The sequence below is a fragment of the Lampris incognitus genome, chromosome 1 (assembly GCF_029633865.1).
Source record: "Lampris incognitus isolate fLamInc1 chromosome 1, fLamInc1.hap2, whole genome shotgun sequence".
In the NCBI taxonomy this organism is placed as follows: domain Eukaryota; kingdom Metazoa; phylum Chordata; class Actinopteri; order Lampriformes; family Lampridae; genus Lampris; species Lampris incognitus.
This window is the reverse complement of record NC_079211.1, coordinates 63409732-63553910: the sequence shown is the minus strand read 5'-3', so window position 1 is coordinate 63553910 and position 144179 is coordinate 63409732.

Here is a 144179-nt window from a genome sequence, read left to right as displayed (position 1 = left end):
ATGTTACAACTATATGAGTTAGCATGAACAAGTACCATTACGGTAAAGAGTTCACTGTACTTCCTCTCACACATGTTACAACTATATGAGTTAGGAGGAACAACTGCCATTACGTTAAACAGTTCACTCTACTTACTCTCATACATTTTACAACTATATGAATTAGCATGAACAACTGCCCTTATGGTAAACAGCTCGCTGTACTTACTCTCACACACGTTACAACTATATGAGTTAGCATGAGCAACTGCCATTACGGTAAACAGTTCACTGTACTTCCTCTCACACATGTTACAACTATATGAGTTAGGAGGAACAACTGCCATTACGTTAAACAGTTCACTCTACTTACTCTCATACATGTTACAACTATATGAGTTAGCATGAACAACTGCCATTACGGTAAACAGTTCACTGTACTTACTCTCACAACACATTACAACTATATGAGTTAGCATGAACAACTGCCATTACGGTAAACAGTTCACTCTACTTACTCTCACACACATTACAACTATATTATTTAGCATGAAAAACTGCCATTACGGTAAACAGTTCACTGTACTTACTCTCACAAGACGTTACAACTATATTAGTTAGCATGAACAACTGCCATTACGGTAAACAGTTCACTGTACTTACTTTCATACATGTTACAACTATATGAGTTAGCATGAACACATGCAATTACGGTAAACAGTTCACTGTACTTACGCTCACAACGCGTTACAACTATATGAGTTAGCATGAACAACTGCCATTACGATAAACCGTTCACTGTACTTACTCTCATACATGTTACAACTATATGAGTTAGCATGAACAACTGCCATTACGGTAAGCAGTTCACTCTACTTACTCTCACACACATTACAACTATATTATTTAGCATGAACAACTGCCATTACGGTAAACAGTTCACTGTACTTTCTCTCACACACGTTACAACTATATGAGTTAGCATGAACAACTGCAATTACGGTAAACAGTTCACTGTACTTACGCTCACAACGCGTTACAACTATATGAGTTAGCCTGAACAACTGCCATTACGATAAACCGTTCACTGTACTTACTTTCATACACGTTACACCTATATGAGTTAGCATGAACAACTGCCATTACGGTAAACAGTTCACTGTACTTTCTCTCACACACGTTACAACTATATCAGTTAGCATGAACAACTGCCATTACGGTAAACCGTTCACTGTAATTAGGTTCACACACGTTACAACTATATGAGTTAGCATGAACAACTGCAATTACGGTAAACAGTTCACTGTACTTCCTCTCACACATGTTACAACTATATGAGTTATGCGGAACAACTGCCATTACGTTAAACAGTTCACTCTACTTACTCTCATACATGTTACAACTATATGAGTTAGCCTGAACAACTGCCATTACGGTAAACAGTTCACTGTACTTTCTCTCACACACGTTACAACTATATGAGTTAGCATGAACAACTGCCATTACGGTAAACAGTTCACTGTACTTACTCACACAACGCGTTACAACTACATGAGTTAGCATGAACAACTGCCATTACAGTAAACAGTTCGCTGTACTTACTCTCACAACATGTTACAACTATATTAGTTAGCATGAACAACTGCCATTACGGTAAACAGTTCACTGTACTTACTTTCATACATGTTACAACTATATGAGTTAGCCTGAACAACTGCCATTACGGTAAACAGTTCACTGTACTTTCTCTCACACACGTTACAACTATATGAGTTAGCATGAACAACTACCATTACGGTAAACAGTTCACTGTACTTACACTCATACACGTTACACCTATATGAGTAAGCATGAACAACTGCCATTACGGTAGACAGTTCACTGTACTTACTCTCATACATGTTACAACTATATGAGTTAGCATGAACAACTGCCATTACGGTAAAGAGTTCACTGTACTTCCTCTCAAACATGTTACAACTATATGAGTTAGGAGGAAAAACTGCCATTATGGTAAACAGTTCGCTGTACTTACTCTCACAACAAGTTACAACTATATTAGTTAGCATGAACAACTGCCATTCAGTAAACAGTTCACTGTACTTACTTTCATACATGTTACAACTATATGAGTTAGCCTGAACAACTGCCATTACGTTAAACAGTTCACTCTACTTACTCTCATACATGTTACAACTATATGAGTTAGCATGAACAACTGCCATTACGGTAAACAGTTCACTGCACTTTCTCTCACACACGTTACAACTATATGAGTTAGCATGAACAACTACCATTACGGTAAACAGTTCACTGTACTTACGCTCATACACGTTACACCTATATGAGTTAGCATGAACAACTGCCATTACGGTAAACAGTTCACTGTACTTACTCTCATACATGTTACAACTATATGAGTTAGCATGAACAACTGCAATTACGTTAAACAGTTCACTCTACTTACTCTCATACATGTTACAACTATATGAGTTAGCATGAACAACTGCCATTACGGTAAACAGTTCACTGTACTTACTCTCACAACACATTACAACTATATGAGTTAGCATGAACAACTGCCATTACGGTAAACAGTTCACTCTACTTACTCTCACACACATTACAACTATATTATTTAGCATGAAAAACTGCCATTACGGTAAACAGTTCACTGTACTTACTCTCACAAGACGTTACAACTATATTAGTTAGCATGAACAACTGCCATTACGGTAAACAGTTCACTCTACTTACTTTCATACATGTTACAACTATATGAGTTAGCATGAACACATGCAATTACGGTAAACAGTTCACTGTACTTACGCTCACAACGCGTTACAACTATATGAGTTAGCATGAACAACTGCCATTACGATAAACCGTTCACTGTACTTACTCTCATACATGTTACAACTATATGAGTTAGCATGAACAACTGCCATTACGGTAAACAGTTCACTCTACTTACTCTCACACACACTACAACTATATTATTTAGCATGAACAACTGCCATTACGGTAAACAGTTCACTGTACTTTCTCTCACACACGTTACAACTATACGAGTTAGCATGAACAACTGCAATTACGGTAAACAGTTCACTGTACTTACGCTCACAACGCGTTACAACTATATGAGTTAGCCTGAACAACTGCCATTACGATAAACCGTTCACTGTACTTACTCTCACACACGTTACAACTATTTGAGTTAGCATGAACAACTGCCATTACGGTAAAGAGTTCACTGTACTTCCTCTCACACATGTTACAACTATATGAGTTAGGAGGAACAACTGCCATTACGTTAAACAGTTCACTCTACTTACTCTCTACATGTTACAACTATATGAGTTAGCATGAACAACTGCCATTACGGTAAACAGTTCACTGTACTTACTCTCACAACACATTACAACTATATGAGTTAGCATGAACAACTGCCATTACGGTAAACAGTTCTTTGTACTTACTCACACAACACGTTACAACTACATGAGTTAGCATGAACAACTGCCATTATGGTAAACAGTTCGCTGTACTTACTCTCACAACAAGTTACAACTATATTAGTTAGCATGAACAACTGCCATTCAGTAAACAGTTCACTGTACTTACTTTCATACATGTTACAACTATATGAGTTAGCCTGAACAACTGCCATTACGTTAAACAGTTCACTCTACTTACTCTCATACATGTTACAACTATATGAGTTAGCATGAACAACTGCCATTACGGTAAACAGTTCACTGCACTTTCTCTCACACACGTTACAACTATATGAGTTAGCATGAACAACTACCATTACGGTAAACAGTTCACTGTACTTACGCTCATACACGTTACACCTATATGAGTTAGCATGAACAACTGCCATTACGGTAAACAGTTCACTGTACTTACTCTCATACATGTTACAACTATATGAGTTAGCATGAACAACTGCAATTACGGTAAACAGTTCACTGTACTTACGCTCACAACGCGTTACAACTATATGAGTTAGCCTGAACAACTGCCATTACGATAAACCGTTCACTGTACTTACTCTCACACACGTTACAACTATATGAGTTAGCATGAACAACTGCCATTACGGTAAAGAGTTCACTGTACTTCCTCTCACACATGTTACAACTATATGAGTTATGAGGAACAACTGCCATTACGTTAAACAGTTCACTCTACTTACTCTCATACATGTTACAACTATATGAGTTAGCATGAACAACTGCCATTACGGTAAACAGTTCACTGTACTTACTCACACAACACGTTACAACTACATGAGTTAGCATGAACAACTGCCATTACGGTAAACAGTTCGCTGTACTTACTCTCAGAACACGTTACAACTATATTAGTTAGTGTAGAGCCGAAGGAACGGAGAAGACCGTAGGTTCACACTTTAGCCGTGTAGGCAACTTTCTTTAATCCACGGTAAATCAGAGAGCAACCAAACCACAGCTCGACTGAGCGGAGGTGGCAAGAATAATCAGAAAACTGGCTGGACAACCCTAACTTAACCCTGCGTTAACCTGCCAGGGCAACCATGACTTAACCCTTAGTTTCTGGGTTGAATTCTGTCCCCAATACGTGTCCACCACATGAGCCCCCCCAGAATTCGCCCTAGTAATCGAAGTCAGGCAGGCGCGGGGGGACAACAGGCCGTCCGCGGCGGCTCCGGATAACAGGGGCCGGAGTGTCTCTGGGAGGCATTGACGCGGGCCTGTGGAGGTCGGCCTGAGGAGCAGAAGAGGCAGCTCGGGCCTCCACGGGGGGAGGAGGCGGAGCCGGGGGACGACCGCGACGAGGAGGTTGGGCTAACTCCAACGGCTGCGTCAAGTCCAGGTGTGCGGGTTTAACTCGGTCCACTGAAACATGCTCGGCCGTGCCCCCAAAATCCACCACCAGGTGCTTAGTTCCCCGTTCCAGGACGCGGAAGGGGCCGTCATAAGGGGGTTGCAGAGGGGGGCGGTGTGCGTCGTGACGGATGAACACGTAGTCCGCTGACTGCAGACCTGGGGGCACCTGGGACACCGGCGCGCCGTGTTGGGCGGTAGGGACGGGTGTGAAAGCTCTGACCCCGTCCAGCAAGGAGGCTCGTTGGTCCACAGCTGACCAGGGACGCGTTGCATTGGGCATGAAATCGCCTGGGACTCGCAGCGGCGTGCCGTACACCAGCTCCGCAGAGGAGGCTTGTAGGTCTTCCTTCGGGGCGGTCCGCAGGCCCAGCATGACCCATGGGAGCTTGTCGACCCAGTTGCAGTCCTTGAGAGTAGCCCGAAGCGCAGCCTTCATGGACCGGTGGAAGCGCTCACATAGGCCGTTCGCCTGAGGGTGGTAGGCGGTAGTGCGATGAAGCTTGACGCCCAGAGCCTCACCCACAGCACTCCATAGCTCTGAGGTAAACTGTGGCCCGCGGTCAGATGAAAGGTCGGAAGGCGTACCGAAACGTGAGACCCACGACCCAATAAAAGCCCGGGCCACATCAGCAGACGTCGTGGATGCCAGGGGAACAGCTTCAGGCCAGCGCGTAGTCCTGTCCACCACAGTGAAGAGGTAGGTGAACCCATGGGAGGGGGGTAGGGGACCAACCAGGTCGACGTGGACATGGTCAAATCGTCTCTCCGGCACTGCGAAGCGTTCCAGGGGCGCCTTAATGTGGCGGTGTATCTTAGCCCGCTGACAGGCAACACACGAGTCGGCCCACGCTTTCACGTCTCTCTTAAGTCCCTCCCACACAAACTTAGCAGAGGTCAGGCGCACGGATGGCTTACCGCCTGGATGAGAGAGGCCGTGCACAGCTTCAAATACGGGGCGTCTCCAGCTGTGCGGGACGATGGGCCTGGGCTGTCCTGTGGAGACGTCACACAGGAGGGTGGCACCTGTGTCGCTGAAAGGAACGTCCTGCAGGCGGAGCCCCGTGTCGGAGGCCCGGAGACGGAGGATGCTCGGGTCCGTGGCCTGGTCAACGGCCATCTGTGCATAGTCAAGGCCTAGGTGGACCGCTCCAATCACTGCCCTAGAGAGGCAGTCAGCTACCTGGTTAGACTTACCAGCGACGTGCTGGATGTCGGTAGTGAATTCCGAAATGTAGGAGAGTTGTCGCTGCTGGCGAGCGGACCATGGCTCGGCCGTCTTGGACATGGCAAACGTGAGGGGCTTGTGGTCCACGTACGCAGTAAACTCGCGGCCCTCTAGCAGGAAACGGAAATGCCGGACAGCGAGCCAGAGACCGAGGAGTTCCCTGTCAAAAGTACTATACTTGCGCTCTCGGGGTGTAAGCTGGCGACTGAAAAAGGCCAAAGGCTGCCAAGCCCCCCCCACCCACTGTTCGTGAACCGCACCAACAGCATAGTCCGATGCATCCGTGGTTATGGAAATAGGCGCTGTAGGTGAAGGATGCGCTAGCAGGGTAGCCTGGGAGAGCGCAGCTTTAGTCTCGGTGAACGCACGGTCCCGCTCTGCTGTCCAGTCGACCGCCTGGTTGGGGGACATGCCTTTCAGCGCCTCGTACAGTGGCCGGATGATAAAGGCGGCTCGGGGAATGAAGCGGTGGTAGAATGTCACCATCCCAATGAACTCCCTGAGCGCACGAGCTGTTTGGGGGCGCGGAAAGGCCGCCACCGCTTCCACCTTTGAGGGCAGGGGGACTGCCCCGTCCCCAGTGATGCGATGCCCGAGGAAATCAATGGCTGTCAGCCCGAACCGGCACTTCGCCGGGTTGACGATCAGCCCATGCTGGCTGAGGCGTGTGAAGAGGGCATGAAGATGGGACAGGTGTTCTTCCTTGGAGGCGCTGGCGATGAGTATGTCGTCCAAATAGACGAAGAGGAAAGGAAGGCCACGGAGCACTGAATCCATCAGCCGCTGAAAGGACTGGGCCGCGTTTTTGAGTCCAAATGGCATTCGTAGGAATTCAAATAGGCCGAATGGGGTAGTCACCGCTGTCTTGGGGATGTCTGAGGGGTGCACGGGAACTTGATGATAACCACGGACCAGGTCGACTTTTGAGAAGACGCATTTGCCAGACAGGTTTGCAGAAAAGTCCTGGATATGCGGGACAGGATAGCGGTCGGGCGTGGTGGCGTCATTTAGTCGGCGGTAGTCCCCGCATGGGCGCCAACCTCCATCAGGCTTAGCGACGATGTGGAGTGGGGACGCCCACGGGCTGTCAGAGCGGCGGATGATCCCCATGCGTTCCAGGTGCTCGAACTCAGACTTGGCAATGGCGAGTTTGGCGGGGTCGAGACGCCTGGCTCTGGCGTAGACCGGGGGCCCCTTCGTAGCAATGTGATGCTCCACCCCATGCTTAGCGGTGGGTGCAGAGAAGGTAGGCTGGGTGAGGTCAGGGAACTCAGCGAGGAGGCGGGTGAACTTGTCTGCCTCTGAGAGAGAGTTGGCTAGACCTGCATAGGCCGCTTCCCTCCGCGTACATGCGAAGGAGGAGAAGGTTAAGGCATCGACCAGACGGCTGTTCTGAATGTCCACTAGCAAACCGTAAGCGCACAAAAAATCAGCTCCGAGGAGGGGAAGCGTTACATTGGCCATGACGAACTCCCACGTGAAACGTTGTCCACCAAAACACAGTTCTACAGACCGCACGCCGTAGGTGTGGATAGGGCTGCCGTCAGCCGTCGCCAACTGGGGGCCCCGCTCCCCGCCCATGATGTCGACGTCAGTAGCAGGGAGCACGCTTCTCTGTGCGCCCGTGTCACAAAGAAATCGCCGACCGGAGATGGTGTCGAGGATGAAGAGTAGCCTGCTCGTATCGCCAACACTCATGGCCACTACTGAGTGTTGGCCCTCTCGTTTCCCGTCGGCCTGTAGTTGCAGGGGGAACGGCACCGTTTAGCTTTCGCACCAAATCGAGCGTGGTACATACAGAGTCCAGAGGGCTTGTAGCGGTCTGATGCTGTGGCGCCACCGTCGGGCCACGCCCGCGATGTCGGCGGGGGGCCAGTGAAGGTAGGAGCCAGCACCCCGGCATGGGAGGAACGTTGTGTAGCGACGAAGAATCGGTCAGCCTCCTTTGCCAGCTCACGGGGATCAGTGATGGTGGAGTTAGCGAGCGCAGTCTGGACGTGGGGCGGCATGTTGCGCAGAAACAGCTCCATAAACAGGAAACATGGCTTTTCTTGACCCAGTAGGTTTAACATCCTGCTCATTAGCTCCGATGGTTTGCCATCTCCCAAGCCCTGAATTGCGAAGAGGCGACGTGCTCTCTCCGTTGTTGACAGTTCAAAAGTTTCAAGGAGGAGATGTTTAAGTGCGGCGTATTTACCATCGGCCGGTGGGTTGGTTATGAAACCGCTTATCCTGGAAGCCGTAGCGCACCCCAGCGCTGCCAATACGTAGTAGTACCTGGTCTCGTCTGCTGTTATGTCTCTGAGCGCGAACTGTGCCTCAGCCTGCGCGAACCATGTAGCCGCGGAAGACTCCCAAAACTCCGGCAGTTTAATTGCAACGGCGTTCGTAGCCATAATGTGTGTGGTTTCAGAAAACTTATCCGAAAACCGACGTCGGGGTCACCAGTGTAGAGCCGAAGGAACGGAGAAGACCGTAGGTTCACACTTTAGCCGTGTAGGCAACTTTCTTTAATCCACGGTAAATCAGAGAGCAACCAAACCACAGCTCGACTGAGCGGAGGTGGCAAGAATAATCAGAAAACTGGCTGGACAACCCTAACTTAACCCTGCGTTAACCTGCCAGGGCAACCATGACTTAACCCTTAGTTTCTGGGTTGAATTCTGTCCCCAATACGTGTCCACCACATTAGCATGAACAACTGCCATTACGGTAAACAGTTCACTGTACTTACTTTCATACATGTTACAACTATATGAGTTAGCCTGAACAACTGCCATTACGGTAAACAGTTCACTGTACTTTCTCTCACACACGTTACAACTATATGAGTTAGCATGAACAACTACCATTACGGTAAACAGTTCACTGTACTTACACTCATACACGTTACACCTATATGAGTAAGCATGAACAACTGCCATTACGGTAAACAGTTCACTGTACTTACTCTCATACATGTTACAACTATATGAGTTAGCATGAACAACTGCAATTACGGTAAACAGTTCACTGTACTTACGCTCACAATGCGTTACAACTATATGAGTTAGCCTGAACAACTGCCATTACGATAAACCGTTCACTGTACTTACTCTCACACACGTTACAACTATATGAGTTAGCATGAACAAGTACCATTACGGTAAAGAGTTCACTGTACTTCCTCTCACACATGTTACAACTATATGAGTTAGGAGGAAAAACTGCCATTACGTTAAACAGTTCACTCTACTTACTCTCATACATTTTACAACTATATGAATTAGCATGAACAACTGCCCTTATGGTAAACAGCTCGCTGTACTTACTCTCACACACGTTACAACTATATGAGTTAGCATGAGCAACTGCCATTACGGTAAACAGTTCACTGTACTTCCTCTCACACATGTTACAACTATATGAGTTAGGAGGAACAACTGCCATTACGTTAAACAGTTCACTCTACTTACTCTCATACATGTTACAACTATATGAGTTAGCATGAACAACTGCCATTACGGTAAACAGTTCACTGTACTTACTCTCACAACACATTACAACTATATGAGTTAGCATGAACAACTGCCATTACGGTAAACAGTTCACTCTACTTACTCTCACACACATTACAACTATATTATTTAGCATGAAAAACTGCCATTACGGTAAACAGTTCACTGTACTTACTCTCACAAGACGTTACAACTATATTAGTTAGCATGAACAACTGCCATTACGGTAAACAGTTCACTGTACTTACTTTCATACATGTTACAACTATATGAGTTAGCATGAACACATGCAATTACGGTAAACAGTTCACTGTACTTACGCTCACAACGCGTTACAACTATATGAGTTAGCATGAACAACTGCCATTACGATAAACCGTTCACTGTACTTACTCTCATACATGTTACAACTATATGAGTTAGCATGAACAACTGCCATTACGGTAAGCAGTTCACTCTACTTACTCTCACACACATTACAACTATATTATTTAGCATGAACAACTGCCATTACGGTAAACAGTTCACTGTACTTTCTCTCACACACGTTACAACTATATGAGTTAGCATGAACAACTGCAATTACGGTAAACAGTTCACTGTACTTTCTCTCACACACGTTACAACTATATGAGTTAGCCTGAACAACTGCCATTACGATAAACCGTTCACTGTACTTACTTTCATACACGTTACACCTATATGAGTTAGCATGAACAACTGCCATTACGGTAAACAGTTCACTGTACTTTCTCTCACACACGTTACAACTATATCAGTTAGCATGAACAACTGCCATTACGGTAAACCGTTCACTGTAATTAGGTTCACACACGTTACAACTATATGAGTTAGCATGAACAACTGCAATTACGGTAAACAGTTCACTGTACTTCCTCTCACACATGTTACAACTATATGAGTTATGAGGAACAACTGCCATTACGTTAAACAGTTCACTCTACTTACTCTCATACATGTTACAACTATATGAGTTAGCATGAACAACTGCCATTACGGTAAACAGTTCACTGTACTTACTCTCACAACACATTACAACTATATGAGTTAGCATGAACAACTGCCATTACGGTAAACAGTTCACTGTACTTACTCACACAACGCGTTACAACTACATGAGTTAGCATGAACAACTGCCATTACGGTAAACAGTTCGCTGTACTTACTCTCACAACATGTTACAACTATATTAGTTAGCATGAACAACTGCCATTACGGTAAACAGTTCACTGTACTTACTTTCATACATGTTACAACTATCTGAGTTAGCCTGAACAACTGCCATTACGGTAAACAGTTCACTGTACTTACTTTCATACATGTTACAACTATATGAGTTAGCCTGAACAACTGCCATTACGTTAAACAGTTCACTCTACTTACTCTCATACATGTTACAACTATATGAGTTAGCATGAACAACTGCCATTACGGTAAACAGTTCACTGCACTTTCTCTCACACACGTTACAACTATATGAGTTAGCATGAACAACTACCATTACGGTAAACAGTTCACTGTACTTACGCTCATACACGTTACACCTATATGAGTTAGCATGAACAACTGCCATTACGGTAAACAGTTCACTGTACTTACTCTCATACATGTTACAACTATATGAGTTAGCATGAACAACTGCAATTACGGTAAACAGTTCACTGTACTTACGCTCACAACGCGTTACAACTATATGAGTTAGCCTGAACAACTGCCATTACGATAAACCGTTCACTGTACTTACTCTCACACACGTTACAACTATATGAGTTAGCATGAACAACTGCCATTACGGTAAAGAGTTCACTGTACTTCCTCTCACACATGTTACAACTATATGAGTTATGAGGAACAACTGCCATTACGTTAAACAGTTCACTCTACTTACTCTCACATACATGTTACAACTATATGAGTTAGCATGAACAACTGCCATTACGGTAAACAGTTCACTGTACTTACTCACACAACACGTTACAACTACATGAGTTAGCATGAACAACTGCCATTACGGTAAACAGTTCGCTGTACTTACTCTCAGAACACGTTACAACTATATTAGTTAGCATGAACAACTGCCATTACGGTAAACAGTTCACTGTACTTACTTTCATACATGTTACAACTATATGAGTTAGCCTGAACAACTGCCATTACGGTAAACAGTTCACTGTACTTTCTCTCACACACGTTACAACTATATGAGTTAGCATGAACAACTACCATTACGGTAAACAGTTCACTGTACTTACACTCATACACGTTACACCTATATGAGTAAGCATGAACAACTGCCATTACGGTAAACAGTTCACTGTACTTACTCTCATACATGTTACAACTATATGAGTTAACATGAACAACTGCCATTACGATAAACCGTTCACTGTACTTACTCTCATACATGTTACAACTATATGAGTTAGCATGAACAACTGCCATTACGGTAAGCAGTTCACTCTACTTACTCTCACACACATTACAACTATATTATTTAGCATGAACAACTGCCATTACGGTAAACAGTTCACTGTACTTTCTCTCACACACGTTACAACTATATGAGTTAGCATGAACAACTGCAATTACGGTAAACAGTTCACTGTACTTACGCTCACAACGCGTTACAACTATATGAGTTAGCCTGAACAACTGCCATTACGATAAACCGTTCACTGTACTTACTTTCATACACGTTACACCTATATGAGTTAGCATGAACAACTGCCATTACGGTAAACAGTTCACTGTACTTTCTCTCACACACGTTACAACTATATCAGTTAGCATGAACAACTGCCATTACGGTAAACCGTTCACTGTAATTAGGTTCACACACGTTACAACTATATGAGTTAGCATGAACAACTGCAATTACGGTAAACAGTTCACTGTACTTCCTCTCACACATGTTACAACTATATGAGTTATGAGGAACAACTGCCATTACGTTAAACAGTTCACTCTACTTACTCTCATACATGTTACAACTATATGAGTTAGCATGAACAACTGCCATTACGGTAAACAGTTCACTGTACTTACTCTCACAACACATTACAACTATATGCGTTAGCATGAACAACTGCCATTACGGTAAACAGTTCACTGTACTTACTCACACAACGCGTTACAACTACATGAGTTAGCATGAACAACTGCCATTACGGTAAACAGTTCGCTGTACTTACTCTCACAACATGTTACAACTATATTAGTTAGCATGAACAACTGCCATTACGGTAAACAGTTCACTGTACTTACTTTCATACATGTTACAACTATATGAGTTAGCCTGAACAACTGCCATTACGGTAAACAGTTCACTGTACTTTCTCTCACACACGTTACAACTATATGAGTTAGCATGAACAACTACCATTACGGTAAACAGTTCACTGTACTTACACTCATACACGTTACACCTATATGAGTAAGCATGAACAACTGCCATTACGGTAGACAGTTCACTGTACTTACTCTCATACATGTTACAACTATATGAGTTAGCATGAACAACTGCCATTACGGTAAAGAGTTCACTGTACTTCCTCTCAAACATGTTACAACTATATGAGTTAGGAGGAACAACTGCCATTACGTTAAACAGTTCACTCTACTTACTCTCATACATGTTACAACTATATGAGTTAGCATGAACAACTGCCATTACGGTAAAGAGTTCACTGTACTTACTCTCACAACACATTACAACTATATGAGTTAGCATGAACAACTGCCATTACGGTAAACAGTTCACTCTACTTACTCTCACACACATTACAACTATATTATTTAGCATGAAAAACTGCCATTACGGTAAACAGTTCACTGTACTTACTCTCACAAGACGTTACAACTATATTAGTTAGCATGAACAACTGCCATTACGGTAAACAGTTCACTCTACTTACTTTCATACATGTTACAACTATATGAGTTAGCATGAACACATGCAATTACGGTAAACAGTTCACTGTACTTACGCTCACAACGCGTTACAACTATATGAGTTAGCATGAACAACTGCCATTACGATAAACCGTTCACTGTACTTACTCTCATACATGTTACAACTATATGAGTTAGCATGAACAACTGCCATTACGGTAAACAGTTCACTCTACTTACTCTCACACACACTACAACTATATTATTTAGCATGAACAACTGCCATTACGGTAAACAGTTCACTGTACTTACTTTCATACATGTTACAACTATATGAGTTAGCATGAACAACTGCCATTACGGTAAACAGTTCACTGTACTTACGCTCACAACGCGTTACAACTATATGAGTTAGCCTGAACAACTGCCATTACGATAAACCGTTCACTGTACTTACTTTCATACACGTTACACCTATATGAGTTAGCATGAACAACTGCCATTACGGTAAACAGTTCACTGTACTTTCTCTCACACACGTTACAACTATATGAGTTAGCATGAACAACTACCATTACGGTAAACAGTTCACTGTACTTACGCTCATACACGTTACACCTATATGAGTTAGCATGAACAACTGCCATTACGGTAAACCGTTCACTGTAATTAGGTTCACACACGTTACAACTATATGAGTTAGCATGAACAACTGCAATTACGGTAAACAGTTCACTGTACTTACGCTCACAACGCGTTACAACTATATGAGTTAGCCTGAACAAATGCCATTACGATAAACCGTTCACTGTACTTACTCTCACACACGTTACAACTATATGAGTTAGCATGAACAACTGCCATTACGGTAAAGAGTTCACTGTACTTCCTCTCACACATGTTACAACTATATGAGTTACGAGGAACAACTGCCATTACGTTAAACAGTTCACTCTACTTACTCTCATACATGTTACAACTATATGAGTTAGCATGAACAACTGCCATTACGGTAAACAGTTCACTGTACTTACGCTCACAACGCGTTACAACTATATGAGTTAGCATGAACAACTGCCATTACGATAAACCGTTCACTGTACTTACTCTCATACATGTTACAACTATATGAGTTAGCATGAACAACTGCCATTACGGTAAACAGTTCACTGTACTTACGCTCACAACGCGTTCCAACTATATGAGTTGGCCTGAACAACTGCCATTACGATAAACCGTTCACTGTACTTACTTTCATACACGTTACACCTATATGAGTTAGCATGAACAACTGCCATTACGGTAAACAGTTCACTGTACTTTCTCTCACACACGTTACAACTATATGAGTTAGCATGAACAACTACCATTACGGTAAACAGTTCACTGTACTTACGCTCATACACGTTACACCTATATGAGTTAGCATGAACAACTGCCATTACGGTAAACCGTTCACTGTAATTAGGTTCACACACGTTACAACTATATGAGTTAGCATGAACAACTGCAATTACGGTAAACAGTTCACTGTACTTACGCTCACAACGCGTTACAACTATATGAGTTAGCCTGAACAAATGCCATTACGATAAACCGTTCACTGTACTTACTCTCACACACGTTACAACTATATGAGTTAGCATGAACAACTGCCATTACGGTAAAGAGTTCACTGTACTTCCTCTCACACATGTTACAACTATATGAGTTATGAGGAACAACTGCCATTACGTTAAACAGTTCACTCTACTTACTCTCATACATGTTACAACTATATGAGTTAGCATGAACAACTGCCATTACGGTAAACAGTTCACTGTACTTACTCTCACAACACATTACAACTATATGAGTTAGCATGAACAACTGCCATTACGGTAAACAGTTCACTGTACTTACTCACACAACACGTTACAACTACATGAGTTAGCATGAACAACTGCCATTACGGTAAACAGTTCGCTGTACTTACTCTCACAACACGTTACAACTATATTAGTTAGCATGAACAACTGCCATTACGGTAAACAGTTCACTGTACTTACTTTCATACATGTTACAACTATATGAGTTAGCCTGAACAACTGCCATTAAGGTAAACCGTTCACTGTAATTAGGTTCACACACGTTACAACTATATGAGTTAGCATGAACAACTGCAATTACGGTAAACAGTTCACTGTACTTACGCTCACAACGCGTTACAACTATATGAGTTAGCCTGAACAAATGCCATTACGATAAACCGTTCACTGTACTTACTCTCACACACGTTACAACTATATGAGTTAGCATGAACAACTGCCATTACGGTAAAGAGTTCACTGTACTTCCTCTCACACATGTTACAACTATATGAGTTATGAGGAACAACTGCCATTACGTTAAACAGTTCACTCTACTTACTCTCATACATGTTACAACTATATGAGTTAGCATGAACAACTGCCATTACGGTAAACAGTTCACTGTACTTACTCTCACAACACATTACAACTATATGAGTTAGCATGAAAAACTGCCATTACGGTAAACAGTTCACTGTACTTACTCACACAACGCGTTACAACTACATGAGTTAGCATGAACAACTGCCATTACGGTAAACAGTTCGCTGTACTTACTCTCACAACATGTTACAACTATATTAGTTAGCATGAACAACTGCCATTACGGTAAACAGTTCACTGTACTTACTTTCATACATGTTACAACTATATGAGTTAGCCTGAACAACTGCCATTACGGTAAACAGTTCACTGTACTTTCTCTCACACACGTTACAACTATATGAGTTAGCATGAACAACTACCATTACGGTAAACAGTTCACTGTACTTACACTCATACACGTTACACCTATATGAGTAAGCATGAACAACTGCCATTACGGTAGACAGTTCACTGTACTTACTCTCATACATGTTACAACTATATGAGTTAGCATGAACAACTGCAATTACGGTAAACAGTTCACTGTACTTACGCTCACAATGCGTTACAACTATATGAGTTAGCCTGAACAACTGCCATTACGATAAACCGTTCACTGTACTTACTCTCACACACGTTACAACTATATGAGTTAGCATGAACAACTACCATTACGGTAAAGAGTTCACTGTACTTCCTCTCACACATGTTACAACTATATGAGTTAGGAGGAACAACTGCCATTACGTTAAACAGTTCACTCTACTTACTCTCATACATTTTACAACTATATGAATTAGCATGAACAACTGCCCTTATGGTAAACAGCTCGAGGTACTTACTCTCACACACGTTACAACTATATGAGTTAGCATGAGCAACTGCCATTACGGTAAACAGTTCGCTGTACTTACTCTCACACACGTTACAACTATATGAGTTAGCATGAACAACTGCCATTACGGTAAACATTTCGCTGTACTTACTCTCACAACACGTTACAACTATATTAGTTAGTAGGAACAACTGCCATTACGGTAAACAGTTCACTGTACTTACTTTCATACATGTTACAACTATATGAGTTAGCCTGAACAACTGCCATAACGGTAAACAGTTCACTGTACTTTCTCTCACACACGTTACAACTATATGAGTTAGCATGAATAACTACCATTACGGTAAACAGTTCACTGTACTTACGCTCATACACGTTACACCTATATGAGTTAGCATGAACAACTGCCATTACGGTAAACAGTTCACTGTACTTACTCTCATACATGTTACAACTATATGAGTTAGCATGAACAACTGCAATTACGGTAAACAGTTCACTGTACTTACGCTCACAATGCGTTACAACTATATGAGTTAGCCTGAACAACTGCCATTACGATAAACCGTTCACTGTACTTACTCTCACACACGTTACAACTATATGAGTTAGCATGAACAACTGCCATTACGGTAAAGAGTTCACTGTACTTCCTCTCACACATGTTACAACTATATGAGTTAGGAGGAACAACTGCCATTACGTTAAACAGTTCACTCTACTTACTCTCACACACGTTACAACTATATGAGTTAGCATGAACAACTGCCATTACGGTAAACAGTTCACTGTACTTACTCTCACAACACATTACAACTATATGAGTTAGAATGAACAACTGCCATTACGGTAAACAGTTCACTCTACTTACTCTCACACACATTACAACTATATTATTTAGCATGAAAAACTGCCATTACGGTAAACAGTTCACTGTACTTACTCTCACAACACGTTACAACTATATGAGTTAGCATGGACAACTGCCATTACGGTAAACAGTTCACTCTACTTACTCTCACACACATTACAACTATATTATTTAGCATGAACAACTGCCATTACGGTAAACAGTTCACTGTACTTTCTCTCACACACGTTACAACTATATGAGTTAGCATGAACAACTACCATTACGGTAAACAGTTCACTGTACTTACGCTCATACACGTTACACCTATATGAGTTAGCATGAACAACTGCCATTACGGTAAACCGTTCAGTGTAATTAGGTTCACACACGTTACATATATATGAGTTAGCATGAACAACTGCAATTACGGTAAACAGTTCACTGTACTTACGCTCACAACGCGTTACAACTATATGAGTTAGCCTGAACAACTGCCATTACGATAAACCGTTCACTGTACTTACTCTCACACACGTTACAACTATATGAGTTAGCATGAACAACTGCCATTACGGTAAAGAGTTCACTGTACTTCCTCTCACACATGTTACAACTATATGAGTTAGGAGGAACAACTGCCATTACGGTAAACAGTTCACTGTACTTCCTCTCAAACATGTTACAACTATATGAGTTAGGAGGAACAACTGCCATTACGTTAAACAGTTCACTCTACTTACTCTCATACATGTTACAACTATATGAGTTAGCATCAACAACTGCCATTACGGTAAACAGTTCACTGTACTTACTCTCACAACACATTACAACTATATGAGTTAGCATGAACAACAGCCATTACGGTAAACAGTTCACTGTACTTACTCACACAACACGTTACAACTACATGAGTTAGCATGAACAACTGCCATTACGGTAAACAGTTCGCTGTACTTACTCTCACACACGTTACAACTATATGAGTTAGCATGAACAACTGCCATTACGGTAAAGAGTTCACTGTACTTCCTCTCACACATGTTACAACTATATGAGTTAGGAGGAACAACTGCCATTACGTTAAACAGTTCACTCTACTTACTCTCATACATGTTACAACTATATGAGTTAGCATGAACAACTGCCATTACGGTAAACAGTTCACTGTACTTACTCTCACAACACATTACAACTATATGAGTTAGCATGAACAACTGCCATTACGGTAAACAGTTCACTGTACTTACTCACACAACACGTCACAACTACATGAGTTAGCATGAACAACTGCCATTACGTTAAACAGTTCACTCTACTTAATCTCATACACGTTACACCTATATGAGTTAGCATGAACAACTGCCATTACGGTAAACAGTTCACTGTACTTACTCTCACAACACATTACAACTATATGAGTTAGCATGAACAACTGCCATTACGGTAAACAGTTCACTGTACTTACTCACACAACACGTTACAACTATATGAGTTAGCATGAACAACTGCCATTACGGTAAACAGTTCGCTGTACTTACTCTCACAACACGTTACAACTATATTAGTTAGCATGAACAACTGCCATTACGGTAAACAGTTCACTGTACTTACTTTCATACATGTTACAACTATATGAGTTAGCCTGAACAACTGCCATTACGGTAAACAGTTCACTGTACTTTCTCTCACACACGTTACAACTATATGAGTTAGCATGAACAACTACCATTACGGTAAACAGTTCACTGTACTTACGCTCATACACGTTACACCTATATGAGTTAGCATGAACAACTGCCATTACGGTAAACAGTTCACTGTACTTTCTCTCATACATGTTACAACTATATGAGTTAGCATGAACAACTGCAATTACGGTAAACAGTTCACTGTACTTACGCTCACAATGCGTTACAACTATATGAGTTAGCCTGAACAACTGCCATTACGATAAACCGTTCACTGTACTTACTCTCACACACGTTACAACTATATGAGTTAGCATGAACAACTGCCATTACGGTAAAGAGTTCACTGTACTTCCTCTCACACATGTTACAACTATATGAGTTAGGAGGAACAACTGCCATTACGTTAAACAGTTCACTCTACTTACTCTCATACATTTTACAACTATATGAATTAGCATGAATAACTGCCCTTATGGTAAACAGCTCGCTGTACTTACTCTCACACACGTTACAACCTTATGAGTTAGCATGAGCAACTGCCATTACGGTAAACAGTTCGCTGTACTTACTCTCACACACGTTACAACTATATGAGTTAGCATGAACAAGTGCCATTATGGTAAACAGTTCGCTGTACTTAATCTCAGACATGTTACAACTATATGAGTTAGCATGAACAACTGCCATTACGGTAAACAGTTCACTGTACTTACTCTCACAACACATTACAACTATATGAGTTAGAATGAACAACTGCCATTACGGTAAACAGTTCACTCTACTTACTCTCACACACATTACAACTATATTATTTAGCATGAAAAACTGCCATTACGGTAAACAGTTCACTGTACTTACTCTCACAACACGTTACAACTATATGAGTTAGCATGGACAACTGCCATTACGGTAAACAGTTCACTCTACTTACTCTCACACACATTACAACTATATTATTTAGCATGAACAACTGCCATTACGGTAAACAGTTCACTGTACTTTCTCTCACACATGATACAACTATATGAGTTAGCATGAACAACTACCATTACGGTAAACAGTTCACTGTACTTACGCTCATACACGTTACACCTATATGAGTTAGCATGAACAACTGCCATTACGGTAAACCGTTCACTGTAATTAGGTTCACACACGTTACATATATATGAGTTAGCATGAACAACTGCAATTACGGTAAACAGTTCACTGTACTTACGCTCACAACGCGTTACAACTATATGAGTTAGCCTGAACAACTGCCATTACGATAAACCGTTCACTGTACTTACTCTCACACACGTTACAACTATATGAGTTAGCATGAACAACTGCCATTACGGTAAAGAGTTCACTGTACTTCCTCTCACACATGTTACAACTATATGAGTTAGGAGGAACCACTGCCATTACGGTAAACAGTTCACTCTACTTACTCTCACACATGTTACAACTATATGAGTTGGGAGGAACAACTGCCATTACGTTAAACAGTTCACTCTACTTACTCTCATACATGTTACAACTATATGAGTTAGCATGAACAACTGCCATTACGGTAAACAGTTCACTGTACTTACTCTCACAACACATTACAACTATATGAGTTAGCATGAACAACTGCCATTACGGTAAACAGTTCACTGTAATTAGGTTCACACAACACGTTACAGCTACATGAGTTAGCATGAACAACTGCCATTACGGTAAACAGTTCGCTGTACTTACTCTCACACACGTTACAACTATATGAGTTAGCATGAACAACTGCCATTACGGTAAAGAGTTCACTGTACTTCCTCTCACACATGTTACAACTATATGAGTTAGGAGGAACAACTGCCATTACGTTAAACAGTTCACTCTACTTACTCTCATACATGTTACAACTATATGAGTTAGCATGAACAACTGCCATTACGGTAAACAGTTCACTGTACTTACTCTCACAACACATTACAACTATATGAGTTAGCATGAACAACTGCCATTACGGTAAACAGTTCACTGTACTTACTCACACAACACATTACAACTATATGAGTTAGCATGAACAACTACCATTACGGTAAACAGTTCACTGTACTTACGCTCATACACGTTACACCTATATGAGTTAGCATGAACAACTGCCATTACGGTAAACCGTTCACTGTAATTAGGTTCACACACGTTACAACTATATGAGTTAGCATGAACAACTGCAATTACGGTAAACAGTTCACTGTACTTACGCTCACAACGCGTTACAACTATATGAGTTAGCCTGAACAAATGCCATTACGATAAACCGTTCACTGTACTTACTCTCACACACGTTACAACTATATGAGTTAGCATGAACAACTGCCATTACGGTAAAGAGTTCACTGTACTTCCTCTCACACATGTTACAACTATATGAGTTATGAGGAACAACTGCCATTACGTTAAACAGTTCACTCTACTTACTCTCATACATGTTACAACTATATGAGTTAGCATGAACAACTGCCATTACGGTAAACAGTTCACTGTACTTACTCTCACAACACATTACAACTATATGAGTTAGCATGAACAACTGCCATTACGGTAAACAGTTCACTGTACTTACTCACACAACACGTTACAACTACATGAGTTAGCATGAACAACTGCCATTACGGTAAACAGTTCGCTGTACTTACTCTCACAACACGTTACAACTATATTAGTTAGCATGAACAACTGCCATTACGGTAAACAGTTCACTGTACTTACTTTCATACATGTTACAACTATATGAGTTAGCCTGAACAACTGCCATTAAGGTAAACCGTTCACTGTAATTAGGTTCACACACGTTACAACTATATGAGTTAGCATGAACAACTGCAATTACGGTAAACAGTTCACTGTACTTACGCTCACAACGCGTTACAACTATATGAGTTAGCCTGAACAAATGCCATTACGATAAACCGTTCACTGTACTTACTCTCACACACGTTACAACTATATGAGTTAGCATGAACAACTGCCATTACGGCAAAGAGTTCACTGTACTTCCTCTCACACATGTTACAACTATATGAGTTATGAGGAACAACTGCCATTACGTTAAACAGTTCACTCTACTTACTCTCATACATGTTACAACTATATGAGTTAGCATGAACAACTGCCATTACGGTAAACAGTTCACTGTACTTACTCTCACAACACATTACAACTATATGAGTTAGCATGAAAAACTGCCATTACGGTAAACAGTTCACTGTACTTACTCACACAACGCGTTACAACTACATGAGTTAGCATGAACAACTGCCATTACGGTAAACAGTTCGCTGTACTTACTCTCACAACATGTTACAACTATATTAGTTAGCATGAACAACTGCCATTACGGTAAACAGTTCACTGTACTTACTTTCATACATGTTACAACTATATGAGTTAGCCTGAACAACTGCCATTACGGTAAACAGTTCACTGTACTTTCTCTCACACACGTTACAACTATATGAGTTAGCATGAACAACTACCATTACGGTAAACAGTTCACTGTACTTACACTCATACACGTTACACCTATATGAGTAAGCATGAACAACTGCCATTACGGTAGACAGTTCACTGTACTTACTCTCATACATGTTACAACTATATGAGTTAGCATGAACAACTGCAATTACGGTAAACAGTTCACTGTACTTACGCTCACAATGCGTTACAACTATATGAGTTAGCCTGAACAACTGCCATTACGATAAACCGTTCACTGTACTTACTCTCACACACGTTACAACTATATGAGTTAGCATGAACAACTACCATTACGGTAAAGAGTTCACTGTACTTCCTCTCACACATGTTACAACTATATGAGTTAGGAGGAACAACTGCCATTACGTTAAACAGTTCACTCTACTTACTCTCATACATTTTACAACTATATGAATTAGCATGAACAACTGCCCTTATGGTAAACAGCTCGAGGTACTTACTCTCACACACGTTACAACTATATGAGTTAGCATGAGCAACTGCCATTACGGTAAACATTTCGCTGTACTTACTCTCACAACACGTTACAACTATATTAGTTAGTAGGAACAACTGCCATTACGGTAAACAGTTCACTGTACTTACTTTCATACATGTTACAACTATATGAGTTAGCCTGAACAACTGCCATAACGGTAAACAGTTCACTGTACTTTCTCTCAAACATGTTACAACTATATGAGTTAGCATGAACAACTGCCATTACGGTAAAGAGTTCACTGTACTTCCTCTCAAACATGTTACAACTATATGAGTTAGGAGGAACAACTGCCATTACGTTAAACAGTTCACTCTACTTACTCTCATACATGTTACAACTATATGAGTTAGCATGAACAACTGCCATTACGGTAAACAGTTCACTCTACTTACTCTCACACACATTACAACTATATTATTTAGCATGAAAAACTGCCATTACGGTAAACAGTTCACTGTACTTACTCTCACAACACGTTACAACTATATGAGTTAGCATGGACAACTGCCATTACGGTAAACAGTTCACTCTACTTACTCTCACACACATTACAACTATATTATTTAGCATGAACAACTGCCATTACGGTAAACAGTTCACTGTACTTTCTCTCACACACGTTACAACTATATGAGTTAGCATGAACAACTACCATTACGGTAAACAGTTCACTGTACTTACGCTCATACACGTTACACCTATATGAGTTAGCATGAACAACTGCCATTACGGTAAACCGTTCACTGTAATTAGGTTCACACACGTTACATATATATGAGTTAGCATGAACAACTGCAATTACGGTAAACAGTTCACTGTACTTACGCTCACAACGCGTTACAACTATATGAGTTAGCCTGAACAACTGCCATTACGATAAACCGTTCACTGTACTTACTCTCACACACGTTACAACTATATGAGTTAGCATGAACAACTGCCATTACGGTAAAGAGTTCACTGTACTTCCTCTCACACATGTTGCAACTATATGAGTTAGGAGGAACAACTGCCATTACGGTAAACAGTTCACTGTACTTCCTCTCAAACATGTTACAACTATATGAGTTAGGAGGAACAACTGCCATTACGTTAAACAGTTCACTCTACTTACTCTCATACATGTTACAACTATATGAGTTAGCATGAACAACTGCCATTACGGTAAACAGTTCACTGTACTTACTCTCACAACACATTACAACTATATGAGTTAGCATGAACAACAGCCATTACGGTAAACAGTTCACTGTACTTACTCATACAACACGTTACAACTACATGAGTTAGCATGAACAACTGCCATTACGGTAAACAGTTCGCTGTACTTACTCTCACACACGTTACAACTATATGAGTTAGCATGAACAACTGCCATTACGGTAAAGAGTTCACTGTACTTCCTCTCACACATGTTACAACTATATGAGTTAGGAGGAACAACTGCCATTACGTTAAACAGTTCACTCTACTTACTCTCATACATGTTACAACTATATGAGTTAGCATGAACAACTGCCATTACGGTAAACAGTTCACTGTACTTACTCTCACAACACATTACAACTATATGAGTTAGCATGAACAACTGCCATTACGGTAAACAGTTCACTGTACTTACTCACACAACACGTCACAACTACATGAGTTAGCATGAACAACTGCCATTACGTTAAACAGTTCACTCTACTTAATCTCATACACGTTACACCTATATGAGTTAGCATGAACAACTGCCATTACGGTAAACAGTTCACTGTACTTACTCTCACAACACATTACAACTATATGAGTTAGCATGAACAACTGCCATTACGGTAAACAGTTCACTGTACTTACTCACACAACACGTTACAACTATATGAGTTAGCATGAACAACTGCCATTACGGTAAACAGTTCGCTGTACTTACTCTCACAACACGTTACAACTATATTAGTTAGCATGAACAGCTGCCATTACGGTAAACAGTTCACTGTACTTACTTTCATACATATTACAACTATATGAGTTAGCCTGAACAACTGCCATTACGGTAAACAGTTCACTGTACTTTCTCTCACACACGTTACAACTATATGAGTTAGCATGAACAACTACCATTACGGTAAACAGTTCACTGTACTTACGCTCATACACGTTACACCTATATGAGTTAGCATGAACAACTGCCATTACGGTAAACAGTTCACTGTACTTTCTCTCATACATGTTACAACTATATGAGTTAGCATGAACAACTGCAATTACGGTAAACAGTTCACTGTACTTACGCTCACAATGCGTTACAACTATATGAGTTAGCCTGAACAACTGCCATTACGATAAACCGTTCACTGTACTTACTCTCACACACGTTACAACTATATGAGTTAGCATGAACAACTGCCATTACGGTAAAGAGTTCACTGTACTTCCTCTCACACATGTTACAACTATATGAGTTAGGAGGAACAACTGCCATTACGTTAAACAGTTCACTCTACTTACTCTCATACATTTTACAACTATATGAATTAGCATGAATAACTGCCCTTATGGTAAACAGCTCGCTGTACTTACTCTCACACACGTTACAACTATATGAGTTAGCATGAGCAACTGCCATTACGGTAAACAGTTCGCTGTACTTACTCTCACACACGTTACAACTATATGAGTTAGCATGAACAAGTGCCATTATGGTAAACAGTTCGCTGTACTTAATCTCAGACATGTTACAACTATATGAGTTAGCATGAACAACTGCCATTACGGTAAACAGTTCACTGTACTTACTCTCACAACACATTACAACTATATGAGTTAGAATGAACAACTGCCATTACGGTAAACAGTTCACTCTACTTACTCTCACACACATTACAACTATATTATTTAGCATGAAAAACTGCCATTACGGTAAACAGTTCACTGTACTTACTCTCACAACACGTTACAACTATATGAGTTAGCATGGACAACTGCCATTACGGTAAACAGTTCACTCTACTTACTCTCACACACATTACAACTATATTATTTAGCATGAACAACTGCCATTACGGTAAACAGTTCACTGTACTTTCTCTCACACATGATACAACTATATGAGTTAGCATGAACAACTACCATTACGGTAAACAGTTCACTGTACTTACGCTCATACACGTTACACCTATATGAGTTAGCATGAACAACTGCCATTACGGTAAACCGTTCACTGTAATTAGGTTCACACACGTTACATATATATGAGTTAGCATGAACAACTGCAATTACGGTAAACAGTTCACTGTACTTACGATCACAACGCGTTACAACTATATGAGTTAGCCTGAACAACTGCCATTACGATAAACCGTTCACTGTACTTACTCTCACACACGTTACAACTATATGAGTTAGCATGAACAACTGCCATTACGGTAAATAGTTCACTGTACTTCCTCTCACACATGTTACAACTATATGAGTTAGGAGGAACAACTGCCATTACGGTAAACAGTTCACTCTACTTACTCTCACACATGTTACAACTATATGAGTTGGGAGGAACAACTGCCATTACGTTAAACAGTTCACTCTACTTACTCTCATACATGTTACAACTATATGAGTTAGCATGAACAACTGCCATTACGGTAAACAGTTCACTGTACTTACTCTCACAACACATTACAACTATATGAGTTAGCATGAACAACTGCCATTACGGTAAACAGTTCACTGTACTTACTCACACAACACGTTACAGCTACATGAGTTAGCATGAACAACTGCCATTACGGTAAACAGTTCGCTGTACTTACTCTCACAACACGTTACAGCTACATGAGTTAGCATGAACAACTGCCATTACGGTAAACAGTTCACTGTACTTACTCTCATACATGTTACAACTATATGAGTTAGCATGAACAACTGCAATTACGGTAAACAGTTCACTGTACTTACGCTCACAATGCGTAACAACTATATGAGTTAGCCTGAACAACTGCCATTACGATAAACCGTTCACTGTACTTACTCTCACACACGTTACAACTATATGAGTTAGCATGAACAACTGCCATTACGGTAAAGAGTTCACTGTACTTCCTCTCACACATGTTACAACTATATGAGTTAGGAGGAACAACTGCCATTACGTTAAACAGTTCACTCTACTTACTCTCATACATTTTACAACTATATGAATTAGCATGAACAACTGCCCTTATGGTAAACAGCTCGCTGTACTTACTCTCACACACGTTACAACTATATGAGTTAGCATGAGCAACTGCCATTACGGTAAACAGTTCGCTGTACTTACTCTCACACACGTTACAACTATATGAGTTAGCATGAACAACTGCCATTACGGTAAAGAGTTCACTGTACTTCCTCTCAAACATGTTACAACTATATGAGTTAGGAGGAACAACTGCCATTACGTTAAACAGTTCACTCTACTTACTCTCATACATGTTACAACTATATGAGTTAGCATGAACAACTGCCATTACGGTAAACAGTTCACTGTACTTACTCTCACAACACATTACAACTATATGAGTTAGAATGAACAACTGCCATTACGGTACACAGTTCACTCTACTTACTCTCACACACATTACAACTATATTATTTAGCATGAAAAACTGCCATTACGGTAAACAGTTCACTGTACTTACTCTCACAACACGTTACAACTATAGGAGTTAGCATGGACAACTGCCATTACGGTAAACAGTTCACTCTACTTACTCTCACACACATTACAACTATATTATTTAGCATGAACAACTGCCATTACGGTAAACAGTTCACTGTACTTTCTCTCACACACGTTACAACTATATGAGTTAGCATGAACAACTACCATTACGGTAAACAGTTCACTGTACTTACGCTCATACACGTTACACCTATATGAGTTAGCATGAACAACTGCCATTACGGTAAACCGTTCACTGTAATTAGGTTCACACACGTTACATATATATGAGTTAGCATGAACACCTGCAATTACGGTAAACAGTTCACTGTACTTACGCTCACAACGCGTTACAACTATATGAGTTAGCCTGAACAACTGCCATTACGATAAACCGTTCACTGTACTTACTCTCACACACGTTACAACTATATGAGTTAGCATGAACAACTGCCATTACGGTAAAGAGTTCACTGTACTTCCTCTCACACATGTTACAACTATATGAGTTAGGAGGAACAACTGCCATTACGGTAAACAGTTCACTGTACTTCCTCTCAAACATGTTACAACTATATGAGTTAGGAGGAACAACTGCCATTACGTTAAACAGTTCACTCTACTTACTCTCATACATGTTACAACTATATGAGTTAGCATGAACAACTGCCATTACGGTAAACAGTTCACTGTACTTACTCTCACAACACATTACAACTATATGAGTTAGCATGAACAACAGCCATTACGGTAAACAGTTCACTGTACTTACTCACACAACACGTTACAACTACATGAGTTAGCATGAACAACTGCCATTACGGTAAACAGTTCGCTGTACTTACTCTCACACACGTTACAACTATATGAGTTAGCATGAACAACTGCCATTACGGTAAAGAGTTCACTGTACTTCCTCTCACACATGTTACAACTATATGAGTTAGGAGGAACAACTGCCATTACGTTAAACAGTTCACTCTACTTACTCTCATACATGTTACAACTATATGAGTTAGCATGAACAACTGCCATTACGGTAAACAGTTCACTGTACTTACTCTCACAACACATTACAACTATATGAGTTAGCATGAACAACTGCCATTACGGTAAACAGTTCACTGTACTTACTCACACAACACGTCACAACTACATGAGTTAGCATGAACAACTGCCATTACGTTAAACAGTTCACTCTACTTAATCTCATACACGTTACACCTATATGAGTTAGCATGAACAACTGCCATTACGGTAAACAGTTCACTGTACTTACTCTCACAACACATTACAACTATATGAGTTAGCATGAACAACTGCCATTACGGTAAACAGTTCACTGTACTTACTCACACAACACGTTACAACTATATGAGTTAGCATGAACAACTGCCATTACGGTAAACAGTTCGCTGTACTTACTCTCACAACACGTTACAACTATATTAGTTAGCATGAACAACTGCCATTACGGTAAACAGTTCACTGTACTTACTTTCATACATGTTACAACTATATGAGTTAGCCTGAACAACTGCCATTACGGTAAACAGTTCACTGTACTTTCTCTCACACACGTTACAACTATATGAGTTAGCATGAACAACTACCATTACGGTAAACAGTTCACTGTACTTACGCTCATACACGTTACACCTATATGAGTTAGCATGAACAACTGCCATTAGGGTAAACAGTTCACTGTACTTTCTCTCATACATGTTACAACTATATGAGTTAGCATGAACAACTGCAATTACGGTAAACAGTTCACTGTACTTACGCTCACAATGCGTTACAACTATATGAGTTAGCCTGAACAACTGCCATTACGATAAACCGTTCACTGTACTTACTCTCACACACGTTACAACTATATGAGTTAGCATGAACAACTGCCATTACGGTAAAGAGTTCACTGTACTTCCTCTCACACATGTTACAACTATATGAGTTAGGAGGAACAACTGCCATTACGTTAAACAGTTCACTCTACTTACTCTCATACATTTTACAACTATATGAATTAGCATGAATAACTGCCCTTATGGTAAACAGCTCGCTGTACTTACTCTCACACACGTTACAACTATATGAGTTAGCATGAGCAACTGCCATTACGGTAAACAGTTCGCTGTACTTACTCTCACACACGTTACAACTATATGAATTAGCATGAACAAGTGCCATTATGGTAAACAGTTCGCTGTACTTAATCTCAGACATGTTACAACTATATGAGTTAGCATGAACAACTGCCATTACGGTAAACAGTTCACTGTACTTACTCTCACAACACATTACAACTATATGAGTTAGAATGAACAACTGCCATTACGGTAAACAGTTCACTCTACTTACTCTCACACACATTACAACTATATTATTTAGCATGAAAAACTGCCATTACGGTAAACAGTTCACTGTACTTACTCTCACAACACGTTACAACTATATGAGTTAGCATGGACAACTGCCATTACGGTAAACAGTTCACTCTACTTACTCTCACACACATTACAACTATATTATTTAGCATGAACAACTGCCATTACGGTAAACAGTTCACTGTACTTTCTCTCACACATGATACAACTATATGAGTTAGCATGAACAACTACCATTACGGTAAACAGTTCACTGTACTTACGCTCACAACGCGTTACAACTATATGAGTTAGCCTGAACAAATGCCATTACGATAAACCGTTCACTGTACTTACTCTCACAACACATTACAACTATATGAGTTAGCATGAACAACTGCCATTACGGTAAACAGTTCACTGTACTTACTCACACAACACATTACAACTATATGAGTTAGCATGAACAACTACCATTACGGTAAACAGTTCACTGTACTTACGCTCATACACGTTACACCTATATGAGTTAGCATGAACAACTGCCATTACGGTAAACCGTTCACTGTAATTAGGTTCACACACGTTACAACTATATGAGTTAGCATGAACAACTGCAATTACGGTAAACAGTTCACTGTACTTACGCTCACAACGCGTTACAACTATATGAGTTAGCCTGAACAAATGCCATTACGATAAACCGTTCACTGTACTTACTCTCACACACGTTACAACTATATGAGTTAGCATGAACAACTGCCATTACGGTAAAGAGTTCACTGTACTTCCTCTCACACATGTTACAACTATATGAGTTATGAGGAACAACTGCCATTACGTTAAACAGTTCACTCTACTTACTCTCATACATGTTACAACTATATGAGTTAGCATGAACAACTGCCATTACGGTAAACAGTTCACTGTACTTACTCTCACAACACATTACAACTATATGAGTTAGCATGAACAACTGCCATTACGGTAAACAGTTCACTGTACTTACTCACACAACACGTTACAACTACATGAGTTAACATGAACAACTGCCATTACGGTAAACAGTTCGCTGTACTTACTCTCACAACACGTTACAACTATATTAGTTAGCATGAACAACTGCCATTACGGTAAACAGTTCACTGTACTTACTTTCATACATGTTACAACTATATTAGTTAGCCTGAACAACTGCCATTAAGGTAAACCGTTCACTGTAATTAGGTTCACACACGTTACAACTATATGAGTTAGCATGAACAACTGCAATTACGGTAAAGAGTTCACTCTACTTACTCTCACACATGTTACAACTATATGAGTTGGGAGGAACAACTGCCATTACGTTAAACAGTTCACTCTACTTACTCTCATACATGTTACAACTATATGAGTTAGCATGAACAACTGCCATTACGGTAAACAGTTCACTGTACTTACTCTCACAACACATTACAACTATATGAGTTAGCATGAAAAACTGCCATTACGGTAAACAGTTCACTGTACTTACTCACACAACGCGTTACAACTACATGAGTTAGCATGAACAACTGCCATTACGGTAAACAGTTCGCTGTACTTACTCTCACAACATGTTACAACTATATTAGTTAGCATGAACAACTGCCATTACGGTAAACAGTTCACTGTACTTACTTTCATACATGTTACAACTATATGAGTTAGCCTGAACAACTGCCATTACGGTAAACAGTTCACTGTACTTTCTCTCACACACGTTACAACTATATGAGTTAGCATGAACAACTACCATTACGGTAAACAGTTCACTGTACTTACACTCATACACGTTACACCTATATGAGTAAGCATGAACAACTGCCATTACGGTAGACAGTTCACTGTACTTACTCTCATACATGTTACAACTATATGAGTTAGCATGAACAACTGCAATTACGGTAAACAGTTCACTGTACTTACGCTCACAATGCGTTACAACTATATGAGTTAGCCTGAACAACTGCCATTACGATAAACCGTTCACTGTACTTACTCTCACACACGTTACAACTATATGAGTTAGCATGAACAACTACCATTACGGTAAAGAGTTCACTGTACTTCCTCTCACACATGTTACAACTATATGAGTTAGGAGGAACAACTGCCATTACGTTAAACAGTTCACTCTACTTACTCTCATACATTTTACAACTATATGAATTAGCATGAACAACTGCCCTTATGGTAAACAGCTCGAGGTACTTACTCTCACACACGTTACAACTATATGAGTTAGCATGAGCAACTGCCATTACGGTAAACATTTCGCTGTACTTACTCTCACAACACGTTACAACTATATTAGTTAGTAGGAACAACTGCCATTACGGTAAACAGTTCACTGTACTTACTTTCATACATGTTACAACTATATGAGTTAGCCTGAACAACTGCCATAACGGTAAACAGTTCACTGTACTTTCTCTCACACACGTTACAACTATATGAGTTAGCATGAATAACTACCATTACGGTAAACAGTTCACTGTACTTACGCTCATACACGTTACACCTATATGAGTTAGCATGAACAACTGCCATTACGGTAAACAGTTCACTGTACTTACTCTCATACATGTTACAACTATATGAGTTAGCATGAACAACTGCAATTACGGTAAACAGTTCACTGTACTTACGCTCACAATGCGTTACAACTATATGAGTTAGCCTGAACAACTGCCATTACGATAAACCGTTCACTGTACTTACTCTCACACACGTTACAACTATATGAGTTAGCATGAACAACTGCCATTACGGTAAAGAGTTCACTGTACTTCCTCTCACACATGTTACAACTATATGAGTTAGGAGGAACAACTGCCATTACGTTAAACAGTTCACTCTACTTACTCTCATACATTTTACAACTATATGAATTAGCATGAACAACTGCCCTTATGGTAAACAGCTCGCTGTACTTACTCTCACACACGTTACAACTATATGAGTTAGCATGAGCAACTGCCATTACGGTAAACAGTTCGCTGTACTTACTCTCACACACGTTACAACTATATGAGTTAGCATGAACAACTGCCATTACGGTAAAGAGTTCACTGTACTTCCTCTCAAACATGTTACAACTATATGAGTTAGGAGGAACAACTGCCATTACGTTAAACAGTTCACTCTACTTACTCTCATACATGTTACAACTATATGAGTTAGCATGAACAACTGCCATTACGGTAAACAGTTCACTGTACTTACTCTCACAACACATTACAACTATATGAGTTAGAATGAACAACTGCCATTACGGTAAACAGTTCACTCTACTTACTCTCACACACATTACAACTATATTATTTAGCATGAAAAACTGCCATTACGGTAAACAGTTCACTGTACTTACTCTCACAACACGTTACAACTATATGAGTTAGCATGGACAACTGCCATTACGGTAAACAGTTCACTCTACTTACTCTCACACACATTACAACTATATTATTTAGCATGAACAACTGCCATTACGGTAAACAGTTCACTGTACTTTCTCTCACACACGTTACAACTATATGAGTTAGCATGAACAACTACCATTACGGTAAACAGTTCACTGTACTTACGCTCATACACGTTACACCTATATGAGTTAGCATGAACAACTGCCATTACGGTAAACCGTTCACTGTACTTACTCACACAACACATTACAACTATATGAGTTAGCATGAACAACTACCATTACGGTAAACAGTTCACTGTACTTACGCTCATACACGTTACACCTATATGAGTTAGCATGAACAACTGCCATTACGGTAAACCATTCACTGTAATTAGGTTCACACACGTTACAACTATATGAGTTAGCATGAACAACTGCAATTACGGTAAACAGTTCACTGTACTTACGCTCACAACGCGTTACAACTATATGAGTTAGCCTGAACAAATGCCATTACGATAAACCGTTCACTGTACTTACTCTCACACACGTTACAACTATATTAGTTAGCATGAACAACTGCCATTACGGTAAAGAGTTCACTGTACTTCCTCTCACACATGTTACAACTATATGAGTTATGAGGAACAACTGCCATTACGTTAAACAGTTCACTGTACTTACTCTCATACATGTTACAACTATATGAGTTAGCATGAACAACTGCCATTACGGTAAACAGTTCACTGTACTTACTCTCACAACACATTACAACTATATGAGTTAGCATGAACAACTGCCATTACGGTAAACAGTTCACTGTACTTACTCACACAACACGTTACAACTACATGAGTTAGCATGAACAACTGCCATTACGGTAAACAGTTCGCTGTACTTACTCTCACAACACGTTACAACTATATTAGTTAGCATGAACAACTGCCATTACGGTAAACAGTTCACTGTACTTACTTTCATACATGTTACAACTATATGAGTTAGCCTGAACAACTGCCATTAAGGTAAACCGTTCACTGTAATTAGGTTCACACACGTTACAACTATATGAGTTAGCATGAACAACTGCAATTACGGTAAACAGTTCACTGTACTTACGCTCACAACGCGTTACAACTATATGAGTTAGCCTGAACAAATGCCATTACGATAAACCGTTCACTGTACTTACTCTCACACACGTTACAACTATATGAGTTAGCATGAACAACTGCCATTACGGTAAAGAGTTCACTGTACTTCCTCTCACACATGTTACAACTATATGAGTTATGAGGAACAACTGCCATTACGTTAAACAGTTCACTCTACTTACTCTCATACATGTTACAACTATATGAGTTAGCATGAACAACTGCCATTACGGTAAACAGTTCACTGTACTTACTCTCACAACACATTACAACTATATGAGTTAGCATGAAAAACTGCCATTACGGTAAACAGTTCACTGTACTTACTCACACAACGCGTTACAACTACATGAGTTAGCATGAACAACTGCCATTACGGTAAACAGTTCGCTGTACTTACTCTCACAACATGTTACAACTATATTAGTTAGCATGAACAACTGCCATTACGGTAAACAGTTCACTGTACTTACTTTCATACATGTTACAACTATATGAGTTAGCCTGAACAACTGCCATTACGGTAAACAGTTCACTGTACTTTCTCTCACACACGTTACAACTATATGAGTTAGCATGAACAACTACCATTACGGTAAACAGTTCACTGTACTTACACTCATACACGTTACACCTATATGAGTAAGCATGAACAACTGCCATTACGGTAGACAGTTCACTGTACTTACTCTCATACATGTTACAACTATATGAGTTAGCATGAACAACTGCAATTACGGTAAACAGTTCACTGTACTTACGCTCACAATGCGTTACAACTATATGAGTTAGCCTGAACAACTGCCATTACGATAAACCGTTCACTGTACTTACTCTCACACACGTTACAACTATATGAGTTAGCATGAACAACTACCATTACGGTAAAGAGTTCACTGTACTTCCTCTCACACATGTTACAACTATATGAGTTAGGAGGAACAACTGCCATTACGTTAAACAGTTCACTCTACTTACTCTCATACATTTTACAACTATATGAATTAGCATGAACAACTGCCCTTATGGTAAACAGCTCGAGGTACTTACTCTCACACACGTTACAACTATATGAGTTAGCACTAGCAACTGCCATTACGGTAAACATTTCGCTGTACTTACTCTCACAACACGTTACAACTATATTAGTTAGTAGGAACAACTGCCATTACGGTAAACAGTTCACTGTACTTACTTTCATACATGTTACAACTATATGAGTTAGCCTGAACAACTGCCATAACGGTAAACAGTTCACTGTACTTTCTCTCACACACGTTACAACTATATGAGTTAGCATGAATAACTACCATTACGGTAAACAGTTCACTGTACTTACGCTCATACACGTTACACCTATATGAGTTAGCATGAACAACTGCCATTACGGTAAACAGTTCACTGTACTTACTCTCATACATGTTACAACTATATGAGTTAGCATGAACAACTGCAATTACGGTAAACAGTTCACTGTACTTACGCTCACAATGCGTTACAACTATATGAGTTAGCCTGAACAACTGCCATTACGATAAACCGTTCACTGTACTTACTCTCACACACGTTACAACTATATGAGTTAGCATGAACAACTGCCATTACGGTAAAGAGTTCACTGTACTTCCTCTCACACATGTTACAACTATATGAGTTAGGAGGAACAACTGCCATTACGTTAAACAGTTCACTCTACTTACTCTCATACATTTTACAACTATATGAATTAGCATGAACAACTGCCCTTATGGTAAACAGCTCGCTGTACTTACTCTCACACACGTTACAACTATATGAGTTAGCATGAGCAACTGCTATTACGGTAAACAGTTCGCTGTACTTACTCTCACACACGTTACAACTATATGAGTTAGCATGAACAACTGCCATTACGGTAAAGAGTTCACTGTACTTCCTCTCAAACATGTTACAACTATATGAGTTAGGAGGAACAACTGCCATTACGTTAAACAGTTCACTCTACTTACTCTCATACATGTTACAACTATATGAGTTAGCATGAACAACTGCCATTACGGTAAACAGTTCACTGTACTTACTCTCACAACACATTACAACTATATGAGTTAGAATGAACAACTGCCATTACGGTAAACAGTTCACTCTACTTACTCTCACACACATTACAACTATATTATTTAGCATGAAAAACTGCCATTACGGTAAACAGTTCACTGTACTTACTCTCACAACACGTTACAACTATATGAGTTAGCATGGACAACTGCCATTACGGTAAACAGTTCACTCTACTTACTCTCACACACATTACAACTATATTATTTAGCATGAACAACTGCCATTACGGTAAACAGTTCACTGTACTTTCTCTCACACACGTTACAACTATATGAGTTAGCATGAACAACTACCATTACGGTAAACAGTTCACTGTACTTACGCTCATACACGTTACACCTATATGAGTTAGCATGAACAACTGCCATTACGGTAAACCGTTCACTGTAATTAGGTTCACACACGTTACATATATATGAGTTAGCATGAACAACTGCAATTACGGTAAACAGTTCACTGTACTTACGCTCACAACGCGTTACAACTATATGAGTTAGCCTGAACAACTGCCATTACGATAAACCGTTCACTGTACTTACTCTCACACACGTTACAACTATATGAGTTAGCATGAACAACTGCCATTACGGTAAAGAGTTCACTGTACTTCCTCTCACACATGTTACAACTATATGAGTTAGGAGGAACAACTGCCATTACGGTAAACAGTTCACTGTACTTCCTCTCAAACATGTTACAACTATATGAGTTAGGAGGAACAACTGCCATTACGTTAAACAGTTCACTCTACTTACTCTCATACATGTTACAACTATATGAGTTAGCATGAACAACTGCCATTACGGTAAACAGTTCACTGTACTTACTCTCACAACACATTACAACTATATGAGTTAGCATGAACAACAGCCATTACGGTAAACAGTTCACTGTACTTACTCACACAACACGTTACAACTACATGAGTTAGCATGAACAACTGCCATTACGGTAAACAGTTCGCTGTACTTACTCTCACACACGTTACAACTATATGAGTTAGCATGAACAACTGCCATTACGGTAAAGAGTTCACTGTACTTCCTCTCACACATGTTACAACTATATGAGTTAGGAGGAACAACTGCCATTACGTTAAACAGTTCACTCTACTTACTCTCATACATGTTACAACTATATGAGTTAGCATGAACAACTGCCATTACGGTAAACAGTTCACTGTACTTACTCTCACAACACATTACAACTATATGAGTTAGCATGAACAACTGCCATTACGGTAAACAGTTCACTGTACTTACTCACACAACACGTCACAACTACATGAGTTAGCATGAACAACTGCCATTACGTTAAACAGTTCACTCTACTTAATCTCATACACGTTACACCTATATGAGTTAGCATGAACAACTGCCATTACGGTAAACAGTTCACTGTACTTACTCTCACAACACATTACAACTATATGAGTTAGCATGAACAACTGCCATTACGGTAAACAGTTCACTGTACTTACTCACACAACACGTTACAACTATATGAGTTAGCATGAACAACTGCCATTACGGTAAACAGTTCGCTGTACTTACTCTCACAACACGTTACAACTATATTAGTTAGCATGAACAACTGCCATTACGGTAAACAGTTCACTGTACTTACTTTCATACATGTTACAACTATATGAGTTAGCCTGAACAACTGCCATTACGGTAAACAGTTCACTGTACTTTCTCTCACACACGTTACAACTATATGAGTTAGCATGAACAACTACCATTACGGTAAACAGTTCACTGTACTTACGCTCATACACGTTACACCTATATGAGTTAGCATGAACAACTGCCATTACGGTAAACAGTTCACTGTACTTTCTCTCATACATGTTACAACTATATGAGTTAGCATGAACAACTGCAATTACGGTAAACAGTTCACTGTACTTACGCTCACAATGCGTTACAACTATATGAGTTAGCCTGAACAACTGCCATTACGATAAACCGTTCACTGTACTTACTCTCACACACGTTACAACTATATGAGTTAGCATGAACAACTGCCATTACGGTAAAGAGTTCACTGTACTTCCTCTCACACATGTTACAACTATATGAGTTAGGAGGAACAACTGCCATTACGTTAAACAGTTCACTCTACTTACTCTCATACATTTTACAACTATATGAATTAGCATGAATAACTGCCCTTATGGTAAACAGCTCGCTGTACTTACTCTCACACACGTTACAACTATATGAGTTAGCATGAGCAACTGCCATTACGGTAAACAGTTCGCTGTACTTACTCTCACACACGTTACAACTATATGAGTTAGCATGAACAAGTGCCATTATGGTAAACAGTTCGCTGTACTTAATCTCAGACATGTTACAACTATATGAGTTAGCATGAACAACTGCCATTACGGTAAACAGTTAACTGTACTTACTCTCACAACACATTACAACTATATGAGTTAGAATGAACAACTGCCATTACGGTAAACAGTTCACTCTACTTACTCTCACACACATTACAACTATATTATTTAGCATGAAAAACTGCCATTACGGTAAACAGTTCACTGTACTTACTCTCACAACACGTTACAACTATATGAGTTAGCATGGACAACTGCCATTACGGTAAACAGTTCACTCTACTTACTCTCACACACATTACAACTATATTATTTAGCATGAACAACTGCCATTACGGTAAACAGTTCACTGTACTTTCTCTCACACATGATACAACTATATGAGTTAGCATGAACAACTACCATTACGGTAAACAGTTCACTGTACTTACGCTCATACACGTTACACCTATATGAGTTAGCATGAACAACTGCCATTACGGTAAACCGTTCACTGTAATTAGGTTCACACACGTTACATATATATGAGTTAGCATGAACAACTGCAATTACGGTAAACAGTTCACTGTACTTACGCTCACAACGCGTTACAACTATATGAGTTAGCCTGAACAACTGCCATTACGATAAACCGTTCACTGTACTTACTCTCACACACGTTACAACTATATGAGTTAGCATGAACAACTGCCATTACGGTAAATAGTTCACTGTACTTCCTCTCACACATGTTACAACTATATGAGTTAGGAGGAACAACTGCCATTACGGTAAACAGTTCACTCTACTTACTCTCACACATGTTACAACTATATGAGTTGGGAGGAACAACTGCCATTACGTTAAACAGTTCACTCTACTTACTCTCATACATGTTACAACTATATGAGTTAGCATGAACAACTGCCATTACGGTAAACAGTTCACTGTACTTACTCTCACAACACATTACAACTATATGAGTTAGCATGAACAACTGCCATTACGGTAAACAGTTCACTGTACTTACTCACACAACACGTTACAGCTACATGAGTTAGCATGAACAACTGCCATTACGGTAAACAGTTCGCTGTACTTACTCTCACAACACGTTACAGCTACATGAGTTAGCATGAACAACTGCCATTACGGTAAACAGTTCACTGTACTTACTCTCATACATGTTACAACTATATGAGTTATCATGAACAACTGCAATTACGGTAAACAGTTCACTGTACTTACGCTCACAATGCGTTACAACTATATGAGTTAGCCTGAACAACTGCCATTACGATAAACCGTTCACTGTACTTACTCTCACACACGTTACAACTATATGAGTTAGCATGAACAACTGCCATTACGGTAAAGAGTTCACTGTACTTCCTCTCACACATGTTACAACTATATGAGTTAGGAGGAACAACTGCCATTACGTTAAACAGTTCACTCTACTTACTCTCATACATTTAACAACTATATGAATTAGCATGAACAACTGCCCTTATGGTAAACAGCTCGCTGTACTTACTCTCACACACGTTACAACTATATGAGTTAGCATGAGCAACTGCCATTACGGTAAACAGTTCGCTGTACTTACTCTCACACACGTTACAACTATATGAGTTAGCATGAACAACTGCCATTACGGTAAAGAGTTCACTGTACTTCCTCTCAAACATGTTACAACTATATGAGTTAGGAGGAACAACTGCCATTACGTTAAACAGTTCACTCTACTTACTCTCATACATGTTACAACTATATGAGTTAGCATGAACAACTGCCATTACGGTAAACAGTTCACTGTACTTACTCTCACACACATTACAACTATATTATTTAGCATGAACAACTGCCATTACGGTAAACAGTTCACTGTACTTTCTCTCACACACGTTACAACTATATGAGTTAGCATGAACAACTACCATTACGGTAAACAGTTCACTGTACTTACGCTCATACACGTTACACCTATATGAGTTAGCATGAACAACTGCCATTACGGTAAACCGTTCACTGTAATTAGGTTCACACACGTTATATATATATGAGTTAGCATGAACAACTGCAATTACGGTAAACAGTTCACTGTACTTACGCTCACAACGCGTTACAACTATATGAGTTAGCCTGAACAACTGCCATTACGATAAACCGTTCACTGTACTTACTCTCACACACGTTACAACTATATGAGTTAGCATGAACAACTGCCATTACGGTAAAGAGTTCACTGTACTTCCTCTCACACATGTTACAACTATATGAGTTAGGAGGAACAACTGCCATTACGGTAAACAGTTCACTGTACTTCCTCTCAAACATGTTACAACTATATGAGTTAGGAGGAACAACTGCCATTACGTTAAACAGTTCACTCTACTTACTCTCATACATGTTACAACTATATGAGTTAGCATGAACAACTGCCATTACGGTAAACAGTTCACTGTACTTACTCTCACAACACATTACAACTATATGAGTTAGCATGAACAACAGCCATTACGGTAAACAGTTCACTGTACTTACTCACACAACACGTTACAACTACATGAGTTAGCATGAACAACTGCCATTACGGTAAACAGTTCGCTGTACTTACTCTCACACACGTTACAACTATATGAGTTAGCATGAACAACTGCCATTACGGTAAAGAGTTCACTGTACTTCCTCTCACACATGTTACAACTATATGAGTTAGGAGGAACAACTGCCATTACGTTAAACAGTTCACTCTACTTACTCTCATACATGTTACAACTATATGAGTTAGCATGAACAACTGCCATTACGGTAAACAGTTCACTGTACTTACTCTCACAACACATTACAACTATATGAGTTAGCATGAACAACTGCCATTACGGTAAACAGTTCACTGTACTTACTCACACAACACGTCACAACTACATGAGTTAGCATGAACAACTGCCATTACGTTAAACAGTTCACTCTACTTAATCTCATACACGTTACACCTATATGAGTTAGCATGAACAACTGCCATTACGGTAAACAGTTCACTGTACTTACTCTCACAACACATTACAACTATATGAGTTAGCATGAACAACTGCCATTACGGTAAACAGTTCACTGTACTTACTCGCACAACACGTTACAACTATATGAGTTAGCATGAACAACTGCCATTACGGTAAACAGTTCGCTGTACTTACTCTCACAACACGTTACAACTATATTAGTTAGCATGAACAACTGCCATTACGGTAAACAGTTCACTGTACTTACTTTCATACATGTTACAACTATATGAGTTAGCCTGAACAACTGCCATTACGGTAAACAGTTCACTGTACTTTCTCTCACACACGTTACAACTATATGAGTTAGCATGAACAACTACCATTACGGTAAACAGTTCACTGTACTTACGCTCATACACGTTACACCTATATGAGTTAGCATGAACAACTGCCATTACGGTAAACAGTTCACTGTACTTTCTCTCATACATGTTACAACTATATGAGTTAGCATGAACAACTGCAATTACGGTAAACAGTTCACTGTACTTACGCTCACAATGCGTTACAACTATATGAGTTAGCCTGAACAACTGCCATTACGATAAACCGTTCACTGTACTTACTCTCACACACGTTACAACTATATGAGTTAGCATGAACAACTGCCATTACGGTAAAGAGTTCACTGTACTTCCTCTCACACATGTTACAACTATATGAGTTAGGAGGAACAACTGCCATTACGTTAAACAGTTCACTCTACTTACTCTCATACATTTTACAACTATATGAATTAGCATGAATAACTGCCCTTATGGTAAACAGCTCGCTGTACTTACTCTCACACACGTTACAACTATATGAGTTAGCATGAGCAACTGCCATTACGGTAAACAGTTCGCTGTACTTACTCTCACACACGTTACAACTATATGAGTTAGCATGAACAAGTGCCATTATGGTAAACAGTTCGCTGTACTTAATCTCAGACATGTTACAACTATATGAGTTAGCATGAACAACTGCCATTACGGTAAACAGTTCACTGTACTTACTCTCACAACACATTACAACTATATGAGTTAGAATGAACAACTGCCATTACGGTAAACAGTTCACTCTACTTACTCTCACACACATTACAACTATATTATTTAGCATGAAAAACTGCCATTACGGTAAACAGTTCACTGTACTTACTCTCACAACACGTTACAACTATATGAGTTAGCATGGACAACTGCCATTACGGTAAACAGTTCACTCTACTTACTCTCACACACATTACAACTATATTATTTAGCATGAACAACTGCCATTACGGTAAACAGTTCACTGTACTTTCTCTCACACATGATACAACTATATGAGTTAGCATGAACAACTACCATTACGGTAAACAGTTCACTGTACTTACGCTCATACACGTTACACCTATATGAGTTAGCATGAACAACTGCCATTACGGTAAACCGTTCACTGTAATTAGGTTCACACACGTTACATATATATGAGTTAGCATGAACAACTGCAATTACGGTAAACAGTTCACTGTACTCACGCTCACAACGCGTTACAACTATATGAGTTAGCCTGAACAACTGCCATTACGATAAACCGTTCACTGTACTTACTCTCACACACGTTACAACTATATGACTTAGCATGAACAACTGCCATTACGGTAAATAGTTCACTGTACTTCCTCTCACACATGTTACAACTATATGAGTTAGGAGGAACAACTGCCATTACGTTAAACAGTTCACTCTACTTACTCTCATACATGTTACAACTATATGAGTTAGCATGAACAACTGCCATTACGGTAAACAGTTCACTGTACTTACTCTCACAACACATTACAACTATATGAGTTAGCATGAACAACTGCCATTACGGTAAACAGTTCACTGTACTTACTCACACAACACGTCACAACTACATGAGTTAGCATGAACAACTGCCATTACGTTAAACAGTTCACTCTACTTAATCTCATACACGTTACACCTATATGAGTTAGCATGAACAACTGCCATTACGGTAAACAGTTCACTGTACTTACTCTCACAACACATTACAACTATATGAGTTAGCATGAACAACTGCCATTACGGTAAACAGTTCACTGTACTTACTCACACAACACGTTACAACTATATGAGTTAGCATGAACAACTGCCATTACGGTAAACAGTTCGCTGTACTTACTCTCACAACACGTTACAACTATATTAGTTAGCATGAACAACTGCCATTACGGTAAACAGTTCACTGTACTTACTTTCATACATGTTACAACTATATGAGTTAGCCTGAACAACTGCCATTACGGTAAACAGTTCACTGTACTTTCTCTCACACACGTTACAACTATATGAGTTAGCATGAACAACTACCATTACGGTAAACAGTTCACTGTACTTACGCTCATACACGTTACACCTATATGAGTTAGCATGAACAACTGCCATTACGGTAAACAGTTCACTGTACTTTCTCTCATACATGTTACAACTATATGAGTTAGCATGAACAACTGCAATTACGGTAAACAGTTCACTGTACTTACGCTCACAATGCGTTACAACTATATGAGTTAGCCTGAACAACTGCCATTACGATAAACCGTTCACTGTACTTACTCTCACACACGTTACAACTATATGAGTTAGCATGAACAACTGCCATTACGGTAAAGAGTTCACTGTACTTCCTCTCACACATGTTACAACTATATGAGTTAGGAGGAACAACTGCCATTACGTTAAACAGTTCACTCTACTTACTCTCATACATTTTACAACTATATGAATTAGCATGAATAACTGCCCTTATGGTAAACAGCTCGCTGTACTTACTCTCACACACGTTACAACTATATGAGTTAGCATGAGCAACTGCCATTACGGTAAACAGTTCGCTGTACTTACTCTCACACACGTTACAACTATATGAGTTAGCATGAACAAGTGCCATTATGGTAAACAGTTCGCTGTACTTAATCTCAGACATGTTACAACTATATGAGTTAGCATGAACAACTGCCATTACGGTAAACAGTTCACTGTACTTACTCTCACAACACATTACAACTATATGAGTTAGAATGAACAACTGCCATTACGGTAAACAGTTCACTCTACTTACTCTCACACACATTACAACTATATTATTTAGCATGAAAAACTGCCATTACGGTAAACAGTTCACTGTACTTACTCTCACAACACGTTACAACTATATGAGTTAGCATGGACAACTGCCATTACGGTAAACAGTTCACTCTACTTACTCTCACACACATTACAACTATATTATTTAGCATGAACAACTGCCATTACGGTAAACAGTTCACTGTACTTTCTCTCACACATGATACAACTATATGAGTTAGCATGAACAACTACCATTACGGTAAACAGTTCACTGTACTTACGCTCATACACGTTACACCTATATGAGTTAGCATGAACAACTGCCATTACGGTAAACCGTTCACTGTAATTAGGTTCACACACGTTACATATATATGAGTTAGCATGAACAACTGCAATTACGGTAAACAGTTCACTGTACTCACGCTCACAACGCGTTACAACTATATGAGTTAGCCTGAACAACTGCCATTACGATAAACCGTTCACTGTACTTACTCTCACACACGTTACAACTATATGACTTAGCATGAACAACTGCCATTACGGTAAATAGTTCACTGTACTTCCTCTCACACATGTTACAACTATATGAGTTAGGAGGAACAACTGCCATTACGGTAAACAGTTCACTCCACTTACTCTCACACATGTTACAACTATATGAGTTGGGAGGAACAACTGCCATTACGTTAAACAGTTCACTCTACTTACTCTCATACATGTTACAACTATATGAGTTAGCATGAACAACTGCCATTACGGTAAACAGTTCACTGTACTTACTCTCACAACACATTACAACTATATGAGTTAGCATGAACAACTGCCATGACGGTAAACAGTTCACTGTACTTACTCACACAACACGTTACAGCTACATGAGTTAGCATGAACAACTGCCATTACGGTAAACAGTTCGCTGTACTTACTCTCACACACGTTACAACTATATGAGTTAGCATGAACAACTGCCATTACGGTAAACCGTTCACTGTACTTCCTCTCACACATGTTACAACTATATGAGTTAGGAGGAACAACTGCCATTACGTTAAACAGTTCACTCTACTTACTCTCATACATGTTACAACTATATGAGTTAGCATGAACAACTGCCATTACGGTAAACAGTTCACTGTACTTACTCTCACAACACATTACAACTATATGAGTTAGCATGAACAACTGCCATTACGGTAAACAGTTCACTGTACTTACTCACACAACACGTTACAACTACATGAGTTAGCATGAACAACTGCCATTACGTTAAACAGTTCACTCTACTTAATCTCATACATTTTACAACTATATGAGTTAGCATGAACAACTGCCATTACGGTAAACAGTTCACTGTACTTACTCTCACAACACATTACAACTATATGAGTTAGCATGAACAACTGCCATTACGGTAAACAGTTCACTGTACTTACTCACACAACACGTTACAACTACATGAGTTAGTATGAACAACTGCCATTACGGTAAACAGTTCGCTGTACTTACTCTCACACACGTTACAACTATATGAGTTAGCATGAACAACTGCCATTACGGTAAAGAGTTCACTGTACTTCCTCTCACATATGTTACAACTATATGAGTTAGGAGGAACAACTGCCATTACGTTAAACAGTTCACTCTACTTACTCTCATACATGTTACAATTATATGAGTTAGCATGAACAACTGCCATTACGGTAAACAGTTCACTGTACTTACTCTCACAACACATTACAACTATATGAGTTAGCATGAACAACTGCCATTACGGTAAACAGTTCACTGTACTTACTCACACAACACGTTACAACTACATGAGTTAGCATGAACAACTGCCATTACGGTAAACAGTTCGCTGTACTTACTCTCACAACACGTTACAAATATATTAGTTAGCATGAAGAACTGCCATTATGGTAAACAGTTCACTGTACTTACTTTCACACATGTTACAACTATATGAGTTAGCCTGAACAACTGCCATTACGGTAAACTGTTCACTGTACTTTCTCTCATACACGTTACAACTATATGAGTTAGCATGAACAACTACCATTACGGTAAACAGTTCACTGTACTTACGCTCATACACGTTACACCTATATGAGTTAGCATGAACAACTGCCATTACGGTAAACAGTTCACTGTACTTACTCTCATACATGTTACAACTATATGAGTTAGCATGAACAACTGCAATTACGGTAAACAGTTCACTGTACTTACGCTCACAATGCGTTACAACTATATGAGTTAGCCTGAACAACTGCCATTACGATAAACCGTTCACTGTACTTACTCTCACACACGTTACAACTATATGAGTTAGCATGAACAACTGCCATTACGGTAAAGAGTTCACTGTACTTCCTCTCACACATGTTACAACTATATGAAATAGGAGGAACAACTGCCATTACGTTAAACAGTTCACTCTACTTAATCTCATACATTTTACAACTATATGAATTAGCATGAACAACTGCCCTTATGGTAAACAGCTCGCTGTACTTACTCTCACATACGTTACAACTATATGAGTTAGCATGAGCAACTGCCATTACGGTAAACAGTTCGCTGTACTTACTCTCACACACGTTACAACTATATGAGTTAGCATGAACAAGTGCCATTATGGTAAACAGTTCGCTGTACTTACTCTCAGACATGTTACAACTATATGAGTTAGCATGAACAACTGCCATTACGGTAAACAGTTCGCTGTAATTACTCTCACACACGTTACAACTATATGAGTTAGCATGAACAACTGCCATTACGGTAAAGAGTTCACTGTACTTCCTCTCACACATGTTACAACTATATGAGTTAGCATGAACAACTGCCATTACGGTAAACAGTTCACTGTACTTACTCTCACAACACATTACAACTATATGAGTTAGCATGAACAACTGCCATTACGGTAAACAGTTCACTCTACTTACTCTCACACACATTACAACTATATTATTTAGCATGAAAAACTGCCATTACGGTAAACAGTTCTCTGTACTTACACTCACAACACGTTACAACTATATTAGTTAGCATGAACAACTGCCATTACGGTAAACAGTTCAATGTACTTACTTTCATACATGTTACAACTATATGAGTTAGCATGAACAACTGCAATTACGGTAAACAGTTCACTGTACTTACGCTCACAACGCGTTACAACTATATGAGTTAGCATGAACAACTGCCATTACGATAAACCGTTCACTGTACTTACTCTCATACATGTTACAACTATATGAGTTAGCATGAACAACTGCCATTACGGTAAACAGTTCACTCTACTTACTCTCACACACATTACAACTATATTATTTAGCATGAACAACTGCCATTACGGTAAACAGTTCACTGTGCTTTCTCTCACACACGTTACAACTATATGAGTTAGCATGAACATCTACCATTACGGTAAACAGTTCACTGTACTTACGCTCATACACGTTACACCTATATGAGTTAGCATGAACAACTGCCATTACGGTAAACCGTTCACTGTAATTAGGTTCACACACGTTACAACTATATGAGTTAGCATGAACAACTGCAATTACGGTAAACAGTTCACTGTACTTACGCTCACAACACGTTACAACTATATGAGTTAGGCTGAACAACTGCCATTACGATAAACCGTTCACTGTACTTACTCTCACACACGTTACAGCTATATGAGTTAGCATGAACAACTGCCATTACGGTAAAGAGTTCACTGTACTTCCTCTCACACATGTTACAACTATATGAGTTAGGAGGAACAACTGCCATTACGTTAAACAGTTCACTCTACTTAATCTCATACATTTTACAACTATATGAATTAGCATGAACAACTGCCCTTATGGTAAACAGCTCGCTGTACTTACTCTCACACACGTTACAACTATATGAGTTAGGATGAGCAACTGCCATTACGGTAAACAGTTCGCTGTACTTACTCTCACACACGTTACAACTATATGAGTTAGCATGAACATGTGCCATTATGGTAAACAGTTCGCTGTACTTACTCTCAGACATGTTACAACTATATGAGTTAGCATGAACAACTGCCATTACGGTAAACAGTTCGCTGTACTTACTCTCACACACGTTACAACTATATGAGTTAGCAATAACAACTGCCATTACGGTAAATAATTCACTGTACTTCCTCTCACGCATGTTACAACTATATGAGTTAGGAGGAACAACTGCCATTACGTTAAACAGTTCACTCTACTTACTCTCATACATGTTACAACTATATGAGTTAGCATGAACAACTGCCATTACGGTAAACAGTTCACTGTACTTACTCTCACAACACATTACAACTATATGAGTTAGCATGAACAACTGCCATAACGGTAAACAGTTCACTGTACTTACTCACACAACACGTTACAACTATATGAGTTAGCATGAACAACTGCCATTACGGTAAACAGTTCGCTGTACTTACTCTCACAACAAGTTACAACTATATTAGTTAGCATGAACAACTGCCATTACGGTAAACAGTTCACTGTACTTACTTTCACACATGTTACAACTATATGAGTTAGCCTGAACAACTGCCATTACGGTAAACAGTTCACTGTACTTTCTCTCACACACGTTACAACTATATGAGTTAGCATGAACAACTACCATTAAGGTAAACAGTTCACTGTACTTACGCTCATACACGTTACACCTATATGAGTTAGCATGAACAACTGCCGTTACGGTAAACAGTTCACTGTACTTACTCTCATATATGTTACAACTATATGAGTTAGCATGAACAACGGCAATTACGGTAAACAATTCACTGTACTTACGCTCACAATGCGTTACAACTATATGAGTTAGCCTGAACAACTGCCATTACGATAAACCGTTCACTGTACTTACTCTCACACACGTTACAACTATATGAATTAGCATGAACAACTGCCATTACGGTAAAGAGTTCACTGTACTTCCTCTCAAACATGTTACAACTATATGAGTTAGGAGGAACAACTGCCATTACGTTAAACAGTTCACTCTACTTACTCTCATACATTTTACAACTATATGAATTAGCATGAACAACTGCCCTTATGGTAAACAGCTCGCTGTACTTACTCTCACACACGTTACAACTATATGAGTTAGCATGAACAACTGCCATTACGGTAAACTGTTCACTGTACTTAAGCTCACAACGCGTTACAACTATATGAGTTAGCCTGAACAACTGCCATTACGATAAACCGTTCACTGTACTTACTCTCAAACACGTTACAACTATATGAGTTAGCATGAACAACTGCCATTACGGTAAAGAGTTCACTGTACTTCCTCTCACACATGTTACAACTATAGGAGTTAGGAGGAACAACTGCCATTACGTTAAACAGTTCACTCTACTTACTCTCATACATTTTACAACTATATGAATTAGCATGAACAACTGCCCTTATGGTAAACAGCTCGCTGTACTTACTCCCACACACGTTACAACTATATGAGTTAGCATGAGCAACTGCCATTACGGTAAACAGTTCGCTGTACTTACTCTCACACACGTTACAACTATATGAGTTAGCATGAACAAGTGCCATTATGGTAAACAGTTCGCTGTACTTAATCTCAGACATGTTACAACTATATGAGTTAGCATGAACAACTGCCATTACGGTAAACAGTTCGCTGTACTTACTCTCACACACGTTACAACTATATGAGTTAGCAATAACAACTGCCATTACGGTAAAGAGTTCACTGTACTTCCTCTCACACATGTTACAACTTTATGAGTTAGGAGGAACAACTGCCATTACGTTAAACAGTTCACTCTACTTACTCTCATACATGTTACAACTATATGAGTTAGCATGAACAACTGCCATTACGGTAAACAGTTCACTGTACTTACTCTCACAATACATTACAACTATATGAGTTAGCATGAACAACTGCCATTACGGTAAATAGTTCACTGTACTTACTCACACAACACGTTACAACTACATGAGTTAGCATGAACAACTGCCATTACGGTAAACAGTTCGCTGTACTTACTCTCACAACACGTTACAACTATATTAGTTAGCATGAACAACTGCCATTACGGTAAACAGTTCACTGTACTTACTTTCATACATGTTACAACTATATGAGTTAGCCTGAACAACTGCCATTACGGTAAACAGTTCACTGTACTTACTCTCACAACACGTTACAACTATATGAGTTAGCATGGACAACTGCCATTACGGTAAACAGTTCACTCTACTTACTCTCACACACATTACAACTATATTATTTAGCATGAACAACTGCCATTACGGTAAACAGTTCACTGTACTTTCTCTCACACATGATACAACTATATGAGTTAGCATGAACAACTACCATTACGGTAAACAGTTCACTGTACTTACGCTCATACACGTTACACCTATATGAGTTAGCATGAACAACTGCCATTACGGTAAACCGTTCACTGTAATTAGGTTCACACACGTTACATATATATGAGTTAGCATGAACAACTGCAATTACGGTAAACAGTTCACTCTACTTACTCTCACACACATTACAACTATATTATTTAGCATGAAAAACTGCCATTACGGTAAACAGTTCACTGTACTTACTCTCACAACACGTTACAACTATATGAGTTAGCATGGACAACTGCCATTACGGTAAACAGTTCACTCTACTTACTCTCACACACATTACAACTATATTATTTAGCATGAACAACTGCCATTACGGTAAACAGTTCACTGTACTTTCTCTCACACATGATACAACTATATGAGTTAGCATGAACAACTACCATTACGGTAAACAGTTCACTGTACTTACGCTCATACACGTTACACCTATATGAGTTAGCATGAACAACTGCCATTACGGTAAACCGTTCACTGTAATTAGGTTCACACACGTTACATATATATGAGTTAGCATGAACAACTGCAATTACGGTAAACAGTTCACTGTACTCACGCTCACAACGCGTTACAACTATATGAGTTAGCCTGAACAACTGCCATTACGATAAACCGTTCACTGTACTTACTCTCACACACGTTACAACTATATGACTTAGCATGAACAACTGCCATTACGGTAAATAGTTCACTGTACTTCCTCTCACACATGTTACAACTATATGAGTTAGGAGGAACAACTGCCATTACGGTAAACAGTTCACTCCACTTACTCTCACACATGTTACAACTATATGAGTTGGGAGGAACAACTGCCATTACGTTAAACAGTTCACTCTACTTACTCTCATACATGTTACAACTATATGAGTTAGCATGAACAACTGCCATTACGGTAAACAGTTCACTGTACTTACTCTCACAACACATTACAACTATATGAGTTAGCATGAACAACTGCCATTACGGTAAACAGTTCACTGTACTTACTCACACAACACGTTACAGCTACATGAGTTAGCATGAACAACTGCCATTACGGTAAACAGTTCGCTGTACTTACTCTCACACACGTTACAACTATATGAGTTAGCATGAACAACTGCCATTACGGTAAACCGTTCACTGTACTTCCTCTCACACATGTTACAACTATATGAGTTAGGAGGAACAACTGCCATTACGTTAAACAGTTCACTCTACTTACTCTCATACATGTTACAACTATATGAGTTAGCATGAACAACTGCCATTACGGTAAACAGTTCACTGTACTTACTCTCACAACACATTACAACTATATGAGTTAGCATGAACAACTGCCATTACGGTAAACAGTTCACTGTACTTACTCACACAACACGTTACAACTACATGAGTTAGCATGAACAACTGCCATTACGTTAAACAGTTCACTCTACTTAATCTCATACATTTTACAACTATATGAGTTAGCATGAACAACTGCCATTACGGTAAAGAGTTCACTGTACTTCCTCTCACACATGTTACAACTATATGAGTTAGCATGAACAACTGCCATTACGGTAAACAGTTCACTGTACTTACTCTCACAACACATTACAACTATATGAGTTAGCATGAACAACTGCCATTACGGTAAACAGTTCACTCTACTTACTCTCACACACATTACAACTATATTATTTAGCATGAAAAACTGCCATTACGGTAAACAGTTCTCTGTACTTACACTCACAACACGTTACAACTATATTAGTTAGCATGAACAACTGCCATTACGGTAAACAGTTCAATGTACTTACTTTCATACATGTTACAACTATATGAGTTAGCATGAACAACTGCAATTACGGTAAACAGTTCACTGTACTTACGCTCACAACGCGTTACAACTATATGAGTTAGCATGAACAACTGCCATTACGATAAACCGTTCACTGTACTTACTCTCATACATGTTACAACTATATGAGTTAGCATGAACAACTGCCATTACGGTAAACAGTTCACTCTACTTACTCTCACACACATTACAACTATATTATTTAGCATGAACAACTGCCATTACGGTAAACAGTTCACTGTGCTTTCTCTCACACACGTTACAACTATATGAGTTAGCATGAACATCTACCATTACGGTAAACAGTTCACTGTACTTACGCTCATACACGTTACACCTATATGAGTTAGCATGAACAACTGCCATTACGGTAAACCGTTCACTGTAATTAGGTTCACACACGTTACAACTATATGAGTTAGCATGAACAACTGCAATTACGGTAAACAGTTCACTGTACTTACGCTCACAACACGTTACAACTATATGAGTTAGGCTGAACAACTGCCATTACGATAAACCGTTCACTGTACTTACTCTCACACACGTTACAGCTATATGAGTTAGCATGAACAACTGCCATTACGGTAAAGAGTTCACTGTACTTCCTCTCACACATGTTACAACTATATGAGTTAGGAGGAACAACTGCCATTACGTTAAACAGTTCACTCTACTTAATCTCATACATTTTACAACTATATGAATTAGCATGAACAACTGCCCTTATGGTAAACAGCTCGCTGTACTTACTCTCACACACGTTACAACTATATGAGTTAGGATGAGCAACTGCCATTACGGTAAACAGTTCGCTGTACTTACTCTCACACACGTTACAACTATATGAGTTAGCATGAACATGTGCCATTATGGTAAACAGTTCGCTGTACTTACTCTCAGACATGTTACAACTATATGAGTTAGCATGAACAACTGCCATTACGGTAAACAGTTCGCTGTACTTACTCTCACACACGTTACAACTATATGAGTTAGCAATAACAACTGCCATTACGGTAAATAATTCACTGTACTTCCTCTCACGCATGTTACAACTATATGAGTTAGGAGGAACAACTGCCATTACGTTAAACAGTTCACTCTACTTACTCTCATACATGTTACAACTATATGAGTTAGCATGAACAACTGCCATTACGGTAAACAGTTCACTGTACTTACTCTCACAACACATTACAACTATATGAGTTAGCATGAACAACTGCCATAACGGTAAACAGTTCACTGTACTTACTCACACAACACGTTACAACTATATGAGTTAGCATGAACAACTGCCATTACGGTAAACAGTTCGCTGTACTTACTCTCACAACAAGTTACAACTATATTAGTTAGCATGAACAACTGCCATTACGGTAAACAGTTCACTGTACTTACTTTCACACATGTTACAACTATATGAGTTAGCCTGAACAACTGCCATTACGGTAAACAGTTCACTGTACTTTCTCTCACACACGTTACAACTATATGAGTTAGCATGAACAACTACCATTAAGGTAAACAGTTCACTGTACTTACGCTCATACACGTTACACCTATATGAGTTAGCATGAACAACTGCCGTTACGGTAAACAGTTCACTGTACTTACTCTCATATATGTTACAACTATATGAGTTAGCATGAACAACGGCAATTACGGTAAACAATTCACTGTACTTACGCTCACAATGCGTTACAACTATATGAGTTAGCCTGAACAACTGCCATTACGATAAACCGTTCACTGTACTTACTCTCACACACGTTACAACTATATGAATTAGCATGAACAACTGCCATTACGGTAAAGAGTTCACTGTACTTCCTCTCAAACATGTTACAACTATATGAGTTAGGAGGAACAACTGCCATTACGTTAAACAGTTCACTCTACTTACTCTCATACATTTTACAACTATATGAATTAGCATGAACAACTGCCCTTATGGTAAACAGCTCGCTGTACTTACTCTCACACACGTTACAACTATATGAGTTAGCATGAACAACTGCCATTACGGTAAACTGTTCACTGTACTTAAGCTCACAACGCGTTACAACTATATGAGTTAGCCTGAACAACTGCCATTACGATAAACCGTTCACTGTACTTACTCTCAAACACGTTACAACTATATGAGTTAGCATGAACAACTGCCATTACGGTAAAGAGTTCACTGTACTTCCTCTCACACATGTTACAACTATAGGAGTTAGGAGGAACAACTGCCATTACGTTAAACAGTTCACTCTACTTACTCTCATACATTTTACAACTATATGAATTAGCATGAACAACTGCCCTTATGGTAAACAGCTCGCTGTACTTACTCCCACACACGTTACAACTATATGAGTTAGCATGAGCAACTGCCATTACGGTAAACAGTTCGCTGTACTTACTCTCACACACGTTACAACTATATGAGTTAGCATGAACAAGTGCCATTATGGTAAACAGTTCGCTGTACTTAATCTCAGACATGTTACAACTATATGAGTTAGCATGAACAACTGCCATTACGGTAAACAGTTCGCTGTACTTACTCTCACACACGTTACAACTATATGAGTTAGCAATAACAACTGCCATTACGGTAAAGAGTTCACTGTACTTCCTCTCACACATGTTACAACTTTATGAGTTAGGAGGAACAACTGCCATTACGTTAAACAGTTCACTCTACTTACTCTCATACATGTTACAACTATATGAGTTAGCATGAACAACTGCCATTACGGTAAACAGTTCACTGTACTTACTCTCACAATACATTACAACTATATGAGTTAGCATGAACAACTGCCATTACGGTAAATAGTTCACTGTACTTACTCACACAACACGTTACAACTACATGAGTTAGCATGAACAACTGCCATTACGGTAAACAGTTCGCTGTACTTACTCTCACAACACGTTACAACTATATTAGTTAGCATGAACAACTGCCATTACGGTAAACAGTTCACTGTACTTACTTTCATACATGTTACAACTATATGAGTTAGCCTGAACAACTGCCATTACGGTAAACAGTTCACTGTACTTACTCTCACAACACGTTACAACTATATGAGTTAGCATGGACAACTGCCATTACGGTAAACAGTTCACTCTACTTACTCTCACACACATTACAACTATATTATTTAGCATGAACAACTGCCATTACGGTAAACAGTTCACTGTACTTTCTCTCACACATGATACAACTATATGAGTTAGCATGAACAACTACCATTACGGTAAACAGTTCACTGTACTTACGCTCATACACGTTACACCTATATGAGTTAGCATGAACAACTGCCATTACGGTAAACCGTTCACTGTAATTAGGTTCACACACGTTACATATATATGAGTTAGCATGAACAACTGCAATTACGGTAAACAGTTCACTCTACTTACTCTCACACACATTACAACTATATTATTTAGCATGAAAAACTGCCATTACGGTAAACAGTTCACTGTACTTACTCTCACAACACGTTACAACTATATGAGTTAGCATGGACAACTGCCATTACGGTAAACAGTTCACTCTACTTACTCTCACACACATTACAACTATATTATTTAGCATGAACAACTGCCATTACGGTAAACAGTTCACTGTACTTTCTCTCACACATGATACAACTATATGAGTTAGCATGAACAACTACCATTACGGTAAACAGTTCACTGTACTTACGCTCATACACGTTACACCTATATGAGTTAGCATGAACAACTGCCATTACGGTAAACCGTTCACTGTAATTAGGTTCACACACGTTACATATATATGAGTTAGCATGAACAACTGCAATTACGGTAAACAGTTCACTGTACTCACGCTCACAACGCGTTACAACTATATGAGTTAGCCTGAACAACTGCCATTACGATAAACCGTTCACTGTACTTACTCTCACACACGTTACAACTATATGACTTAGCATGAACAACTGCCATTACGGTAAATAGTTCACTGTACTTCCTCTCACACATGTTACAACTATATGAGTTAGGAGGAACAACTGCCATTACGGTAAACAGTTCACTCCACTTACTCTCACACATGTTACAACTATATGAGTTGGGAGGAACAACTGCCATTACGTTAAACAGTTCACTCTACTTACTCTCATACATGTTACAACTATATGAGTTAGCATGAACAACTGCCATTACGGTAAACAGTTCACTGTACTTACTCTCACAACACATTACAACTATATGAGTTAGCATGAACAACTGCCATTACGGTAAACAGTTCACTGTACTTACTCACACAACACGTTACAGCTACATGAGTTAGCATGAACAACTGCCATTACGGTAAACAGTTCGCTGTACTTACTCTCACACACGTTACAACTATATGAGTTAGCATGAACAACTGCCATTACGGTAAACCGTTCACTGTACTTCCTCTCACACATGTTACAACTATATGAGTTAGGAGGAACAACTGCCATTACGTTAAACAGTTCACTCTACTTACTCTCATACATGTTACAACTATATGAGTTAGCATGAACAACTGCCATTACGGTAAACAGTTCACTGTACTTACTCTCACAACACATTACAACTATATGAGTTAGCATGAACAACTGCCATTACGGTAAACAGTTCACTGTACTTACTCACACAACACGTTACAACTACATGAGTTAGCATGAACAACTGCCATTACGTTAAACAGTTCACTCTACTTAATCTCATACATTTTACAACTATATGAGTTAGCATGAACAACTGCCATTACGGTAAACAGTTCACTGTACTTACTCTCACAACACATTACAACTATATGAGTTAGCATGAACAACTGCCATTACGGTAAACAGTTCACTGTACTTACTCACACAACACGTTACAACTACATGAGTTAGTATGAACAACTGCCATTACGGTAAACAGTTCGCTGTACTTACTCTCACACACGTTACAACTATATGAGTTAGCATGAACAACTGCCATTACGGTAAAGAGTTCACTGTACTTCCTCTCACATATGTTACAACTATATGAGTTAGGAGGAACAACTGCCATTACGTTAAACAGTTCACTCTACTTACTCTCATACATGTTACAATTATATGAGTTAGCATGAACAACTGCCATTACGGTAAACAGTTCACTGTACTTACTCTCACAACACATTACAACTATATGAGTTAGCATGAACAACTGCCATTACGGTAAACAGTTCACTGTACTTACTCACACAACACGTTACAACTACATGAGTTAGCATGAACAACTGCCATTACGGTAAACAGTTCGCTGTACTTACTCTCACAACACGTTACAAATATATTAGTTAGCATGAAGAACTGCCATTATGGTAAACAGTTCACTGTACTTACTTTCATACATGTTACAACTATATGAGTTAGCCTGAACAACTGCCATTACGGTAAACTGTTCACTGTACTTTCTCTCATACACGTTACAACTATATGAGTTAGCATGAACAACTACCATTACGGTAAACAGTTCACTGTACTTACGCTCATACACGTTACACCTATATGAGTTAGCATGAACAACTGCCATTACGGTAAACAGTTCACTGTACTTACTCTCATACATGTTACAACTATATGAGTTAGCATGAACAACTGCAATTACGGTAAACAGTTCACTGTACTTACGCTCACAATGCGTTACAACTATATGAGTTAGCCTGAACAACTGCCATTACGATAAACCGTTCACTGTACTTACTCTCACACACGTTACAACTATATGAGTTAGCATGAACAACTGCCATTACGGTAAAGAGTTCACTGTACTTCCTCTCACACATGTTACAACTATATGAAATAGGAGGAACAACTGCCATTACGTTAAACAGTTCACTCTACTTAATCTCATACATTTTACAACTATATGAATTAGCATGAACAACTGCCCTTATGGTAAACAGCTCGCTGTACTTACTCTCACATACGTTACAACTATATGAGTTAGCATGAGCAACTGCCATTACGGTAAACAGTTCGCTGTACTTACTCTCACACACGTTACAACTATATGAGTTAGCATGAACAAGTGCCATTATGGTAAACAGTTCGCTGTACTTACTCTCAGACATGTTACAACTATATGAGTTAGCATGAACAACTGCCATTACGGTAAACAGTTCGCTGTAATTACTCTCACACACGTTACAACTATATGAGTTAGCATGAACAACTGCCATTACGGTAAAGAGTTCACTGTACTTCCTCTCACACATGTTACAACTATATGAGTTAGCATGAACAACTGCCATTACGGTAAACAGTTCACTGTACTTACTCTCACAACACATTACAACTATATGAGTTAGCATGAACAACTGCCATTACGGTAAACAGTTCACTCTACTTACTCTCACACACATTACAACTATATTATTTAGCATGAAAAACTGCCATTACGGTAAACAGTTCTCTGTACTTACACTCACAACACGTTACAACTATATTAGTTAGCATGAACAACTGCCATTACGGTAAACAGTTCAATGTACTTACTTTCATACATGTTACAACTATATGAGTTAGCATGAACAACTGCAATTACGGTAAACAGTTCACTGTACTTACGCTCACAACGCGTTACAACTATATGAGTTAGCATGAACAACTGCCATTACGATAAACCGTTCACTGTACTTACTCTCATACATGTTACAACTATATGAGTTAGCATGAACAACTGCCATTACGGTAAACAGTTCACTCTTCTTACTCTCACACACATTACAACTATATTATTTAGCATGAACAACTGCCATTACGGTAAACAGTTCACTGTGCTTTCTCTCACACACGTTACAACTATATGAGTTAGCATGAACATCTACCATTACGGTAAACAGTTCACTGTACTTACGCTCATACACGTTACACCTATATGAGTTAGCATGAACAACTGCCATTACGGTAAACCGTTCACTGTAATTAGGTTCACACACGTTACAACTATATGAGTTAGCATGAACAACTGCAATTACGGTAAACAGTTCACTGTACTTACGCTCACAACACGTTACAACTATATGAGTTAGGCTGAACAACTGCCATTACGATAAACCGTTCACTGTACTTACTCTCACACACGTTACAGCTATATGAGTTAGCATGAACAACTGCCATTACGGTAAAGAGTTCACTGTACTTCCTCTCACACATGTTACAACTATATGAGTTAGGAGGAACAACTGCCATTACGTTAAACAGTTCACTCTACTTAATCTCATACATTTTACAACTATATGAATTAGCATGAACAACTGCCCTTATGGTAAACAGCTCGCTGTACTTACTCTCACACACGTTACAACTATATGAGTTAGGATGAGCAACTGCCATTACGGTAAACAGTTCGCTGTACTTACTCTCACACACGTTACAACTATATGAGTTAGCATGAACATGTGCCATTATGGTAAACAGTTCGCTGTACTTACTCTCAGACATGTTACAACTATATGAGTTAGCATGAACAACTGCCATTACGGTAAACAGTTCGCTGTACTTACTCTCACACACGTTACAACTATATGAGTTAGCAATAACAACTGCCATTACGGTAAATAATTCACTGTACTTCCTCTCACGCATGTTACAACTATATGAGTTAGGAGGAACAACTGCCATTACGTTAAACAGTTCACTCTACTTACTCTCATACATGTTACAACTATATGAGTTAGCATGAACAACTGCCATTACGGTAAACAGTTCACTGTACTTACTCTCACAACACATTACAACTATATGAGTTAGCATGAACAACTGCCATAACGGTAAACAGTTCACTGTACTTACTCACACAACACGTTACAACTATATGAGTTAGCATGAACAACTGCCATTACGGTAAACAGTTCGCTGTACTTACTCTCACAACAAGTTACAACTATATTAGTTAGCATGAACAACTGCCATTACGGTAAACAGTTCACTGTACTTACTTTCACACATGTTACAACTATATGAGTTAGCCTGAACAACTGCCATTACGGTAAACAGTTCACTGTACTTTCTCTCACACACGTTACAACTATATGAGTTAGCATGAACAACTACCATTAAGGTAAACAGTTCACTGTACTTACGCTCATACACGTTACACCTATATGAGTTAGCATGAACAACTGCCGTTACGGTAAACAGTTCACTGTACTTACTCTCATATATGTTACAACTATATGAGTTAGCATGAACAACGGCAATTACGGTAAACAATTCACTGTACTTACGCTCACAATGCGTTACAACTATATGAGTTAGCCTGAACAACTGCCATTACGATAAACCGTTCACTGTACTTACTCTCACACACGTTACAACTATATGAATTAGCATGAACAACTGCCATTACGGTAAAGAGTTCACTGTACTTCCTCTCAAACATGTTACAACTATATGAGTTAGGAGGAACAACTGCCATTACGTTAAACAGTTCACTCTACTTACTCTCATACATTTTACAACTATATGAATTAGCATGAACAACTGCCCTTATGGTAAACAGCTCGCTGTACTTACTCTCACACACGTTACAACTATATGAGTTAGCATGAACAACTGCCATTACGGTAAACTGTTCACTGTACTTAAGCTCACAACGCGTTACAACTATATGAGTTAGCCTGAACAACTGCCATTACGATAAACCGTTCACTGTACTTACTCTCAAACACGTTACAACTATATGAGTTAGCATGAACAACTGCCATTACGGTAAAGAGTTCACTGTACTTCCTCTCACACATGTTACAACTATAGGAGTTAGGAGGAACAACTGCCATTACGTTAAACAGTTCACTCTACTTACTCTCATACATTTTACAACTATATAAATTAGCATGAACAACTGCCCTTATGGTAAACAGCTCGCTGTACTTACTCCCACACACGTTACAACTATATGAGTTAGCATGAGCAACTGCCATTACGGTAAACAGTTCGCTGTACTTACTCTCACACACGTTACAACTATATGAGTTAGCATGAACAAGTGCCATTATGGTAAACAGTTCGCTGTACTTAATCTCAGACATGTTACAACTATATGAGTTAGCATGAACAACTGCCATTACGGTAAACAGTTCGCTGTACTTACTCTCACACACGTTACAACTATATGAGTTAGCAATAACAACTGCCATTACGGTAAAGAGTTCACTGTACTTCCTCTCACACATGTTACAACTTTATGAGTTAGGAGGAACAACTGCCATTACGTTAAACAGTTCACTCTACTTACTCTCATACATGTTACAACTATATGAGTTAGCATGAACAACTGCCATTACGGTAAACAGTTCACTGTACTTACTCTCACAATACATTACAACTATATGAGTTAGCATGAACAACTGCCATTACGGTAAATAGTTCACTGTACTTACTCACACAACACGTTACAACTACATGAGTTAGCATGAACAACTGCCATTACGGTAAACAGTTCGCTGTACTTACTCTCACAACAAGTTACAACTATATTAGTTAGCATGAACAACTGCCATTACGGTAAACAGTTCACTGTACTTACTTTCACACATGTTACAACTATATGAGTTAGCCTGAACAACTGCCATTACGGTAAACAGTTCACTGTACTTTCTCTCACACACGTTACAACTTTATGAGTTAGCATGAACAACTACCATTAAGGTAAACAGTTCACTGTACTTACGCTCATACACGTTACACCTATATGAGTTAGCATGAACAACTGCCATTACGGTAAACAGTTCACTGTACTTACTCTCATACATGTTACAACTATATGAGTTAGCATGAACAACTGCAATTACGGTAAACAATTCACTGTACTTACGCTCACAATGCGTTACAACTATATGAGTTAGCCTGAACAACTGCCATTACGATAAACCGTTCACTGTACTTACTCTCACACACGTTACAACTATATGAATTAGCATGAACAACTGCCATTACGGTAAAGAGTTCACTGTACTTCCTCTCACACATGTTACAACTATATGAGTTAGGAGGAACAACTGCCATTACGTTAAACAGTTCACTCTACTTACTCTCATACATTTTACAACTATATAAATTAGCATGAACAACTGCCCTTATGGTAAACAGCTCGCTGTACTTACTCTCACACACGTTACAACTATATGAGTTAGCATGAACAACTGCCATTACGGTAAACAGTTCACTGTACTTAAGCTCACAACGCGTTACAACTATATGTGTTAGCCTGAACAACTGCCATTACGATAAACCGTTCACTGTACTTACTCTCAAACACGTTAAACTATATGAGTTAGCATGAACAACTGCCATTACGGTAAAGAGTTCACTGTACTTCCTCTCACACATGTTACAACTATATGAGTTAGGAGGAACAGCTGCCATTACGTTAAACAGTTCACTCTACTTACTCTCATACATTTTACAACTATATGAATTAGCATGAACAACTGCCCTTATGGTAAACAGCTCGCTGTACTTACTCTCACACACGTTACAACTATATGAGTTAGCATGAGCAACTGCCATTACGGTAAACAGTTCGCTGTACTTAATCTCAGACATGTTACAACTATATGAGTTAGCATGAACAACTGCCATTACGGTAAACAGTTCGCTGTACTTACTCTCACACACGTTACAACTATATGAGTTAGCATGAACAACTGCCATTACGGTAAAGAGTTCACTGTACTTCCTCTCACACATGTTACAACTATATGAGTTAGGAGGAACAACTGCCATTACGTTAAACAGTTCACTCTACTTACTCTCATACATGTTACAACTATATGAGTTAGCATGAACAACTGCAATTACGGTAAACAGTTCACTGTACTTACTCTCACAACACATTACAACTATATGAGTTAGCATGAACAACTGCCATTACGGTAAACAGTTCACTGTACTTACTCTCACAACACGTTACAACTATATTAGTTAGCATGAACAACTGTCATTACGGTAAACAATTCACTCTACTTACTTTCATACATGTTACAACTATATGAGTTAGCATGAACAACTGCAATTACGGTAAACAGTTCACTGTACTTACGCTCACAACGCGTTACAACTATATGAGTTAGCCTGAACAACTGCCATTACGATAAACCGTTCACTGTACTTACTCTCATACATGTTACAACTATATGAGTTAGCATGAACAACTGCCATTACGGTAAACAGTTCACTCTACTTACTCTCACACACATTACAACTATATTATTTAGCATGAACAACTGCCATTACGGTAAACAGTTCACTGTACTTTCACTCACACACGTTATAACTATATGAGTTAGCATGAACAACTACCATTACGGTAAACAGTTCACTGTACTTACGCTCATACACGTTACACCTATATGAGTTAGCATGAACAACTGCCATTACGGTAAACCGTTCACTGTAATTAGGTTCACACACATTACATATATATGAGTTAGCATGAACAACTGCAATTACGGTAAACAGTTCACTGTACTTACGCTCACAACGCGTTACAACTATATGAGTTAGCCTGAACAACTGCCATTACGATAAACCGTTCACTGTAGTTACTCTCACACACGTTACAACTATATGAGTTAGCATGAACAACTGCCATTACGGTAAAGAGTTCACTGTACTTACTCTTACACACGTTACAACTATATGAGTTAGCATGAACAACTGCCGTTACGGTAAAGAGTTCACTGTACTTCCTCTCACACATGTTACAACTATATGAGTTAGGAGGAACAACTGCCATTACGTTAAACAGTTCACTCTACTTACTCTCATACATGTTACAACTATATGAGTTAGCCTGAACAACTGCCATTACGGTAAACAGTTCACTGTACTTTCTCTCACACACGTTACAACTATATGAGTTAGCATGAACAACTACCATTACGGTAAACAGTTCACTGTACTTACGCTCATACACGTTACACCTATATGAGTTAGCATGAACAACTGCCATTACGGCAAACAGTTCACTGTACTTACTCTCATACATGTTACAACTATATGAGCTAGCATGAACAACTGCAATTACGGTAAAGAGTTCACTGTACTTACGCTCACAATGCGTTACAACTATATGAGTTAGCCTGAACAACTGCCATTACGATAAACCGTTCACTGTACTTACTCTCAAACACGTTACAACTATATGAGTTAGCATGAACAACTGCCATTACGGTAAAGAGTTCACTGTACTTCCTCTCACACATGTTACAACTATATGAGTTAGGAGGAACAACTGCCCTTATGGTAAACAGCTCGCTGTACTTACTCTCACACACGTTACAACTATATGAGTTAGCATGAGCAACTGCCATTACGGTAAACAGTTCGCTGTACTTACTCTCACACACGTTACAACTATATGAGTTAGCATGAACAAGTGCCATTATGGTAAACAGTTCGCTGTACTTAATCTCAGACATGTTACAACTATATGAGTTAGCATGAACAACTGCCATTACGGTAAACAGTTCGCTGTACTTACTCTCACACACGTTACAACTATATGAGTTAGCAATAACAACTGCCATTACGGTAAAGAGTTCACTGTACTTCCTCTCACACATGTTACAACTTTATGAGTTAGGAGTAACAACTGCCATTACGTTAAACAGTTCACTCTACTTACTCTCATACATGTTACAACTATATGAGTTAGCATGAACAACTGCCATTACGGTAAACAGTTCACTGTACTTACTCTCACAATACATTACAACTATATGAGTTAGCATGAACAACTGCCATTACGGTAAATAGTTCACTGTACTTACTCACACAACACGTTACAACTACATGAGTTAGCATGAACAACTGCCATTACGGTAAACAGTTCGCTGTACTTACTCTCACAACAAGTTACAACTATATTAGTTAGCATGAACAACTGCCATTACGGTAAACAGTTCACTGTACTTACTTTCACACATGTTACAACTATATGAGTTAGCCTGAACAACTGCCATTACGGTAAACAGTTCACTGTACTTTCTCTCACACACGTTACAACTTTATGAGTTAGCATGAACAACTACCATTAAGGTAAACAGTTCACTGTACTTACGCTCATACACGTTACACCTATATGAGTTAGCAAGAACAACTGCCATTACGGTAAACAGTTCACTGTACTTACTCTCATACATGTTACAACTATATGAGTTAGCATGAACAACTGCAATTACGGTAAACAATTCACTGTACTTACGCTCACAATGCGTTACAACTATATGAGTTAGCCTGAACAACTGCCATTACGATAAACCGTTCACTGTACTTACTCTCACACACGTTACAACTATATGAATTAGCATGAACAACTGCCATTACGGTAAAGAGTTCACTGTACTTCCTCTCACACATGTTACAACTATATGAGTTAGGAGGAACAACTGCCATTACGTTAAACAGTTCACTCTACTTACTCTCATACATTTTACAACTATATAAATTAGCATGAACAACTGCCATTACGGTAAACAGTTCACTCTACTTACTCTCACACACATTACAACTATATTGTTTAGCATGAACAACTGCCATTACGGTAAACAGTTCACTGTACTTTCTCTCACACACGTTACAACTATATGAGTTAGCATGAACAACTGCAATTACGGTAAACAGTTCACTGTACTTACGCTCACAACGCGTTACAACTATATGAGTTAGCCTGAACAACTGCCATTACGATAAACCGTTCACTGTACTTACTTTCATACACGTTACACCTATATGAGTTAGCATGAACAACTGCCATTACGGTAAACAGTTCACTGTACTTTCTCTCACACACGTTACACCTATATGAGTTAGCATGAACAACTACCATTACGGTAAACAGTTCACTGTACTTACGCTCATACACGTTACACCTATATGAGTTAGCATGAACAACTGCCATTACGGTAAACCGTTCACTGTAATTAGGTTCACACACGTTACAACTATATGAGTTAGCATGAACAACTGCCATTACGGTAAACAGTTCGCTGTACTTACTCTCCCAACAAGTTACCACTATATGAGTTAACATGAACAATTGCCATTACGGTAAACAGTTCACTGTACTTACTCTCACACACGTTACAACTATATGAGTTAGGAGGAAAAACTGCCATTACGGTAAAGAGTTCACTGTAATTAGGTTCACACACGTTACAACTATCTGAGTTAGCCTGAACAACTGCCATTACGATAAACCGTTCACTGTACTTACTCTCACACACGTTACAACTATATGAGTTAGCATGAACAACTGCCATTACGGTAAACAGTTCACTGTACTTACTCACACAACACGTTACAACTACATGAGTTAGCATGAACAACTGCCATTACGGTAAACAGTTCGCTGTACTTACTCTCACAACACGTTACAACTATATTAGTTAGCATGAACAACTGCCATTACGGTAAACAGTTCACTGTACTTACTTTCATACATGTTACAACTATATGAGTTAGCCTGAACAACTGCCATTACGGTAAACAGTTCACTGTACTTTCTCTCACACACGTTACAACTATATGAGTTAGCATGAACAACTACCATTACGGTAAACAGTTCACTGTACTTACACTCATACACGTTACACCTATATGAGTAAGCATGAACAACTGCCATTACGGTAAACAGTTCACTGTACTTACTCTCATACATGTTACAACTATATGAGTTAGCGTGAACAACTGCAATTACGGTAAACAGTTCACTGTACTTACGCTCATACACGTTACACCTATATGAGTTAGCATGAACAACTGCCATTACGGTAAACCGTTCACTGTAATTAGGTTCACACACGTTACAACTATATGAGTTAGCATGAACAACTGCAATTACGGTAAACAGTTCACTGTACTTACGCTCACAACGCGTTACAACTATATGAGTTAGCCTGAACAACTGCCATTACGATAAACCGTTCACTGTACTTACTCTCACACACGTTACAACTATATGAGTTAGCATGAACAACTGCCATTACGGTAAAGAGTTCACTGTACTTCCTCTCACACATGTTACAACTGTATGAGTTATGAGGAACAACTGCCATTACGTTAAACAGTTCACTCTACTTACTCTCATACATGTTACAACTATATGAGTTAGCATGAACAACTGCCATTACGATAAACCGTTCACTGTACTTACTCTCACAACATATTACAACTATATGAGTTAGCATGAACAACTGCCATAACGGTAAACAGTTCACTGTACTTACTCACACAACACGTTACAACTACATGAGTTAGCCTGAACAACTGCCATTACGATAAACCGTTCACTGTACTTACTTTCATACACGTTACACCTATATGAGTTAGCATGAACAACTGCCATTACGGTAAACAGTTCACTGTACTTTCTCTCACACACGTTACAACTATATGAGTTAGCATGAACAACTACCATTACGGTAAACAGTTCACTGTACTTACGCTCATACACGTTACACCTATATGAGTTAGCATGAACAACTGCCATTACGGTAAACCGTTCACTGTAATTAGGTTCACACACGTTACAACTATATGAGTTAGCATGAACAACTGCAATTACGGTAAACAGTTCACTGTACTTACGCTCACAACGCATTACAACTATATGAGTTAGCCTGAACAAATGCCATTACGATAAACCGTTCACTGTACTTACTCTCACACACGTTACAACTATATGAGTTAGCATGAACAACTGCCATTACGGTAAACAGTTCACTGTACTTACGCTCACAACGCGTTACAAATATATGAGTTAGCATGAACAACTGCCATTACGATAAACCGTTCACTGTACTTACTCTCATACATGTTACAACTATATGAGTTAGCATGAACAACTGCCATTACGGTAAACAGTTCACTGTACTTACGCTCACAACGCGTTAAAACTATATGAGTTAGCCTGAACAACTGCCATTACGATAAACCATTCACTGTACTTACTTTCATACACGTTACACCTATATGAGTTAGCATGAACAACTGCCATTACGGTAAACAGTTCACTGTACTTTCTCTCACACACGTTACAACTATATGAGTTAGCATGAACACCTACCATTACGGTAAACAGTTCACTGTACTTACGCTCATACACGTTACACCTATATGAGTTAGCATGAACAACTGCCATTACGGTAAACCGTTCACTGTAATTAGGTTCACACACGTTACAACTATATGAGTTAGCATGAACAACTGCAATTACGGTAAACAGTTCACTGTACTTACGCTCACAACGCGTTACAACTATATGAGTTAGCCTGAACAAATGCCATTACGATAAACCGTTCACTGTACTTACTCTCACACACGTTACAACTATATGAGTTAGCATGAACAACTGCCATTACGGTAAAGAGTTCACTGTACTTCCTCTCACACATGTTACAACTATATGAGTTATGAGGAACAACTGCCATTACGTTAAACAGTTCACTCTACTTACTCTCATACATGTTACAACTATATGAGTTAGCATGAACAACTGCCATTACGGTAAACAGTTCACTGTACTTACTCTCACAACACATTACAACTATATGAGTTAGCATGAACAACTGCCATTACGGTAAACAGTTCACTGTACTTACTCACACAACACGTTACAACTACATGAGTTAGCATGAACAACTGCCATTATGGTAAACAGTTCGCTGTACTTACTCTCACAACACGTTACAACTATATTAGTTAGCATGAACAACTGCCATTACGGTAAACAGTTCACTGTACTTACTTTCATACATGTTACAACTATATGAGTTAGCCTGAACAACTGCCATTACGGTAAACAGTTCACTGTACTTTCTCTCACACACGTTACAACTATATGAGTTAGCATGAACAACTACCATTACGGTAAACAGTTCACTGTACTTACACTCATACACGTTACACCTATATGAGCAAGCATGAACAACTGCCATTACGGTAAGCAGTTCACTGTACTTACTCTCATACATGTTACAACTATATGAGTTAGCATGAACAACTGCAATTACGGTAAACAGTTCACTGCACTTACGCTCACAATGCGTTACAACTATATGAGTTAGCCTGAACAACTGCCATTACGATAAACCCTTCACTGTACTTACTCTCACACACGTTACAACTATATGAGTTAGCATGAACAACTACCATTACGGTAAAGAGTTCACTGTACTTCCTCTCACACATGTTACAACTATATGAGTTAGGAGGAACAACTGCCATTACGTTAAACAGTTCACTCTACTTACTCTCATACATTTTACAACTATATGAATTAGCATGAACAACTGCCCTTATGGTAAACAGCTCGCTGTACTTACTCTCACACACGTTACAACTATATGAGTTAGCATGAGCAACTGCCATTACGGTAAACAGTTCGCTGTACTTACTCTCACACACGTTACAACTATATGAGTTAGCATGAACAAGTGCCATTATGGTAAACAGTTCGCTGTACTTACTCTCAGACATGTTACAACTATATGAGTTAGCATGAACAACTGCCATTACGGTAAACAGTTCGCTGTACTTACTCTCACACACGTTACAACTATATGAGTTAGCATGAACAACTGCCATTACGGTAAAGAGTTCACTGTACTTCCTCTCAAACATGTCACAACTATATGAGTTAGGAGGAACAACTGCCATTACGTTAAACAGTTCACTCTACTTACTCTCATACATGTTACAACTATATGAGTTAGCATGAACAACTGCCATTACGGTAAAGAGTTCACTGTACTTACTCTCACAACACATTACAACTATATGAGTTAGCATGAACAACTGCCATTACGGTAAACAGTTCACTGTACTTTCTCTCACACACGTTACAACTTTATGAGTTAGCATGAACAACTACCATTAAGGTAAACAGTTCACTGTACTTACGCTCATACACGTTACACCTATATGAGTTAGCAAGAACAACTGCCATTACGGTAAACAGTTCACTGTACTTACTCTCATACATGTTACAACTATATGAGTTAGCATGAACAACTGCAATTACGGTAAACAATTCACTGTACTTACGCTCACAATGCGTTACAACTATATGAGTTAGCCTGAACAACTGCCATTACGATAAACCGTTCACTGTACTTACTCTCACACACGTTACAACTATATGAATTAGCATGAACAACTGCCATTACGGTAAAGAGTTCACTGTACTTCCTCTCACACATGTTACAACTATATGAGTTAGGAGGAACAACTGCCATTACGTTAAACAGTTCACTCTACTTACTCTCATACATTTTACAACTATATAAATTAGCATGAACAACTGCCATTACGGTAAACAGTTCACTCTACTTACTCTCACACACATTACAACTATATTGTTTAGCATGAACAACTGCCATTACGGTAAACAGTTCACTGTACTTTCTCTCACACACGTTACAACTATATGAGTTAGCATGAACAACTGCAATTACGGTAAACAGTTCACTGTACTTACGCTCACAACGCGTTACAACTATATGAGTTAGCCTGAACAACTGCCATTACGATAAACCGTTCACTGTACTTACTTTCATACACGTTACACCTATATGAGTTAGCATGAACAACTGCCATTACGGTAAACAGTTCACTGTACTTTCTCTCACACACGTTACACCTATATGAGTTAGCATGAACAACTACCATTACGGTAAACAGTTCACTGTACTTACGCTCATACACGTTACACCTATATGAGTTAGCATGAACAACTGCCATTACGGTAAACCGTTCACTGTAATTAGGTTCACACACGTTACAACTATATGAGTTAGCATGAACAACTGCCATTACGGTAAACAGTTCGCTGTACTTACTCTCCCAACAAGTTACCACTATATGAGTTAACATGAACAATTGCCATTACGGTAAACAGTTCACTGTACTTACTCTCACACACGTTACAACTATATGAGTTAGGAGGAAAAACTGCCATTACGGTAAAGAGTTCACTGTAATTAGGTTCACACACGTTACAACTATCTGAGTTAGCCTGAACAACTGCCATTACGATAAACCGTTCACTGTACTTACTCTCACACACGTTACAACTATATTAGTTAGCATGAACAACTGCCATTACGGTAAACCGTTCACTGTAATTAGGTTCACACACGTTACAACTATATGAGTTAGCATGAACAACTGCAATTACGGTAAACAGTTCACTGTACTTACGCTCACAACGCGTTACAACTATATGAGTTAGCCTGAACAACTGCCATTACGATAAACCGTTCACTGTACTTACTCTCACACACGTTACAACTATATGAGTTAGCATGAACAACTGCCATTACGGTAAAGAGTTCACTGTACTTCCTCTCACACATGTTACAACTGTATGAGTTATGAGGAACAACTGCCATTACGTTAAACAGTTCACTCTACTTACTCTCATACATGTTACAACTATATGAGTTAGCATGAACAACTGCCATTACGGTAAACAGTTCACTGTACTTACTCTCACAACATATTACAACTATATGAGTTAGCATGAACAACTGCCATAACGGTAAACAGTTCACTGTACTTACTCACACAACACGTTACAACTACATGAGTTAGCCTGAACAACTGCCATTACGATAAACCGTTCACTGTACTTACTTTCATACACGTTACACCTATATGAGTTAGCATGAACAACTGCCATTACGGTAAACAGTTCACTGTACTTTCTCTCACACACGTTACAACTATATGAGTTAGCATGAACAACTACCATTACGGTAAACAGTTCACTGTACTTACGCTCATACACGTTACACCTATATGAGTTAGCATGAACAACTGCCATTACGGTAAACCGTTCACTGTAATTAGGTTCACACACGTTACAACTATATGAGTTAGCATGAACAACTGCAATTACGGTAAACAGTTCACTGTACTTACGCTCACAACGCATTACAACTATATGAGTTAGCCTGAACAAATGCCATTACGATAAACCGTTCACTGTACTTACTCTCACACACGTTACAACTATATGAGTTAGCATGAACAACTGCCATTACGGTAAACAGTTCACTGTACTTACGCTCACAACGCGTTACAAATATATGAGTTAGCATGAACAACTGCCATTACGATAAACCGTTCACTGTACTTACTCTCATACATGTTACAACTATATGAGTTAGCATGAACAACTGCCATTACGGTAAACAGTTCACTGTACTTACGCTCACAACGCGTTAAAACTATATGAGTTAGCCTGAACAACTGCCATTACGATAAACCGTTCACTGTACTTACTTTCATACACGTTACACCTATATGAGTTAGCATGAACAACTGCCATTACGGTAAACAGTTCACTGTACTTTCTCTCACACACGTTACAACTATATGAGTTAGCATGAACACCTACCATTACGGTAAACAGTTCACTGTACTTACGCTCATACACGTTACACCTATATGAGTTAGCATGAACAACTGCCATTACGGTAAACCGTTCACTGTAATTAGGTTCACACACGTTACAACTATATGAGTTAGCATGAACAACTGCAATTACGGTAAACAGTTCACTGTACTTACGCTCACAACGCGTTACAACTATATGAGTTAGCCTGAACAAATGCCATTACGATAAACCGTTCACTGTACTTACTCTCACACACGTTACAACTATATGAGTTAGCATGAACAACTGCCATTACGGTAAAGAGTTCACTGTACTTCCTCTCACACATGTTACAACTATATGAGTTATGAGGAACAACTGCCATTACGTTAAACAGTTCACTCTACTTACTCTCATACATGTTACAACTATATGAGTTAGCATGAACAACTGCCATTACGGTAAACAGTTCACTGTACTTACTCTCACAACACATTACAACTATATGAGTTAGCATGAACAACTGCCATTACGGTAAACAGTTCACTGTACTTACTCACACAACACGTTACAACTACATGAGTTAGCATGAACAACTGCCATTATGGTAAACAGTTCGCTGTACTTACTCTCACAACACGTTACAACTATATTAGTTAGCATGAACAACTGCCATTACGGTAAACAGTTCACTGTACTTACTTTCATACATGTTACAACTATATGAGTTAGCCTGAACAACTGCCATTACGGTAAACAGTTCACTGTACTTTCTCTCACACACGTTACAACTATATGAGTTAGCATGAACAACTACCATTACGGTAAACAGTTCACTGTACTTACACTCATACACGTTACACCTATATGAGCAAGCATGAACAACTGCCATTACGGTAAGCAGTTCACTGTACTTACTCTCATACATGTTACAACTATATGAGTTAGCATGAACAACTGCAATTACGGTAAACAGTTCACTGCACTTACGCTCACAATGCGTTACAACTATATGAGTTAGCCTGAACAACTGCCATTACGATAAACCCTTCACTGTACTTACTCTCACACACGTTACAACTATATGAGTTAGCATGAACAACTACCATTACGGTAAAGAGTTCACTGTACTTCCTCTCACACATGTTACAACTATATGAGTTAGGAGGAACAACTGCCATTACGTTAAACAGTTCACTCTACTTACTCTCATACATTTTACAACTATATGAATTAGCATGAACAACTGCCCTTATGGTAAACAGCTCGCTGTACTTACTCTCACACACGTTACAACTATATGAGTTAGCATGAGCAACTGCCATTACGGTAAACAGTTCGCTGTACTTACTCTCACACACGTTACAACTATATGAGTTAGCATGAACAAGTGCCATTATGGTAAACAGTTCGCTGTACTTACTCTCAGACATGTTACAACTATATGAGTTAGCATGAACAACTGCCATTACGGTAAACAGTTCGCTGTACTTACTCTCACACACGTTACAACTATATGAGTTAGCATGAACAACTGCCATTACGGTAAAGAGTTCACTGTACTTCCTCTCAAACATGTCACAACTATATGAGTTAGGAGGAACAACTGCCATTACGTTAAACAGTTCACTCTACTTACTCTCATACATGTTACAACTATATGAGTTAGCATGAACAACTGCCATTACGGTAAAGAGTTCACTGTACTTACTCTCACAACACATTACAACTATATGAGTTAGCATGAACAACTGCCATTACGGTAAACAGTTCACTGTACTTTCTCTCACACACGTTACAACTTTATGAGTTAGCATGAACAACTACCATTAAGGTAAACAGTTCACTGTACTTACGCTCATACACGTTACACCTATATGAGTTAGCAAGAACAACTGCCATTACGGTAAACAGTTCACTGTACTTACTCTCATACATGTTACAACTATATGAGTTAGCATGAACAACTGCAATTACGGTAAACAATTCACTGTACTTACGCTCACAATGCGTTACAACTATATGAGTTAGCCTGAACAACTGCCATTACGATAAACCGTTCACTGTACTTACTCTCACACACGTTACAACTATATGAATTAGCATGAACAACTGCCATTACGGTAAAGAGTTCACTGTACTTCCTCTCACACATGTTACAACTATATGAGTTAGGAGGAACAACTGCCATTACGTTAAACAGTTCACTCTACTTACTCTCATACATTTTACAACTATATAAATTAGCATGAACAACTGCCATTACGGTAAACAGTTCACTCTACTTACTCTCACACACATTACAACTATATTGTTTAGCATGAACAACTGCCATTACGGTAAACAGTTCACTGTACTTTCTCTCACACACGTTACAACTATATGAGTTAGCATGAACAACTGCAATTACGGTAAACAGTTCACTGTACTTACGCTCACAACGCGTTACAACTATATGAGTTAGCCTGAACAACTGCCATTACGATAAACCGTTCACTGTACTTACTTTCATACACGTTACACCTATATGAGTTAGCATGAACAACTGCCATTACGGTAAACAGTTCACTGTACTTTCTCTCACACACGTTACACCTATATGAGTTAGCATGAACAACTACCATTACGGTAAACAGTTCACTGTACTTACGCTCATACACGTTACACCTATATGAGTTAGCATGAACAACTGCCATTACGGTAAACCGTTCACTGTAATTAGGTTCACACACGTTACAACTATATGAGTTAGCATGAACAACTGCCATTACGGTAAACAGTTCGCTGTACTTACTCTCCCAACAAGTTACCACTATATGAGTTAACATGAACAATTGCCATTACGGTAAACAGTTCACTGTACTTACTCTCACACACGTTACAACTATATGAGTTAGGAGGAAAAACTGCTATTACGGTAAAGAGTTCACTGTAATTAGGTTCACACACGTTACAACTATCTGAGTTAGCCTGAACAACTGCCATTACGATAAACCGTTCACTGTACTTACTCTCACACACGTTACAACTATATGAGTTAGCATGAACAACTGCCATTACGGTAAACAGTTCACTGTACTTACTCACACAACACGTTACAACTACATGAGTTAGCATGAACAACTGCCATTACGGTAAACAGTTCGCTGTACTTACTCTCACAACACGTTACAACTATATTAGTTAGCATGAACAACTGCCATTACGGTAAACAGTTCACTGTACTTACTTTCATACATGTTACAACTATATGAGTTAGCCTGAACAACTGCCATTACGGTAAACAGTTCACTGTACTTTCTCTCACACACGTTACAACTATATGAGTTAGCATGAACAACTACCATTACGGTAAACAGTTCACTGTACTTACACTCATACACGTTACACCTATATGAGTAAGCATGAACAACTGCCATTACGGTAAACAGTTCACTGTACTTACTCTCATACATGTTACAACTATATGAGTTAGCGTGAACAACTGCAATTACGGTAAACAGTTCACTGTACTTACGCTCATACACGATACACCTATATGAGTTAGCATGAACAACTGCCATTACGGTAAACCGTTCACTGTAATTAGGTTCACACACGTTACAACTATATGAGTTAGCATGAACAACTGCAATTACGGTAAACAGTTCACTGTACTTACGCTCACAACGCGTTACAACTATATGAGTTAGCCTGAACAACTGCCATTACGATAAACCGTTCACTGTACTTACTCTCACACACGTTACAACTATATGAGTTAGCATGAACAACTGCCATTACGGTAAAGAGTTCACTGTACTTCCTCTCACACATGTTACAACTGTATGAGTTATGAGGAACAACTGCCATTACGTTAAACAGTTCACTCTACTTACTCTCATACATGTTACAACTATATGAGTTAGCATGAACAACTGCCATTACGGTAAACAGTTCACTGTACTTACTCTCACAACATATTACAACTATATGAGTTAGCATGAACAACTGCCAAAACGGTAAACAGTTCACTGTACTTACTCACACAACACGTTACAACTACATGAGTTAGCCTGAACAACTGCCATTACGATAAACCGTTCACTGTACTTACTTTCATACACGTTACACCTATATGAGTTAGCATGAACAACTGCCATTACGGTAAACAGTTCACTGTACTTTCTCTCACACACGTTACAACTATATGAGTTAGCATGAACAACTACCATTACGGTAAACAGTTCACTGTACTTACGCTCATACACGTTACACCTATATGAGTTAGCATGAACAACTGCCATTACGGTAAACCGTTCACTGTAATTAGGTTCACACACGTTACAACTATATGAGTTAGCATGAACAACTGCAATTACGGTAAACAGTTCACTGTACTTACGCTCACAACGCATTACAACTATATGAGTTAGCCTGAACAAATGCCATTACGATAAACCGTTCACTGTACTTACTCTCACACACGTTACAACTATATGAGTTAGCATGAACAACTGCCATTACGGTAAACAGTTCACTGTACTTACGCTCACAACGCGTTACAAATATATGAGTTAGCATGAACAACTGCCATTACGATAAACCGTTCACTGTACTTACTCTCATACATGTTACAACTATATGAGTTAGCATGAACAACTGCCATTACGGTAAACAGTTCACTGTACTTACGCTCACAACGCGTTAAAACTATATGAGTTAGCCTGAACAACTGCCATTACGATAAACCGTTCACTGTACTTACTTTCATACACGTTACACCTATATGAGTTAGCATGAACAACTGCCATTACGGTAAACAGTTCACTGTACTTTCTCTCACACACGTTACAACTATATGAGTTAGCATGAACACCTACCATTACGGTAAACAGTTCACTGTACTTACGCTCATACACGTTACACCTATATGAGTTAACATGAACAACTGCCATTACGGTAAACCGTTCACTGTAATTAGGTTCACACACGTTACAACTATATGAGTTAGCATGAACAACTGCAATTACGGTAAACAGTTCACTGTACTTACGCTCACAACGCGTTACAACTATATGAGTTAGCCTGAACAAATGCCATTACGATAAACCGTTCACTGTACTTACTCTCACACACGTTACAACTATATGAGTTAGCATGAACAACTGCCATTACGGTAAAGAGTTCACTGTACTTCCTCTCACACATGTTACAACTATATGAGTTATGAGGAACAACTGCCATTACGTTAAACAGTTCACTCTACTTACTCTCATACATGTTACAACTATATGAGTTAGCATGAACAACTGCCATTACGGTAAACAGTTCACTGTACTTACTCTCACAACACATTACAACTATATGAGTTAGCATGAACAACTGCCATTACGGTAAACAGTTCACTGTACTTACTCACACAACACGTTACAACTACATGAGTTAGCATGAACAACTGCCATTATGGTAAACAGTTCGCTGTACTTACTCTCACAACACGTTACAACTATATTAGTTAGCATGAACAACTGCCATTACGGTAAACAGTTCACTGTACTTACTTTCATACATGTTACAACTATATGAGTTAGCCTGAACAACTGCCATTACGGTAAACAGTTCACTGTACTTTCTCTCACACACGTTACAACTATATGAGTTAGCATGAACAACTACCATTACGGTAAACAGTTCACTGTACTTACACTCATACACGTTACACCTATATGAGCAAGCATGAACAACTGCCATTACGGTAAGCAGTTCACTGTACTTACTCTCATACATGTTACAACTATATGAGTTAGCATGAACAACTGCAATTACGGTAAACAGTTCACTGCACTTACGCTCACAATGCGTTACAACTATATGAGTTAGCCTGAACAACTGCCATTACGATAAACCCTTCACTGTACTTACTCTCACACACGTTACAACTATATGAGTTAGCATGAACAACTACCATTACGGTAAAGAGTTCACTGTACTTCCTCTCACACATGTTACAACTATATGAGTTAGGAGGAACAACTGCCATTACGTTAAACAGTTCACTCTACTTACTCTCATACATTTTACAACTATATGAATTAGCATGAACAACTGCCCTTATGGTAAACAGCTCGCTGTACTTACTCTCACACACGTTACAACTATATGAGTTAGCATGAGCAACTGCCATTACGGTAAACAGTTCGCTGTACTTACTCTCACACACGTTACAACTATATGAGTTAGCATGAACAAGTGCCATTATGGTAAACAGTTCGCTGTACTTACTCTCAGACATGTTACAACTATATGAGTTAGCATGAACAACTGCCATTACGGTAAACAGTTCGCTGTACTTACTCTCACACACGTTACAACTATATGAGTTAGCATGAACAACTGCCATTACGGTAAAGAGTTCACTGTACTTCCTCTCAAACATGTCACAACTATATGAGTTAGGAGGAACAACTGCCATTACGTTAAACAGTTCACTCTACTTACTCTCATACATGTTACAACTATATGAGTTAGCATGAACAACTGCCATTACGGTAAAGAGTTCACTGTACTTACTCTCACAACACATTACAACTATATGAGTTAGCATGAACAACTGCCATTACGGTAAACAGTTCACTCTACTTACTCTCACACACATTACAACTATATTATTTAGCATGAAAAACTGCCATTACGGTAAACAGTTCACTGTACTTACTCTCACAAGACGTTACAACTATATTAGTTAGCATGAACAACTGCCATTACGGTAAACAGTTCACTCTACTTACTTTCATACATGTTACAACTATATGAGTTAGCATGAACACATGCAATTACGGTAAACAGTTCACTGTACTTACGCTCACAACGCGTTACAACTATATGAGTTAGCATGAACAACTGCCATTACGATAAACCGTTCACTGTACTTACTCTCATACATGTTACAACTATATGAGTTAGCATGAACAACTGCCATTACGGTAAACAGTTCACTCTACTTACTCTCACACACACTACAACTATATTATTTAGCATGAACAACTGCCATTACGGTAAACAGTTCACTGTACTTTCTCTCACACACGTTACAACTATATGAGTTAGCATGAACAACTGCAATTACGGTAAACAGTTCACTGTACTTACGCTCACAACGCATTACAACTATATGAGTTAGCCTGAACAACTGCCATTACGATAAACCGTTCACTGTACTTACTCTCACACACGTTACAACTATATGAGTTAGCATGAACAACTGCCATTACGGTAAAGAGTTCACTGTACTTTCTCTCACACACGTTACAACTATATGAGTTAGCATGAACAACTACCATTACGGTAAACAGTTCACTGTACTTACGCTCATACACGTTACACCTATATGAGTTAGCATGAACAACTGCCATTACGGTAAACAGTTCACTGTACTTACTCTCATACATGTTACAACTATATGAATTAGCATGAACAACTGCCCTTTTGGTAAACAGCTCGCTGTACTTACTCTCACACACGTTACAACTATATGAGTTAGCATGAGCAACTGCCATTACGGTAAACAATTCGCTGTACTTACTCTCACACACGTTACAACTATATGAGTTAGCATGAACAAGTGCCATTATGGTAAACAGTTCGCTGTACTTAATCTCAGACATGTTACAACTATATGAGTTAGCATGAACAACTGCCATTACGGTAAACAGTTCGCTGTACTTACTCTCACACACGTTACAACTATATGAGTTAGCATGAACAACTGCCATTACGGTAAAGAGTTCACTGTACTTCCTCTCAAACATGTTACAACTATATGAGTTAGGAGGAACAACTGCCATTACGTTAAACAGTTCACTCTACTTACTCTCATACATGTTACAACTATATGAGTTAGCATGAACAACTGCCATTACGGTAAACAGTTCACTGTACTTACTCTCACAATACATTACAACTATATGAGTTAGCATGAACAACTGCCATTACGGTAAATAGTTCACTGTACTTACTCACACAACACGTTACAACTACATGAGTTAGCATGAACAACTGCCATTACGGTAAACAGTTCGCTGTACTTACTCTCACAACAAGTTACAACTATATTAGTTAGCATGAACAACTGCCATTACGGTAAACAGTTCACTGTACTTACTTTCACACATGTTACAACTATATGAGTTAGCCTGAACAACTGCCATTACGGTAAACAGTTCACTGTACTTTCTCTCACACACGTTACAACTTTATGAGTTAGCATGAACAACTACCATTAAGGTAAACAGTTCACTGTACTTACGCTCATACACGTTACACCTATATGAGTTAGCAAGAACAACTGCCATTACGGTAAACAGTTCACTGTACTTACTCTCATACATGTTACAACTATATGAGTTAGCATGAACAACTGCAATTACGGTAAACAATTCACTGTACTTACGCTCACAATGCGTTACAACTATATGAGTTAGCCTGAACAACTGCCATTACGATAAACCGTTCACTGTACTTACTCTCACACACGTTACAACTATATGAATTAGCATGAACAACTGCCATTACGGTAAAGAGTTCACTGTACTTCCTCTCACACATGTTACAACTATATGAGTTAGGAGGAACAACTGCCATTACGTTAAACAGTTCACTCTACTTACTCTCATACATTTTACAACTATATAAATTAGCATGAACAACTGCCATTACGGTAAACAGTTCACTCTACTTACTCTCACACACATTACAACTATATTGTTTAGCATGAACAACTGCCATTACGGTAAACAGTTCACTGTACTTTCTCTCACACACGTTACAACTATATGAGTTAGCATGAACAACTGCAATTACGGTAAACAGTTCACTGTACTTACGCTCACAACGCGTTACAACTATATGAGTTAGCCTGAACAACTGCCATTACGATAAACCGTTCACTGTACTTACTTTCATACACGTTACACCTATATGAGTTAGCATGAACAACTGCCATTACGGTAAACAGTTCACTGTACTTTCTCTCACACACGTTACACCTATATGAGTTAGCATGAACAACTACCATTACGGTAAACAGTTCACTGTACTTACGCTCATACACGTTACACCTATATGAGTTAGCATGAACAACTGCCATTACGGTAAACCGTTCACTGTAATTAGGTTCACACACTTTACAACTATATGAGTTAGCATGAACAACTGCCATTACGGTAAACAGTTCGCTGTACTTACTCTCCCAACAAGTTACCACTATATGAGTTAACATGAACAATTGCCATTACGGTAAACAGTTCACTGTACTTACTCTCACACACGTTACAACTATATGAGTTAGGAGGAAAAACTGCCATTACGGTAAAGAGTTCACTGTAATTAGGTTCACACACGTTACAACTATCTGAGTTAGCCTGAACAACTGCCATTACGATAAACCGTTCACTGTACTTACTCTCACACACGTTACAACTATATGAGTTAGCATGAACAACTGCCATTACGGTAAACAGTTCACTGTACTTACTCACACAACACGTTACAACTACATGAGTTAGCATGAACAACTGCCATTACGGTAAACAGTTCGCTGTACTTACTCTCACAACACGTTACAACTATATTAGTTAGCATGAACAACTGCCATTACGGTAAACAGTTCACTGTACTTACTTTCATACATGTTACAACTATATGAGTTAGCCTGAACAACTGCCATTACGGTAAACAGTTCACTGTACTTTCTCTCACACACGTTACAACTATATGAGTTAGCATGAACAACTACCATTACGGTAAACAGTTCACTGTACTTACACTCATACACGTTACACCTATATGAGTAAGCATGAACAACTGCCATTACGGTAAACAGTTCACTGTACTTACTCTCATACATGTTACAACTATATGAGTTAGCGTGAACAACTGCAATTACGGTAAACAGTTCACTGTACTTACGCTCATACACGTTACACCTATATGAGTTAGCATGAACAACTGCCATTACGGTAAACCGTTCACTGTAATTAGGTTCACACACGTTACAACTATATGAGTTAGCATGAACAACTGCAATTACGGTAAACAGTTCACTGTACTTACGCTCACAACGCGTTACAACTATATGAGTTAGCCTGAACAACTGCCATTACGATAAACCGTTCACTGTACTTACTCTCACACACGTTACAACTATATGAGTTAGCATGAACAACTGCCATTACGGTAAAGAGTTCACTGTACTTCCTCTCACACATGTTACAACTATATGAGTTATGAGGAACAACTGCCATTACGTTAAACAGTTCACTCTACTTACTCTCATACATGTTACAACTATATGAGTTAGCATGAACAACTGCCATTACGGTAAACAGTTCACTGTACTTACTCTCACAACATATTACAACTATATGAGTTAGCATGAACAACTGCCATAACGGTAAACAGTTCACTGTACTTACGCTCACAACGCGTTAAAACTATATGAGTTAGCCTGAACAACTGCCATTACGATAAACCGTTCACTGTACTTACTTTCATACACGTTACACCTATATGAGTTAGCATGAACAACTGCCATTACGGTAAACAGTTCACTGTACTTACGCTCATACACGTTACACCTATATGAGTTAGCATGAACAACTGCCATTACGGTAAACAGTTCACTGTACTTACGCTCATACACGTTACACCTATATGAGTTAGCATGAACAACTGCCATTACGGTAAACCGTTCACTGTAATTAGGTTCACACACGTTACAACTATATGAGTTAGCATGAACAACTGCAATTACGGTAAACAGTTCACTGTACTTACGCTCACAACGCGTTACAACTATATGAGTTAGACTGAACAAATGCCATTACGATAAACCGTTCACTGTACTTACTCTCACACACGTTACAACTATATGAGTTAGCATGAACAACTGCCATTACGGTAAAGAGTTCACTGTACTTCCTCTCACACATGTTACAACTATATGAGTTATGAGGAACAACTGCCATTACGTTAAACAGTTCACTCTACTTACTCTCATACATGTTACAACTATATGAGTTAGCATGAACAACTGCCATTACGGTAAACAGTTCACTGTACTTACTCTCACAACACATTACAACTATATGAGTTAGCATGAACAACTGCCATTACGGTAAACAGTTCACTGTACTTACTCACACAACACGTTACAACTACATGAGTTAGCATGAACAACTGCCATTATGGTAAACAGTTCACTGTACTTACACTCATACACGTTACACCTATATGAGCAAGCATGAACAACTGCCATTACGGTAAGCAGTTCACTGTACTTACTCTCATACATGTTACAACTATATGAGTTAGCATGAACAACTGCAATTACGGTAAACAGTTCACTGCACTTACGCTCACAATGCGTTACAACTATATGAGTTAGCCTGAACAACTGCCATTACGATAAACCCTTCACTGTACTTACTCTCACACACGTTACAACTATATGAGTTAGCATGAACAACTACCATTACGGTAAAGAGTTCACTGTACTTCCTCTCACACATGTTACAACTATATGAGTTAGGAGGAACAACTGCCATTACGTTAAACAGTTCACTCTACTTACTCTCATACATTTTACAACTATATGAATTAGCATGAACAACTGCCCTTATGGTAAACAGCTCGCTGTACTTACTCTCACACACGTTACAACTATATGAGTTAGCATGAGCAACTGCCATTACGGTAAACAGTTCGCTGTACTTACTCTCACACACGTTACAACTATATGAGTTAGCATGAACAAGTGCCATTATGGTAAACAGTTCGCTGTACTTACTCTCAGACATGTTACAACTATATGAGTTAGCATGAACAACTGCCATTACGGTAAACAGTTCGCTGTACTTACTCTCACACACGTTACAACTATATGAGTTAGCATGAACAACTGCCATTACGGTAAAGAGTTCACTGTACTTCCTCTCAAACATGTCACAACTATATGAGTTAGGAGGAACAACTGCCATTACGTTAAACAGTTCACTCTACTTACTCTCATACATGTTACAACTATATGAGTTAGCATGAACAACTGCCATTACGGTAAAGAGTTCACTGTACTTACTCTCACAACACATTACAACTATATGAGTTAGCATGAACAACTGCCATTACGGTAAACAGTTCACTCTACTTACTCTCACACACATTACAACTATATTATTTAGCATGAAAAACTGCCATTACGGTAAACAGTTCACTGTACTTACTCTCACAAGACGTTACAACTATATTAGTTAGCATGAACAACTGCCATTACGGTAAACAGTTCACTCTACTTACTTTCATACATGTTACAACTATATGAGTTAGCATGAACACATGCAATTACGGTAAACAGTTCACTGTACTTACGCTCACAACGCGTTACAACTATATGAGTTAGCATGAACAACTGCCATTACGATAAACCGTTCACTGTACTTACTCTCATACATGTTACAACTATATGAGTTAGCATGAACAACTGCCATTACGGTAAACAGTTCACTCTACTTACTCTCACACACACTACAACTATATTATTTAGCATGAACAACTGCCATTACGGTAAACAGTTCACTGTACTTTCTCTCACACACGTTACAACTATATGAGTTAGCATGAACAACTGCAATTACGGTAAACAGTTCACTGTACTTACGCTCACAACGCATTACAACTATATGAGTTAGCCTGAACAACTGCCATTACGATAAACCGTTCACTGTACTTACTCTCACACACGTTACAACTATATGAGTTAGCATGAACAACTGCCATTACGGTAAAGAGTTCACTGTACTTTCTCTCACACACGTTACAACTATATGAGTTAGCATGAACAACTACCATTACGGTAAACAGTTCACTGTACTTACGCTCATACACGTTACACCTATATGAGTTAGCATGAACAACTGCCATTACGGTAAACAGTTCACTGTACTTACTCTCATACATGTTACAACTATATGAATTAGCATGAACAACTGCCCTTATGGTAAACAGCTCGCTGTACTTACTCTCACACACGTTACAACTATATGAGTTAGCATGAGCAACTGCCATTACGGTAAACAATTCGCTGTACTTACTCTCACACACGTTACAACTATATGAGTTAGCATGAACAACTGCCATTACGGTAAACAGTTCGCTGTACTTAATCTCAGACATGTTACAACTATATGAGTTAGCATGAACAACTGCCATTACGGTAAACAGTTCGCTGTACTTACTCTCACACACGTTACAACTATATGAGTTAGCATGAACAACTGCCATTACGGTAAAGAATTCACTGTACTTCCTCTCAAACATGTTACAACTATATGAGTTAGGAGGAACAACTGCCATTACGTTAAACAGTTCACTCTACTTACTCTCATACATGTTACAACTATATGAGTTAGCATGAACAACTGCCATTACGGTAAACAGTTCACTGTACTTACTCTCACAACACATTACAACTATATGAGTTAGAATGAACAACTGCCATTACGGTAAACAGTTCACTCTACTTACTCTCACACACATTACAACTATATTATTTAGCATGAAAAACTGCCATTACGGTAAACAGTTCACTGTACTTACTCTCACAACACGTTACAACTATATGAGTTAGCATGGACAACTGCCATTACGGTAAACAGTTCACTCTACTTACTCTCACACACATTACAACTTTATTATTTAGCATGAACAACTGCCATTACGGTAAACAGTTCACTGTACTTTCTCTCACACACGTTACAACTATATGAGTTAGCATGAACAACTACCATTACGGTTAACAGTTCACTGTACTTACGCTCATACACGTTACACCTATATGAGTTAGCATGAACAACTGCCATTACGGTAAACCGTTCACTGTAATTAGGTTCACACACGTTACATATATATGAGTTAGCATGAACAACTGCAATTACGGTAAACAGTTCACTGTACTTACGCTCACAACGCGTTACAACTATATGAGTTAGCCTGAACAACTGCCATTACGATAAACCGTTCACTGTACTTACTCTCACACACGTTACAACTATATGAGTTAGCATGAACAACTGCCATTACGGTAAAGAGTTCACTGTACTTCCTCTCACACATGTTACAACTATATGAGTTAGGAGGAACAACTGCCATTACGGTAAACAGTTCACTGTACTTCCTCTCAAACATGTTACAACTATATGAGTTAGGAGGAACAACTGCCATTACGTTAAACAGTTCACTCTACTTACTCTCATACATGTTACAACTATATGAGTTAGCATGAACAACTGCCATTACGGTAAACAGTTCACTGTACTTACTCTCACTACACATTACAACTATATGAGTTAGCATGAACAACTGCCATTACGGTAAACAGTTCACTGTACTTACTCACACAACACGTTACAACTACATGAGTTAGCATGAACAACTGCCATTACGGTAAACAGTTCACTGTACTTACTCTCACACACGTTACAACTATATGAGTTAGCATGAACAACTGCCATTACGGTAAAGAGTTAACTGTACTTCCTCTCACACATGTTACAACTATATGAGTTAGGAGGAACAACTGCCATTACGTTAAACAGTTCACTCTACTTACTCTCATACATGTTAAAACTATATGAATTAGCATGAACAACTGCCATTACGGTAAACAGTTCACTGTACTTACTCTCATACATGTTACAACAATATGAGGTAGCATGAACAACTGTAATTACGGTAAACAATTCACTGTACTTACGCTCACAATGCGTTAGAACTATATGAGTTAGCCTGAACAACTGCCATTACGATATACCGTTCACTGTACTTACTCTCACACACGTTACAACTGTATGAATTAGCATGAACAACTGCCATTACGGTAAAGAGTTCACTGTACTTCCTCTCACACATGTTACAACTATATGAGTTAGGAGGAACAACTGCCATTACGTTAAACAGTTCACTCTACTTACTCATACATTTTACAACTATATGAGTTAGCATGAACAACTGCCATTACGGTAAACAGTTCACTGTACTTACTCTCACAACACATTACAACTATATGAGTTAGCATGAACAACTGCCATTACGGTAAACAGTTCACTGTACTTACTCACACAACACGTTACAACTACATGAGTTAGCATGAACAACTGCCATTACGGTAAACAGTTCGCTGTACTTACTCTCACAACACGTTACAACTATATTAGTTAGTAGGAACAACTGCCATTACGGTAAACAGTTCACTGTACTTACTTTCATACATGTTACAACTATATGAGTTAGCCTGAACAACTGCCATTACGGTAAACAGTTCACTGTACTTTCTCTCACACACGTTACAACTATATGAGTTAGCATGAACAACTACCATTACGGTAAACAGTTCACTGTACTTACGCTCATACACGTTACACCTATATGAGTTAGCATGAACAACTGCCATTACGGTAAACAGTTCACTGTACTTACTCTCATACATGTTACAACTATATGAGTTAGCATGAACAACTGCAATTACGGTAAACAGTTCACTGTACTTACGCTCACAATGCGTTACAACTATATGAGTTAGCCTGAACAACTGCCATTACGATAAACCGTTCACTCTACTTACTCTCACACACGTTACAACTATATGAGTTAGCATGAACAACTGCCATTACGGTAAAGAGTTCACTGTACTTCCTCTCACACATGTTACAACTATATGAGTTAGGAGGAACAACTGCCATTACGTTAAACAGTTCACTCTACTTACTCTCATACATTTTACAACTATATGAATTAGCATGAACAACTGCCCTTATGGTAAACAGCTCGCTGTACTTACTCTCACACACGTTACAACTATATGAGTTAGCATGAGCAACTGCCATTACGGTAAACAGTTCGCTGTACTTACTCTCACACACGTTACAACTATATGAGTTAGCATGAACAAGTGCCATTATGGTAAACAGCTCGCTGTACTTACTCTCACACACGTTACAACTATATGAGTTAGCATGAGCAACTGCCATTACGGTAAACAGTTCGCTGTACTTACTCTCACACACGTTACAACTATATGAGTTAGCATGAACAAGTGCCATTATGGTAAACAGTTCGCTGTACTTAATCTCAGACATGTTACAACTATATGAGTTAGCATGAACAACTGCCATTACGGTAAACAGTTCGCTGTACTTACTCTCACACACGTTACAACTATATGAGTTAGCATGAACAACTGCCATTACGGTAAAGAGTTCACTGTACTTCCTCTCAAACATGTTACAACTATATGAGTTAGGAGGAACAACTGCCATTACGTTAAACAGTTCACTCTACTTACTCTCATACATGTTACAACTATATGAGTTAGCATGAACAACTGCCATTACGGTAAACAGTTCACTGTACTTACTCTCACAACACCTTACAACTATATGAGTTAGAATGAACAACTGCCATTACGGTAAACAGTTCACTCTACTTACTCTCACACACATTACAACTATATTATTTAGCATGAAAAACTGCCATTACAGTAAACAGTTCACTGTACTTACTCTCACAACACGTTACAACTATATGAGTTAGCATGGACAACTGCCATTACGGTAAACAGTTCACTCTACTTACTCTCACACACATTACAACTATATTATTTAGCATGAACAACTGCCATTACGGTAAACAGTTCACTGTAATTAGGTTCACACACGTTACATATATATGAGTTAGCATGAACAACTGCAATTACGGTAAACAGTTCACTGTACTTACGCTCACAACGCGTTACAACTATATGAGTTAGCCTGAACAACTGCCATTACGATAAACCGTTCACTGTACTTACTCTCACACACGTTACAACTATATGAGTTAGCATGAACAACTGCCATTACGGTAAAGAGTTCACTGTACTTCCTCTCACACATGTTACAACTATATGAGTTAGGAGGAACAACTGCCATTACGGTAAACAGTTCACTGTACTTCCTCTCAAACATGTTACAACTATATGAGTTAGGAGGAACAACTGCCATTACGTTAAACAGTTCACTCTACTTACTCTCATACATGTTACAACTATATGAGTTAGCATGAACAACTGCCATTACGGTAAACAGTTCACTGTACTTACTCTCACAACACATTACAACTATATGAGTTAGCATGAACAACTGCCATTACGGTAAACAGTTCACTGTACTTACTCACACAACACGTTACAACTACATGAGTTAGCATGAACAACTGCCATTACGGTAAACAGTTCGCTGTACTTACTCTCACACACGTTACAACTATATGAGTTAGCATGAACAACTGCCATTACGGTAAAGAGTTCACTGTACTTCCTCTCACACATGTTACAACTATATGAGTTAGGAGGAACAACTGCCATTACGTTAAACAGTTCACTCTACTTACTCTCATACATGTTACAACTATATGAGTTAGCATGAACAACTGCCATTACGGTAAACAGTTCACTGTACTTACTCTCACAACACATTACAACTATATGAGTTAGCATGAACAACTGCCATTACGGTAAACAGTTCACTGTACTTACTCACACAACACGTTACAACTACATGAGTTAGCATGAACAACTGCCATTACGTTAAACAGTTCACTCTACTTAATCTCATACACGTTACACCTATATGAGTTAGCATGAACAACTGCCATTACGGTAAACAGTTCACTGTACTTACTCTCACAACACATTACAACTATATGAGTTAGCATGAACAACTGCCATTACGGTAAACAGTTCACTGTACTTACTCACACAACACGTTACAACTATATGAGTTAGCATGAACAACTGCCATTACGGTAAACAGTTCGCTGTACTTACTCTCACAACACGTTACAACTATATTAGTTAGCATGAACAACTGCCATTACGGTAAACAGTTCACTGTACTTACTTTCATACATGTTACAACTATATGAGTTAGCCTGAACAACTGCCATTACGGTAAACAGTTCACTGTACTTTCTCTCACACACGTTACAACTATATGAGTTAGCATGAACAACTACCATTACGGTAAACAGTTCACTGTACTTACGCTCATACACGTTACACCTATATGAGTTAGCATGAACAACTGCCATTACGGTACACAGTTCACTGTACTTACTCTCATACATGTTACAACTATATGAGTTAGCATGAACAACTGCAATTACGGTAAACAGTTCACTGTACTTACGCTCACAATGCGTTACAACTATATGAGTTAGCCTGAACAACTGCCATTACGATAAACCGTTCACTGTACTTACTCTCACACACGTTACAACTATATGAGTTAGCATGAACAACTGCCATTACGGTAAAGAGTTCACTGTACTTCCTCTCACACATGTTACAACTATATGAGTTAGGAGGAACAACTGCCATTACGTTAAACAGTTCACTCTACTTACTCTCATACATTTTACAACTATATGAATTAGCATGAATAACTGCCCTTATGGTAAACAGCTCGCTGTACTTACTCTCACACACGTTACAACTATATGAGTTAGCATGAGCAACTGCCATTACGGTAAACAGTTCGCTGTACTTACTCTCACACACGTTACAACTATATGAGTTAGCATGAACAAGTGCCATTATGGTAAACAGTTCGCTGTACTTAATCTCAGACATGTTACAACTATATGAGTTAGCATGAACAACTGCCATTACGGTAAACAGTTCGCTCTACTTACTCTCACACACGTTACAACTATATGAGTTAGCATGAACAACTGCCATTACGGTAAACAGTTCGCTGTACTTACTCTCACACACGTTACAACTATATGAGTTAGCATGAACAACTGCCATTACGGTAAAGAGTTCACTGTACTTCCTCTCAAACATGTTACAACTATATGAGTTAGGAGGAACAACTGCCATTACGTTAAACAGTTCACTCTACTTACTCTCATACATGTTACAACTATATGAGTTAGCATGAACAACTGCCATTACGGTAAACAGTTCACTGTACTTACTCTCACAACACCTTACAACTATATGAGTTAGAATGAACAACTGCCATTACGGTAAACAGTTCACTCTACTTACTCTCACACACATTACAACTATATTATTTAGCATGAAAAACTGCCATTACAGTAAACAGTTCACTGTACTTACTCTCACAACACGTTACAACTATATGAGTTAGCATGGACAACTGCCATTACGGTAAACAGTTCACTCTACTTACTCTCACACACATTACAACTATATTATTTAGCATGAACAACTGCCATTACGGTAAACAGTTCACTGTAATTAGGTTCACACACGTTACATATATATGAGTTAGCATGAACAACTGCAATTACGGTAAACAGTTCACTGTACTTACGCTCACAACGCGTTACAACTATATGAGTTAGCCTGAACAACTGCCATTACGATAAACCGTTCACTGTACTTACTCTCACACACGTTACAACTATATGAGTTAGCATGAACAACTGCCATTACGGTAAAGAGTTCACTGTACTTCCTCTCACACATGTTACAACTATATGAGTTAGGAGGAACAACTGCCATTACGGTAAACAGTTCACTGTACTTCCTCTCAAACATGTTACAACTATATGAGTTAGGAGGAACAACTGCCATTACGTTAAACAGTTCACTCTACTTACTCTCATACATGTTACAACTATATGAGTTAGCATGAACAACTGCCATTACGGTAAACAGTTCACTGTACTTACTCTCACAACACATTACAACTATATGAGTTAGCATGAACAACTGCCATTACGGTAAACAGTTCACTGTACTTACTCACACAACACGTTACAACTACATGAGTTAGCATGAACAACTGCCATTACTGTAAACAGTTCGCTGTACTTACTCTCACACACGTTACAACTATATGAGTTAGCATGAACAACTGCCATTACGGTAAAGAGTTCACTGTACTTCCTCTCACACATGTTACAACTATATGAGTTAGGAGGAACAACTGCCATTACGTTAAACAGTTCACTCTACTTACTCTCATACATGTTACAACTATATGAGTTAGCATGAACAACTGCCATTACGGTAAACAGTTCACTGTACTTACTCTCACAACACATTACAACTATATGAGTTAGCATGAACAACTGCCATTACGGTAAACAGTTCACTGTACTTACTCACACAACACGTTACAACTACATGAGTTAGCATGAACAACTGCCATTACGTTAAACAGTTCACTCTACTTAATCTCATACACGTTACACCTATATGAGTTAGCATGAACAACTGCCATTACGGTAAACAGTTCACTGTACTTACTCTCACAACACATTACAACTATATGAGTTAGCATGAACAACTGCCATTACGGTAAACAGTTCACTGTACTTACTCACACAACACGTTACAACTATATGAGTTAGCATGAACAACTGCCATTACGGTAAACAGTTCGCTGTACTTACTCTCACAACACGTTACAACTATATTAGTTAGCATGAACAACTGCCATTACGGTAAACAGTTCACTGTACTTACTTTCATACATGTTACAACTATATGAGTTAGCCTGAACAACTGCCATTACGGTAAACAGTTCACTGTACTTTCTCTCACACACGTTACAACTATATGAGTTAGCATGAACAACTACCATTACGGTAAACAGTTCACTGTACTTACGCTCATACACGTTACACCTATATGAGTTAGCATGAACAACTGCCATTACGGTACACAGTTCACTGTACTTACTCTCATACATGTTACAACTATATGAGTTAGCATGAACAACTGCAATTACGGTAAACAGTTCACTGTACTTACGCTCACAATGCGTTACAACTATATGAGTTAGCCTGAACAACTGCCATTACGATAAACCGTTCACTGTACTTACTCTCACACACGTTACAACTATATGAGTTAGCATGAACAACTGCCATTACGGTAAAGAGTTCACTGTACTTCCTCTCACACATGTTACAACTATATGAGTTAGGAGGAACAACTGCCATTACGTTAAACAGTTCACTCTACTTACTCTCATACATTTTACAACTATATGAATTAGCATGAATAACTGCCCTTATGGTAAACAGCTCGCTGTACTTACTCTCACACACGTTACAACTATATGAGTTAGCATGAGCAACTGCCATTACGGTAAACAGTTCGCTGTACTTACTCTCACACACGTTACAACTATATGAGTTAGCATGAACAAGTGCCATTATGGTAAACAGTTCGCTGTACTTAATCTCAGACATGTTACAACTATATGAGTTAGCATGAACAACTGCCATTACGGTAAACAGTTCGCTCTACTTACTCTCACACACGTTACAACTATATGAGTTAGCATGAACAACTGCCATTACGGTAAACAGTTCACTGTACTTACTCTCACAACACATTACAACTATATGAGTTAGAATGAACAACTGCCATTACGGTAAACAGTTCACTCTACTTACTCTCACACACATTACAACTATATTATTTAGCATGAAAAACTGCCATTACGGTAAACAGTTCACTGTACTTACTCTCACAACACGTTAAAACTATATGAGTTAGCATGGACAACTGCCATTACGGTAAACAGTTCACTCTACTTACTCTCACACACATTACAACTATATTATTTAGCATGAACAACTGCCATTACGGTAAACAGTTCACTGTACTTTCTCTCACACATGTTACAACTATATGAGTTAGCATGAACAACTACCATTACGGTAAACAGTTCACTGTACTTACGCTCATACACGTTACAACTATATGAGTTAGCATGAACAACTGCCATTACGGTAAACAGTTCACTGTACTTACTCACACAACACGTTACAGCTACATGAGTTAGCATGAACAACTGCCATTACGGTAAACAGTTCGCTGTACTTACTCTCACACACGTTACAACTATATGAGTTAGCATGAACAACTGCCATTACGGTAAAGAGTTCACTGTACTTCCTCTCACACATGTTACAACTATATGAGTTAGGAGGAACAACTGCCATTACGTTAAACAGTTCACTCTACTTACTCTCATACATGTTACAACTATATGAGTTAGCATGAACAACTGCCATTACGGTAAACAGTTCACTGTACTTACTCTCACAACACATTACAACTATATGAGTTAGCATGAACAACTGCCATTACGGTAAACAGTTCACTGTACTTACTCACACAACACGTTACAGCTACATGAGTTAGCATGAACAACTGCCATTACGGTAAACAGTTCGCTGTACTTACTCTCACACACGTTACAACTATATGAGTTAGCATGAACAACTGCCATTACGGTAAAGAGTTCACTGTACTTCCTCTCACACATGTTACAACTATATGAGTTAGGAGGAACAACTGCAATTACGTTAAACAGTTCACTCTACTTACTCTCATACATGTTACAACTATATGAGTTAGCATGAACAACTGCCATTACGGTAACCAGTTCACTGTACTTACTCTCACAACACATTACAACTATATGAGTTAGCATGAACAACTGCCATTACGGTAAACAGTTCACTGTACTTACTCACACAACACGTTACAACTACATGAGTTAGCATGAACAACTGCCATTACGTTAAACAGTTCACTCTACTTAATCTCATACATTTTACAAATATATGAGTTAGCATGAACAACTGCCATTACGGTAAACAGTTCACTGTACTTACTCTCACAACACATTACAACTATATGAGTTAGCATGAACAACTGCCATTACGGTAAAGAGTTCACTGTACTTCCTCTCACACATGTTACAACTATATGAGTTAGGAGGAACAACTGCCATTACGTTAAACAGTTCACTCTACTTACTCTCATACATTTTACAACTATATGAATTAGCATGAATAACTGCCCTTATGGTAAACAGCTCGCTGTACTTACTCTCACACACGTTACAACTATATGAGTTAGCATGAGCAACTGCCATTACGGTAAACAGTTCGCTGTACTTACTCTCACACACGTTACAACTATATGAGTTAGCATGAACAAGTGCCATTATGGTAAACAGTTCGCTGTACTTAATCTCAGACATGTTACAACTATATGAGTTAGCATGAACAACTGCCTTTACGGTAAACAGTTCGCTGTACTTACTCTCACACACGTTACAACTATATGAGTTAGCATGAACAACTGCCATTACGGTAAACAGTTCACTGTACTTACTCTCACAACACATTACAACTATATGAGTTAGAATGAACAACTGCCATTACGGTAAACAGTTCACTCTACTTACTCTCACACACATTACAACTATATTATTTAGCATGAAAAACTGCCATTACGGTAAACAGTTCACTGTACTTACTCTCACAACACGTTAAAACTATATGAGTTAGCATGGACAACTGCCATTACGGTAAACAGTTCACTCTACTTACTCTCACACACATTACAAATATATTATTTAGCATGAACAACTGCCATTACGGTAAACAGTTCACTGTACTTTCTCTCACACATGTTACAACTATATGAGTTAGCATGAACAACTACCATTACGGTAAACAGTTCACTGTACTTACGCTCATACACGTTACAACTATATGAGTTAGCATGAACAACTGCCATTACGGTAAACAGTTCACTGTACTTACTCACACAACACGTTACAGCTACATGAGTTAGCATGAACAACTGCCATTACGGTAAACAGTTCGCTGTACTTACTCTCACACACGTTACAACTATATGAGTTAGCATGAACAACTGCCATTACGGTAAAGAGTTCACTGTACTTCCTCTCACACATGTTACAACTATATGAGTTAGGAGGAACAACTGCCATTACGTTAAACAGTTCACTCTACTTACTCTCATACATGTTACAACTATATGAGTTAGCATGAACAACTGCCATTACGGTAAACAGTTCACTGTACTTACTCTCACAACACATTACAACTATATGAGTTAGCATGAACAACTGCCATTACGGTAAACAGTTCACTGTAATTACTCACACAACACGTTACAACTACATGAGTTAGCATGAACAACTGCCATTACGTTAAACAGTTCACTCTACTTAATCTCATACATTTTACAACTATATGAGTTAGCATGAACAACTGCCATTACGGTAAACAGTTCACTGTACTTACTCTCACAACACATTACAACTATATGAGTTAGCATGAACAACTGCCATTACGGTAAACAGTTCACTGTACTTACTCACACAACACGTTACAGCTACATGAGTTAGCATGAACAACTGCCATTACGGTAAACAGTTCGCTGTACTTACTCTCACACACGTTACAACTATATGAGTTAGCATGAACAACTGCCATTACGGTAAAGAGTTCACTGTACTTCCTCTCACACATGTTACAACTATATGAGTTAGGAGGAACAACTGCAATTACGTTAAACAGTTCACTCTACTTACTCTCATACATGTTACAACTATATGAGTTAGCATGAACAACTGCCATTACGGTAACCAGTTCACTGTACTTACTCTCACAACACATTACAACTATATGAGTTAGCATGAACAACTGCCATTACGGTAAACAGTTCACTGTACTTACTCACACAACACGTTACAACTACATGAGTTAGCATGAACAACTGCCATTACGTTAAACAGTTCACTCTACTTAATCTCATACATTTTACAACTATATGAGTTAGCATGAACAACTGCCATTACGGTAAACAGTTCACTGTACTTACTCTCACAACACATTACAACTATATGAGTTAGCATGAACAACTGCCATTACGGTAAACAGTTCACTGTACTTACTCACACAACACGTTACAACTACATGAGTTAGTATGAACAACTGCCATTACGGTAAACAGTTCGCTGTACTTACTCTCACACACGTTACAACTATATGAGTTAGCATGAACAACTGCCATTACGGTAAAGAGTTCACTGTACTTCCTCTCACATATGTTACAACTATATGAGTTAGGAGGAACAACTGCCATTACGTTAAACAGTTCACTCTACTTACTCTCATACATGTTACAACTATATGAGTTAGCATGAACAACTGCCATTACGGTAAACACTTCACTGTACTTACTCTCACAACACATTACAACTATATGAGTTAGCATGAACAACTGCCATTACGGTAAACAGTTCACTGTACTTACTCACACAACACGTTACAACTACATGAGTTAGCATGAACAACTGCCATTACGGTAAACAGTTCGCTGTACTTACTCTCACAACACGTTACAACTATATTAGTTAGCATGAAGAACTGCCATTATGGTAAACAGTTCACTGTACTTACTTTCATACATGTTACAACTATATGAGTTAGCATGAACAACTGCCATTACGGTACACAGTTCACTGTACTTACTCTCATACATGTTACAACTATATGAGTTAGCATGAACAACTGCAATTACGGTAAACAGTTCACTGTACTTACGCTCACAATGCGTTACAACTATATGAGTTAGCCTGAACAACTGCCATTACGATAAACCGTTCACTGTACTTACTCTCACACACGTTACAACTATATGAGTTAGCATGAACAACTGCCATTACGGTAAAGAGTTCACTGTACTTCCTCTCACACATGTTACAACTATATGAGTTAGGAGGAACAACTGCCATTACGTTAAACAGTTCACTCTACTTACTCTCATACATTTTACAACTATATGAATTAGCATGAATAACTGCCCTTATGGTAAACAGCTCGCTGTACTTACTCTCACACACGTTACAACTATATGAGTTAGCATGAGCAACTGCCATTACGGTAAACAGTTCGCTGTACTTACTCTCACACACGTTACAACTATATGAGTTAGCATGAACAAGTGCCATTATGGTAAACAGTTCGCTGTACTTAATCTCAGACATGTTACAACTATATGAGTTAGCATGAACAACTGCCATTACGGTAAACAGTTCGCTGTACTTACTCTCACACACGTTACAACTATATGAGTTAGCATGAACAACTGCCATTACGGTAAACAGTTCACTGTACTTACTCTCACAACACATTACAACTATATGAGTTAGAATGAACAACTGCCATTACGGTAAACAGTTCACTCTACTTACTCTCACACACATTACAACTATATTATTTAGCATGAAAAACTGCCATTACGGTAAACAGTTCACTGTACTTACTCTCACAACACGTTAAAACTATATGAGTTAGCATGGACAACTGCCATTACGGTAAACAGTTCACTCTACTTACTCTCACACACATTACAAATATATTATTTAGCATGAACAACTGCCATTACGGTAAACAGTTCACTGTACTTTCTCTCACACATGTTACAACTATATGAGTTAGCATGAACAACTACCATTACGGTAAACAGTTCACTGTACTTACGCTCATACACGTTACAACTATATGAGTTAGCATGAACAACTGCCATTACGGTAAACAGTTCACTGTACTTACTCACACAACACGTTACAGCTACATGAGTTAGCATGAACAACTGCCATTACGGTAAACAGTTCGCTGTACTTACTCTCACACACGTTACAACTATATGAGTTAGCATGAACAACTGCCATTACGGTAAAGAGTTCACTGTACTTCCTCTCACACATGTTACAACTATATGAGTTAGGAGGAACAACTGCCATTACGTTAAACAGTTCACTCTACTTACTCTCATACATGTTACAACTATATGAGTTAGCATGAACAACTGCCATTACGGTAAACAGTTCACTGTACTTACTCTCACAACACATTACAACTATATGAGTTAGCATGAACAACTGCCATTACGGTAAACAGTTAACTGTAATTACTCACACAACACGTTACAACTACATGAGTTAGCATGAACAACTGCCATTACGTTAAACAGTTCACTCTACTTAATCTCATACATTTTACAACTATATGAGTTAGCATGAACAACTGCCATTACGGTAAACAGTTCACTGTACTTACTCTCACAACACATTACAACTATATGAGTTAGCATGAACAACTGCCATTACGGTAAACAGTTCACTGTACTTACTCACACAACACGTTACAGCTACATGAGTTAGCATGAACAACTGCCATTACGGTAAACAGTTCGCTGTACTTACTCTCACACACGTTACAACTATATGAGTTAGCATGAACAACTGCCATTACGGTAAAGAGTTCACTGTACTTCCTCTCACACATGTTACAACTATATGAGTTAGGAGGAACAACTGCAATTACGTTAAACAGTTCACTCTACTTACTCTCATACATGTTACAACTATATGAGTTAGCATGAACAACTGCCATTACGGTAACCAGTTCACTGTACTTACTCTCACAACACATTACAACTATATGAGTTAGCATGAACAACTGCCATTACGGTAAACAGTTCACTGTACTTACTCACACAACACGTTACAACTACATGAGTTAGCATGAACAACTGCCATTACGTTAAACAGTTCACTCTACTTAATCTCATACATTTTACAACTATATGAGTTAGCATGAACAACTGCCATTACGGTAAACAGTTCACTGTACTTACTCTCACAACACATTACAACTATATGAGTTAGCATGAACAACTGCCATTACGGTAAACAGTTCACTGTACTTACTCACACAACACGTTACAACTACATGAGTTAGTATGAACAACTGCCATTACGGTAAACAGTTCGCTGTACTTACTCTCACACACGTTACAACTATATGAGTTAGCATGAACAACTGCCATTACGGTAAAGAGTTCACTGTACTTCCTCTCACATATGTTACAACTATATGAGTTAGGAGGAACAACTGCCATTACGTTAAACAGTTCACTCTACTTACTCTCATACATGTTACAACTATATGAGTTAGCATGAACAACTGCCATTACGGTAAACACTTCACTGTACTTACTCTCACAACACATTACAACTATATGAGTTAGCATGAACAACTGCCATTACGGTAAACAGTTCACTGTACTTACTCACACAACACGTTACAACTACATGAGTTAGCATGAACAACTGCCATTACGGTAAACAGTTCGCTGTACTTACTCTCACAACACGTTACAACTATATTAGTTAGCATGAAGAACTGCCATTATGGTAAACAGTTCACTGTACTTACTTTCATACATGTTACAACTATATGAGTTAGCATGAACAACTGCCATTACGGTACACAGTTCACTGTACTTACTCTCATACATGTTACAACTATATGAGTTAGCATGAACAACTGCAATTACGGTAAACAGTTCACTGTACTTACGCTCACAATGCGTTACAACTATATGAGTTAGCCTGAACAACTGCCATTACGATAAACCGTTCACTGTACTTACTCTCACACACGTTACAACTATATGAGTTAGCATGAACAACTGCCATTACGGTAAAGAGTTCACTGTACTTCCTCTCACACATGTTACAACTATATGAGTTAGGAGGAACAACTGCCATTACGTTAAACAGTTCACTCTACTTACTCTCATACATTTTACAACTATATGAATTAGCATGAATAACTGCCCTTATGGTAAACAGCTCGCTGTACTTACTCTCACACACGTTACAACTATATGAGTTAGCATGAGCAACTGCCATTACGGTAAACAGTTCGCTGTACTTACTCTCACACACGTTACAACTATATGAGTTAGCATGAACAAGTGCCATTATGGTAAACAGTTCGCTGTACTTAATCTCAGACATGTTACAACTATATGAGTTAGCATGAACAACTGCCATTACGGTAAACAGTTCGCTGTACTTACTCTCACACACGTTACAACTATATGAGTTAGCATGAACAACTGCCATTACGGTAAACAGTTCACTGTACTTACTCTCACAACACATTACAACTATATGAGTTAGAATGAACAACTGCCATTACGGTAAACAGTTCACTCTACTTACTCTCACACACATTACAACTATATTAATTAGCATGAAAAACTGCCATTACGGTAAACAGTTCACTGTACTTACTCTCACAACACGTTAAAACTATATGAGTTAGCATGGACAACTGCCATTACGGTAAACAGTTCACTCTACTTACTCTCACACACATTACAACTATATTATTTAGCATGAACAACTGCCATTACGGTAAACAGTTCACTGTACTTTCTCTCACACATGTTACAACTATATGAGTTAGCATGAACAACTACCATTACGGTAAACAGTTCACTGTACTTACGCTCATACACGTTACAACTATATGAGTTAGCATGAACAACTGCCATTACGGTAAACAGTTCACTGTACTTACTCACACAACACGTTACAGCTACATGAGTTAGCATGAACAACTGCCATTACGGTAAACAGTTCGCTGTACTTACTCTCACACACGTTACAACTATATGAGTTAGAATGAACAACTGCCATTACGGTAAAGAGTTCACTGTACTTCCTCTCACACATGTTACAACTATATGAGTTAGGAGGAACAACTGCCATTACGTTAAACAGTTCACTCTACTTACTCTCATACATGTTACAACTATATGAGTTAGCATGAACAACTGCAATTACGGTAAACAGTTCACTGTACTTACGCTCACAATGCGTTACAACTATATGAGTTAGCCTGAACAACTGCCATTACGATAAACCGTTCACTGTACTTACTCTCACACACGTTACAACTATATGAGTTAGCATGAACAACTGCCATTACGGTAAAGAGTTCACTGTACTTCCTCTCACACATGTTACAACTATATGAGTTAGGAGGAACAACTGCCATTACGTTAAACAGTTCACTCTACTTACTCTCATACATTTTACAACTATATGAATTAGCATGAATAACTGCCCTTATGGTAAACAGCTCGCTGTACTTACTCTCACACACGTTACAACTATATGAGTTAGCATGAGCAACTGCCATTACGGTAAACAGTTCGCTGTACTTACTCTCACACACGTTACAACTATATGAGTTAGCATGAACAAGTGCCATTATGGTAAACAGTTCGCTGTACTTAATCTCAGACATGTTACAACTATATGAGTTAGCATGAACAACTGCCATTACGGTAAACAGTTCGCTGTACTTACTCTCACACACGTTACAACTATATGAGTTAGCATGAACAACTGCCATTACGGTAAACAGTTCACTGTACTTACTCTCACAACACATTACAACTATATGAGTTAGAATGAACAACTGCCATTACGGTAAACAGTTCACTCTACTTACTCTCACACACATTACAACTATATTAATTAGCATGAAAAACTGCCATTACGGTAAACAGTTCACTGTACTTACTCTCACAACACGTTAAAACTATATGAGTTAGCATGGACAACTGCCATTACGGTAAACAGTTCGCTGTACTTACTCTCACACACGTTACAACTATATGAGTTAGCATGAACAAGTGCCATTACGTTAAACAGTTCACTCTACTTAATCTTATACATTTTACAACTATATGAGTTAGCATGAACAACTGCCATTACGGTAAACAGTTCACTGTACTTACTCTCACAACACATTACAACTATATGAGTTAGCATGAACAACTGCCATTACGGTAAACAGTTCACTGTACTTACTCACACAACACGTTACAGCTACATGAGTTAGCATGAACAACTGCCATTACGGTAAACAGTTCGCTGTACTTACTCTCACACACGTTACAACTATATGAGTTAGCATGAACAACTGCCATTACGGTAAAGAGTTCACTGTACTTCCTCTCACACATGTTACAACTATATGAGTTAGGAGGAACAACTGCAATTACGTTAAACAGTTCACTCTACTTACTCTCATACATGTTACAACTATATGAGTTAGCATGAACAACTGCCATTACGGTAACCAGTTCACTGTACTTACTCTCACAACACATTACAACTATATGAGTTAGCATGAACAACTGCCATTACGGTAAACAGTTCACTGTACTTACTCACACAACACGTTACAACTACATGAGTTAGCATGAACAACTGCCATTACGTTAAACAGTTCACTCTACTTAATCTCATACATTTTACAACTATATGAGTTAGCATGAACAACTGCCATTACGGTAAACAGTTCACTGTACTTACTCTCACAACACATTACAACTATATGAGTTAGCATGAACAACTGCCATTACGGTAAACAGTTCACTGTACTTACTCACACAACACGTTACAACTACATGAGTTAGTATGAACAACTGCCATTACGGTAAACAGTTCGCTGTACTTACTCTCACACACGTTACAACTATATGAGTTAGCATGAACAACTGCCATTACGGTAAAGAGTTCACTGTACTTCCTCTCACATATGTTACAACTATATGAGTTAGGAGGAACAACTGCCATTACGTTAAACAGTTCACTCTACTTACTCTCATACATGTTACAACTATATGAGTTAGCATGAACAACTGCCATTACGGTAAACAGTTCACTGTACTTACTCTCACAACACATTACAACTATATGAGTTAGCATGAACAACTGCCATTACGGTAAACAGTTCACTGTACTTACTCACACAACACGTTACAACTACATGAGTTAGCATGAACAACTGCCATTACGGTAAACAGTTCGCTGTACTTACTCTCACACACGTTACAACTATATGAGTTAGCATGAACAACTGCCATTACGGTAAAGAGTTCACTGTACTTCCTCTCACACATGTTACAACTATATGAGTTAGGAGGAACAACTGCCATTACGTTAAACAGTTCACTCTACTTACTCTCATACATGTTACAACTATATGAGTTAGCATGAACAACTGCCATTACGGTAAACAGTTCACTGTACTTACTCTCACAACACATTACAACTATATGAGTTAGCATGAACAACTGCCATTACGGTAAACAGTTCACTGTACTTACTCACACAACACGTTACAACTACATGAGTTAGCATGAACAACTGCCATTACGTTAAACAGTTCACTCTACTTAATCTCATACACGTTACACCTATATGAGTTAGCATGAACAACTGCCATTACGGTAAACAGTTCACTGTACTTACTCTCACAACACATTACAACTATATGAGTTAGCATGAACAACTGCCATTACGGTAAACAGTTCACTGTACTTACTCACACAACACGTTACAACTATATGAGTTAGCATGAACAACTGCCATTACGGTAAACAGTTCGCTGTACTTACTCTCACAACACGTTACAACTATATTAGTTAGCATGAACAACTGCCATTACGGTAAACAGTTCACTGTACTTACTTTCATACATGTTACAACTATATGAGTTAGCCTGAACAACTGCCATTACGGTAAACAGTTCACTGTACTTTCTCTCACACACGTTACAACTATATGAGTTAGCATGAACAACTACCATTACGGTAAACAGTTCACTGTACTTACGCTCATACACGTTACACCTATATGAGTTAGCATGAACAACTGCCATTACGGTACACAGTTCACTGTACTTACTCTCATACATGTTACAACTATATGAGTTAGCATGAACAACTGCAATTACGGTAAACAGTTCACTGTACTTACGCTCACAATGCGTTACAACTATATGAGTTAGCCTGAACAACTGCCATTACGATAAACCGTTCACTGTACTTACTCTCACACACGTTACAACTATATGAGTTAGCATGAACAACTGCCATTACGGTAAAGAGTTCACTGTACTTCCTCTCACACATGTTACAACTATATGAGTTAGGAGGAACAACTGCCATTACGTTAAACAGTTCACTCTACTTACTCTCATACATTTTACAACTATATGAATTAGCATGAATAACTGCCCTTATGGTAAACAGCTCGCTGTACTTACTCTCACACACGTTACAACTATATGAGTTAGCATGAGCAACTGCCATTACGGTAAACAGTTCGCTGTACTTACTCTCACACACGTTACAACTATATGAGTTAGCATGAACAAGTGCCATTATGGTAAACAGTTCGCTGTACTTAATCTCAGACAGGTACAACTATATGAGTTAGCATGAACAACTGCCATTACGGTAAACAGTTCGCTGTACTTACTCTCACACACGTTACAACTATATGAGTTAGCATGAACAACTGCCATTACGGTAAACAGTTCACTGTACTTACTCTCACAACACATTACAACTATATGAGTTAGAATGAACAACTGCCATTACGGTAAACAGTTCACTCTACTTACTCTCACACACATTACAACTATATTATTTAGCATGAAAAACTGCCATTACGGTAAACAGTTCACTGTACTTACTCTCACAACACGTTAAAACTATATGAGTTAGCATGGACAACTGCCATTACGGTAAACAGTTCACTCTACTTACTCTCACACACATTACAACTATATTATTTAGCATGAACAACTGCCATTACGGTAAACAGTTCACTGTACTTTCTCTCACACATGTTACAACTATATGAGTTAGCATGAACAACTACCATTACGGTAAACAGTTCACTGTACTTACGCTCATACACGTTACAACTATATGAGTTAGCATGAACAACTGCCATTACGGTAAACAGTTCACTGTACTTACTCACACAACACGTTACAGCTACATGAGTTAGCATGAACAACTGCCAATTACGGTAAACAGCTCGCTGTACTTACTCTCACACACGTTACAACTATATGAGTTAGCATGAACAACTGCCATTACGGTAAAGAGTTCACTGTACTTCCTCTCACACATGTTACAACTATATGAGTTAGGAGGAACAACTGCAATTACGGTAAACAGTTCACTGTACTTACGCTCACAATGCGTTACAACTATATGAGTTAGCCTGAACAACTGCCATTACGATAAACCGTTCACTGTACTTACTCTCACACACGTTACAACTATATGAGTTAGCATGAACAACTGCCATTACGGTAAAGAGTTCACTGTACTTCCTCTCACACATGTTACAACTATATGAGTTAGGAGGAACAACTGCCATTACGTTAAACAGTTCACTCTACTTACTCTCATACATTTTACAACTATATGAATTAGCATGAATAACTGCCCTTATGGTAAACAGCTCGCTGTACTTACTCTCACACACGTTACAACTATATGAGTTAGCATGAGCAACTGCCCTTATGGTAAACAGCTCGCTGTACTTACTCTCACACACGTTACAACTATATGAGTTAGCATGAGCAACTGCCATTACGGTAAACAGTTCGCTGTACTTACTCTCACACACGTTACAACTATATGAATTAGCATGAACAACTGCCATTACGGTACACAGTTCACTGTACTTACTCTCATACATGTTACAACTATATGAGTTAGCATGAACAACTGCAATTACGGTAAACAGTTCACTGTACTTACGCTCACAATGCGTTACAACTATATGAGTTAGCCTGAACAACTGCCATTACGATAAACCGTTCACTGTACTTACTCTCACACACGTTACAACTATATGAGTTAGCATGAACAACTGCCATTACGGTAAAGAGTTCACTGTACTTCCTCTCACACATGTTACAACTATATGAGTTAGGAGGAACAACTGCCATTACGTTAAACAGTTCACTCTACTTACTCTCATACATTTTACAACTATATGAATTAGCATGAATAACTGCCCTTATGGTAAACAGCTCGCTGTACTTACTCTCACACACGTTACAACTATATGAGTTAGCATGAGCAACTGCCATTACGGTAAACAGTTCGCTGTACTTACTCTCACACACGTTACAACTATATGAGTTAGCATGAACAAGTGCCATTATGGTAAACAGTTCGCTGTACTTAATCTCAGACATGTTACAACTATATGAGTTAGCATGAACAACTGCCATTACGGTAAACAGTTCGCTGTACTTACTCTCACACACGTTACAACTATATGAGTTAGCATGAACAAGTGCCATTACGTTAAACAGTTCACTCTACTTAATCTTATACATTTTACAACTATATGAGTTAGCATGAACAACTGCCATTACGGTAAACAGTTCACTGTACTTACTCTCACAACACATTACAACTATATGAGTTAGCATGAACAACTGCCATTACGGTAAACAGTTCACTGTACTTACTCACACAACACGTTACAGCTACATGAGTTAGCATGAACAACTGCCATTACGGTAAACAGTTCGCTGTACTTACTCTCACACACGTTACAACTATATGAGTTAGCATGAACAACTGCCATTACGGTAAAGAGTTCACTGTACTTCCTCTCACACATGTTACAACTATATGAGTTAGGAGGAACAACTGCAATTACGTTAAACAGTTCACTCTACTTACTCTCATACATGTTACAACTATATGAGTTAGCATGAACAACTGCCATTACGGTAACCAGTTCACTGTACTTACTCTCACAACACATTACAACTATATGAGTTAGCATGAACAACTGCCATTACGGTAAACAGTTCACTGTACTTACTCACACAACACGTTACAACTACATGAGTTAGCATGAACAACTGCCATTACGTTAAACAGTTCACTCTACTTAATCTCATACATTTTACAACTATATGAGTTAGCATGAACAACTGCCATTACGGTAAACAGTTCACTGTACTTACTCTCACAACACATTACAACTATATGAGTTAGCATGAACAACTGCCATTACGGTAAACAGTTCACTGTACTTACTCACACAACACGTTACAACTACATGAGTTAGTATGAACAACTGCCATTACGGTAAACAGTTCGCTGTACTTACTCTCACACACGTTACAACTATATGAGTTAGCATGAACAACTGCCATTACGGTAAAGAGTTCACTGTACTTCCTCTCACATATGTTACAACTATATGAGTTAGGAGGAACAACTGCCATTACGTTAAACAGTTCACTCTACTTACTCTCATACATGTTACAACTATATGAGTTAGCATGAACAACTGCCATTACGGTAAACAGTTCACTGTACTTACTCTCACAACACATTACAACTATATGAGTTAGCATGAACAACTGCCATTACGGTAAACAGTTCACTGTACTTACTCACACAACACGTTACAACTACATGAGTTAGCATGAACAACTGCCATTACGGTAAACAGTTCGCTGTACTTACTCTCACACACGTTACAACTATATGAGTTAGCATGAACAACTGCCATTACGGTAAAGAGTTCACTGTACTTCCTCTCACACATGTTACAACTATATGAGTTAGGAGGAACAACTGCCATTACGTTAAACAGTTCACTCTACTTACTCTCATACATGTTACAACTATATGAGTTAGCATGAACAACTGCCATTACGGTAAACAGTTCACTGTACTTACTCTCACAACACATTACAACTATATGAGTTAGCATGAACAACTGCCATTACGGTAAACAGTTCACTGTACTTACTCACACAACACGTTACAACTACATGAGTTAGCATGAACAACTGCCATTACGTTAAACAGTTCACTCTACTTAATCTCATACACGTTACACCTATATGAGTTAGCATGAACAACTGCCATTACGGTAAACAGTTCACTGTACTTACTCTCACAACACATTACAACTATATGAGTTAGCATGAACAACTGCCATTACGGTAAACAGTTCACTGTACTTACTCACACAACACGTTACAACTATATGAGTTAGCATGAACAACTGCCATTACGGTAAACAGTTCGCTGTACTTACTCTCACAACACGTTACAACTATATTAGTTAGCATGAACAACTGCCATTACGGTAAACAGTTCACTGTACTTACTTTCATACATGTTACAACTATATGAGTTAGCCTGAACAACTGCCATTACGGTAAACAGTTCACTGTACTTACGCTCATACACGTTACACCTATATGAGTTAGCATGAACAACTGCCATTACGGTACACAGTTCACTGTACTTACTCTCATACATGTTACAACTATATGAGTTAGCATGAACAACTGCAATTACGGTAAACAGTTCACTGTACTTACGCTCACAATGCGTTACAACTATATGAGTTAGCCTGAACAACTGCCATTACGATAAACCGTTCACTGTACTTACTCTCACACACGTTACAACTATATGAGTTAGCATGAACAACTGCCATTACGGTAAAGAGTTCACTGTACTTCCTCTCACACATGTTACAACTATATGAGTTAGGAGGAACAACTGCCATTACGTTAAACAGTTCACTCTACTTACTCTCATACATTTTACAACTATATGAATTAGCATGAATAACTGCCCTTATGGTAAACAGCTCGCTGTACTTACTCTCACACACGTTACAACTATATGAGTTAGCATGAGCAACTGCCATTACGGTAAACAGTTCGCTGTACTTACTCTCACACACGTTACAACTATATGAGTTAGCATGAACAAGTGCCATTATGGTAAACAGTTCGCTGTACTTAATCTCAGACAGGTACAACTATATGAGTTAGCATGAACAACTGCCATTACGGTAAACAGTTCGCTGTACTTACTCTCACACACGTTACAACTATATGAGTTAGCATGAACAACTGCCATTACGGTAAACAGTTCACTGTACTTACTCTCACAACACATTACAACTATATGAGTTAGAATGAACAACTGCCATTACGGTAAACAGTTCACTCTACTTACTCTCACACACATTACAACTATATTATTTAGCATGAAAAACTGCCATTACGGTAAACAGTTCACTGTACTTACTCTCACAACACGTTAAAACTATATGAGTTAGCATGGACAACTGCCATTACGGTAAACAGTTCACTCTACTTACTCTCACACACATTACAACTATATTATTTAGCATGAACAACTGCCATTACGGTAAACAGTTCACTGTACTTTCTCTCACACATGTTACAACTATATGAGTTAGCATGAACAACTACCATTACGGTAAACAGTTCACTGTACTTACGCTCATACACGTTACAACTATATGAGTTAGCATGAACAACTGCCATTACGGTAAACAGTTCACTGTACTTACTCACACAACACGTTACAGCTACATGAGTTAGCATGAACAACTGCCAATTACGGTAAACAGCTCGCTGTACTTACTCTCACACACGTTACAACTATATGAGTTAGCATGAACAACTGCCATTACGGTAAAGAGTTCACTGTACTTCCTCTCACACATGTTACAACTATATGAGTTAGGAGGAACAACTGCCATTACGTTAAACAGTTCACTCTACTTACTCTCATACATGTTACAACTATATGAGTTAGCATGAACAACTGCCATTACGGTAAACAGTTCACTGTACTTACTCTCACAACACATTACAACTATATGAGTTAGCATGAACAACTGCCATTACGGTAAACAGTTCACTGTACTTACTCACACAACACGTTACAACTACATGAGTTAGCATGAACAACTGCCATTACGTTAAACAGTTCACTCTACTTAATCTCATACATTTTACAACTATATGAGTTAGCATGAACAACTGCCATTACGGTAAACAGTTCACTGTACTTACTCTCACAACACATTACAACTATATGAGTTAGCATGAACAACTGCCATTACGGTAAACAGTTCACTGTACTTACTCACACAACACGTTACAGCTACATGAGTTAGCATGAACAACTGCCATTACGGTAAACAGTTCGCTGTACTTACTCTCACACACGTTACAACTATATGAGTTAGCATGAACAACTGCCATTACGGTAAAGAGTTCACTGTACTTCCTCTCACACATGTTACAACTATATGAGTTAGGAGGAACAACTGCAATTACGTTAAACAGTTCACTCTACTTACTCTCATACATGTTACAACTATATGAGTTAGCATGAACAACTGCCATTACGGTAACCAGTTCACTGTACTTACTCTCACAACACATTACAACTATATGAGTTAGCATGAACAACTGCCATTACGGTAAACAGTTCACTGTACTTACTCACACAACACGTTACAACTACATGAGTTAGCATGAACAACTGCCATTACGTTAAACAGTTCACTCTACTTAATCTCATACATTTTACAACTATATGAGTTAGCATGAACAACTGCCATTACGGTAAACAGTTCACTGTACTTACTCTCACAACACATTACAACTATATGAGTTAGCATGAACAACTGCCATTACGGTAAACAGTTCACTGTACTTACTCACACAACACGTTACAACTACATGAGTTAGTATGAACAACTGCCATTACGGTAAACAGTTCGCTGTACTTACTCTCACACACGTTACAACTATATGAGTTAGCATGAACAACTGCCATTACGGTAAAGAGTTCACTGTACTTCCTCTCACATATGTTACAACTATATGAGTTAGGAGGAACAACTGCCATTACGTTAAACAGTTCACTCTACTTACTCTCATACATGTTACAACTATATGAGTTAGCATGAACAACTGCCATTACGGTAAACACTTCACTGTACTTACTCTCACAACACATTACAACTATATGAGTTAGCATGAACAACTGCCATTACGGTAAACAGTTCACTGTACTTACTCACACAACACGTTACAACTACATGAGTTAGCATGAACAACTGCCATTACGGTAAACAGTTCGCTGTACTTACTCTCACAACACGTTACAACTATATTAGTTAGCATGAAGAACTGCCATTATGGTAAACAGTTCACTGTATTTACTTTCATACATGTTACAACTATATGAGTTAGCCTGAACAACTGCCATTACGGTAAACTGTTCACTGTACTTTCTCTCATACACGTTACAACTATATGAGTTAGCATGAACAACTACCATTACGGTAAACAGTTCACTGTACTTACGCTCATACACGTTACACCTATATGAGTTAGCATGAACAACTGCCATTACGGTAAACAGTTCACTGTACTTACTCTCATACATGTTACAACTATATGAGTTAGCATGAACAACTGCCATTACGGTAAACAGTTCACTGTACTTACTCACACAACACGTTACAACTACATGAGTTAGCATGAACAACTGCCATTACGTTAAACAGTTCACTCTACTTAATCTCATACACGTTACACCTATATGAGTTAGCATGAACAACTGCCATTACGGTAAACAGTTCACTGTACTTACTCTCACAACACATTACAACTATATGAGTTAGCATGAACAACTGCCATTACGGTAAACAGTTCACTGTACTTACTCACACAACACGTTACAACTATATGAGTTAGCATGAACAACTGCCATTACGGTAAACAGTTCGCTGTACTTACTCTCACAACACGTTACAACTATATTAGTTAGCATGAACAACTGCCATTACGGTAAACAGTTCACTGTACTTACTTTCATACATGTTACAACTATATGAGTTAGCCTGAACAACTGCCATTACGGTAAACAGTTCACTGTACTTTCTCTCACACACGTTACAACTATATGAGTTAGCATGAACAACTACCATTACGGTAAACAGTTCACTGTACTTACGCTCATACACGTTACACCTATATGAGTTAGCATGAACAACTGCCATTACGGTACACAGTTCACTGTACTTACTCTCATACATGTTACAACTATATGAGTTAGCATGAACAACTGCAATTACGGTAAACAGTTCACTGTACTTACGCTCACAATGCGTTACAACTATATGAGTTAGCCTGAACAACTGCCATTACGATAAACCGTTCACTGTACTTACTCTCACACACGTTACAACTATATGAGTTAGCATGAACAACTGCCATTACGGTAAAGAGTTCACTGTACTTCCTCTCACACATGTTACAACTATATGAGTTAGGAGGAACAACTGCCATTACGTTAAACAGTTCACTCTACTTACTCTCATACATTTTACAACTATATGAATTAGCATGAATAACTGCCCTTATGGTAAACAGCTCGCTGTACTTACTCTCACACACGTTACAACTATATGAGTTAGCATGAGCAACTGCCATTACGGTAAACAGTTCGCTGTACTTACTCTCACACACGTTACAACTATATGAGTTAGCATGAACAAGTGCCATTATGGTAAACAGTTCGCTGTACTTAATCTCAGACATGTTACAACTATATGAGTTAGCATGAAAAACTGCCATTACGGTAAACAGTTCGCTGTACTTACTCTCACACACGTTACAACTATATGAGTTAGCATGAACAACTGCCATTACGGTAAACAGTTCACTGTACTTACTCTCACAACACATTACAACTATATGAGTTAGAATGAACAACTGCCATTACGGTAAACAGTTCACTCTACTTACTCTCACACACATTACAACTATATTATTTAGCATGAAAAACTGCCATTACGGTAAACAGTTCACTGTACTTACTCTCACAACACGTTAAAACTATATGAGTTAGCATGGACAACTGCCATTACGGTAAACAGTTCACTCTACTTACTCTCACACACATTACAACTGTATTATTTAGCATGAACAACTGCCATTACGGTAAACAGTTCACTGTACTTTCTCTCACACATGTTACAACTATATGAGTTAGCATGAACAACTACCATTACGGTAAACAGTTCACTGTACTTACGCTCATACACGTTACAACTATATGAGTTAGCATGAACAACTGCCATTACGGTAAACAGTTCACTGTACTTACTCACACAACACGTTACAGCTACATGAGTTAGCATGAACAACTGCCATTACGGTAAACAGTTCGCTGTACTTACTCTCACACACGTTACAACTATATGAGTTAGCATGAACAACTGCCATTACGGTAAAGAGTTCACTGTACTTCCTCTCACACATGTTACAACTATATGAGTTAGGAGGAACAACTGCCATTACGTTAAACAGTTCACTCTACTTACTCTCATACATGTTACAACTATATGAGTTAGCATGAACAACTGCCATTACGGTAAACAGTTCACTGTACTTACTCTCACAACACATTACAACTATATGAGTTAGCATGAACAACTGCCATTACGGTAAACAGTTCACTGTACTTACTCACACAACACGTTACAACTACATGAGTTAGCATGAACAACTGCCATTACGTTAAACAGTTCACTCTACTTAATCTCATACATTTTACAACTATATGAGTTAGCATGAACAACTGCCATTACGGTAAACAGTTCACTGTACTTACTCTCACAACACATTACAACTATATGAGTTAGCATGAACAACTGCCATTACGGTAAACAGTTCACTGTACTTACTCACACAACACGTTACAGCTACATGAGTTAGCATGAACAACTGCCATTACGGTAAACAGTTCGCTGTACTTACTCTCACACACGTTACAACTATATGAGTTAGCATGAACAACTGCCATTACGGTAAAGAGTTCACTGTACTTCCTCTCACACATGTTACAACTATATGAGTTAGGAGGAACAACTGCAATTACGTTAAACAGTTCACTCTACTTACTCTCATACATGTTACAACTATATGAGTTAGCATGAACAACTGCCATTACGGTAACCAGTTCACTGTACTTACTCTCACAACACATTACAACTATATGAGTTAGCATGAACAACTGCCATTACGGTAAACAGTTCACTGTACTTACTCACACAACACGTTACAACTACATGAGTTAGCATGAACAACTGCCATTACGTTAAACAGTTCACTCTACTTAATCTCATACATTTTACAACTATATGAGTTAGCATGAACAACTGCCATTACGGTAAACAGTTCACTGTACTTACTCTCACAACACATTACAACTATATGAGTTAGCATGAACAACTGCCATTACGGTAAACAGTTCACTGTACTTACTCACACAACACGTTACAACTACATGAGTTAGTATGAACAACTGCCATTACGGTAAACAGTTCGCTGTACTTACTCTCACACACGTTACAACTATATGAGTTAGCATGAACAACTGCCATTACGGTAAAGAGTTCACTGTACTTCCTCTCACATATGTTACAACTATATGAGTTAGGAGGAACAACTGCCATTACGTTAAACAGTTCACTCTACTTACTCTCATACATGTTACAACTATATGAGTTAGCCTGAACAACTGCCATTACGGTAAACTGTTCACTGTACTTTCTCTCATACACGTTACAACTATATGAGTTAGCATGAACAACTACCATTACGGTAAACAGTTCACTGTACTTACGCTCATACACGTTACACCTATATGAGTTAGCATGAACAACTGCCATTACGGTAAACAGTTCACTGTACTTACTCTCATACATGTTACAACTATATGAGTTAGCATGAACAACTGCAATTACGGTAAACAGTTCACTGTACTTACGCTCACAATGCGTTACAACTATATGAGTTAGCCTGAACAACTGCCATTACGATAAACCGTTCACTGTACTTACTCTCACACACGTTACAACTATATGAGTTAGCATGAACAACTGCCATTACGGTAAAGAGTTCACTGTACTTCCTCTCACACATGTTACAACTATATGAAATAGGAGGAACAACTGCCATTACGTTAAACAGTTCACTCTACTTAATCTCATACATTTTACAACTATATGAATTAGCATGAACAACTGCCCTTATGGTAAACAGCTCGCTGTACTTACTCTCACATACGTTACAACTATATGAGTTAGCATGAGCAACTGCCATTACGGTAAACAGTTCGCTGTACTTACTCTCACACACGTTACAACTATATGAGTTAGCATGAACAAGTGCCATTATGGTAAACAGTTCGCTGTACTTACTCTCAGACATGTTACAACTATATGAGTTAGCATGAACAACTGCCATTACGGTAAACAGTTCGCTGTACTTACTCTCACACACGTTACAACTATATGAGTTAGCATGAACAACTGCCATTACGGTAAAGAGTTCACTGTACTTCCTCTCACACATGTTACAACTATATGAGTTAGCATGAACAACTGCCATTACGGTAAACAGTTCACTGTACTTACTCTCACAACACATTACAACTATATGAGTTAGCATGAACAACTGCCATTACGGTAAACAGTTCACTCTACTTACTCTCAGACATGTTACAACTATATGAGTTAGCATGAACAACTGCCATTACGGTAAACAGTTCGCTGTACTTACTCTCACACACGTTACACCTATATGAGTTAGCATGAACAACTGCCATTACGGTACACAGTTCACTGTACTTACTCTCATACATGTTACAACTATATGAGTTAGCATGAACAACTGCCCTTATGGTAAACAGCTCGCTGTACTTACTCTCACATACGTTACAACTATATGAGTTAGCATGAGCAACTGCCATTACGGTAAACAGTTCGCTGTACTTACTCTCACACACGTTACAACTATATGAGTTAGCATGAACAAGTGCCATTATGGTAAACAGTTCGCTGTACTTACTCTCAGACATGTTACAACTATATGAGTTAGCATGAACAACTGCCATTACGGTAAACAGTTCGCTGTACTTACTCTCACACACGTTACAACTATATGAGTTAGCATGAACAACTGCCATTACGGTAAAGAGTTCACTGTACTTCCTCTCACACATGTTACAACTATATGAGTTAGCATGAACAACTGCCATTACGATAAACCGTTCACTGTACTTACTCTCACACACGTTACAACTATATGAGTTAGCATGAACAACTGCCATTACGGTAAAGAGTTCACTGTACTTCCTCTCACACATGTTACAACTATATGAGTTAGGAGGAACAACTGCCATTACGTTAAACAGTTCACTCTACTTACTCTCATACATTTTACAACTATATGAATTAGCATGAATAACTGCCCTTATGGTAAACAGCTCGCTGTACTTACTCTCACACACGTTACAACTATATGAGTTAGCATGAGCAACTGCCATTACGGTAAACAGTTCGCTGTACTTACTCTCACACACGTTACAACTATATGAGTTAGCATGAACAAGTGCCATTATGGTAAACAGTTCGCTGTACTTAATCTCAGACATGTTACAACTATATGAGTTAGCATGAACAACTGCCATTACGGTAAACAGTTCGCTGTATTTACTCTCACACACGTTACAACTATATGAGTTAGCATGAACAAGTGCCATTACGTTAAACAGTTCACTCTACTTAATCTTATACATTTTACAACTATATGAGTTAGCATGAACAACTGCCATTACGGTAAACAGTTCACTGTACTTACTCTCACAACACATTACAACTATATGAGTTAGCATGAACAACTGCCATTACGGTAAACAGTTCACTGTACTTACTCACACAACACGTTACAGCTACATGAGTTAGCATGAACAACTGCCATTACGGTAAACAGTTCGCTGTACTTACTCTCACACACGTTACAACTATATGAGTTAGCATGAACAACTGCCATTACGGTAAAGAGTTCACTGTACTTCCTCTCACACATGTTACAACTATATGAGTTAGGAGGAACAACTGCAATTACGTTAAACAGTTCACTCTACTTACTCTCATACATGTTACAACTATATGAGTTAGCATGAACAACTGCCATTACGGTAACCAGTTCACTGTACTTACTCTCACAACACATTACAACTATATGAGTTAGCATGAACAACTGCCATTACGGTAAACAGTTCACTGTACTTACTCACACAACACGTTACAACTACATGAGTTAGCATGAACAACTGCCATTACGTTAAACAGTTCACTCTACTTAATCTCATACATTTTACAACTATATGAGTTAGCATGAACAACTGCCATTACGGTAAACAGTTCACTGTACTTACTCTCACAACACATTACAACTATATGAGTTAGCATGAACAACTGCCATTACGGTAAACAGTTCACTGTACTTACTCACACAACACGTTACAACTACATGAGTTAGTATGAACAACTGCCATTACGGTAAACAGTTCGCTGTACTTACTCTCACACACGTTACAACTATATGAGTTAGCATGAACAACTGCCATTACGGTAAAGAGTTCACTGTACTTCCTCTCACATATGTTACAACTATATGAGTTAGGAGGAACAACTGCCATTACGTTAAACAGTTCACTCTACTTACTCTCATACATGTTACAACTATATGAGTTAGCATGAACAACTGCCATTACGGTAAACAGTTCACTGTACTTACTCTCACAACACATTACAACTATATGAGTTAGCATGAACAACTGCCATTACGGTAAACAGTTCACTGTACTTACTCACACAACACGTTACAACTACATGAGTTAGCATGAACAACTGCCATTACGGTAAACAGTTCGCTGTACTTACTCTCACACACGTTACAACTATATGAGTTAGCATGAACAACTGCCATTACGGTAAAGAGTTCACTGTACTTCCTCTCACACATGTTACAACTATATGAGTTAGGAGGAACAACTGCCATTACGTTAAACAGTTCACTCTACTTACTCTCATACATGTTACAACTATATGAGTTAGCATGAACAACTGCCATTACGGTAAACAGTTCACTGTACTTACTCTCACAACACATTACAACTATATGAGTTAGCATGAACAACTGCCATTACGGTAAACAGTTCACTGTACTTACTCACACAACACGTTACAACTACATGAGTTAGCATGAACAACTGCCATTACGTTAAACAGTTCACTCTACTTAATCTCATACACGTTACACCTATATGAGTTAGCATGAACAACTGCCATTACGGTAAACAGTTCACTGTACTTACTCTCACAACACATTACAACTATATGAGTTAGCATGAACAACTGCCATTACGGTAAACAGTTCACTGTACTTACTCACACAACACGTTACAACTATATGAGTTAGCATGAACAACTGCCATTACGGTAAACAGTTCGCTGTACTTACTCTCACAACACGTTACAACTATATTAGTTAGCATGAACAACTGCCATTACGGTAAACAGTTCACTGTACTTACTTTCATACATGTTACAACTATATGAGTTAGCCTGAACAACTGCCATTACGGTAAACAGTTCACTGTACTTTCTCTCACACACGTTACAACTATATGAGTTAGCATGAACAACTACCATTACGGTAAACAGTTCACTGTACTTACGCTCATACACGTTACACCTATATGAGTTAGCATGAACAACTGCCATTACGGTAAACAGTTCACTGTACTTACTCACACAACACGTTACAACTACATGAGTTAGTATGAACAACTGCCATTACGGTAAACAGTTCGCTGTACTTACTCTCACACACGTTACAACTATATGAGTTAGCATGAACAACTGCCATTACGGTAAAGAGTTCACTGTACTTCCTCTCACATATGTTACAACTATATGAGTTAGGAGGAACAACTGCCATTACGTTAAACAGTTCACTCTACTTACTCTCATACATGTTACAACTATATGAGTTAGCATGAACAACTGCCATTACGGTAAACAGTTCACTGTACTTACTCTCACAACACATTACAACTATATGAGTTAGCATGAACAACTGCCATTACGGTAAACAGTTCACTGTACTTACTCACACAACACGTTACAACTACATGAGTTAGCATGAACAACTGCCATTACGGTAAACAGTTCGCTGTACTTACTCTCACACACGTTACAACTATATGAGTTAGCATGAACAACTGCCATTACGGTAAAGAGTTCACTGTACTTCCTCTCACACATGTTACAACTATATGAGTTAGGAGGAACAACTGCCATTACGTTAAACAGTTCACTCTACTTACTCTCATACATGTTACAACTATATGAGTTAGCATGAACAACTGCCATTACGGTAAACAGTTCACTGTACTTACTCTCACAACACATTACAACTATATGAGTTAGCATGAACAACTGCCATTACGGTAAACAGTTCACTGTACTTACTCACACAACACGTTACAACTACATGAGTTAGCATGAACAACTGCCATTACGTTAAACAGTTCACTCTACTTAATCTCATACACGTTACACCTATATGAGTTAGCATGAACAACTGCCATTACGGTAAACAGTTCACTGTACTTACTCTCACAACACATTACAACTATATGAGTTAGCATGAACAACTGCCATTACGGTAAACAGTTCACTGTACTTACTCACACAACACGTTACAACTATATGAGTTAGCATGAACAACTGCCATTACGGTAAACAGTTCGCTGTACTTACTCTCACAACACGTTACAACTATATTAGTTAGCATGAACAACTGCCATTACGGTAAACAGTTCACTGTACTTACTTTCATACATGTTACAACTATATGAGTTAGCCTGGACAACTGCCATTACGGTAAACAGTTCACTGTACTTTCTCTCACACACGTTACAACTATATGAGTTAGCATGAACAACTACCATTACGGTAAACAGTTCACTGTACTTACGCTCATACACGTTACACCTATATGAGTTAGCATGAACAACTGCCATTACGGTACACAGTTCACTGTACTTACTCTCATACATGTTACAACTATATGAGTTAGCATGAACAACTGCAATTACGGTAAACAGTTCACTGTACTTACGCTCACAATGCGTTACAACTATATGAGTTAGCCTGAACAACTGCCATTACGATAAACCGTTCACTGTACTTACTCTCACACACGTTACAACTATATGAGTTAGCATGAACAACTGCCATTACGGTAAAGAGTTCACTGTACTTCCTCTCACACATGTTACAACTATATGAGTTAGGAGGAACAACTGCCATTACGTTAAACAGTTCACTCTACTTACTCTCATACATTTTACAACTATATGAATTAGCATGAATAACTGCCCTTATGGTAAACAGCTCGCTGTACTTACTCTCACACACGTTACAACTATATGAGTTAGCATGAGCAACTGCCATTACGGTAAACAGTTCGCTGTACTTACTCTCACACACGTTACAACTATATGAGTTAGCATGAACAAGTGCCATTATGGTAAACAGTTCGCTGTACTTAATCTCAGACATGTTACAACTATATGAGTTAGCATGAACAACTGCCATTACGGTAAACAGTTCACTGTACTTACTCTCACAACACATTACAACTATATGAGTTAGCATGAACAACTGCCATTACGGTAAACAGTTCACTGTACTTACTCACACAACACGTTACAACTACATGAGTTAGCATGAACAACTGCCATTACGGTAAACAGTTCGCTGTACTTACTCTCACACACGTTACAACTATATGAGTTAGCATGAACAACTGCCATTACGGTAAAGAGTTCACTGTACTTCCTCTCACACATGTTACAACTATATGAGTTAGGAGGAACAACTGCCATTACGTTAAACAGTTCACTCTACTTACTCTCATACATGTTACAACTATATGAGTTAGCATGAACAACTGCCATTACGGTAAACAGTTCACTGTACTTACTCTCACAACACATTACAACTATATGAGTTAGCATGAACAACTGCCATTACGGTAAACAGTTCACTGTTCTTACTCACACAACACGTTACAACTACATGAGTTAGCATGAACAACTGCCATTACGTTAAACAGTTCACTCTACTTAATCTCATACACGTTACACCTATATGAGTTAGCATGAACAACTGCCATTACGGTAAACAGTTCACTGTACTTACTCTCACAACACATTACAACTATATGAGTTAGCATGAACAACTGCCATTACGGTAAACAGTTCACTGTACTTACTCACACAACACGTTACAACTATATGAGTTAGCATGAACAACTGCCATTACGGTAAACAGTTCGCTGTACTTACTCTCACAACACGTTACAACTATATTAGTTAGCATGAACAACTGCCATTACGGTAAACAGTTCACTGTACTTACTTTCATACATGTTACAACTATATGAGTTAGCCTGAACAACTGCCATTACGGTAAACAGTTCACTGTACTTTCTCTCACACACGTTACAACTATATGAGTTAGCATGAACAACTACCATTACGGTAAACAGTTCACTGTACTTACGCTCATACACGTTACACCTATATGAGTTAGCATGAACAACTGCCATTACGGTAAACAGTTCACTGTACTTACTCACACAACACGTTACAACTACATGAGTTAGTATGAACAACTGCCATTACGGTAAACAGTTCGCTGTACTTACTCTCACACACGTTACAACTATATGAGTTAGCATGAACAACTGCCATTACGGTAAAGAGTTCACTGTACTTCCTCTCACATATGTTACAACTATATGAGTTAGGAGGAACAACTGCCATTACGTTAAACAGTTCACTCTACTTACTCTCATACATGTTACAACTATATGAGTTAGCATGAACAACTGCCATTACGGTAAACAGTTCACTGTACTTACTCTCACAACACATTACAACTATATGAGTTAGCATGAACAACTGCCATTACGGTAAACAGTTCACTGTACTTACTCACACAACACGTTACAACTACATGAGTTAGCATGAACAACTGCCATTACGGTAAACAGTTCGCTGTACTTACTCTCACACACGTTACAACTATATGAGTTAGCATGAACAACTGCCATTACGGTAAAGAGTTCACTGTACTTCCTCTCACACATGTTACAACTATATGAGTTAGGAGGAACAACTGCCATTACGTTAAACAGTTCACTCTACTTACTCTCATACATGTTACAACTATATGAGTTAGCATGAACAACTGCCATTACGGTAAACAGTTCACTGTACTTACTCTCACAACACATTACAACTATATGAGTTAGCATGAACAACTGCCATTACGGTAAACAGTTCACTGTACTTACTCACACAACACGTTACAACTACATGAGTTAGCATGAACAACTGCCATTACGTTAAACAGTTCACTCTACTTAATCTCATACACGTTACACCTATATGAGTTAGCATGAACAACTGCCATTACGGTAAACAGTTCACTGTACTTACTCTCACAACACATTACAACTATATGAGTTAGCATGAACAACTGCCATTACGGTAAACAGTTCACTGTACTTACTCACACAACACGTTACAACTATATGAGTTAGCATGAACAACTGCCATTACGGTAAACAGTTCGCTGTACTTACTCTCACAACACGTTACAACTATATTAGTTAGCATGAACAACTGCCATTACGGTAAACAGTTCACTGTACTTACTTTCATACATGTTACAACTATATGAGTTAGCCTGAACAACTGCCATTACGGTAAACAGTTCACTGTACTTTCTCTCACACACGTTACAACTATATGAGTTAGCATGAACAACTACCATTACGGTAAACAGTTCACTGTACTTACGCTCATACACGTTACACCTATATGAGTTAGCATGAACAACTGCCATTACGGTACACAGTTCACTGTACTTACTCTCATACATGTTACAACTATATGAGTTAGCATGAACAACTGCAATTACGGTAAACAGTTCACTGTACTTACGCTCACAATGCGTTACAACTATATGAGTTAGCCTGAACAACTGCCATTACGATAAACCGTTCACTGTACTTACTCTCACACACGTTACAACTATATGAGTTAGCATGAACAACTGCCATTACGGTAAAGAGTTCACTGTACTTCCTCTCACACATGTTACAACTATATGAGTTAGGAGGAACAACTGCCATTACGTTAAACAGTTCACTCTACTTACTCTCATACATTTTACAACTATATGAATTAGCATGAATAACTGCCCTTATGGTAAACAGCTCGCTGTACTTACTCTCACACACGTTACAACTATATGAGTTAGCATGAGCAACTGCCATTACGGTAAACAGTTCGCTGTACTTACTCTCACACACGTTACAACTATATGAGTTAGCATGAACAAGTGCCATTATGGTAAACAGTTCGCTGTACTTAATCTCAGACATGTTACAACTATATGAGTTAGCATGAACAACTGCCATTACGGTAAACAGTTCGCTGTACTTACTCTCACACACGTTACAACTATATGAGTTAGCATGAACAACTGCCATTACGGTAAACAGTTCACTGTACTTACTCTCACAACACATTACAACTATATGAGTTAGAATGAACAACTGCCATTACGGTAAACAGTTCACTCTACTTACTCTCACACACATTACAACTATATTATTTAGCATGAAAAACTGCCATTACGGTAAACAGTTCACTGTACTTACTCTCACAACACGTTAAAACTATATGAGTTAGCATGGACAACTGCCATTACGGTAAACAGTTCACTCTACTTACTCTCACACACATTACAACTATATTATTTAGCATGAACAACTGCCATTACGGTAAACAGTTCACTGTACTTTCTCTCACACATGTTACAACTATATGAGTTAGCATGAACAACTACCATTACGGTAAACAGTTCACTGTACTTACGCTCATACACGTTACAACTATATGAGTTAGCATGAACAACTGCCATTACGGTAAACAGTTCACTGTACTTACTCACACAACACGTTACAGCTACATGAGTTAGCATGAACAACTGCCATTACGGTAAACAGTTCGCTGTACTTACTCTCACACACGTTACAACTATATGAGTTAGCATGAACAACTGCCATTACGGTAAAGAGTTCACTGTACTTCCTCTCACACATGTTACAACTATATGAGTTAGGAGGAACAACTGCCATTACGTTAAACAGTTCACTCTACTTACTCTCATACATGTTACAACTATATGAGTTAGCATGAACAACTGCCATTACGGTAAACAGTTCACTGTACTTACTCTCACAACACATTACAACTATATGAGTTAGCATGAACAACTGCCATTACGGTAAACAGTTCACTGTACTTACTCACACAACACGTTACAACTACATGAGTTAGCATGAACAACTGCCATTACGTTAAACAGTTCACTCTACTTAATCTCATACATTTTACAACTATATGAGTTAGCATGAACAACTGCCATTACGGTAAACAGTTCACTGTACTTACTCTCACAACACATTACAACTATATGAGTTAGCATGAACAACTGCCATTACGGTAAACAGTTCACTGTACTTACTCACACAACACGTTACAGCTACATGAGTTAGCATGAACAACTGCCATTACGGTAAACAGTTCGCTGTACTTACTCTCACACACGTTACAACTATATGAGTTAGCATGAACAACTGCCATTACGGTAAAGAGTTCACTGTACTTCCTCTCACACATGTTACAACTATATGAGTTAGGAGGAACAACTGCAATTACGTTAAACAGTTCACTCTACTTACTCTCATACATGTTACAACTATATGAGTTAGCATGAACAACTGCCATTACGGTAACCAGTTCACTGTACTTACTCTCACAACACATTACAACTATATGAGTTAGCATGAACAACTGCCATTACGGTAAACAGTTCACTGTACTTACTCACACAACACGTTACAACTACATGAGTTAGCATGAACAACTGCCATTACGTTAAACAGTTCACTCTACTTAATCTCATACATTTTACAACTATATGAGTTAGCATGAACAACTGCCATTACGGTAAACAGTTCACTGTACTTACTCTCACAACACATTACAACTATATGAGTTAGCATGAACAACTGCCATTACGGTAAACAGTTCACTGTACTTACTCACACAACACGTTACAACTACATGAGTTAGTATGAACAACTGCCATTACGGTAAACAGTTCGCTGTACTTACTCTCACACACGTTACAACTATATGAGTTAGCATGAACAACTGCCATTACGGTAAAGAGTTCACTGTACTTCCTCTCACATATGTTACAACTATATGAGTTAGGAGGAACAACTGCCATTACGTTAAACAGTTCACTCTACTTACTCTCATACATGTTACAACTATATGAGTTAGCATGAACAACTGCCATTACGGTAAACACTTCACTGTACTTACTCTCACAACACATTACAACTATATGAGTTAGCATGAACAACTGCCATTACGGTAAACAGTTCACTGTACTTACTCACACAACACGTTACAACTACATGAGTTAGCATGAACAACTGCCATTACGGTAAACAGTTCGCTGTACTTACTCTCACAACACGTTACAACTATATTAGTTAGCATGAAGAACTGCCATTATGGTAAACAGTTCACTGTACTTACTTTCATACATGTTACAAAAATATGAGTTAGCCTGAACAACTGCCATTACGGTAAACTGTTCACTGTACTTTCTCTCATACACGTTACAACTATATGAGTTAGCATGAACAACTACCATTACGGTAAACAGTTCACTGTACTTACGCTCATACACGTTACACCTATATGAGTTAGCATGAACAACTGCCATTACGGTAAACAGTTCACTGTACTTACTCTCATACATGTTACAACTATATGAGTTAGCATGAACAACTGCCATTACGGTAAACAGTTCACTGTACTTACTCACACAACACGTTACAACTACATGAGTTAGCATGAACAACTGCCATTACGTTAAACAGTTCACTCTACTTAATCTCATACACGTTACACCTATATGAGTTAGCATGAACAACTGCCATTACGGTAAACAGTTCACTGTACTTACTCTCACAACACATTACAACTATATGAGTTAGCATGAACAACTGCCATTACGGTAAACAGTTCACTGTACTTACTCACACAACACGTTACAACTATATGAGTTAGCATGAACAACTGCCATTACGGTAAACAGTTCGCTGTACTTACTCTCACAACACGTTACAACTATATTAGTTAGCATGAACAACTGCCATTACGGTAAACAGTTCACTGTACTTACTTTCATACATGTTACAACTATATGAGTTAGCCTGAACAACTGCCATTACGGTAAACAGTTCACTGTACTTTCTCTCACACACGTTACAACTATATGAGTTAGCATGAACAACTACCATTACGGTAAACAGTTCACTGTACTTACGCTCATACACGTTACACCTATATGAGTTAGCATGAACAACTGCCATTACGGTACACAGTTCACTGTACTTACTCTCATACATGTTACAACTATATGAGTTAGCATGAACAACTGCAATTACGGTAAACAGTTCACTGTACTTACGCTCACAATGCGTTACAACTATATGAGTTAGCCTGAACAACTGCCATTACGATAAACCGTTCACTGTACTTACTCTCACACACGTTACAACTATATGAGTTAGCATGAACAACTGCCATTACGGTAAAGAGTTCACTGTACTTCCTCTCACACATGTTACAACTATATGAGTTAGGAGGAACAACTGCCATTACGTTAAACAGTTCACTCTACTTACTCTCATACATTTTACAACTATATGAATTAGCATGAATAACTGCCCTTATGGTAAACAGCTCGCTGTACTTACTCTCACACACGTTACAACTATATGAGTTAGCATGAGCAACTGCCATTACGGTAAACAGTTCGCTGTACTTACTCTCACACACGTTACAACTATATGAGTTAGCATGAACAAGTGCCATTATGGTAAACAGTTCGCTGTACTTAATCTCAGACATGTTACAACTATATGAGTTAGCATGAACAACTGCCATTACGGTAAACAGTTCGCTGTACTTACTCTCACACACGTTACAACTATATGAGTTAGCATGAACAACTGCCATTACGGTAAACAGTTCACTGTACTTACTCTCACAACACATTACAACTATATGAGTTAGAATGAACAACTGCCATTACGGTAAACAGTTCACTCTACTTACTCTCACACACATTACAACTATATTATTTAGCATGAAAAACTGCCATTACGGTAAACAGTTCACTGTACTTACTCTCACAACACGTTAAAACTATATGAGTTAGCATGGACAACTGCCATTACGGTAAACAGTTCACTCTACTTACTCTCACACACATTACAACTATATTATTTAGCATGAACAACTGCCATTACGGTAAACAGTTCACTGTACTTTCTCTCACACATGTTACAACTATATGAGTTAGCATGAACAACTACCATTACGGTAAACAGTTCACTGTACTTACGCTCATACACGTTACAACTATATGAGTTAGCATGAACAACTGCCATTACGGTAAACAGTTCACTGTACTTACTCACACAACACGTTACAGCTACATGAGTTAGCATGAACAACTGCCATTACGGTAAACAGTTCGCTGTACTTACTCTCACACACGTTACAACTATATGAGTTAGCATGAACAACTGCCATTACGGTAAAGAGTTCACTGTACTTCCTCTCACACATGTTACAACTATATGAGTTAGGAGGAACAACTGCCATTACGTTAAACAGTTCACTCTACTTACTCTCATACATGTTACAACTATATGAGTTAGCATGAACAACTGCCATTACGGTAAACAGTTCACTGTACTTACTCTCACAACACATTACAACTATATGAGTTAGCATGAACAACTGCCATTACGGTAAACAGTTCACTGTACTTACTCACACAACACGTTACAACTACATGAGTTAGCATGAACAACTGCCATTACGTTAAACAGTTCACTCTACTTAATCTCATACATTTTACAACTATATGAGTTAGCATGAACAACTGCCATTACGGTAAACAGTTCACTGTACTTACTCTCACAACACATTACAACTATATGAGTTAGCATGAACAACTGCCATTACGGTAAACAGTTCACTGTACTTACTCACACAACACGTTACAGCTACATGAGTTAGCATGAACAACTGCCATTACGGTAAACAGTTCGCTGTACTTACTCTCACACACGTTACAACTATATGAGTTAGCATGAACAACTGCCATTACGGTAAAGAGTTCACTGTACTTCCTCTCACACATGTTACAACTATATGAGTTAGGAGGAACAACTGCAATTACGTTAAACAGTTCACTCTACTTACTCTCATACATGTTACAACTATATGAGTTAGCATGAACAACTGCCATTACGGTAACCAGTTCACTGTACTTACTCTCACAACACATTACAACTATATGAGTTAGCATGAACAACTGCCATTACGGTAAACAGTTCACTGTACTTACTCACACAACACGTTACAACTACATGAGTTAGCATGAACAACTGCCATTACGTTAAACAGTTCACTCTACTTAATCTCATACATTTTACAACTATATGAGTTAGCATGAACAACTGCCATTACGGTAAACAGTTCACTGTACTTACTCTCACAACACATTACAACTATATGAGTTAGCATGAACAACTGCCATTACGGTAAACAGTTCACTGTACTTACTCACACAACACGTTACAACTACATGAGTTAGTATGAACAACTGCCATTACAGTAAACAGTTCGCTGTACTTACTCTCACACACGTTACAACTATATGAGTTAGCATGAACAACTGCCATTACGGTAAAGAGTTCACTGTACTTCCTCTCACATATGTTACAACTATATGAGTTAGGAGGAACAACTGCCATTACGTTAAACAGTTCACTCTACTTACTCTCATACATGTTACAACTATATGAGTTAGCATGAACAACTGCCATTACGGTAAACACTTCACTGTACTTACTCTCACAACACATTACAACTATATGAGTTAGCATGAACAACTGCCATTACGGTAAACAGTTCACTGTACTTACTCACACAACACGTTACAACTACATGAGTTAGCATGAACAACTGCCATTACGGTAAACAGTTCGCTGTACTTACTCTCACAACACGTTACAACTATATTAGTTAGCATGAAGAACTGCCATTATGGTAAACAGTTCACTGTACTTACTTTCATACATGTTACAACTATATGAGTTAGCCTGAACAACTGCCATTACGGTAAACTGTTCACTGTACTTTCTCTCATACACGTTACAACTATATGAGTTAGCATGAACAACTACCATTACGGTAAACAGTTCACTGTACTTACGCTCATACACGTTACACCTATATGAGTTAGCATGAACAACTGCCATTACGGTAAACAGTTCACTGTACTTACTCTCATACATGTTACAACTATATGAGTTAGCATGAACAACTGCAATTACGGTAAACAGTTCACTGTACTTACGCTCACAATGCGTTACAACTATATGAGTTAGCCTGAACAACTGCCATTACGATAAACCGTTCACTGTACTTACTCTCACACACGTTACAACTATATGAGTTAGCATGAACAACTGCCATTACGGTAAAGAGTTCACTGTACTTCCTCTCACACATGTTACAACTATATGAAATAGGAGGAACAACTGCCATTACGTTAAACAGTTCACTCTACTTAATCTCATACATTTTACAACTATATGAATTAGCATGAACAACTGCCCTTATGGTAAACAGCTCGCTGTACTTACTCTCACATACGTTACAACTATATGAGTTAGCATGAGCAACTGCCATTACGGTAAACAGTTCGCTGTACTTACTCTCACACACGTTACAACTATATGAGTTAGCATGAACAAGTGCCATTATGGTAAACAGTTCGCTGTACTTACTCTCAGACATGTTACAACTATATGAGTTAGCATGAACAACTGCCATTACGGTAAACAGTTCGCTGTACTTACTCTCACACACGTTACAACTATATGAGTTAGCATGAACAACTGCCATTACGGTAAAGAGTTCACTGTACTTCCTCTCACACATGTTACAACTATATGAGTTAGCATGAACAACTGCCATTACGGTAAACAGTTCACTGTACTTACTCTCACAACACATTACAACTATATGAGTTAGCATGAACAACTGCCATTACGGTAAACAGTTCACTCTACTTACTCTCACACACATTACAACTATATTATTTAGCATGAAAAACTGCCATTACGGTAAACAGTTCACTGTACTTACACTCACAACACGTTACAACTATATTAGTTAGCATGAACAACTGCCATTACGGTAAACAGTTCAATGTACTTACTTTCATACATGTTACAACTATATGAGTTAGCATGAACAACTGCAATTACGGTAAACAGTTCACTGTACTTACGCTCACAACGCGTTACAACTATATGAGTTAGCCTGAACAACTGCCATTACGATAAACCGTTCACTGTACTTACTCTCATACATGTTACAACAATATGAGTTAGCATGAACAACTGCCATTACGGTAAACAGTTCACTCTACTTACTCTCACACACGTTACAACTATATGAGTTAGGATGAGCAACTGCCATTACGGTAAACAGTTCGCTGTACTTACTCTCACACACGTTACAACTATATGAGTTAGCATGAACATGTGCCATTATGGTAAACAGTTCGCTGTACTTACTCTCAGACATGTTACAACTATATGAGTTAGCATGAACAACTGCCATTACGGTAAACAGTTCGCTGTACTTACTCTCACACACGTTACAACTATATGAGTTAGCAATAACAACTGCCATTACGGTAAATAATTCACTGTACTTCCTCTCACGCATGTTACAACTATATGAGTTAGGAGGAACAACTGCCATTACGTTAAACAGTTCACTCTACTTACTCTCATACATGTTACAACTATATGAGTTAGCATGAACAACTGCCATTACGGTAAACAGTTCACTGTACTTACTCTCACAACACATTACAACTATATGAGTTAGCATGAACAACTGCCATAACGGTAAACAGTTCACTGTACTTACTCACACAACACGTTACAACTATATGAGTTAGCATGAACAACTGCCATTACGGTAAACAGTTCGCTGTACTTACTCTCACAACAAGTTACAACTATATTAGTTAGCATGAACAACTGCCATTACGGTAAACAGTTCACTGTACTTACTTTCACACATGTTACAACTATATGAGTTAGCCTGAACAACTGCCATTACGGTAAACAGTTCACTGTACTTTCTCTCACACACGTTACAACTATATGAGTTAGCATGAACAACTACCATTAAGGTAAACAGTTCACTGTACTTACGCTCATACACGTTACACCTATATGAGTTAGCATGAACAACTGCCGTTACGGTAAACAGTTCACTGTACTTACTCTCATACATGTTACAACTATATGAGTTAGCATGAACAACTGCAATTACGGTAAACAATTCACTGTACTTACGCTCACAATGCGTTACAACTATATGAGTTAGCCTGAACAACTGCCATTACGATAAACCGTTCACTGTACTTACTCTCACACACGTTACAACTATATGAATTAGCATGAACAACTGCCATTACGGTAAAGAGTTCACTGTACTTCCTCTCACACATGTTACAACTATATGAGTTAGGAGGAACAACTGCCATTACGTTAAACAGTTCACTCTACTTACTCTCATACATTTTACAACTATATGAATTAGCATGAACAACTGCCCTTATGGTAAACAGCTCGCTGTACTTACTCTCACACACGTTACAACTATATGAGTTAGCATGAACAACTGCCATTACGGTAAACTGTTCACTGTACTTAAGCTCACAACGCGTTACAACTATATGAGTTAGCCTGAACAACTGCCATTACGATAAACCGTTCACTGTACTTACTCTCAAACACGTTACAACTATATGAGTTAGCATGAACAACTGCCATTACGGTGAAGAGTTCACTGTACTTCCTCTCACACATGTTACAACTATATGAGTTAGGAGGAACAACTGCCATTACGTTAAACAGTTCACTCTACTTACTCTCATACATTTTACAACTATATGAATTAGCATGAACAACTGCCCTTATGGTAAACAGCTCGCTTTACTTACTCTCACACACGTTACAACTATATGAGTTAGCATGAGCAACTGCCATTACGGTAAACAGTTCGCTGTACTTACTCTCACACACGTTACAACTATATGAGTTAGCTTGAACAAGTGCCATTATGGTAAACAGTTCGCTGTACTTAATCTCAGACATGTTACAACTATATGAGTTAGCATGAACAACTGCCATTACGGTAAACAGTTCGCTGTACTTACTCTCACACACGTTACAACTATATGAGTTAGCAATAACAACTGCCATTACGGTAAAGAGTTCACTGTACTTCCTCTCACACATGTTAAAACTTTATGAGTTAGGAGGAACAACTGCCATTACGTTAAACAGTTCACTCTACTTACTCTCATACATGTTACAACTATATGAGTTAGCATGAACAACTGCCAATACGGTAAACAGTTCACTGTACTTACTCTCACAATACATTACAACTATATGAGTTAGCATGAACAACTGCCATTACGGTAAATAGTTCACTGTACTTACTCACACAACACGTTACAACTACATGAGTTAGCATGAACAACTGCCATTACGGTAAACAGTTCGCTGTACTTACTCTCACAACAAGTTACAACTATATTAGTTAGCATGAACAACTGCCATTACGGTAAACAGTTCACTGTACTTACTTTCACACATGTTACAACTATATGAGTTAGCCTGAACAACTGCCATTACGGTAAACAGTTCACTGTACTTTCTCTCACACACGTTACAACTTTATGAGTTAGCATGAACAACTACCATTAAGGTAAACAGTTCACTGTACTTACGCTCATACACGTTACACCTATATGAGTTAGCATGAACAACTGCCATTACGGTAAACAGTTCACTGTACTTACTCTCATACATGTTACAACTATATGAGTTAGCATGAACAACTGCAATTACGGTAAACAATTCACTGTACTTACGCTCACAATGCGTTACAACTATATGAGTTAGCCTGAACAACAGCCATTACGATAAACCGTTCACTGTACTTACTCTCACACACGTTACAACTATATGAATTAGCATGAACAACTGCCATTACGGTAAAGAGTTCACTGTACTTCCTCTCACACATGTTACAACTATATGAGTTAGGAGGAACAACTGCCATTACGTTAAACAGTTCACTCTACTTACTCTCATACATTTTACAACTATATAAATTAGCATGAACAACTGCCCTTATGGTAAACAGCTCGCTGTACTTACTCTCACACACGTTACAACTATATGAATTAGCATGAACAACTGCCATTACGGTAAAGAGTTCACTGTACTTCCTCTCACACATGTTACAACTATATGAGTTAGCATGAACAACTGCCATTACGGTAAACAGTTCACTGTACTTACTCTCACAACACATTACAACTATATGAGTTAGCATGAACAACTGCCATTACGGTAAACAGTTCACTCTACTTACTCTCACACACATTACAACTATATTATTTAGCATGAAAAACTGCCATTACGGTAAACAGTTCACTGTACTTACACTCACAACACGTTACAACTATATTAGTTAGCATGAACAACTGCCATTACGGTAAACAGTTCAATGTACTTACTTTCATACATGTTACAACTATATGAGTTAGCATGAACAACTGCAATTACGGTAAACAGTTCACTGTACTTACGCTCACAACGCGTTACAACTATATGAGTTAGCCTGAACAACTGCCATTACGATAAACCGTTCACTGTACTTACTCTCATACATGTTACAACAATATGAGTTAGCATGAACAACTGCCATTACGGTAAACAGTTCACTCTACTTACTCTCACACACGTTACAACTATATGAGTTAGGATGAGCAACTGCCATTACGGTAAACAGTTCGCTGTACTTACTCTCACACACGTTACAACTATATGAGTTAGCATGAACATGTGCCATTATGGTAAACAGTTCGCTGTACTTACTCTCAGACATGTTACAACTATATGAGTTAGCATGAACAACTGCCATTACGGTAAACAGTTCGCTTTACTTACTCTCACACACGTTACAACTATATGAGTTAGCAATAACAACTGCCATTACGGTAAATAATTCACTGTACTTCCTCTCACGCATGTTACAACTATATGAGTTAGGAGGAACAACTGCCATTACGTTAAACAGTTCACTCTACTTACTCTCATACATGTTACAACTATATGAGTTAGCATGAACAACTGCCATTACGGTAAACAGTTCACTGTACTTACTCTCACAACACATTACAACTATATGAGTTAGCATGAACAACTGCCATAACGGTAAACAGTTCACTGTACTTACTCACACAACACGTTACAACTATATGAGTTAGCATGAACAACTGCCATTACGGTAAACAGTTCGCTGTACTTACTCTCACAACAAGTTACAACTATATTAGTTAGCATGAACAACTGCCATTACGGTAAACAGTTCACTGTACTTACTTTCACACATGTTACAACTATATGAGTTAGCCTGAACAACTGCCATTACGGTAAACAGTTCACTGTACTTTCTCTCACACACGTTACAACTTTATGAGTTAGCATGAACAACTACCATTAAGGTAAACAGTTCACTGTACTTACGCTCATACACGTTACACCTATATGAGTTAGCATGAACAACTGCCATTACGGTAAACAGTTCACTGTACTTACTCTCATACATGTTACAACTATATGAGTTAGCATGAACAACTGCAATTACGGTAAACAATTCACTGTACTTACGCTCACAATGCGTTACAACTATATGAGTTAGCCTGAACAACAGCCATTACGATAAACCGTTCACTGTACTTACTCTCACACACGTTACAACTATATGAATTAGCATGAACAACTGCCATTACGGTAAAGAGTTCACTGTACTTCCTCTCACACATGTTACAACTATATGAGTTAGGAGGAACAACTGCCATTACGTTAAACAGTTCACTCTACTTACTCTCATACATTTTACAACTATATAAATTAGCATGAACAACTGCCCTTATGGTAAACAGCTCGCTGTACTTACTCTCACACACGTTACAACTATATGAGTTAGCATGAACAACTGCCATTACGGTAAACAGTTCACTGTACTTAAGCTCACAACGCGTTACAACTATATGTGTTAGCCTGAACAACTGCCATTACGATAAACCGTTCACTGTACTTACTCTCAAAAACGTTAAACTATATGAGTTAGCATGAACAACTGCCATTACGGTAAAGAGTTCACTGTACTTCCTCTCACACATGTTACAACTATATGAGTTAGGAGGAACAACTGCCATTACGTTAAACAGTTCACTCTACTTACTCTCATACATTTTACAACTATATGAATTAGCATGAACAACTGCCCTTATGGTAAACAGCTCGCTGTACTTACTCTCACACACGTTACAACTATATGAGTTAGCATGAGCAACTGCCATTACGGTAAACAGTTCGCTGTACTTACTCTCACACACGTTACAACTATATGAGTTAGCATGAACAAGTGCCATTATGGTAAACAGTTCGCTGTACTTAATCTCAGACATGTTACAACTATATGAGTTAGCATGAACAACTGCCATTACGGTAAACAGTTCGCTGTACTTACTCTCACACACGTTACAACTATATGAGTTAGCATGAACAACTGCCATTACGGTAAAGAGTTCACTGTACTTCCTCTCACACATGTTACAACTATATGAGTTAGGAGGAACAACTGCCATTACGTTAAACAGTTCACTCTACTTACTCTCATACATGTTACAACTATATGAGTTAGCATGAACAACTGCCATTACGGTAAACAGTTCACTGTACTTACTCTCACAACACATTACAACTATATGAGTTAGCATGAACAACTGACATTACGGTAAACAGTTCACAGTACTTACTCTCACAACACGTTACAACTATATTAGTTAGCATGAACAACTGCCATTACGGTAAACAGTTCACTCTACTTACTTTCATACATGTTACAACTATATGAGTTAGCATGAACAACTGCAATTACGGTAAACAGTTCACTGTACTTACGCTCACAACGCGTTACAACTATATGAGTTAGCCTGAACAACTGCCATTACGATAAACCGTTCACTGTACTTACTCTCATACATGTTACAACTATATGAGTTAGCATGAACAACTGCCATTACGGTAAACAGTTCACTCTACTTACTCTCACACACATTACAACTATATTATTTAGCATGAACAACTGCCATTACGGTAAACAGTTCACTGTACTTTCACTCACACACGTTATAACTATATGAGTTAGCATGAACAACTACCATTACGGTAAACAGTTCACTGTACTTACGCTCATACACGTTACACCTATATGAGTTAGCATGAACAACTGCCATTACGGTAAACCGTTCACTGTAATTAGGTTCACACACATTACATATATATGAGTTAGCATGAACAACTGCAATTACGGTAAACAGTTCACTGTACTTACGCTCACAACGCGTTACAACTATATGAGTTAGCCTGAACAACTGCCATTACGATAAACCGTTCACTGTACTTACTCTCACACACGTTACAACTATATGAGTTAGCATGAACAACTGCCATTACGGTAAAGAGTTCACTGTACTTACTCTCACACACGTTACAACTATATGAGTTAGCATGAACAACTGCCATTACGGTAAAGAGTTCACTGTACTTCCTCTCACACATGTTACAACTATATGAGTTAGGAGGAACAACTGCCATTACGTTAAACAGTTCACTCTACTTACTCTCATACATGTTACAACTATATGAGTTAGCATGAACAACTGCCATTACGGTAAACAGTTCACTGTACTTTCTCTCACACACGTTACAACTATATGAGTTAGCATGAACAACTACCATTACGGTAAACAGTTCACTGTACTTACTCTCATACATGTTACAACTATATGAGTTAGCATGAACAACTGCAATTACGGTAAACAGTTCACTGTACTTACGCTCACAATGCGTTACAACTATATGAGTTAGCCTGAACAACTGCCATTACGATAAACCGTTCACTGTACTTACTCTCAAACACGTTACAACTATATGAGTTAGCATGAACAACTGCCATTACGGTAAAGAGTTCACTGTACTTCCTCTCACACATGTTACAACTATATGAGTTAGGAGGAACAACTGCCCTTATGGTAAACAGTTCGCTGTACTTACTCTCACACACGTTACAACTATATGAGTTAGCAATAACAACTGCCATTACGGTAAAGAGTTCACTGTACTTCCTCTCACACATGTTACAACTTTATGAGTTAGGAGGAACAACTGCCATTACGTTAAACAGTTCACTCTACTTACTCTCATACATGTTACAACTATATGAGTTAGCATGAACAACTGCCATTACGGTAAACAGTTCACTGTACTTACTCTCACAATACATTACAACTATATGAGTTAGCATGAACAACTGCCATTACGGTAAATAGTTCACTGTACTTACTCACACAACACGTTACAACTACATGAGTTAGCATGAACAACTGCCATTACGGTAAACAGTTCGCTGTACTTACTCTCAAAACAAGTTACAACTATATTAGTTAGCATGAACAACTGCCATTACGGTAAACAGTTCACTGTACTTACATTCACATATGTTACAACTATATGAGTTAGCCTGAACAACTGCCATTACGGTAAACAGTTCACTGTACTTTCTCTCACACACGTTACAACTATATGAGTTAGCATGAACAACTGCAATTACGGTAAACAATTCACTGTACTTACGCTCACAATGCGTTACAACTATATGAGTTAGCCTGAACAACTGCCATTACGATAAACCGTTCACTGTACTTACTCTCACACACGTTACAACTATATGAATTAGCATGAACAACTGCCATTACGGTAAAGAGTTCACTGTACTTCCTCTCACACATGTTACAACTATATGAGTTAGGAGGAACAACTGCCATTACGTTAAACAGTTCACTCTACTTACTCTCATACATTTTACAACTATATAAATTAGCATGAACAACTGCCCTTATGGTAAACAGCTCGCTGTACTTACTCTCACACACGTTACAACTATATGAGTTAGCATGAACAACTGCCATTACGGTAAACAGTTCACTGTACTTAAGCTCACAACGCGTTACAACTATATGTGTTAGCCTGAACAACTGCCATTACGATAAACCGTTCACTGTACTTACTCTCAAACACGTTAAACTATATGAGTTAGCATGAACAACTGCCATTACGGTAAAGAGTTCACTGTACTTCCTCTCACACATGTTACAACTATATGAGTTAGGAGGAACAACTGCCATTACGTTAAACAGTTCACTCTACTTACTCTCATACATGTTACAACTATATGAGTTAGCATGAACAACTGCCATTACGGTAAAGAGTTCACTGTACTTCCTCTCACACATGTTACAACTATATGAGTTAGCATGAACAAGTGCCATTATGGTAAACAGTTCGCTGTACTTAATCTCAGACATGTTACAACTATATGAGTTAGCATGAACAACTGCCATTACGGTAAACAGTTCGCTGTACTTACTCTCACACACGTTACAACTATATGAGTTAGCAATAACAACTGCCATTACGGTAAAGAGTTCACTGTACTTCCTCTCACACATGTTACAACTTTATGAGTTAGGAGGAACAACTGCCATTACGTTAAACAGTTCACTCTACTTACTCTCATACATGTTACAACTATATGAGTTAGCATGAACAACTGCCATTACGGTAAACAGTTCACTGTACTTACTCTCACAATACATTACAACTATATGAGTTAGCATGAACAACTGCCATTACGGTAAATAGTTCACTGTACTTACTCACACAACACGTTACAACTACATGAGTTAGCATGAACAACTGCCATTACGGTAAACAGTTCGCTCTACTTACTCTCAAAACAAGTTACAACTATATTAGTTAGCATGAACAACTGCCATTACGGTAAACAGTTCACTGTACTTACATTCACACATGTTACAACTATATGAGTTAGCCTGAACAACTGCCATTACGGTAAACAGTTCACTGTACTTTCTCTCACACACGTTACAACTATATGAGTTAGCATGAACAACTGCAATTACGGTAAACAATTCACTGTACTTACGCTCACAATGCGTTACAACTATATGAGTTAGCCTGAACAACTGCCATTACGATAAACCGTTCACTGTACTTACTCTCACACACGTTACAACTATATGAATTAGCATGAACAACTGCCATTACGGTAAAGAGTTCACTGTACTTCCTCTCACACATGTTACAACTATATGAGTTAGGAGGAACAACTGCCATTACGTTAAACAGTTCACTCTACTTACTCTCATACATTTTACAACTATATAAATTAGCATGAACAACTGCCCTTATGGTAAACAGCTTGCTGTACTTACTCTCACACACGTTACAACTATATGAGTTAGCATGAACAACTGCCATTACGGTAAACAGTTCACTGTACTTAAGCTCACAACGCGTTACAACTATATGTGTTAGCCTGAACAACTGCCATTACGATAAACCGTTCACTGTACTTACTCTCAAACACGTTAAACTATATGAGTTAGCATGAACAACTGCCATTACGGTAAAGAGTTCACTGTACTTCCTCTCACACATGTTACAACTATATGAGTTAGGAGGAACAACTGCCATTACGTTAAACAGTTCACTCTACTTACTCTCATACATGTTACAACTATATGAGTTAGCATGAACAACTGCCATTACGGTAAACAGTTCACTGTACTTACTCTCACAACACATTACAACTATATTAGTTAGCATGAAGAACTGCCATTACGGTAAACAGTTCACTGTACTTGCTTTCATACATGTTACAACTATATGAGTTAGCCTGAACAACTGCCATTACGGTAAACAGTTCACTGTACTTTCTCTCACACACGTTACAACTACATGAGTTAGCATGAACAACTGCCATTACGGTAAACAGTTCGCTGTACTTACTCTCCCAACAAGTTACAACTATATTAGTTAACATGAACAACTGCCATTTCGGTAAACAGTTCACTGTACTTACTCTCACACACGTTACAACTATATGAGTTAGCATGAACAACTGCCATTACGGTAAAGAGTTCACTGTACTTCCTCTCACACATGTTACAACTATATGAGTTAGGAGGAACAACTGCCATTACGGTAAAGAGTTCACTGTGCTTCCTCTCACACATGTTACAACTATATGAGTTAGGAGGAACAACTGCCATTACGGTAAACCGTTCACTGTAATTAGGTTCACACACGTTACATATATATGAGTTAGCATGAACAACTGCAATTACGGTAAACAGTTCACTGTACTTACGCTCACAACGCGTTACAACTATATGAGTTAGCCTGAACAACTGCCATTACGATAAACCGTTCACTGTACTTACGCTCACAATGCGTTACAACTATATGAGTTAGCATGAACAACTGCCATTACGGTAAACAGTTCACTCTACTTACTCTCACACACATTACAACTATATTATTTAGCATGAACAACTGCCATTACGGTAAACAGTTCACTGTACTTTCACTCACACACGTTATAACTATATGAGTTAGCATGAACAACTACCATTACGGTAAACAGTTCACTGTACTTACGCTCATACACGTTACACCTATATGAGTTAGCATGAACAACTGCCATTACGGTAAACCGTTCACTGTAATTAGGTTCACACACATTACATATATATGAGTTAGCATGAACAACTGCAATTACGGTAAACAGTTCACTGTACTTACGCTCACAACGCGTTACAACTATATGAGTTAGCCTGAACAACTGCCATTACGATAAACCGTTCACTGTACTTACTCTCACACACGTTACAACTATATGAGTTAGCATGAACAACTGCCATTACGGTAAAGAGTTCACTGTACTTACTCTCACACACGTTACAACTATATGAGTTAGCATGAACAACTGCCATTACGGTAAAGAGTTCACTGTACTTCCTCTCACACATGTTACAACTATATGAGTTAGGAGGAACAACTGCCATTACGTTAAACAGTTCACTCTACTTACTCTCATACATGTTACAACTATATGAGTTAGCATGAACAACTGCCATTACGGTAAACAGTTCACTGTACTTTCTCTCACACACGTTACAACTATATGAGTTAGCATGAACAACTACCATTACGGTAAACAGTTCACTGTACTTACTCTCATACATGTTACAACTATATGAGTTA